General features: G+C 50.2%; 3 protein-coding genes across 17 annotated transcripts; 2 read left to right on the top strand and 1 right to left on the bottom strand.

The window, feature by feature from the left end:
- Positions 1-1,617: 1,617 nt before the first annotated feature.
- On the top strand, positions 1,618-36,963 carry SH3BP2 (SH3 domain binding protein 2). Of its 3 annotated transcripts, XM_044267908.1 has the most exons (15): positions 1,618-1,675; positions 16,412-16,462; positions 26,681-26,820; positions 27,671-27,773; positions 29,134-29,251; positions 29,552-29,622; positions 30,133-30,221; positions 30,435-30,503; positions 30,630-30,683; positions 32,554-33,208; positions 34,432-34,543; positions 34,798-34,853; positions 35,172-35,253; positions 36,064-36,123; positions 36,320-36,963. In XM_044267908.1, exons 3-15 carry the CDS (start codon positions 26,685-26,687, stop codon positions 36,455-36,457), a joined length of 1,743 nt encoding a protein of 580 aa, XP_044123843.1. In that variant the 5' UTR covers positions 1,618-1,675; positions 16,412-16,462; positions 26,681-26,684; the 3' UTR covers positions 36,458-36,963. The 3 variants fall into 3 exon arrangements, with proteins under 3 accessions (XP_044123843.1, XP_044123841.1, XP_044123842.1); XM_044267906.1 differs by lacking the exons at positions 1,618-1,675; positions 16,412-16,462 and adding an exon at positions 18,682-18,880; XM_044267907.1 differs by lacking the exons at positions 1,618-1,675; positions 16,412-16,462; positions 30,630-30,683 and adding an exon at positions 18,682-18,880.
- Positions 36,964-49,832: 12,869 nt separating this feature from the next.
- ADD1 (adducin 1) lies at positions 49,833-134,553 on the top strand. 10 transcript variants are annotated; one of them, XM_044267890.1, is made up of 16 exons: positions 49,833-49,971; positions 89,888-90,102; positions 94,881-95,043; positions 105,132-105,283; positions 110,912-110,992; positions 111,244-111,393; positions 113,460-113,603; positions 113,710-113,808; positions 114,527-114,703; positions 119,007-119,351; positions 121,824-121,925; positions 122,606-122,695; positions 123,428-123,520; positions 127,913-128,069; positions 130,364-130,462; positions 132,748-134,553. In XM_044267890.1, the coding sequence occupies exons 2-16, from the start codon at positions 89,908-89,910 to the stop codon at positions 133,110-133,112; spliced, it is 2,412 nt and encodes an 803-aa protein (XP_044123825.1). In that variant the 5' UTR covers positions 49,833-49,971; positions 89,888-89,907; the 3' UTR covers positions 133,113-134,553. The 10 variants fall into 10 exon arrangements, with proteins under 10 accessions (XP_044123825.1, XP_044123829.1, XP_044123827.1 ...); XM_044267894.1 differs by lacking the exon at positions 49,833-49,971 and adding an exon at positions 131,170-131,203 and having other exon boundaries at positions 132,748-132,836; XM_044267892.1 differs by lacking the exon at positions 49,833-49,971 and having other exon boundaries at positions 119,007-119,258.
- Positions 134,554-135,224: 671 nt separating this feature from the next.
- MFSD10 (major facilitator superfamily domain containing 10) lies at positions 135,225-139,018 on the bottom strand. 4 transcript variants are annotated; one of them, XM_044267902.1, is made up of 13 exons: positions 138,968-139,018; positions 138,312-138,493; positions 138,119-138,215; positions 137,775-137,878; positions 137,303-137,461; positions 137,063-137,224; positions 136,757-136,865; positions 136,521-136,632; positions 136,207-136,315; positions 136,015-136,105; positions 135,876-135,923; positions 135,701-135,790; positions 135,225-135,600 (listed from the first exon to the last, which is right to left on the bottom strand). In XM_044267902.1, exons 2-13 carry the CDS (start codon positions 138,483-138,485, stop codon positions 135,485-135,487), a joined length of 1,371 nt encoding a protein of 456 aa, XP_044123837.1. In that variant the 5' UTR covers positions 138,486-138,493; positions 138,968-139,018; the 3' UTR covers positions 135,225-135,484. The 4 variants fall into 4 exon arrangements, with proteins under 4 accessions (XP_044123837.1, XP_044123836.1, XP_044123838.1 ...); XM_044267901.1 differs by having other exon boundaries at positions 138,312-138,497; positions 138,968-139,017; XM_044267903.1 differs by lacking the exon at positions 137,303-137,461 and having other exon boundaries at positions 138,312-138,497; positions 138,968-139,017.
- Positions 139,019-139,382: the final 364 nt, after the last annotated feature.

Here is a 139,382-nt window from a genome sequence, read left to right as displayed (position 1 = left end):
GGTAAGGCCCAGCCTCTGTGGGGCTGGCCATCTGCTCTCCCTGATATGGTTTTGGAACATAGGTGAGGTTTGGTGGGGTGAGATCTGGAGCCCACGACCAAGAGAGAATTCTTGAGACGTCTTTGGTGCAAAATGGTGGTTTTATTAAAGCACAAGACAGGATCGATGGGCAGAAAGAGCTGCTGTCCCTGTGTCTTGAGGAGCAATGAAGGAGTTGGGGGAAGTAAGGAAAAGGGAAGTTTCAAGAGAACTTCCATTGGCTAAAGCAGACTGACCTATAAGATACTTACAAGATACCCAAGGCTTTGCCCTCCTTGAGTTAAGGTTGTTTTCCCCTCTAGCAAGGAATTAACATTAAGATAGATGGGAGATTGCTGGAAGACTGTCACACATGTCCCACCCAGGAATGGGGGTGGGGGAAGGTCGCAGGGGTCAGCTTCTGCATTGTCCTCAGCCAGCCTTCGGTTCCCGCAGCATTCCCACCAGGTTCTTCCGGCCCCCAGCTAGATCCTGTCCTTCCTCTGCTCACAGCTTCCTAGGCTCTGGGGCCAGGATCCAGCCCCCATTCCTCACAGGGATGAACATTGCCTCCTGCTCCTAGCTCCCTAAGCCGTGGGCCCCTTCCCCAGAAGCCTCCACTCACCTACAAGCTTGCAGACCTTGCTCCTTCTCCCTAGAGCATCTCCACTCTCTCTCCACAGCTCACCTTACCTACTAGGCCCTTATGGTTCCCGGGATGGGGTAGGGGAGCTATTTCCTCTCTGAAAGGCCCTTCCCCTATGACACCTGCCAAGACCCCTTCCTCCACTAAGCCCTGTCCCTTAAACAGGATCATCTGGGTCTAAAACTGGACTGTAATACCCCCTTCCTTCTTCAGGTATGGGGAAGGGCCTTGTTGGTTGGGAGCTTCCCAGGAGGCAAAGTGAAAGGACCCTGTTTCCTGGGCCTCAGAATGTTGCAGCCAGACCCCTGAGCCATGGGACTCCAGACCTGCTCAGAGGACTGTGTCTCAGTCTGGAAGCAGCTGAAGGGCGAGGTTCCAGGGGTTCAGTTCCCAGCAAGCCCTCCTCTGCCAGGAAGGGTTCAGTCTGTGCCGCTGTCTCGCACCTTGCCATCAGAATCAGACACATGAGTCAGGGGTGGGATCAAGGGAAGGGAAGCGCCACCTTCTTCCTGCAGGATCAAGATCTCGGTGCTGGGGGCAGGCAGCGCCAGCTGCAGTAGGGCCACCGGTATAGCGGGAAGGTCGGGCCCAAGATCAGAAACGCTACTCATTCGTTCACTCTCTTCACTCGCCTGCATTTACTGAGCACCTACTGTGTGCTCTGCACGGACGGTGTGCCCACGCCCGAACTGAGCGCCTACCTTCTCCACCCCGGAAGCGGGATGGGGAAAGAAGAGGGGGTCCTCGCACCGCAAGGTCCCAAGCCCCGCTCCACCGCGAACTTCCGCGGCGGAGCGGCAGATGGGAGCGTGGCCCGGAGCCTGGGGAGGCAGGGCCAGGTTGGCGGGGCGGGGTGGGGCGGGGTGGGGCGGGGCGGGGCCAGGCCGACGGGGCGGACTCGGGCGGCCGGAGCAGCCTGGCTGCCGGCCCCGCGGGCGGGAGCGCCTGGCGGCGGAGCCGCGAGCCGCCGTGGAGACGGAGGGCTCGCGGGCCGGGAGCAGAGCCTCGCGGGTAAGGCCCGGGCGGGGTGCGATGGCGTCTTCCGGACTGGCTGGGGTCCCCGGGGCCAGCGTCCTCGGCACCGCTGCCCGGGGAAGCGTGTGGGTTCGGGGGAGCGCTCGGTGTACCCCGCAGGCCTAGGGGTGGAGGGCGGTTGCGTCGGGTCTGTCCCGCGTCCCTCTTGTCTTTCGGCCCCCACCCTCCACCCCCGCTTCCCTAGGCCCCTGGGGCTCGCGGGCTGAAAGCCTCCCACCTCCGTGCGACCCACAGGACGGGGTCTCTGAGGGCTCAGAGGGGGGAGTTTCCTCCTACCTCCTCCTGGTAATCCAAACTTCCTTCCTTCAGCGCTCAACAAAGGTAGGAGGACAGCTACCTGCCTGTAGGAGCTGATTCACACTGAAGTGTGAGTGACTGGTAGCCCCGCGGCCCTGGGGGAGTCTGCGAGTGTTATTTGGGGGAGCAGTGAGTGTCAGAGAGTCAGAGGGGAGGGCAGAGTGGATGGGGGAGTTTGGGATTGGGGACAGCCTCTGGCATGTGGGCTGGGTCCCTCCCAGCAGCCCAGCTCTTTCCTGCTGCCCTGGGCCTTGCTTCCCCTGGTGAGTGGTACTGACAGTGTGTTTCCTCTGAGAGTGCTGAGGGCCAGAGTCCTGCTGCCATGTGTCAGCCTGGAGCTTGCCCTCTCTGCCACCCTCTGACCACGAGTGCCTCACCTCCTCTCTACCTTCATTTGTTCATCTGCTGAGGCTGGTGATGTCTGTGCCTGTGGCCAGATGGCCACACTGAGGAAAATGTCCCCGAAGTGGCCCTGGCCCTGGCCTGGGCTCTCTGTGGGACCGTTTGGGTGCCCGAGGGCGTGACACACACGTGACCTTGCTCAGGAAGCGTGTAGCCAGTCCCTGGCACAAAGGGGGCTCCGGGGATGTTCCTTGCAGTGATGGCGATGATGATGAAATGGATAGAACTTTTTCTCAGTGGTCAGAGGTCCAAGGGGACATGGCAAATCCTGGAGTGGGAGCAGGATTCCTGGTTCGTGTCCAGCTCAGCACTGACTCTGTGTGACCCTGGATCAGTCCCCTGTCCTCTCTGGGCCAGGGTCTCCAAAAGCAGAGGAGGGGGCTGGGATCCATCTCCTCCTGGAATCCCTTGCCACTGTGTCCTCTACCCAGGACACCCACGCAGGGGGGCCCCTGGGAGCCGGGGCTCCTCTCCGGATGGGCCGGGGGCCAGGATGGTGGCCCTGGGGGGGGGGTAAAGACTGCAGAATTCCCCTTCCCTACTCCCACTGCCCTGTAACTTGGCTCTGGGTCCCATACTGGAGTACACCCAAGGCAGAGGGAGCAGGAGGAAGGGTGGAGAGATGGTCTAGGCCAGTCCCTGTCAGCTCTCTGGGAAGAGGAGTGATGATGGGGTCCTGGCCGTTTCAGGGAGCCCCTCAGGCCTGCAGAGTCAGGGAAGACCCCTCCAAGGAGGCTGGCCTGGGACAGACAGAAGGTGAGTGGGGATGCAAACCTGCTTTGGCCCTTCTTGCTCACATGGACAGAGGAAAGCAAGGTGCTGAGTTAGGCCTTGCTATCTGTCCGCTGATATGGATGCAGGCAGGCATGCGGCCCTACAGAGTGGGGGACTGAGGAAACAGAGAGGTGCTGTGGCCCAGCTTGGTCACAGAGGGGCTAGGTCCTGCGTTTGAAGTTGGCCGCCCCCACTCACCAGCTGTATGATCTTGGCTAGGACATCTCTCGCTAAGTCTTGGTTTCCTTATCTGTAACCTGTGGTAGTGAGCCTCCATCCTTTGGGGGGGGTGATGAATATCCAAGGGCCTGGTGACAGCTGGGCCACCTCCGCTCAGGAGTTGGGTGGGTGCTGGCACAGAGTCCTACGTCAAAGGGCCAGCTCCTAGTCCCCGCCCACTAGGGTCTTGTGGCAAAGGCCTGAGTCTGTCCAGAGTGGTCAGGGTTGGGAGCCGCTTGGGTACTCCTGGCTTCTGTTCTTAAAACTCTGTGGTGAGATGTCCAGGCTTGGGGACCTAAGTCAGTTCCAGGCACAGGTGGTCCTTAAATAACCCCAGGTAGTGGGGCCTGCCTGGGCAGCCTGACTGGGCAGCCTGGCTGGGGGAGGTGGGCTGCGGGTGTCCTGGCAAAACAGGGTTTGCAGTCAGGAGGAAGGCTGCTTTCTTAGCCACGGTGACCGCCTTGGGGGCAGGGACAGACTGCGCCAGAGGCCAGCAGCGAGGGCAGACCAGTGGCAGACCAGTCTAACCAGAGTGGCCTGGTGTGTGTCGGGTAAGGTGAGGACATGAGTGGGGCAATGGGGGCTGAGTGAAAGGGCAGAGGGGCCAGCGAGGCAGGGGGAGGGGCTCTCAGAATGCCGAAGTCCTCCCCCAGGGTTGGTGGCCTCTGTCCAGAAGGCCTCTGGGTATCTCCAGTGGCCCTGCCCAGGCATTCACTGGCTGTAGGCCCCCTATGTCCCAGGGGTGGTGGGGAAAACATTCTGGGCTCTATGTAGCCTCTGGAGGGCAGGCCTGGCTTTGCTGCCCCAACTCCTCCTCCGCACCCCCTGCAGGCCCATGTGTGGGAGGACAGACAGGGGGCTGCCAGACAGACGGATGGACTTGCTTCTCAGCCTCTTTCAGGAATCATCCTTCCTTCCTGATCCTCAGGTGGTGGGAGCCACTGGCTCGGGGTCACACTGAAGGCTTTGGCCTTGGGCGCCAGGCTCCACCAGCTGCCCCTGAACTCTAGGAGCCATACAAGTGCAAGGCCAGGCCCGGCTGGCTCTCCTTGGGGAGGGCCCTCACTGTGCTTGAGGTGACAAAGGTCTCCCCCTTCCGTCTCCTCAGGCACCAGAGATTCTGAGGTTCCTACCCTGAGGCCACCTGAGTGGTCAGCCCATTCTGGAACCTGCTGGTGGGACTGGTGTTTCCTTTACCCCTGGTCCAGGGTCCAGTGCAGACTGACCCTTGGCCCATGTGGGCTGGGCCTGCTGGGTTCCAGCACTCTTTGCTGGCTGGTCTCCTAGAACGATACAAGCTTGTTTGGTTGCCGGGGGCAGTGTCCTGGGGTGGTCAGTGGGGCCCGGGCAGCTGGCATGGCACCCTTGTGGTATCCGCACCCCTGTCCCCTGCAGCCACACTCCAATTCTGAGAAGTGCCCTCTGTTTCCTTGTGAATCAGATGTTTATTGTGCGCTTACCGAGCCCAGGGTGGGGATGGCCTGCTGCCAAGCAGGCCTGTTCCAGGCCACTGGGTGGGGTGTGGGTGCCTGCCTGCTGGAGCCTGCAGAGGGAGTGAGGTCCCGCCCCAGGGTCGGTAGAAGTGATGCCTGACAGCCCTGGGCAGAGATATGTGTGCGGTGATGGTGTGAGCTCTCCCGGGTTGGGGGCTGAGCTGCCTGGCAGGCTTCTGGGAGGAGGAGGGTGCTTCTCAGGGCTGGCAGAGATCAGGAAGCAGAGGGGAGCCTCCTTTCCTGCACAGAAGCGGCCTCTGATTATCTCTAGGCTTTAGTTCCCTCCTTGTGAAACCAGTGCTAATGGCTGGCATCCTTGGGAAAAGCACGGGAGATGCTGACCAGGAGCCCTCCCTATGGGGCCGCATGGAGGCTGTGCCCCCAGGCCCAGCAGACCCTGTGCCAGTTGGATCCTGCAGCTCCATTTTGAGGATATCCTTCCTTCGGCCTTGGCGGAAACGATGTTATAATCCAGCATCCCTGCTCGTAGGCTCAGAGGGCCATGTGTCCTCACACCTCACACTGCCCTTGGGGCCCCACCCACTGCCCTGAGCTCTGGGAAGAGCCAATTAAGCCCCTAGCCCTCACGGTTAGCTGTTCCCAGCAAAGCAGGGAAAGGTCAGAGGGTGACCTTGGGGCCCCAAATGCCAGGATGAGGCCTTGCTTTGGCCCCACACACCACTTGGGGCTCTGACCAGGGGCCTGGGCCTTGGCCACCCTTTGCCAGCTCCTGCCTTTGGAGCAGAGCTCAATGCCTTTCAGAACAGACTGCCTCCCAGCCCTCTGCCAGGTGCTCTGGGTACCAGGCCGGGGCTCAGCGTGGGCCTCTGGAGTATACAGACCCACAGGTTGGAGGGCAAGACTCACAGGCAGACAGACGCCACAGGGAGCAGCTCGGCCCTTGGCCGGCTCAGCCCTTGGCCCACCCTGCCCTTCCCCCACCCCCCGCCACGCAGTCTATTACCTCTCTGCCCCCACCATGCAGCTGTGAACTCTCGAAGGACAGGGCCACGTCTGAATGCCAGGGCCCACATAGACCTGACCAGAGGAGGGTGAGGGTGCATGTGGGCCCTCCCAGCAGGAAGTCCTACTTCGGAATATCCAGAAACTCCCAAAAGCCTGAAACACCACAGGCAGGTGGCACCAGGCAGGGCCGGGCCCTCTTTGAATTTGGCTTGTTAAGACCTGCCCACATTTAACTGTCTACTCAGTGTCTGAGACAAATGCACTCCATCATCTTGGAAGTCCTCGGCCATTCAGCATGGCGGAGTCGCCGATCAGATAATCATGCTTATTGTGCCACAGCCTTGCTGAAAGGTTCCCATTATAATCCCGCAGCCCAGCTAGCCAGCCTGCCCCCGCTGTGGGGTCCTGATGCTCCTAGTGGCCCCAGCATAGGACAGATGGGAGACTGGGGTGGAGTGTCCTTGGGGCTCCACTGGAAATGTGGCTTGCCTTCCTAGAGGCATATGTTAGGGCCAAGATTGGAGCCAGCCTGGGCTCCCCAGACCTGTAGGCCATTGTGGGAACCTGGTCTTTGGGCCCAGGGAGCCAGTCCCTGAGATGGGGCCTGACAGGGTTGGATGGCTGTCCATAGGAGGGCGGTGAGGAAGGACCCGGAAGCCCAGAGCAGACAGGTGTGAGGAGGACAGCCATGTGTCAGAGCGGGAGGGAGGTGTGGCAGGAAACTCAGTGCCTACTTGGCCTCCTGAAGAACGTCCCTCCCTCACCCAGCTCCTTCCTCTCCTAGTTGGGGCCAGAAAGGGATGAGCAGTTGGTGCTGACTCCCTGGGTTTCTGGATGGCTGGGCAGACACAGCACTGGAAGCCAGGCTCTGGCACACAGGTCAGCGGTCAGCTAGGTGGACATAGGGGCTGCGTCTCCTACCCCTCAGCCTAGGATGGGACATAGCTTCCTGCTGCCATCACGGTCAGGCCTAAACCCTCCAGGAATGCAGGGTGGCCGCTTGGTCCTGGGCAGGACGCTTGGTAGTGACCTGGCTGGGAGGGGGCCTCAGGGCCCCCACCGGCGGTGTCAGACCACCAAGGCCTCCTGCTGAGGCGCCCAGCTCTTCTCAGAGCTGACAATGCTGGGCCCTAGAGGCACAGGCTACAGCTGTCGGCACCCTGCCCGAAACCCTATCCCAGGACCTTATCTGTGTCGGGGGTCCACACAGCCCTCTTCCTCTTTGCCTCCTGTCTTCTCCCAAGTCCTGCTCAGGGAGGAAATGCTCCTCTGGGAGGCCTTACAGCAACACTGCTGCCTGGTGTTGATAGGGCCAGGGCTGGGGTCCCCATTGCCGGCTTCTTGCCACACCGAGCTAAGGGGGGTCATGCCTGGGCCTTCTGGCAGGGGTCTGTCTCTGGTCTGGTGATGGGGCACAAGGAGAGTCCCAGGCTGGGAGCAGGCCCCCGGTGCTGCCCACCGGGGCCTCAGCTCCAGGGGTCCACAATGGAGCAAGGAATGGAGTCTGCCATCTCTGAGACCTGACCCAGTCAGGGGTCCTGGGCACCTGGTCTCAGAAGCTTTGCACCCCGGGGCAGGGACTCTCTGAGACCAGTCTTCCCATTTTCCTGAGACTATGACCAGAGGGTACAAAGCTGTGGTCGGTGGGAGCCGTGCCCACCGCGGGGCAGGAAGCTGCTAGAGAAGGAAGAGGGTTGAGAAAGAGATGCCCCTCCCGTGCTGAGCTTCCCCACAGCTGGGCACTGTGGGGCCGCTCTTTGGGTGCTGGGTCTTGGGAAGCCCAAGCCGCGTGCACCCCTCAGAGACCTGCATGGAGCCCTCCGGAGTGCCTGGCCCCCTGGTCCTGGCCCTGCTAGTGGGCAACACCCTTGATTGGCATGGGAGGTGCCATGGGGGGCATCCATGGTGGGGCCTCCATGAGGTGGGAGAGCAGGAAGGGGACAGGAGGGGCCAGGCCGAGGGTCCCACACAGTATCGGTGTGCAAGCTCTAAAGGAGAGGCCTGGAGAAGGCAGAGGGAATGCAGAGGTCAGGCCCCGAGGCTTGGGAGGGTTGAGAGCAAGGCTTGGTTTCTTTTTTTCTTCTTTTTTAAAAGATTTTATTTATTTACTTGTCAGAGAGGGAGAGAGAGAGAGAGAGAGCTAGCACAGGCAGACAGAGAGGCAGGCAGAGGCAGATGGAGAAGCAGGCTCCCTGCCGAGCAAGTAGCCCAGTGTGGGACTCGATCCCAGAATGCTGGGATCATGACCTGAGCTGAAGGCAGCTGCTTAACCCACTGAGCCACCCAGGCATCCCAGGGCTTGGTTTCTATTTTCAAAGCTCACTGGAGTCTGGAGACCCTCCCACAGACCCCTGGCTCCCTGCAGCCATGGCTATGAGGAAGCATGTGTGCCGGGGGGGGGGGGGGGGGGGGGTGTGACCTGCAGGAGGGCTAGGTGCGTGGTGGGGATAGGGGTCCGCTGACCCCCTGCCAAGGGACCCCTGGGGCTGCGGGTGAGGCTGAGGGACCCCTGGGGCTGCGGGTGAAGCCTGGGGTAGCCCTGGGGCCTGGGGTACTGACCACACCCCACCCCCACCCCAGTCTTCTTTGCCAGCCTTTCTGGCCCACAGTGGTGTGAGCCCATGGCTGTCTCCCTAGGGAAAGGGAGGGTGTTACTGTAGCACTCGGCCCCCCTGCTGTACCCCCTTCCCCCTCAGTGCAGGCTGCCCCAGCCTCGTGGCAGCTTTTCTGCCAGGAGGAGGCCTTGGGTGCTGGCACGCGACAGCCTGGTTCCTGCTCTGCTGACGAGTGGAAGCCTCCGTGCCTGAGTGCTAAAGCAGAGTGTCCGCTCTGTCCACCGTGAGGGGCAGGGCGAGGCACGCACTTGGCCTGTGGGGATCTGGTGAAGCTTTCCAAGGCTCTTGGACAGGAGGTAGGATGCGGAGGAGGCAGGCAGCCTGGGAGAGCTCTGGCTGTGGGCTCATACGGGTCTGGGTGCCTGGCTGGAGCCTTCCACGCCTCAGGAAGGACCTGGCCCTGGGCAGCAGCAGGGTGAGCTCCCACCAGAGGCCCTCTTTTCTAGACCTGCTGGCTCTGAGAACCCCCAGCCTGACTGTGGGGCATCAGGGAGTGCCTTGGGGTGATCTGAGCTGGGACTGAAGACCAGGCAGGAGTTTGTCAGGTAGAGATGATAGTGAGAGGAAGTCAGGGAAGGCTGCATGAGTTGTGCAGTGTGGTGGAGCACCAGCTGGGTAAGGACCTTGAACTTGACCCTGACTATAGTCACCTTTGAGAACCTGCCCTCTGCTGTGGCTGGGACACAGACTCAGAGCCAGAAGGGGGAATGGGAGGGTGTGCCTGGGGTACAGGATCTCACAGGACAGCTGGCCTTAGGAAGGGGACAGTGTGGAGGACAGCAGGATGGCTGGGTGGAGATGCCCACTATGGAGGCCTAGATCGCACTGGGCAGGGGAGACTGGGGACGGACCCCTTTTCCTGCCAACCTGGGGCCCTCGCCAGAACTTTTTCCTCCCTGGGCCTCTGAACAATGGGGCAGTGTGAGGGCGCCTGGGAACAGTCTGGTTCCCTTGTGGGCCTGCGCTGAGGGGCGGACAGGAGCCAGCAGCCATGAGTCATCTTATCCAGCGCCCAGGCCCCGGGGTTCCCAAGGCAGAGGAGGAACATGCTGCTCTCAGTTCCTCTGCTGGGGGGTGGGGGGATAGGGAGGGGGCTGGCCTGATCCTCCTTCCCTCTTTTGCCCCTCTCTCTTTCCTCTTCCTGTGCCCTCTCTCCAGCTCCCTCCCTCTGGGTCTGTCCTCCTCTCCCAGTCTCCCTGTCTCTGTTCAGGAGCCCAGGCCTGGGAGTGGCTGCAGCCTGTCTCCGCCCCTGGCCCTGTCCATGACAGCCTGGGCCGGTGGGGGGGGGGAGCTAGCCTGTCACCACGGTGCCCCCCTCTCTGTGGGCAACCCGAGGAGGTAGCTAGTGAGTGGGCAAGACCCCGCCCAGGTGGGACACCTCCTGAGGCCACTGAGTAAAATGTGACCAAAAGCAGAAGAAAGTGCAGTAAGATAAAAAACTCAGTCAAAACTAATCAATAGTGTCAAAGACAAAAGTGATCTGAAAACAGCTTAAAAACATTAGCATTCAGGATAAAAGGTTAACAGCAAGTGGATTAAAACAGAAGATCTCACTGGGAAAGACTGCAAAGAGCAGGAGAAGGGAAGGGACTCTCCTGTGGACCCCGGGGCTGGGTTCTGGCCTGGGGCAGGGGGAGCGAGAGGCCAGAACCCCATTGGACAGATGGTGAACTGGGGTTCCTGGTGAGGGAGGGCTCCAGGAACCCACAGTGGTCAGACCCCCAGTCAGAGGATCCAGATTGGGGGCTACACCACCTGCCTCCCTGGGCTCTGGTGTTCTTTGCCCTGACCCAGGAACCCTGCCCCGTTGAAGGGTAAAGGGCTGGGGAGTGCCATGGTTTCCTCCTGTGTGGCAGGAAAGATACTAACCAGATGGGTAGTAGGACAGATGGCAGAGAAGCCGAGGCTGCTGACCGCTGCAGGGTCTCAGCTATGTCCCTGATGGCCTAGCCCTAGATGCCTTGGCAAGTGGCTGCCATTGTGGAGGGCTGGTGCAGCTGCCTTGGCCTGGGCCAGGCACACAGCAGGGGTCTGTAGGGTGTGCGCATCATGGCTGACCTCTGGCTCCTGTGAGGAGCAGTGGGGCTGGATCTCTCTGGCCACCTCCTCTACCCACTTCCAACCCTAGCATAAGCTTCACAGTCTCCATATCCCCAGTGTTCCCTTGTCATCTTGCCCTGGTGCTGAGATCTGGGCTAAGCTGGGCCTAGTGCCTATGTTAGGGTCCCTGTGAGCCATCTTCTTTGGTCCTCAGGGTGCCATTAGCATCCAGTCCATTTGGGGAATGAGGAAGCGAGGCTTAAGGTGTGAAGTGACTTGTACCAAGTCCCCAGTGCAGATAAAAGAAGCCAGGACTGGAGCCTAGGCCTGAATAGGACCCTGGCTTGGACGGTCTCCCTGGGGGCACGTCTGAGACCTCACCCACACCCAGCTGAGCGGGTGGCCCTGATAAACAACTCTGCAAGGAGCCTGCTTTTGTTCCTTCTGTGTGAAGGTGCATGCCTCCTCCTACCTCAACCCCAGGCCCTTTGCACAAGTTGCTTCCTGTCCGTGACACCCTCCATGTGATTTCCTTGCTTGGCTCCTTCCTGTGGAAGATTGCTTCCGGGACTTGCGGGCTGATGTGTCACTGTGTCTGGGTGGAATGCTTGTCACAGGAACGTGAGTCACAAGTGGCTGCCTCCCCAGCGGTTGGGAGCCCCGGATGGAGGGTGAGTCCAGCTTGGACCCTGGGGTGAAGGGTGCAGTGTTTACTGGCAGGGGTACCCTGACTGTTTCCCTCTGCCCCAGCACCAGAAGAACTTGGGGAACTTGCTATGTAGAGGAGGGACCAGACCCTGTGACTGCCACCCAGCCCAGCCCAGCCCAGTGATGGACAACAATGGCAATCCTCTGGATCTTCCTGCTGTGTTTTCTTAGCTCTCCAGTGGGGTTCCTTCATGGCTCTGTAGGAGACCCTCTTTCTAATGGAGATACTATTTCCGGAATACCTAACTGCCTTCATTGGAACCTCTGCTGGAGTGTGGACCTGTCTGTCCACACAGCCCTAGCACGGAGTGCCTGGCCTCAGCCCTGCTTGTACTTCTTAGCCTGGCAGCTCTTGGGACAGCCCCGTTCCCTGTGGAGACTCTGAGGCCTCGGGCTCTTCTTTTTACCAGACCTCGTTCTGAGGTGAGCACCAGACCCCTTCCACTGTGGGAACTAGCAGTGGTGAGCTGGGCTGAGGGTGGGAGCTTGTGGCTGAGTGTCTCCTGGCTGGGCTCCCCAGGGCCTTGGACGTGAGTTGAAAACAAGCAGACTCGGAGCCCTCAAGGACAGGTCCCACAAGGACCTGCACCCCACATATGTCCCAGTCCGTGTCCTGCAGCCTGCCCAGAGCCCCGATAACGCCTAGAGCCCCAGCTCTCTTCCAGTTGCCCTCTGGGCTGGTGCATTTTCTGCCCAGGTGGGACCCACTATCCTTCCTGAGAGGAGGCTCTGGGGCTCCTGGTCCTCTGTCCCCTTAGGGCTAGCCTGGGCAGGAAGTGCCAGGCTGTGTGGTGTGGGTGCCACGGGCAGTACCAGCTGGGTGGCCACAATGAGTCTGGCTTAGCCTCTACTTCCTCACAAGGGAGAGCAGGGCAGTGTTTACCCTTGAGCAGCTGGGGACTGAGTGGGCCCTGGAGCTGACGCATCGGTGCTGGGTGGACATTCCAGGCCCTTGTCCTGGCCCCTTGGCTTGGTCTTCTGTAACAAGAGGAGACTATAGGAAGGAAAGCATCCCAGCCTTAATGACCCCCTGCCATGGCTTCAGCAATTGGGGTGTCTGTCCCCACAGGATGTGCGTGTGGGAGAGGTGTCCCCAGGAGGCTCCGTTCTTAAGGAGGCCAGCCTGGGGCTGGGAGCAGGAGCCAGGCCCTGTCTGGCTAGGGAGCCAGGCTAGCTTCCAGCACCAGAACCATCTTCTGGAGCCTTCTCCGCCCCGCAGCAGGACTTCTTACTTAGTGTAGAGAGTCAGTGTGGCATGACCTGAGCACCGTGGCCCAGGAAGGCCAGAGGTGGAGCAGGCTAGCTTTGGGGAAGTCTTACTCTCTGTTGGTTCCTCATCTGGCCAGAGATTAGCTTGTGTCTGACCTCAGAGGAGATGATCTCTCTGTTTCCGTGTCTCCTGAAAAAGGTGCTCTGCAGGTCTCCTGGCCAACCACATCCCCTTGACCCCTGGGAGGGCAGCGGTGGCACTGCTGAGGCCTGCCTCAGCATGGCCCAGTGGGTTCTCAGGGTGTGAGGGGGCATGGTCTGACCCCATGTCTGCCTTGTCAGGGATGGGCACCAGGTTGGGAGAAGTCCCTCTGGGAGGGGTCCAGGCCCTGTTTGGTGGGCGCCAAAACCCCCATACTGGGCATCTGTCATGTAGCCAGAGGCCCCCCGGCGTGCTTGAGACAAGACGAAGGGTTTAATTCAGCAGATGAGCGCTTGAACTAGGTGCCATGAAGACTCAGGGGCCCGTAGCCAGTCAGGGTGGGTTTTTAGGCGTTCATACGGAGAGACCACCTCCCCCCGCCCCCCTACCCGCCCTGCCTGCTTTGTGCCAGGCACCGTGCAGGAGATGAACACAGGGAGGGGCTGTCCTTGCCAGCTGCTGGAGAGAGAGATGAAGGGAGGGGCAGTCTCTCCTGGGCGCTGGGCAGGGGTCCCAGTGTAGCTGGAGGCCTGAGAGAGAGAGAGAAAGAGTGTGTGTGTGTGTGTGTGTGTGTGTGTGTGTTTGTGTGCTCCCACCACTATAGGAGTGCAGCTGGGAATGGGGCCGGAGGTGGGCAAGGAGTCTGGAGTGCTCAAGGATCCAGACCCGTTGGGGTGGGGTGGGGAGGTGTCACCCAGCTCTGAGGAGGACGGCTGGACAGAATGCTCCCCTTTCCAGCATGACCATGCTGACGGAGTTGCCAGCAAAAGGTCAGCGACCAGAGGCCCCTGGAGTGTCCCTCCTCACCAGCCATGCCAGGTGGTCCTTGGGACAACACCGTACCAGAGCCGTCACCCCACTCCTCAGAGGAGGAAGCAGAGGCTCAAAGTGGGCCACAAGTTTCGGAGTCCCTAGGGACACCTGTATGGTCTCTGCGATGCTCTCCGGCCTCCCCGGGTTGCCGGGCAGCCCAGGATCCCCTGGCGTGGGCAGGACTGAGGGCCTGTCTTGGGGGTAGCACTTCTGGGACAAGGCTGATGAGAGGCAGGCAGCCTCCGTGGGCAGCAGGCTGGGAACTTGGCGGGGGGGGGGTAGCGGGGGAGATAGGGCCCACACATCAATGCTCTGGAGAATTTTTTCTTAAGTGATTAAAAGGTGCAAACTTGTCTATGTTTTGATGAACTGAAGTGTGAATCCTGACCCGCCTCTCTGCAGGCTCTCAGTCTGAGGCAGAAGTGTGGCTTTGGCCAGAGATAACGCCAATTAGCACTTCCCCCAGACCCAACCTGCCCCTCACTATGCCCACCATGCCTGCTTCCCAGCTTGGGAATGTTGGCAGGAAGCAGACACGCCTGGCCTGGGAGAGAAGGACTCCGGGGTGCTGCAGGGTCTTCTGTGGGGACACAGCTTGGGCGCCAAGTGTCCCAGAGCAGAAATCCCAGCCCTGCCCCTAGCTTGGCCCAGAAACCCAGCGCCCATGTGGGCAGCTGGGCAAGGGGCCTCTTTCTGTCCTTCCCTTCATTTCCTTTGCCCTTGGACACACGAGTGGCTGGGCTGCTTCCTGCCTCTACCTTGGGTAGCCCTGAGAAACTCCTGGGACTTTCTAGACCTGAGCACACCACTGTCTTTCTGGGGACACTGGCAGGCTCTGATTGGTGACTTGCTCTGCATTCCACAGTCGTCGGTCTTGAACTCCGGCTGCTTGCCAGCCGGTGGTCATCTCCCCAAGGAGAGGTCCTGGGCACAGGTGGGCATCGGCTGTAGCCTACCCTGGACATTGGTTCTCGTCCAGGGTCCAGTTAGCTCTGGGTCACAGTTCTTCACTGTAGCTCTGAGGGACTGTCTAGGCATGTGCTAGTTAGACCATGTCAGGGCAATGGCCCTGTGGGTAGACGTGACTTTGAACCTATTGATCCATCCATCTGTTTTTTGGGCCTGCCGTGGGCCAGGCACCAACCTGGCTCTGGGGATGTGGTGGGAGCCAGGCTGATGGGGAGGGCTGGGGACATCCGTGGGAGGGCATAAGGCTATGCCATTGACGTGGAGGTTTCAAAGGGTGTGCTGTTCTAGGTGGTTCTGTTTTCAAAGGATGAGGGAGCATTAGTCTGTGAGTGGAAGAGATTGCACATACTGGGAATGGGGCATGAAGGTACAAAGGCCAGGGGCAGGAAGCAGGGCTGGACCCCAAGTACTTGGACTTGTGCCAAGGAAGGGCTGGGCAGGAGTGTGGGCCAGAGGCTGAGGCAGGAGTGGGCTTAGCAAATCTCATGGGTGGGAGCTGGAGGTGGCATCCAATCCTGTGCTTGGGAAGGGTGGGGGGGGGAGTCTGGCCTGGAGGAGGGCAACCAGCTGGATGCCCAAGGCAAGGTAGGGGGCAGGGGCAGGGGGGACTCTCCCCAGACTGGGTCTCTCCCTGCAGGACACACCCAGGACTTGAGATGAAGTTGGTCCTGGGAAAGGACTTTTGGGGTGGGGGGGCTGATGTGTAATAGTTTCCTAGGGCTGCCCTAACAAAGTCCCACACCTGGGAGCTTCAAACGACAGACGTTTACTCTCCCAGAGTCCTGGAGCCCCAAAGTCTCAGAACCAGGTGTCACCAGGACCACACTGTCTCCCCAGGCTCTGGAAGAGGGCCCTTCCTTCCTTGCCGTTTCCATCTCCTGGTAGCTGCGGACGTCTGCATCTGCATCTGCGGCGTCTCTGGCTTATGCCCCCCTCGCCTCAGTCTGCCCCTTGGGCTTCATATGATCTTCTCTATCTGCTCTTCTCAAAACGACACGTGCCGTTGGATTGAGGGCACTTCTGGCTAATCCTGGATGAGATCCTTAATGACATACACAAAGGTCCCTTTTCCAAATAAAGCCACATTCATAGTTTCTGGAGGCTAAGACTTTGACCCCCATTTAGCCCATTACACCAGGTGACCCCAGCAGGGCTCTGCCCTCCACACCACCCACTCCCTCCACCTGGCAGCCCAGGATCCCCTGGCGTGGGCAGGACTGAGGGCCTGTCTTGGGGGTAGCACTTCTGGGACAAGGCTGATGAGAGGCAGGCAGCCTCCGTGGGCAGCAGGCTGGGAACTTGGCGGGAGGGGGGGGTAGCGGGGGAGATAGGGCCCACACATCAATGCTCTGGTACTGATGATCAATGCTCATCATCGTGGCTGCCTTCTCTGGAAGGCAGCTTTCAGCCCCAGGTATGGAGAGAAGGCACAGGCCAGAAAGAGGAGTAGGTGTGTGGTTGAGGGTCCTAGGGCTGGCTCTGGGCAGACCCAGGCCCTGCAGGGGGCTGATACGAAGCATCTTATTTGAGATCTTGAGGTTTTTCCCAGTATGGTCACCAGCTGCCGTTCCTTGAGCCCAGCCGGCCCTCCTTGACACCTTCAGTGCCTGAACTGCCCCTGCAGGTGGCAGGCAGGCCCCGGAGCGGGCACGGGGGCCCAGGGTGCCTACAGGAGAGCCGGGGCTAGGGTTTCTGGGGACGTGGTCCCATTCCTCGCACCTCCGTTGTCTGCAGTCAGCCTGGCCGGTGCCATCCTCCCGAACGGCCATGTCCTCGTGAGCAGCGCGGGTCTGGCCCTGTCCTCCTGAACAGTCATGTCCTGTCCATGTCCATGAGCAGTGGGGGTGCAGAGAGGACCAGCCTCGTGGCTGTGAGCACAGCGCTGAGGCCGACTCCATGCCCAGCTGCAGAGGGGCTGTGGTGTTGGGCGTTGGCCTTGCCCCTGAGCATACTGAGGACCCCAGGAACCCAGACTGAAAGCTCTCCCTCTCTCTTCCTTTTTCAGGCTGACCCTTGGCCCCTGCCTGGCCCTGCTGGCTGGCTCCCACCCACCGTGGTAAGTCCTAAGTCTGGGGAGGTGGAGGGGTCCCCAAGACAGCACTTTGAGGGGCTTGCCCTTGGGAGGGGAGGAGCTGCGATTTAGGGAGGGCGGGGTAGAAGACAGAGCCATTTGATTTGGGGACCCCAGCCCTGCCCCAGCCCCACTCGTGTTGCTGCTTGGATGCTGGTGTGGGATCAGTTCCATGGCTGTTTCTACACCCTGTAAAAGGTCATGGCGCTGCCATTAGTGGAGAGCGCTCTGTTTTCAGGAATAGAGATGATAGCGTGATTTGCTGCAAGATCAAGTGCTGCCTCAGGAGGTAGGAGGGCAGGCGGGGAAACTGAGGCCCAGGGAAGAGGTGGAGCAGCCCAGAACTCTGACCTCAGACTCCCATAGGGACACTAAGGCTGGAGAAGGGGCCAACATGGATCTGACCCCCATGGGGATGCCAGCTGCTGCCTTGACCTCAGGCCTTCTCATCCATCCCTCTTCCTGTCCAGTGAGGGCCAGTACATCCCAGGGAGAGCTGGTTGGCTCCTGGTTCTTGTCCTGGCCAGTTCTCACCCCCACGCCTGTCACCCAGCCTCCCTGGGCCTCAGCCACCTTGTTGCCCACCCTGGATGTTGCTCTGAGCCCTTGTCCTGTCTTTGACTTCCTCCCCCCAGTCCCTCCCAGCAAACTTCACCTCCTCTGTCAGACCTGCCTGCCCCTGAGGTCATCCTCTAATCTACCTGCTGGGCCTGCCACCACCCCTCCAACCCATAGCCCTTAGAGGCCCCCACTCCAGGCCAGAACTGCCATCCTGCCTTGTCCTGGCTGGATCATGACCCAGGGGCTTCTCACCTGCTACTTTATCTCAACCCTCAGCACCCACTGCACAGACGGAGAAACAGGCTCAGAGGGGCTAAGTAGGTTGAGGCCACATGGCCAGCACAGGATAGAGGTAGCTGAGTGTCCAATGTGTCTTGCTCTGAGGTCCTCTCTCCTCCCTGGGCAGACTGCAAAGGGGAACAAGGGGAAGAGGCCCACCTCTAAGCCTCTGTCTGTCATGGCCACCAGTGGGCACTGAGGCTGACTCAGGCGTGGGGAGGCTAGGGTGGCCATGCCCAGCCACAAAGTCTAAGTTCCCTACCCTCCAAGAGATAGCAGGCAGTCTGTGACCCCAAACTGCGCCCTGGGGGCATGACAGGCTTGGCAGGGGTCTGGATCTGTGGACAGAGTGGGAGTGGAAGCCCCCCAGCCCGGGAGCTGCCCTCCACCAGAGCCCCAGTGACAACTATGCGGGGGATGGCCAGGTGCCAACATGGTCGATTGTGCAGGGCATACCCCAGGAAACTTACTGGATGAGACAGTTAGCGACTCCCTGGGGACCCCATGGTCTGGCCTCTCTAACCCTCAGATCCTTCTGTGGGTTTCGTCGCAGAGTGCCCCTTCCTTTGGCCTCCTGTCCTTTGTGGGATCCCAGCTCGGGAGAGGAGGGGCAGGGGATGTGGGGGCTCAGCACCAAACAGCCCGGCCTTGCCCCCCCCCCCGCTCCCTTTCTTGGCTGTGGGTCTGGGCAGGGGAGGAAGGCCACCTTGGTGGGGCAGCATTGGCCTGGGACAGGCCCAAGTGGGACCTGGGGGTAGGTCCTGACACTGGCGGAGCCACAGAGAGGGATGTGAGCCACTAGAGGCATGTGAGTTCAGCTCTGCACAGAGGCTATGCCAGGCAGGAGAGTGGAATTGGCCTGTGGAAGAGTAAGGAGGGAGGGTGAAGGGAGATGCCTGCGCCTACGCTGGGAACCTAGTTCCTCAGACCGATGTTGGTGTCAAAGGGCAGAGAGGTGGGGGTAGTGAGCTCCCTGCATGGGATGTGAGCACAGGCTTCTTGGTGGGGGGCAGGGCTTCTGGGGCCAAGGAGACAGAGTCTGGCTGTGAAGGGGCTTTGCGGGTTTGCTGGAGAGAAGCCAAGGTGGCCATGGAAATGTGTATGCTGGAGGACCAGCAGGGAGCTTCCTCCCAGGGCACCCTGGGACTTGGGGCACTGGGTCTCTGACCCCATATGGGATGGGAGAAGGGTCGGCTAAACCCCGTCAGGCCAAGGTGCAGCCGAGTCTCAGCTGGGCCTCGGGACCTTAGAGGGTAGAAGGCAGGAAGTGCTGGCTAGCCGGGGCTGTCGGGAGGACCCGGCAACAGGAAGTGTTGCATGAGGAGGAAGCCCGGGGCAGCCGCAGGCCCCAGAGGTAGTGGGCGGCTGTCAGCAGGAGGGAGCTGTGAACCCCGGCAGTGCTCAGGGACATGTTGGGGCATCAGGCCTCCCCTGCCTGGGGGAGGCAGGCTGCCAATTTGCCCTGTGACCCCTGAGTCCCATGGCCTCCTGGGGCCTCAGGACACCTGCCCCTAGCCTATCCACGGACAGGAGCAGAGCCATGTGCCGGCTCACTACCTTCAGGTTAGTGGGGCAGCCCATGGACTGGGGGCTTGGGAGGTGGCCCTGGCCCCGTGTTTCCAGAACAGCATGGGAGGCTGAGCTCTGGACTCCAGAGCTGATAGGCTCTGAGGAGAGCCCTGAGAGCTGGGTGGGGCACAGTGGGAGCCCCACTGCCCCCCACCATGGGCTGCTCAGCCTGCACCTGGCAGGGAGCTGGGGGCCCAGGTTGGGGTACGCCTTCCCATTGTATATGCTGGTGGACTGGCCTAGCCTTTGGGTCCTGTGTGCGTACACATTGAGCTAGTGTGTGTGCCCGGTGGGGGGGTGGTGTGTGAGTGTGTATGTGTGTGCATATGCTTGGGGGTCTGGCAGGGAGATGAAGGGCTGGGGGGGGGGCTCTCCTCATGAGCCCCGGTTCATGCCCCTTCCCTCCGTCATGGCTGGTCACCGGCTTCTGGCCTCTGTAGGAGGTTTTGGTTTTGATTCTCTTATGGAGAAAGATTCTGGGAAGACGAAGGCAGGGAACTGAGAGGGGAGAATGGATGGGCTATGTGTGTGGTGCTGTGAGCCCACCAGCCCCTAGGGCCTGCCGGATGCCAGGCTGGGGGAGTGCCTGTCCCTGGCAAGCCCACCCCCACCTCCCAGAGTTTACTGACTGTGTAACTTTGGGTGAGTTACTCAGTCTTGCAGGCCCTCGATATCTTCATCAGTGGTGCGGGGGTGATGCTGACGCACACATCAGGGGGTGTTGGGATGATGACATGGGCTGATCCGTGAGAAGCACTGAGACTGGCCTACAGTGAGTGCCCGGTGCACTTCTCCCAGCGCTGCTGTTCTAGTCTATAAAGTAGGACTAAAGCACCGGACCTATGGGACTTACGGACCTATCAGGTGGGACTTGGCCCCGGCCCATGCAGGGCTGGGTGGCCGCAGTGATGTTTCTGACCTGTGCTGGGGCTGCCAGCCCAGGGCCGGGGGGCACCCAACAAGGGTCTCGTTAGCCTCTGGAGGCCAGGTGTGTGTGTCTGCTTACGAGGGAGTGAATGAGTGTGTACCAGTGGGAGTCCAGAGATAGGTGTTTGAGTACATAGTGTGCTTGCGTATGTGTGTGGATGAGTGTATGTCTAAGAACAAGTGTGCGTGAGCACGTGTCCAAGTGTGTGTATATGTGCCTCTGTGTGTGTACATGTGTGTATATGTCTCTGTGTGTGTATAGGTCTGCATGAGTGTGAGTGTGTATGTGTGTGCGTATGTGTCTGCTTGTATGTGTGTCTGTGTATATGTGCGTGTACAGGTCTGCATTTGAGTGTGTACATGTGCGTGCATGTGTTTCTGAGTGGGTACATATGTATGTATCGGTCTGCGTGTGAGCGTGTACATGTGCGTGTGTGTCTGCGTGTGAGTGTGTGGGCATGCGTGTGGCTGCGTGCATTTGGGGACTCCCAGTGCCACTGCGCCCTGCAGTTCGGGGCCGGTCTGGTCACCACTGACAGGAACCCTGACTGTGGTCACACAAAGCGCCAGCTCCCTCACCACAGCCAGGGCTGTGTCTTCAGGTGTGAAGGAGGAGAGCCATGGGAGCTCGGCCTCCAGGTCCCCTGCTCAGCTCTCGTGCACAGGCTCACACCTATGCACACTCATGCACACGCTAGTGCATACACTATACCCTGCATGTGGGCCATGTGGGTCCCCTGCACAGCCCGTCTGAGCACACTGCCTGCAACTCTGACAGGGTGTGGAGTCTCAGGGCTCATGTGAGCCAGGTGGGGGGTGACCACATGCTCTGGGGTTTACAGCCACAAGGGGGGGGGTGTGATCCACCAAGCGACAATTGGTGGAACTCGACGAGGGCTGTCTCTGTGGGCCAGTGCAGTGTCACCCACTTGCTCGCCCCCCTCCCTGCGCCTCAGGCCTCTGGGCACCTGGACTAACCTCAGCTTGAAGAAAAGGTCCCAGGTGAGCGAGGAGCAGAGACCAGAGAGTGCCCGAGGGTCTGCCGTCCCTAGTACACATCCTGCGCTCAAAGACCTCATGCTTTCTGGAAGGCCCCACGGAGCCCAGCAGCCACCACCGTGTCGGCCAGCCACCTTACTGCTGACATTTGTGTCATCGGAATCCTGCCCAAGAAGGCTGCTGTGAGCTGCAGGGAACAGAGCCACTCCCAGCCGCCAGCTTACTGGGCAGCCTCAGTCCCCTCCTCCATAGAGACATGTCCTGAGGGGTGTTGGGCCGCTGTGAGGACAGGGCTCTCTGTGTCCACTGTAAATGAGAGGAAGCAGAGGCTCCCTGGAGGACAGGCCTGGTGGGATTTGAACCCAGGCCTGGAGCACTCAAATGACAGGTCCCACCCAGGGGGGCTCATCAGACTCTGCCCCCTCCCCCGGAAGCACACTAAGGGGCTTCCACTGCTGTGTCTGTTCCTGCAGAAGAAGGGACTGATGCTTCCTGCTGATGAGCACAGGGGATGAGTGAGTGGACTTTGACCATCAGGGTGCTGGGTGACACCATGAGCCTAGAGGGAAGTGGCCAGGGAGACCAGGCTGGCCAGGAGTGTGGGTGTTTCTTGGGGACTCCCCTCAATTTCCCCAGGCACCAGTGGAGCTGGAGTCTTTGAGCTGGACTGAAAGTCCCTAAAAGCTGTGTGGTCACCTTGGCCAACATGGCCCGTCAGCACCCCGACCCTCAGCCACCATTTCCTTCCCATTTCTGTTCCAGCCCGGCCTGGCACTTGGCTCTTGGTCAGGTGCCAGACCAACTCATGCACTGGTGCAGGGCAGAGCTGGGTGGGGCGGGAGGCTTTAGGGACATCAGGATGGGTTTTCCCTCAGATGGTCTGTCCTCTGGAGAGGAGCTGAGCATATTGGCATCTGTCCCTGAAACGAGGACATTCCTAGGGGAGGTGAAGTTGAGCACAGCCTAATTCTGTCACCACCCACCCTCCCCACCCAAGGTCCGGCTGGCCACCCAAGAGCCCTCATCCTGCCCACAGAGAGACTGCGGTCAGGCAAGAGTGAGGCTCTCACGGGCCTATACTTGCCTGGCCCCTGAGCTAAGCCAGAGTGGGGCTCTAAATTCCCATAGCTCCTCCCCTCCAATTTCTCCCAGGTGCAGTGTGAGAAGGAGTGGGTTCCATCCATTCACACTGCAGCTTCCCCCGCCCCAACAGACACACCAGGTCTCCTTACAGATTGGGGAGGATACAGTATTGGGGGGAGAGGGCTATATTTTGGCTTTCTGTGCCTTCCCGGCAAGTGCAGTCCCTACCAACCACTAGAGTCAACATTCTGTGCCTCCTTTGGGGTTCCCTGGGTGCTCCTCTGTGCTGGGCCTGAGTTGGTGAGGATGGGGGACAGTGACAAGCTAGTGTGGTCAGTGTTACCTGGGGGGAAGGCTGTGTTAGCCCCATAGAGGGACATAGGAACCCCTAGAGGTCAGGGAAAACCACCTGAAAAGGGGGACACTTGAGCTAACCCTCATTTCATTTTTGGATTATTCACTGCTAGTATCATATAAGTATGAGTGTTTTTTGTGTATTGATCTTCCTGCTAGCCTGTTTATTAGTTCTAATCACTTTTTAGTAGGTTCTCTGGTATTTTTTCTATATGTAATCATCTAAGTTGTGAGTAGTCTTACTTCTTCATTTCCAACCTGGAGACATTTTATTTCTTTTTCTTGCCCAATTGCCTTGGCCAGCAGCTCTGGTACAAGTTGGATAGAAGCAGCAAGAGCAGAGTTTTCCTTGTCCGTGCTCTTAGGGGAAAGATTTCAGTTTTTAACCATCAAAGATGATGTTGACTATGGGCTTTGCATTAACACCCTTTTACCATGTTGGGGAAGTTTTCTCCTATTCCTAGTTTGTTGAGTGTTGTTCCTAGCAGGAAAGATTGTCACATTTTGTCAAATGCTTTTTCTCTGTCTGTTGAAATAATCGTATGGTTTATCTTTTTTTCCTTTTTGGTATGATGTATTACAATCATTGAATTTTAAGTGTTAACCTTGTGTTCCTGGGATAGAGCACACTTAGCGTGGTGTAGAATCCTTTTTACAAAGTGCTGAATTCAATTTGCTAGTATTTTGGTGAGCATTTTTTTAGAGGGGGGAAGGAAAGAAGGAGAAGGGGCAGAGAGAGAGAGAGAACGCTAAGCAGGCTCCATGTCCAGCGCAGAGCCTGACATGTGGCTCAATCTCACAACCATGAGATCATGACCTGAGCTGAAATCAAGAGCCTGACACTTAACTGACTGAGCTTCCAGGAGGTCCTCGGAGAGGATTTTGGTGTCTAGAATCATAAGAGTTATTGGCCTGTCGTTTTCTTGTGTTGTCTTTGTTTTTGGTATCAAGGTAATGCTGGCCTTATAGAGTGAGTTCCTTCCTCTTCTGTTTTTGGAGGAGTTAACTATGAGTTGGTGTTCATTTGTACCAATTTTTGGAGGCTAACTTAGTTTAGTTGCCCCCTAAAGGAACTGGAAGGCACTGCAGGCAGTGGAAACGGAGCTGTAGCCTGGAGGTGGTGCTTGGTGGTTCTGGGTCTTGGATTCAGGAGCCACTGGGTTTGTATGGCACCAGTCTGTGGGAGGTGGAGGGCAGGAGGAGAGCCTGCTGGGAAAGCTCCATGGGGGCTGGATCTAGAAAGGCCAAGTGCACATGATGAAGCCCTGGAGATTTGGAACAGAGGTGATGGGAATGGCATGTGTGGGTGGGAGAGAACATGCTGAGTGGAGGTGATGGGGGAGAGAATGGAAGCCGGGGAGGAAACTGAGACAAGGGATTGTGGGGAGGAGGACAAGCAGGGGGCCTGGGAGGAGCAGGAGGAGGCAGTGGCCCTGAGTATGCTGCCAGGGAAGGCATTGGCAAGGGCACTGGGAGCAGAGGCACACAGGTGGGACAGAGCCTCTCCCTGCAGTGGCAGGCGGCACCCAGAGCCAGCCTGAAGTGAAGGCGGGGAAACCAGGAACCAGTGCTGCGCACAGCTGCACAGCTGCACAACTGCACAGCTGCACAGCTGCGTGGGAGCACAGAGCCCCTGCCCCAGCTGGCCCAGCTGACCCGCAGCCTGTATGCAGGAGGGAGATAGAAGAGGCAGAATGCTTGGGGGGCCGGCAAGGCCATCACCTACCTTTGGCCAGCCTGGGGGTCTCCTCGGAGAGGAGCCCACATCTATAGAACAGGTGGGAACTGCCAAGGACTGGACGTCTGTCTGGCTCCTGCAGGGAACCCCGGGGGGTGGAGACCGGTGGCGGCAGATGGGTGAAAAAACCTGCCTGAGAGGGGACGGGAGGACCCACAGACCCAGCCGGAGCCCCAGTGGCAACCAGCTTCACCCCGGCCACAACCCGCGGAGGCCGGCCGCACTCGCCCCCGTTTGCGGAGGCGCAGACGGAGGCCCTGGGAAGACGAGACCCTCTCCCGAAGGGGCTGGCCAACCGGGGTGCCTGGCGGGCTCGGGGCAGCACTCAGACGTCCGCGTTGCGCCCCGGAGCCCCTGGGGAAACTGAGGCCCCGCGCGAGGGGAGGGAGCGGTCCGCGGTGGGGCGCGGAGCGCCGGGTCTCCACCTGCCGCGCCCGCCCCGCCCGCGAGGGGAGGAGCCGGCGGCCGGGGGGCGGGGGGCGCGGGGGCTGCGGCGGCGGGGCGCGCGGCATGGCGGGCGCGGGGCACGGCCGGCCGGGCTGGGGCGGGCGGGAGGCGGGCGCGGGGGGGGCCGGCCCGGGGCAGTGTCGGTGCGCGCAGGGGCGGCGGGTCGCCGCGTGGACACCGTGAGTACCGAGCCCGGAGCGCTAGCCCCGCTTCCTGGGGGAACAAAGGCGGGCGTGGGCCGGGCGGGGCGCGGGGGTTCCGTACCGGGCAGCAGGCTCCGGGGGGCCGGGACCGAGACTTTGTTCCGAGCCTCAGCTGTGGGCGGGGGCCGGGCCGGGGCTGGTTGGTGCGCGCGGAGCCGGAGGGGGCAGCCCAAGCCCTGGAGGAGGTGAGCCTTTGGTGGAGGATGCTGGCTCGTCCGCAGCCCAGTGGCTTTCTTTGTGTGTGTGTGTGTGTGTGTTTTGGGGAACGGGGTCTGTAGTGGCAGGAGCCCCAGGGGACAGGGCCTCTGTGTCTGACCCTGGCTGCAACGCTGGTGGCTCAGTGGGACACGGACCACACTCCCTATTTACACTCCGAGTCCACTGGGCCCCAGGAAGGACCAGGCACCAGGGTTAGTGGGGGCAGGCACAAGAGAAATAGTGCCTCCGGGCAGGGTTGGGGGGGTAGTCTTGAATATATGTAGGCATTCAGATGCCTCACAGAAGAGGGGACTGTGACATGATCCCAGGGTCCTGGGATCGAGTCCCACATCAGGCTCCTTGTCCAGCGGGGAGCCTGCTTCTCTCTCTGCCTGGCACTCTGCCTGCTCTGACAAATAAATAGAATCTTAAAAAGAAGAAGAAGAAGAGGGGACAGTGAACCTGGGTCTTGAAGGATGAATAGGAGTTCTTCATGTGAGAAGGGGGAGTGGTCAGGCATGCCAGGCAGAAGCCAGGGTGGGAAAGAGCCTGGCATGTTTCAGGGAGAACGGCTAGGATGATGAGCAGGAGGCTGGATGGGGAGCAGGGGAAACAGGGAACAGGGTGGATACCAGTCAACCCACCAGAAGGTCATCGTGGCCGCTGCCAACAAGCGTGTGGTGTATGTCAGGCTGTGTCCACTCTGTGTCCCCATTTTATAGCCCCAACAACTACGGCCTAGGGATCCCCCAGAGAGCTGAGCCAGGGTGGGAACTAGAGACTCAGGGCTACCTGCTTTCCTGCTTCCTGGTCTTAGGGCCTTAAGAAAGGGATGGACAGAAGCTGGCTAAAGGCAGGCAGGAGGGGTGCCTGGGTGGCTCAGTGGGTTAAAGCCTCTGCCTTTGGCTCAGGTCATGATCCCAGGGTCCTGGGATCGAGCCCCGCAACAGGCAGCCTGCTTCCCCTCCTTCTCTTTTTGCCTGTCTCTTTGCCTGCTTGTGATCTCTGTCAAATAAATAAATAAATAAATCTTTTTAAAAAAAAAAAAAAAAAAAAGGCTGGCAAGAGTGGAGAGTAGGGCATTTGGGGCCATGTCCCTCATCCCTTCTCTGCTAAGGAACAGAGATAATGGAGAGGATGCCCGAGGCCTGCCCCGGCCCCTGTACCTTTTAAAAGCCAATATAGTCATCTCCTCCTGGAAGCCTCCTCCCTGGGAGGCTCCATCATAGGCTGACCTGGCATACAGACTTGGGGTGGTTATGGCATTAGGCCTGACTTACCTGGGCCGATGGTTTCTTTCTTTTTTTTTTTAATTAATTAATTTACTTATTTATTTGACAGAGAGAGAGAGATCACAAGTAGGCAGAGAGGCAGGCAGAGAGCCTGACGAGGAGTGGAGAGCCCAACGAGGAGCAGAGAGCCCGACGCAGGGCTCGATCCCAGGACCCTGAGATTATGACCTGAGCTGAAGGCAGAGGCTTAACCCACTGAGCCACCCAGGTGCCCTAGGCCAGTGGTTTCTTGAATTTATTCACTGCTATCCCCTAGCCTCCCTGTGGGGCTGTTAGTTCGGCCGTTGTGTGCTGAGTGAACCAACAATAGTGAAGGAATATGCCCCGTTCTCAGTGTCTCTGGGGCTCAGGTGTGTGGCCAGATAGACCAGGTGCTGATCAAGTGGACCAGGTGGCCCTTTCTTTCCCTGGGGTCCCACCTGGAAGTTGGTTCCCTACCCCTTGCTGCCTCGACCCTTTAGGCTGTCTCTAGGATCTCAGTGGTGTATCCCCCAGCCAAGCCATCTAATGTCCCCCAGTCCTGGCTGAGACATGTTTCCTCCTTTTTTTGCAGCTTCATGGCAGCTGAGGAGATGCATTGGCCCGTCCCCATGAAGGCCATTGGTGCCCAGAACTTGCTAACCATGCCTGGGGGCGTGGCTAAGGCCGGCTACCTGCACAAGAAGGGTGGGACCCAGCTGCAGTTGCTCAAATGTGAGTCCTCTGGGTGGCAGGGAACATGATGGGAGGGTATGGGAATGGGCCTGAGCCCCAGCCCTGTGGCCCCACTGCCCTGTTGGACCTCTGTGGGCAAGCAACTTGTCTCTCTGAGCCTCTGCCCAGACATGGTAGGCCCTCCATTGTTTTCCTTCCCTGCATGGCCAGTACCCCCGAGGGACCTGAGTCAGCCTCCTCGTTCCCCAGGACTGTGGGATGACTTGGGGTGCTACTGCAAAATGGAGATAGGATGGGCATTTGGTACACGGTGCTTCATCTGCACCAGGGGCTGGGGGCCTTCGGTGGCCTGGTGGGTGTGGCCTTGTACCATCCCATGGGTGTTCAGTGAGTTGGTTGGTGACTTGGTCCAGCTGCATGAGGCCAAGGCTCTGGTCCCTAGGACAGCAGTTTGGCAGAGAGTGGGGGCCCCCAGGTCTGGGAGATGCCCAGTTGTCAGGACATTGAAGGTCAAAGAGCATCAGGGCTTTGCCTGTCACTCTGACCATGCATGAGCTCCCCATGCTATGACTTTTGGCCCTAGCTTTGTGCTTTGGTGGGCCAGCCTAGGTGGTCAGAGTCTCCCCCTGCCATTGGTGTGGCCAGGCCTGCCTTGGAGGGTGGTGCTCTGGGGCCTGTCATCCTGCCTGTGGTTTGCTTACAGTGCGCCTCACAGTGGGCTCCCTGCAAGGAGGCAGCAGGCTAGCCCAGCTCCCTCCCCTTCCCTTTAGTGGGGTTCAAAGGCAGGAAGACTGCCCTGAGCCACCCAGGGCCTCTGGGATAGCTGCCCTGTGGGATCTGCCCAACAGCCCCCCAAGGCTCACCTCTGCCCTCGTCATGCCACCCTCAGGGCCGCTGCGTTTTGTCATCATTCACAAGCGTTGCATCTACTACTTCAAGAGCAGCACGTCAGCCTCCCCACAGGGCGCCTTCTCTCTAAGCGGCTACAACCGGTAAGTGCCCCGTAAGTTCCCGGTAAAGTGCCTGCTGCCTGCCATGCCCACTGTGCCCTGGCCAGGCCTGTCACTCGGTCCTGCCCACCCCTATGGAGGGTCCAGGCTGTCTTGAGACGGCTCCCACCCCACCCTTTGGATCCTGGCCAGCCTCTCCCACTTGCTCTCAGCCTCCCTGGGGCCAGGCGGGGGGCTGGGCTTCCTGCGCTCTTCTCAGCAGAGGCTCCTGGGTCCCCATTCGGCTTCCACTCCCCTTCCCTGCTCACCCAGCGCTTCTCCTACCCTAACCTCCTTCCAAGGCGCCAGGAACACACTTCATCCTGAGCCCTGCCTCAGGCCTCCCTGGCTTCGGGGCCTCGCAGGCTAGACCCAGCTCCTTGCTTTAGAGGAATGGGCGGGGGACTGCGTCCATCCCACAAGTGCCTCTGTGCGAATGGGCAGGTGGGCGCAGAGGAGCCTTCTAGATAGGATGGGGAATGTTGGCAAGGAAGACCTTATTAGCCCCACTTGGGCCCACCCCACAGCATCAGGGGCCTGCAGAGTGGGTGAAGTGTGACTCCTGGGCTCTAGGTCTTAATGTCACAGCATGGGCCTAGTTCCCTGGGGCATGAGGTGGGTGCCTCCCAGCTCCCTAGGAGGGCCCAGCCCCTCCTGTCTCTGAACACCTAAAGGTCCCATGTCAGTTGCAGAACAGAGTGACTCAAGGTTGTGGCCACAGACTCAGTGGGGAGGACTTGCCCAGGCATCCAGCCCCATGCCAGGCCTCCAGGCCAGCTGGGGCACCACTAAGGAGGGGACGAGCCTAGAGCTTGTGGCTGCCAGTGGGCATCCATGGCTCAGAGCTCTGGGGTACCCCCTGCTGCCCTTGCCCTCAGCCTGGTGGAGGGGCACACCTGCCCCAGGTGACTAGCCTGGTGGGGCTCCCCCATGGCAGACTTTGTGATCTCGATATATCCTGGTGGGGGGAGTAGCCACAGTAAGTCACGTCCCCTCTGTGTTCTCCAGGATGCCCCTGTGGGGGCAGCAGGAGTGGGGACAGCGGCTGACATGCTTGGGCCCCCAACAGGCAGGCCCGCCAGGGCAGGCAGGTGGCCTCCAAGTAGAGGGAGATTGGTGGGTGGCGAAGGCGACGTGTCCTCGTTCTGCAGCCATGTGGGCTGCTGCTTCCAGGACAAGCTCCCGGACCCCAGAGCCCTGTCTGCTTGGTGCCCAGTCCTCACCTGAAGCTTTTAGAACTTTGACCTGGAGGATCCGCAAGATGGGCCTTCCAGACACAGCTGCATCCTTGAGGGCATGATGGGTGAGGGGTTCCAGGACCGTCAGGCTGACCGGGGGGTGACCACCGGCCCTGTGCCCTCAGGGTGATGCGGGCAGCTGAAGAGACAACGTCCAACAACGTCTTCCCCTTCAAGATTGTCCACATCAGCAAGAAGCACCGCACCTGGTTCTTCTCGGCCTCCTCCGAGGACGAGCGCAAGGTGAGCCTATATTTGGGGTCAGGGGGCTGACAGGGCCACCGTCCAGGCACTGAGGGCATGTGGTGGGGATGCGTTGCCCCTCCTCAAGCCCATGGCCTGGTACCAGCACCCCACGCTCAGGAGGCATCTCAGAAAGAGCTCTGAATGGGCCACAGCAGGGCCAGAGCCCCCACAAGGCCACAGGGGTCGTCTCCCTGACCTTCGTGCAGGCCAGCCTGGGGAGGAGGTGGGTGGAGCCCTGTCCCGGGCCGCACACACCCATGGTCCACACACACCCACCACACCCCGACTGCCCCACAGAGCTGGATGGCTTTGCTGCGCAAGGAGATCGGCCACTTTCACGAGAAGAAGGAGTTGCCCCTGGACACCAGGTGGGCCAGGGCAGGGGAGGGGGGCCTGGGCTTGGCATGTGTGCCTGCCTCCCACCTCTGGAGGCTTGGCCCAGGCCATGTGTCCGTGTGTGTGCATGTGCGTGTGTATGCGCTTGTGCCCGTGTGTGTGCATGTATGTGTATGCATGCGTGCACACCCACTGGCAGTCTCTACAGGGCAGAAGGGACGTGGGGTTTGCCCTGAGGCCTGGCCCTGTGTGGTCAGGCAGGGGAGTGAGGGGGGGCACCACAGTCTGTGGTCCCTGGGTCTGTGTTTCTCACCTGTGAGGAGCTTCTCCGACTGTGTGTTTTTTCCTTGTGTTTATCTGTGGGTCTAGCTCTGTACATGTCCACGTGTCTGTGTGTGGTGTCTGTGCGTATGTCCGCAGCTGTGTGTGTGTCTGTGCATCAGTCACATGTCTGAGGGCATGCGTGTACGTCCATATGTGTGAATGCAAGGGAGCTCCCCTGCCCGGTGCTCACTGTGCCCCACCCCTGCCCCCTACCTCAGTGACTCCAGCTCGGACACAGACAGCTTCTATGGTGCAGTTGAGCGGCCTGTGGACATCAGCCTATCCCCGTACCCCACAGACAACGAAGGTGAGGCCTGCCTCTGCACACCTGTCCCACCCCCTCCACACCTGGCCACCCCCGCCATGGGAGGCGTGGCTGGCTGTCTTCCCCATGCAGCCCAGGTCTGGGGTTCGTGCCCTGGCTGGGGCCTCCCTGACCCTCAGCTCCCAGTGTCCTGAGGGCCCCTGGGTGCAGCTGGGCCTAGGCCATCCTGTATCTGATGCTCCATGCACCTTACAGATTATGAACATGAGGATGAAGATGACTCGTACATGGAGCCTGACTCCCCCGAGCCCATGGAGCCTGAGGGTAGGTGGGCAGCCTCTGAGCCTGGGGGTCTCCTGGGGCTGGAACCCGGAGCAGAGCCCCTCCCAGACTGGGAGTACTGGCCTGAGTCCTGCTCCGCGGGGCCTCAGTTTCCCTGTTGTGGCCCAGGTATCAGGAGGACTGATCTGGCTGGCTCTGCTCACCGGCTCCTCCCACGTCCAGGTAGCCTGGGGTGGAGCGGACAGCTGATTTGCAAATAAGTGAGGTGGAGGGGCCCACACGTGTGATGCTGAGCACAGGGTGGCTCTGGGGTGGAAAGTGGGGAAGGAGGGACTTGAAGAGTGGGTGTCTCAGTTCCCTGGAGCACCTCTGGGCTAGCCTGTCACTTATCCACCTGCTCCCCCTGCCCTGACCTCCTGAATCATGTGGCCTGGCATGGGAGAGTAGCATACACGCCACGTCACATACATGTGTCACAGCGAAGCATAGGGCCCGACAGGGGAGGGCTGTGCCTTTGTCCTGCCATCTGTCCCTTCCCACTAGCCCTTCCACTGTCCTGGGAACTTGGGATAATCCCTCTACACCTGGCCTCCCTGTTCCTCTGCCTGCTCTCCTTCAGTGACCTTGTTCTCTGCCCTTCTCAGCCCCTGTCACTCAAGTGCAGCAGGGGCAGATCCAGCCCCCTTTCCTGCTCCTGGTCCCCTCCCTCTGAAGCAACCACCAGGAGCTGTGGGCCATGAGCCTTGACTTCCCTCCTGGCACAGAGCCTGTGGTGCCAGCCCATGTCCATCTTCCCTGCCCCCGAACTGCAGCCATGCGTGGCTAGAGATGAGCACGTAGGGGCCTCAGTTTGTTCCCCGGTGCATGCCCACAGACCTGCCCACACACTTGTTCCGAACCCTTCTGAGTCCCTACTCCAAGCAGGCTATCCCCTCTCTCCCAAACATCTCTCATTCTGGTGACCTCCCCATTCTCAGACGCAGCACTTAGCACCTGTGAATCTAGCTGTACGTGACCCAGGGCTCTATTCCCTGTTCCTCAGCTGCCTCGCTCAGTGCTGGGCGCCTTGTGCTCTGGGTCCTCTCCCACCTCACTCAGCCCTACACCAGCCCCTTAATGCCATCCACAGGAGATGGGCCATCCAGGACTTAGGCTTACCCCACCGCTCTGGGACAGCCAAGGTCATGGAGAACCTGTCCACTGGCCTTTCCAGCCAGTGCCCCTCCTGGAACTCCAGACCTGTGCCCTGATGGCCCCCCTACACCCTTGCCTCTCCTCAAACCCCAGACCTGTGTCCCCACGGCTGCCCACACAGCCTCGCCTCTCCTTGAACCCCAGACCTGCACCCCGACAGCCTGCCCCACACCCTCGCCTTTCCTGGAACTCCAGACCCAGGCCTGACAACCCACCCCACACCCTCGCTTCTCGAACCACAGACCTATGGCCTGACGGCCCGACTCATACCCCCACCTCTCTCCTAAACCCCAGACCTGCGCCCCAACGGCCTGCACCATACCCTTGCTTCTCTTTGAACCACAGACTTGTGGCCCGACAGCCCAACCCATACCCTTGCCTCAAACCCCAGACCTGTGCCCCGATAGCCCCCCATCCTCGCCTCTCCTCAAACCCCAGACTTGTGCCCCAATGGCCTCCCATACCCTTGCCTCCCCTTGAATCCCAGACCTGTGCCCCGACGGCCCACCCCCACCCTTGCCTCTCCTCGAACCCCAGACCTGTGCTCTGACAGCCCTCCCCACACCCTTGCCTCTCCTTGAACCACAGATCTGCACCCCAACTGCCTGCCCCGCACTCTCTGTGTTCTTACAGCCAAGTAAGTACAGCCCTCATCTTCCTCCCAAGCTGCTCCTGTCCATCCTGCTCACCTATCTTAGTGGGAATAGCTTCCCCTCACTCAGAGTCCCCCTTGCCTCTTCTCTCTCACCTCTACTTCTGGGAAGCTGATGGCTCCAGAAGCTTGTGGGGATCCCACATGGAGGAAGAATGAGGAAGGCCGGGGCATGGAAGTTGGTGGTGTTGGCCCAGCTTCCAGCAGGTAGCACATGCTCACTGACTGGGTCCCTTTGCTCTGCAGACACCCTGACCCACCCACCGGCCTACCCGCCGCCTCCTGTGCCCACACCCAGGAAACCAGCCTTCTCCGACATGCCCCGTGCTCACTCCTTTGCCTCCAAGGGCCTGAGCCCCCTGCTGCCACCCCCACCCCCTAAACGTGGCCTCCCTGACGCCAGCCCAGCTCCCGAGGACTCCAAGAGGGACCCACTGGGCCTGAGGCGGCCTGAGCCTGGCCCCAGGGGGTCCCTGGCCCCACGGAGGATGAGTGACCCCCCGCTTGGCCCCCCGCCAACCACGCCCAGCCTCTGGAAACCCCCTTGCTTCCGTGAGAGTGCCAGCCCCAGCCCAGAGCCCCGGGTCCCCAGCCATGGGCCTGGCTCTGCCTGCAGCTCTGCCGGCATGGCTGCTGCCTCCTCCAGGAACTGTGACAAACTCAAGTCCTTCCATCTGTCTCCACGGGGGCCACCCACACCTGAGCCTCCACCTGTGCCGGCCAACAAGCCCAAGTTCTTAAAGATGGTGGAAGAGGCCCCCGTCGGGGAGGCAGCCAGGCCCAGACTCTTTGTGCCCCCTGTGGCCCCCAGGCCCCCCGCACTGAAGCTGTCCACGCCTGAAGCCACAGCCAGGCCAGTGGTCCTGCCGAGGACAGAGAAGCCACCCCTTCCCCACCTGCAGTGAGTAGACTTGGCGCCGGTGCCCCCTGGACCCCCTCCCCAATGGCTGGGTTCTTGTGTGGGTGCCCTGGCCTCCTCAACTTTGGCACAGTGCTTGCGATGGGTACCAGGCAGCCATAGCGTGAGAGCAGAATGGCTGCCTGATGGCCCCGGCCTCCTGTGGCCCTGCAGCCACTCCTGCAACTGACCCACCCCTGCCCCAGAGGAAGGTCCAGCCTCATGGGTGGTGGGCCTGGGGCCCATTGCTATCTGGGGAGCAGTGGGCAAGGGGATCTTTGGGGAAACAGGCCTCCCAGGGCCCGTGCAGTGTCAGGGGAGGGGGCTTCAGGGCTGAGCACCTGCTCTGGGATAGCTTGGGCTGGGAGCTGCTAGGAGCTGGTGGGCCTTTGCAGGCCCTCCTGAGCTGACACTGTCCTTCCCTGCCTGGGGTCTGGAGCCACCAGGGCTGCCTTTGTGCCCTTCCTGACTGGGAACTCGCCAGAATGCAGAGTATGTTGGTGACTGATCCTCGAGGTCTGTTCAAAACACTTTGTTCTTTATTGCTGGGCACTGTTGGGGGACTGATGTGTCCCCTGCTGGCACAGTGTCACTCATTCCAACAACCTGAGGTCAGCAATGTCTGGGGCCCCAAACCACGAAGGTTCTAGGAGCCACAGGGGGAGTCCTGAGTGGGCATGCTAGCCCAGTACTCCCTGAAGGCCTATGACTCTGGCATCCTTCTCCCTAGGACTCTTAGCTCTGCTGTCCGAGGGAGGGTGCCCCATGATGGTTCCTGTTTCACAAGGGGCCGCAGGTGTGCAGACTGGGTCAGTTTGCCGTGAGCTATGGCCCAGCCCTGGCCATAGCCCAGTGTGGGCTCTGTCCGTTTGTATCACCTGTTCTCTGTGGCTTGGGGAGGTGTGTGACTAGGCCAGGGTCACAAAGCTGGTTAGCTGCAGAGCTGGGGCCCGGCCCCCCAGCTTGGGGCCTTCTGCAGCGTCCAGGGCACTTGCCTGTGCTATGACGACAGAGGAGTTCAGGCCCCCAGCACCCCTCTTGACAGCGGCATTGGCAGCCGTAAGCCAGGAGCAGGCAATTCCTATTGTCCCAGGGCGGTCGGCACTGGCCTATCTCAGAGCTCTCTGGTCTGGGCCTCTGACAACCATTGGGGTGAACAGGGGTGGTGGGTGGAGGGTGGAGGGCTGTGACAGTGATGTGCCCTCCTCTCCTTGCTCCCCTCCCAGGAGGTCACCCCCTGATGGGCAGAGTTTCAGGAACTTCTCCTTTGAAAAACCCCGACGGCCCTCAAAGGCCGACAGCACCGGTGGGGAGGACTCTGACGAGGACTATGAGAAGGTGGGGCCAGGGGGAGAGCCCAGCTTGCAGCAGTGGGTGGGAGGCTGGGGAAGAGCTGCCGGCCAGGGCGGCTCCTCACTGAGCATCTTGAGGGAGGAGCTGCCCAGGATGCCGGAGTTGTCGGTGGGGGGGGGGTGCGGGAGCACCGTGCAAAGCCCCAGATCTGGGCACAGGCTGGCAGCCCGCGGTGAGGGTGGGGCACTGGCTACAGGCATCACTCGGATCCTGACCCTGACCACCACTGGTGTCTCCAGGTGCCGCTGCCCAGCTCTGTGTTTATCAACACCACGGAATCCTGCGAAGTAGAAAGGTTAGCACCCAGCCCTTCTTTCTCCAAATCCTCGTTTTTCGCAGACATGTGGTCCCCCACTTTTCTGTCCCCCTCACCTGCCTTATTGCTGGGCAGTTGCTAGCACAGGGACATGGCGCCGAGGACAACAGAGGCCATGGACACAGTCCCGGGGCTGGTGGTCACCCTGGGCGTGGCCCTCTCGCAGCCTGTTGCTCTTGGGACCTGTGCTGTCGAAGAGCAAGAAGACAGAAAGCCACACTGAGGACCAGGGCTGGAGGGTCCCCGTGAGCGAGGTCTGAGGATGGTTTGCCTGCTGACACAGCTGTTGTATTTTAGGCTGTTCAAAACCACAAGCCCCCAGGGAGAGCCCCAGGATGGACTCTACTGCATCCGGAACTCCTCTACCAAGTCGGGGAAGGTAGGCGTCCCAAGCGTCACCCTGCTGGGCTGAGGCCCCTGGGGACACGGCTATGTGGCAGCTCCTCTCTGCTCACACCCAGGCTGATGGCCAGTGCGGGGCTTTGTAGTGTACACACCCCTTCCCCAGACGGCTCTGATCAGGAATCTCGGCCAGCTCTGTTCTGGGGGTCTCTGCTTGGCAGCCACTGCCCTGTCTGTTGTCAAGAACTGAACACCGTTTGCAAACTGGGGGAGATACTGGCCAGTCCCCCAGCATAGGTAGGAGCTGCGCAGGAAGCACTGGGTGTCCCAGACTCAGGTGGGGCTGGGGGTTTTCAGGCACCTGCAGGGGAGGCTCCCTGGGGCCGACGGAATAGAAGTTGGCTGCCAGTACCTCTGCCCTTACGAGGGTGGCTTGCAGTGAGCCTCACTTTTCTGCTTCTTTTCCTTCGTTATTTATTTCCTTATTTATTTAAGTGAGCTCCATGCTCAACAGCGGGGCTTGTGCACATGACTCCAAGATCCAAGATCAAGAGTCGTACGGTCTACGGATAGAGCTAGCCTCTCTCTGTTCTGTGTGTGTCAGAAATGGTCCTAGGGTGAGCCACGTACCTGGTACTGCTTCTCGAGTCTCCCCAGAGGCTGTCAGGGCAGGTCCACTGAGGCTGGGGTCTGCCCATTTAGACCCTGCTGGCTGTGTCCCTCCCCAGGTCACCAGGAAGGCCCTGGGACCCAGCTCTGTGCTTCTGCCTGTTCTTTGGTCCCTGTGCCCATCCCCCAAGGCTGGGGCTGCTCTCCACTGACCCATCTGCTGCTGCTCTCCCTGCAGGTTCTGGTCGTGTGGGATGAGAGCTCCAACAAAGTGAGGAACTACCGCATCTTCGAGAAGGTGGGCCCCGCCCCAGGGCCCTGGCTGGAAGGGCACCCCTCCCTGGGCCTTGAGTGGGATGGGGGGTGGGGGTGGGGGTGGCAGACACAGAGCCGACACAGGGCAGCTGGGAACTGGCCTGGCTGTTATCCTCACTGCTGACCACCCCCTGTCACGGGAAAGCCCCGCAGACTCTGCTGCTCTTTCCCCCGCCCAGGACTCGAAGTTCTACCTGGAGAGCGAGGTGCTGTTCGTGAGTGTGGGCGGCCTCGTGGAGCACTACCACACACACGTGCTGCCCGGCCACCAGAGCCTGCTGCTGCAACGTCCTTACGGCTACACGAGACCCAGGTGACGCCGGCGACTCCTGCTGCTGTGCAGAGACCAGCCACGGGGGCGGTGACCCCAGGCCACACAGATGAGATGGGCCCACTGGGGTGATGAGCCAGATGTAGCACCGTGATCCTTCCCAGGGCCTCCCCAACAGATACCTTCTAGAATCTTACAGGCCAGGCTCCTCTCAGCAGGCTGGGTCCTTGGGGCTTGGCCAGGCTCTGCTCTCCAAAGGATGGGGGGGCCGGGAGTGCTCTCCTGTGACACGTACCCCACCCTGCCCCAGCTCCCCAGAGCCCGCGGTCCCAGGACCGAGCCCTGCCTGGGCTTTGTGGACAAGAATTGTGGTCATCCCTCCCACTCCCCAGCTCCCCCAGCACACTAACCCGGCACTGTGCTGGGAGCTGGGCAGGACTGGGCATTTGGGGCAGGGGCAGGGGCTGGTCCCAGGACTGCCACCCCCAGGTGGCAAAGACAACAGGCTCTAGGAGGGGCTGTTGATGTACAATAAAGCACAGATGACCTTTCCCACAGTGGCCAGGGTTTCACTGGGAAGGAGGGGAGGACCAGCCTCACTGAGTACCCACATCCACATCCCAGGAACGACTCTCGAAGCTCAACTCCCAGGAAACCTATGAAGTGCTTGTCTTCAGGGCGCAGGCCAGTAAAGATCTTGTTCTGGGCACATAGCTAGGTACAGAACAGGACCCAAACTCGGGCAGTCTGGACTCAGAGCCTATAATCCAAGGTGCCATGGGTCAGGTACAAGGCAGTGGGACTGCAGAGCAGAAAAGCCCTCTATCTACAGTGGGGTCATTTGCTGGATTAACAAATGGTTCCCTGGGTGCACCCGGGCCCCAGGCCAGTGGAGTGTGCCTGGCTGGGAGCTCCAGGAAGACTTCTTAGAGGAAGAAGTGGCTACAGTGGGTTGGGAAGAGTAGGTCCTGTTCAGACTAAGTGTGGGTGAGGATGGTGGTCCCCAGATGCCTGAGTCCTCTGGACAATACCCAGCTCAAGTCCAGCCCTGACCACCCCTTCCTGCCTGCCGTGGAATTCCAGGAACCACTGTCCCTGGCACGGCCATCCAGGCTGGACTGCTGTGTTTGTGTGGAAACAGACTCCGCTTAGGGTCAGTGCTGGCCAGGACCCAGGGGGTATCAGATCCTCTCTGCACCTCGTTTTGGGCAAGAATTTCACCCTGTGAGATTCAAACCCAGGACAGTGGTGTGCCCAACAGCCAGGGATTCATCCTCTGGAGAGGGCCCTTTGTTTGTATTTCCTTCCACCAGCCCCAGGGCATGTTGTGGGGGTGGGCAGCTGGCTGGGGGAGGGGGAGGGATGAGGCCACTGTGAATGGGAGAGGTCCTGGGGGAGTATGACCGCCATCTGCTTCCAGGAACCAAGTGTCCAACACTGTCCTGCAGATGTTTCCTCTAAATCCTGCTGGGGGGCGGGGGAGGGTCAGCATGGGCATTGTCCAGTTGGGACAAGTTGGGTCCAGTTGGGAAGGTTTAGGCATTCCACACTAGCTTGGGGAACCAACAATCAATTCTCCCAGTCCTGAACTAGTGCGGGGAGCCCATGGAGGCATGCTGTTCCCTACTGTGGCTGTGGCTTCCCTTCCCCTTAAGTTATAAGTGGAGGTTGGGACCAGGAAACGGTTTCTAGTTAGTGCCTGGGGTGAGGGGGGTCTGCTTGCGAGTGAGACACTGTGTGATACAGGATACCCTGTCACGTCTAGCTGACTTGTGGCCAGCTCAGCGGCAAAAATGTATTTGAGGACTGCCGAGCTGGAAAGTGCATGGGGCTCTGGGGCGCAGAGCCAGGTGACAGGACCTCTGGTCACTTGGACAGATGAGGCCTGTGGCTGCCCAGGGCCCACTCTGGGGCCTGAACTGGCTTTACCTCTCCTCCCAGGCCCGAGGCCTGCTCAGGACAGACTCCCACCTGTTTGGGAACTGACCCAGGACCCGGGGCCTCAGTAGAGATTTTTACTGTAAACAGAGACATTTAGAACCAGAAGAGACCTCACGAAACAAATCTGGAGGGGCTCCCTTCAGCTGAGGTCATGATCCCAGCATCCTGGGATCCAGCCCGGGTCACGCTCCCTGCTCAGCGGGGAGCCTGCTTCTCACTCTCCTACTGTCCCTTCCCTCTGTTTATGTTTTCAGTCTCTCTCAAATAAATAAATAAAATCTCTAAAATTAAAAAAAAAATCTTAGACAAAAACAAAAATAACTCCTGAGATGTTCCACATCCTGCCCCAGCTCTGGGTCACGCTGCGGGGACGCCCCCTGCTGGTCCAAGGAGGCTCTCCCTGCACCCTAGGGGGACAGGGGGCGCTGACAGGGCATCAAGGCAGAAGAGGCAGCAGCCTGGGGCCAAGTGGCTTCCTGCCCAGTGCCCACCGGGACTGGCCTCTGGATGGGAGGCCTGGAGGACACAAAGAACACACAGGGAATATGGAGCAGAGCTGGCGCTCACACCAAATCCACGTGTCTCTAGAGGAGGGCAGTGAGGGGAAGAGCGCCTCTGTGTCTCTGGCTGTGACCCAGACCCTCCAAGCCCCCCACTGGGCAACTTGCCACATCCAGTTCTCTGTCTCTGCCTGTATGCCCTATCCCTCCCCCTGGGAAAGACTGCCTGATGGGATGGCCTCAGGGAAGACTCCAGTCCTGGGGGGACAGTGACCCTTGAAGAAGGTTTGAAGTGGCCATCTCCCATTCAGCGACCTTCCAGCACACTCTCACCAGGGGAAGAGTCTTGAGACACAGAGCAGACCCCAAACACATCCACTTCCTTCAGGCCTTCCTTGGGTCCTCATGAATCCTTAGCAACTGCCTAAGAGCTGCCCCTGCGTCACCTCCATCTCCAGCTCTGGCCACACTCTGAGCTACTCAGAGCTAAACCACACTCCTTTTTTCTTTGATTTCCGGTAAAGCAAGATACACATTCAGGAAAAGTGAGCAAAACACAAATGTGCAGCCTAGAAAATTGCTATGAGGTGAGCATACTTATGATCCCATCAGGAGGTAACCTCTCCAGCCCCCATGTATCCTCCCCATCACAGCTCCACCACTCCAAGTCTCATCAGCCCTGCCCCGGCTTTGGGGAGGCTCTGTCCTTGTTCGCCATTAAGCCTTCACCACTCAGTTATATGTCCATCACAGCGGTGTCTTGTTTTTGTATTTTATGTGAGTGGAATCCTACAGATAAAAGCTTTGACATCTGGCTCCTTCGGCTCATCATGTCTTTGAGATGCGGCTGCATTGCTGGGCTTAGCTGTAGTTTGTTCAAGTTCATTTCTGGAAACCGTTCCATTATATCACAGTTCACAGGTTTTATTTTATTGTAGTTGGACATTTGGTTTGTTTCCAGGTGGGGGAAGTCAGACAATGCTGCTAGCAACAGTCTTACTCGTTTTCTGATGCATGCCTGCACGAGGTTCTCTAGAGTATGAACTCAGGAATCTGACCTCTGGGGTCCAGGGCATCAGGAATCTTCACTGTCTTCCAGGAATTTTATTGTTCCAGTTTACACTCCCACCAGCTATAAAAAAGAGTTCCACTTTTGGTTCCACATTTTTGCCGACACTTGGTATCATCAGATTCTTTTTCTCACTTTTGTCAACCTGGTGGGTGTATGGCTTTAATGCGCTTTTAGCTAATCACTAAGGAGCTTGAGCCTATTTTCATGTGTTTATGAACCATTTTTCATTTGTCTCCTGTGAAGTATATATTCAAATATTTTGCACGTTTTTCTATGTGTTGTTCTTTTTTCTTGTTAATCTACATGAATTCTTTACGTAGCCTTGATATTGTCAGTAATGTGTGTTGCACATATCTTCTCCAACTCTATAATTGTTATTTTGCATACGGTGAGAGGTAAGGTTTGCTTTCAATTTTTCTCCCATAGGTTTACCCACTTGTTCCTGCACTTTTTTTTTAAGATTTTATTTATTTATTTGACAGCTAGAGAGAGAGATCACAAGTAGGCAGAGAGGCTGGCAAAGAGAGAGGGGGAAACAGGCTCCCTGCTGAGCAGAGATCCTGATTCAGGGCTCTATCCCAGGTCCCTGAGACCATGACCTGAGCTGAAGGCCGAGGCTTAACCCACTGAGCCACCCAGGCACCCTGCACCGTTTGTTTCTAATCTGTTCTCCAGCCCTCATCTGTAATGCCACCTGTGCTACGTCCATGTATATGGAGGTCTGCTATTGGACTCTCTGTGATGTACCTGCTGAATAGATCCTCACCTTATTTTTCTTCTTGGAGAATGTCTTGTCTGTTTTGTTCTTTCTCTTTCCAGATGAGTTTTTTCCCCACTTTAAAAAAAATATTTATTTTAGAGAGAGAAAACACGGGTAGAGGGAGAGAGGGAATCTAAGTGGGCTCCTCATGCTGCACGTGGAGCCCAACACGGGGATCGATTTCATGACCCTGAGATCACGATGTGAGCCAAAATCAAGAGTTGGACGCTTACCAGACTGAGCCCCCCAGGCGTTCCATCCCACTTTTTTTTTTTTTCACATAAGTTTTAGCAATAATTGCAGCTGGGATAAACCTCATTAGTCACAGTACTATCTCGGCTGCACAAAGCTATTTTCACACAATTTTTAAAGTCAGCTCATCAGTGTCACTAATAACTCAGTTGATCTTTTGACTGGAAATCATTATAGCTGTAAATCAGCTTGGGAAAAATTGACATCTTTACAACACTGAGTCTTCTGACTCATCATCATGGTCTACCTCCCTATTGATTTGAGTGTTCATGTTTGCCGATAGAATTTCATAACTTTGTCCATTATAGTCTTGCTCACGTTTCTTAGATTTGTTTCATAGGTACTTTATATTTCTTCTAGTGTATAGTAAAGTGTGTATGTTTTTAATTTCATTTCTTTGTTTCTAGCATTTGGGACATACTTTTTCTTTTAACTGAAGCATTTTGTTAATTTGTATTTAATGTAATTAAATCTACCATCTTATTTTTTTTTGTATCAGGCAACCTGTGTTTGTGGGTTTTTTCCCCTCCTTTCTCTCTCCTCCTCTCCTTTTGGATTGAGCAACTTTTTTTTTTTTTTTTTTTTAAAGTCATTCCACGTCCTTGTTCTAGTTGGAAAGTTATATAGTCTTTTTCTAATTTTACCTGAGTCTAGAGTAACAAATATTTTTACCCTCCTAGGCAACACATAGACTTCATGTGACTTTAGCTCCATTGATCTCCTTCATTACTTGATATCACTGTTGTATGTATCTAATTCTATGTTGTGGGTGCCTGGGGGGCTCAGTTGGTGAAGCATCTGCTTTCAGCTCAGGTCATGATCTCAGGGGTCCTGGGATTGAGCCCTGTGTTGGGCTCACTGATCAGCAGAGATCCTGCTTCTCCTTCTGCTGCTGCTCCCCTACTTGTGGTCTCTCTCTGTCAAATAAATAAATAAAATCTTGGGAGGAAAAAAAAATTCTGTGTTGTTTTTTAACTCCCATCCATAAAAAAGAAAAGAAAAGAAAGGAAAAGAAAGAAAACAACTCCCACCCAAGAGAGTGGTTTTTTTTTTTTCCTTTGAAAAGGAAGGTATATTTTAATAGTATTAAAACTTTTTTTATTGGGGGCGCCTGGGTGGCTCAGTGGGTTAAAGCCTCTGCTTTCGGCTCAGGTCATGATTCCAGAGTCCTGGGATCGAGCCCCGCATCCGGCTCTCTGCTCAGCAGGGAGCCTGCTTCCTCCTCTCTCTGCCTGCCTCTCTGCCTACTTGTGGTCTCTGTCAAATAAATAAATAAAAATATTAAAAAAAAAAACTTTTTTTATTAAAAACTTTCAACAGGGGATGCCTGGGTGGCTCAGTCAGTTAAGCTGCTGCCTTCGGCTCAGGTCATGATCCCAGCATCCTGGGATCCAGTCCCGCATCGGGCTCCTTGTCCAGCGGGGAGCCTGCTTCCCTCTCTGCCTCTGCCTGCCACTCTGCCTGCTTGTGCTCTCTTTCTGACAAATAAATAAATAAAATCTTAAAAAAAAAAAACTTTCGGGGTGTGTGGGTGGCTCAGTTGTTGGGCATCTGCCTTTGGCTCCGGTGGTGATCCCAGAGTCCTGGGATTGGGCCCCACATCGGGCTCCCTGCTCAGCGGGAAGCCTGCTTATCCCTCCCTCTCCTGCTTCTTGTGTTCCCTCTCTCCATGTCTCTCTCTCTGTTAAATAAATAAAATAAAATCTTAAAAAAAAAAAGACTTTCAACAGTACTAAAACAGTTGGTTAAGCATCCAACTTTTGGTTTTGGCTTAGGTTGTGATCTTAGGGTCCTGACATCAAACCCTGCAGTGGGCTCCATGCTCAGCGGGGACTCTGCCTGGGAGTCTCTCTGCTCTTCTCCCCATGTTAAATAAATAAACACATCTTAAAACTTTTTTTTATTGTGGTAAAATATATCTAATATAAAATTTGCTCTTTCAGGGCCACCTGGGTGGCTCAGTGGGTTAAGCCTTTGCCTTTGGCTCAGGTCATAAACCCAGGGTCCTGGGATCAAGTCCTGCATCCGGCTCCCTGCTCAGTGGGGAGTCTGCTTCTCCTTCTCCTCTCTGCCCCTCCCCCTACCTTGCTCGCTTGCTCGCTCTCTCTTTCTCTCCCCCTCTCCAATAAAGGAATAAAATCTTAAAAAAATAATAAATCGCCTTTAAAACGTTTACCATTTTTAACCATTTTAAGTGCACAGTTCTGTAGCACTAAGTACATTCACATTACTGTGAATCTTTACCACCATCTATCCTGAGAACTTCTTTCCTCCTGCAAAACGGAGACTGTCTCCATTTAACAAATCTCTGTTCTCTCTTCCCTAGTCTCTGGGCGCCCACCATTCTACTTTCTGTGTATGAATTTAACAATTCTGACCCACAGTTGGCCAGTTAGCTCAGCTGGTTAGAGCCTGGTACTGATAATACCACATTGAGGGGTCAGTCCCCGGACGGGCCATTACTTTGTCTGTGCTCGCTTTGGCAGCACATACATAGAGATTAGCATGGCCCCAGCGCAAGGATGTACATCACTGCTTGGGGAACCTCATATAAGTGGCAATTGTATAATGACCTGTCCTTATCTCACTAGCATAGTGTCTTCACGATTCTAGTACATTATAGTATGTGTCAGGATTTCCTTCCCTTTGGCGGGGGAAGGGGCAGAGGCAGAGGGAGTCAGAATCATTTTTTTTTTAAAGATTTTATTTTATTATTATTATTTTTTAAAGATTTTATTTATTTATTTGACAGGCAGAGATTACAAGCAGGCAGAGAGGCAGGCAGAGGGAGAGGAGGAGGCAGGCTCCCTGCGGAGCAGAGAGCCCGATGCGGGGCTCGATCCCAGGACCCTGAGATCATGACCTGAGCCGAAGGCAGAGGCTTTAACCCACTGAGCCACCCAGGCGCCCCTAAAAGATTTTATTTATTTATTTGACAGAGATCACAAGTAGGCAGGCAGGCAGAGAGAGAGGAAGGGAAGCAGGCCCCCCTCCGAGCAGAGAGCCTGACGTGGGGCTCGATCTCAGGACCCCAGGATCACGACCCAAGCGAAGGCAGACTTTAACCCACTGAGCCATCCAGGCGCCCCGGGAGTGAGGATCTTAAGCAGGCCCAACACCCAGCATAGAACTCGACATGGGGCTCGATCTCATGAGCCCGAGACCATGACTTGAACCATAATCAAGAGTTGGACACTAAACTGACTGAGCCACCCAGATGCCCCAGATTTCCTTCCTTTTAAAGGCTGAATAATATCCCGTTGTACTGATGGGCCACATTGTTTATCCATTCATCTGACAATAGACATATGAGTTGCTTCCACCTTGGGTTCTTGTTAATAATGCTACAATGGACACGGATGTACAAATATCGTTTAGAATCTCTGTTTTCATTTCTTTGGAGTATATACCCCAAATGGGGTTGCTGGGTCATATGGTAATTCTCTGTTGACTTTTTTGACCAGCATACGTTTTCCATAGCGGCTGCACCATTTCACACTCTCACCAGCAATGCATGGGGCTCTAGTTTCTCCACATCCTTGCCAACACTTAGTCTTGTCTTTTCTTTTTTATTATAGCTGTTCTAGTGGAACAGTGGTATCTCATGGTGACTTCAATTTGTAGTTCCCCAAAGATTAGTGATATTGAGCATCTTTTTTTTTTTTCAATTTTTAAAGTGCCCTTTCTCTAGTGAGTATTACCAGCACTTTTTTTTTTTTTTTTTTGACATGGAGAGAGATCACAAGTAGACAGAAAGGCAGGCAGAGAGAGAGGGGGAAGCAGGCTCCCTGCTGAGCAAGAGAGCCTGATGCAGGCCTCTATCTCAGGACCCTGGGATCGTGACCTGAGCTGAAGGCAGAGGCTTAACCCACTGAGTCACCCAGGAGCCTTTGAGCATCTTTTTTTTGTGCTTATTGGCCAACCGTACATCTTTGGAGAAATGTTTAACTCCTTTGTCCATTTCTTTTTTTTTATTTTTTTTTAAAGATTTAATTTATTTATCAGAGAGAGAGTGGGAGAGAGAGCAAGCACAGGCAGACAGAATGGCAGGCAGAGGCAAAGGGAGAAGCAGGCTCCCCACTGAGCAAGGAGCCCGATGTGGGACTTGATCCCGGGATGCTGGGATCATGACCTGAGTCGAAGGCAGCTGCTCAACCAACTGAGCCACCCAGGCGTCCCTCCTTTGTCCATTTCTTAATTGAACTGTTGCTTTTCTGTGTTGAGTTGTAGACAGTATTTTTAATACGCAATTTTCTTAGATTAGATTCTTGAGGAGCAAAACCTGAACTGGGGATCTTGTGTGAGGATCTATAGAGGGAATGTTCTCAGGATAAGCTGAGTGGGGGACTCAGGATAGGGCAAATTAAAAATAAAACACAGGGCGCCTGGGTGGCTCAGTGGGTTAAGCCGCTGCCTTCGGCTCAGGTCATGATCTCAGGGTCCTGGGATCGAGTCCCACATCGGGCTCTCTGCTCAGCGGGGAGCCTGCTTCCTCCTCTCTCTCTCTGTCTGCCTCTCTGCCTGCTTGTGATCTCTGTCTGTCAAATAAATAAATAAAATCTTTTAAAAAAAATAAAAATAAAACACAAAGGATTGAAGTGGTCTCAGCTGGGGTCTAGCTTTAGCAGATCCCACAGGCGCTCTGGAGGGAGATTTGTCCCACAGTTGGTCCTGCTTTAGGTCAGGGCACCAGCCTTTGGACCCCTAGCTCAGCTAGTTATTGGCTATCCAAGTAAGGAGATGATCTCCTGGGCTGGGTGACACTGAAGACAGGGCTCTGGAGCAATTAGCTGCTGACATTCATAGCACCTGGGCAGGGCCCACTGCCAGCCCCAAGCCAGAGAGAAAATCTGGGCAGGGCACCAACAGCGCCTACTAAGTCCACCCCTTGAACTGCTCATATCTACTTGTTCTCTTATTAAGTTCAGTCCATTGAGACACAAATTCTCCAGTATTCGAATGGGTCTCAGTATCTGGAGGAACTTCTGAGAAATGGGTGGAGAGATGAACTGTAGCCCCCACTGCTATAGTTGATCCCCAGACCACAAGTGATACTCAACATCTCCCTTTTCTACCACCCATTCTAGATCTCTTCATAGCTAATACTTTGGCTCTCCTAGATCGTTCATGCCTGAGGGTCTGAGCTCCTGGGAGCCGGCCCTTACTAGGCCCTTACGACGGCCCTACTAGGGTGTGTGACATGCTCGCCTGTTTACAGTTACTGGGGGTGGGAGCACCAAGAGATGCCCCACTCTGCTGAGTGCCTGCTCTGATTGCTGATCACCTGAGCACCACATTCCTGCCTGACCCTATCCTGTAGCAGGTAGCTCTACATCCTACCAATAATGAGGGTCAATTATCCCTATCACTCTGGTTACCCCCTTCTGTGCCCACCAATCCACTGGCACAAGTTGTTGCATGAGATCAGGCGACAGCCATAGTTTCAACATGACTTATGTCCCCTGGTAGAAGTGTCCTCTTTGGAGACCTCTAGGATCTCTAGGCTCATAGCTCTTACTGCTGCAGAACAGAAAGCACAAATTCCTCAAGTAGGTCATTGGGCATTGCACGTAACAGGGACAGAGCCTCGTAAGGTGGTGATTGATGTAGCTATGTACTGCTTCACGGAGGCTGGCACTCCACCTCCTGGGGATCATCTCCAAGTTGGAGTCTCATCTGAATCTACATGTGGCCAGCCCCTCACTCTAGCACACCAGAAACTTCTGGATGGCACATATTGGGTAGGAACAGTATATTCCTGGTCACATGTCCATTGCCATACCTCCTTTGCCATAAAGCAGTTATGTGGGATTCCATGTCAACCGATCAGACACTTGGGGAACTCTTGATAGGAGTGCTGAAGTAATTGTAGGCAGAAAGGCAAACCTTTATCCAGATACATGGCCGTCTCAGTAAACATAAATGATCACTTTTTCTAGAATAGAAGGGATCCAAGGTGATCAACTTGCCAGCAAGTAGCTGGTTGGCTCCTGCTGGGACAGGTGACAGCCTACTGCCAAATGTATTTGGCAGTGGCAGTAGCTGGATTAGCCTTGGTTACAAGGAGCTCATGCTATTGGGCTCATACATGGCCTCCATTCTGTTACCTTGACGACTTCATTGGGGAGAGCACTGTGCCAGAATGATGGGGGCAGAGGACAGAGCCTGGCTTATGCTCATTGGCCAGTCCATTCTCTCTGCTTGTTTTTTTAGAGCCTCTCTGGTAGATGCCCACTGGTGAATATTAACATGCAATACAAAGGGACGCCTGGGTGACTCAGTGGGTTGAGCCTCTGCCTTCGGCTTGGGTCATGATCTCAGGGTCCTGGAATCGAGTCCCATGTCAGTCCCTCTGCTCAGTAGGGAGTCTGCGTCCCCTCACCCCGACCCCGCCTGCCTCTCTCCCTACTTATGATCCTCTGTCAAATAAATAAAGAAAATCTTAAGAAAAATGCAATACAAAGATCTTCATTCTTTGTACCAATTCCCAGAGGTCCATTGACAAGCCTTATCTTCAGACCTATTTGTCCCCAAACTTTCAGATCGTTCCTTCCATGCTCCCAACCACCCCGTTAAGCCATGTGCTACTGCCCATGAGTCTAGGCCACATCTCCTGCCACACAAAGTGAATGGCAAAATTTACTGCCGGAAGTTTTGCCTATGGGGGTGACTGCCTCTCACCACTGTCTTTCAAGGCAGCTGCTGAATGGGGTTACAGTAAAGCAGCAGACCATTTTTAGCCTATACCAACATAGTAAGCCAACCTTCCCGTGAATTAAGCACAGGTTTTTTTTCTCCTCTGTCGCTGTGTCCAGGGAATCCCTGACACCACTGGTGTGAGCTGATAGCCACTGCTGCTCTAGAGGCAGATAACAAGGGTCTGGACCACCTCCCATTGCATCTACATGAAGCCTTTCAGTCCTGGATCTGACACTTAGATTGTGATGTATCTACCTGAACTCATGTCCTGGTATCCTGATGGGACCAAGCAATGGGCAATTCTGGCCTCAGAGTCACTTTTTTTTTTTTAAAGATTATTTATTTATTTATTTATTTGTAATAGTGGGCAGAGAGGCAGGCAGAGAGAGGGGGGTAAGCAAGCTCCCCAGTGAACATAGAGCCTGATGCAGGGCTCAATCCCAGGCTCCTGGGATTATGACCTGAGCCAAAGGCAGAGGCTTAACCCAGTGAGCCACCCAGGTGCCCCTCAGAGTCACTTTTGATGTCCCATAGAAACATTCTGTTTCTACCAGAGCCCAGTAGCAAACCAGAAGTTACTTTCTGAGTTGCTTTGATTTGTGAGTTTGTAGTTTGCACCAGATGTAAAAGGAAATTTCAGCCATTATGTCTTCAAATCATATTTGTCTTCTTCCAAAATGGGGATCCCCTGATCCCCATTTTCAGGGACTCCAATTACAGATTTATTTGGCCTCTTGAAGTTGTTCCACAACTCACTAGTGCTCTGCTCGTTCTTCTCAGGCTTGTTACTCTGTGTTTCATTTACTTTCTCCATGTCTTCCAGTTCACTTTTTAAAAAATTTTTCTTTTTTAAAAGATTTTATTTATTTGTCAGAGAGAGAGAGAGAGAGAAAGAGAGCACAAGCAGGCAGAGTGGAAGGCAGAGGCAGAGAGAGAAGCAGGCTTCCTGTTGAGCAAGATGCCAGATGGGGGACTCGATTCCAGAATCATGAGATCCTGACCTGTGCTGAAATCAAGACCCCTCACTTAAGTGACTGAGCCACCCAGGTGCCCCTTTCACTGACAGCTCCAAGCACCAAGCCTTGTTCTTGGGTGCAAGGAAAACAAAACTAACTGATGTAGAATTGTGGAGTCTTGTCCAGAAGTGCCCTGAGATCAGAGGTCACAGATATTAACCCTGGACAGTATCACTGACCTTTCTGTGGGCAAAGCCAAAGAGGTCCCTGCTGGAAAGAAGGCCCGGGTTCTACACTGCTCTTCCCCTGCTAGCTTCAGTTTTCTGTGGTATAAAGGGAACAAGAAGCTCTGCTTCTGTGTCCAGGCCCTTTTGGGGACTCAGATGAGCCAAGAGGAGGGTGAGGATAGGGGAAGGTGCTGGCCTGGTCTCCAGGCTAGCCTCCTGGTCACTGACAGATGCCCTGGCCTGGACTCCTACGACTGGTTCTGCGGATGTGACCGGCGCTTGTTCATCCAGCACCGGCAGGTCAGGCCCTGGGCAGTAGGCAGCCACCTTGTCTGTGGAGCCTTATCGCCAAGCCCAGACCTTGCTGTCCTGACCCCACCCTGGCCACCAGCCACAGACTCTGCCTGTGCCCCCGCCCGCCCGCCCGGGGCCCAAGGCCCGGCACACCGGTGCAGGGTCCAAGGGTCCGCCTGCTGGAGGAGCGCACGAGGTGGGCAGGGAGTGGCGCGGCCGCGGGCTCCGAGGGTCCCTCTGACCTGGAACGGGGCCCTTTAGGACGCTGTGCAGCCCAACCCGGGCACCTGGCCTGCAGGGGCCTCCACGAGAGTCTGTCCAGGGACAAGCGAGCGCACGACTGGTTCTGGGAGAACGGGCGCTGCCAGCACAGCCGCCGTCGCGAAACTGCAGCCCAGGTGGCCAGCGGGGCCAGAACCTCCACTGCGAGCGTTCGGCAGGCGAGACCACACCCACCCGGTCCCTGCGGTCCCTAGCGGCCACAGGCGGGGCCTCCGCCCTTACCCTCCCCCGCGCCACACGAGCCCCGCCCCTCCCGCCTCGCGGTCAGCCAATCGCATGGCGCATTGCTTGGCGGCGCAGGGCCGGCTGGGCCTATAGGGTGGCGCGTTGTTGGGCTGCAGCGCCGCAGGCCGCACCCAGCTCCCGCGGCGGGGGCAGCGCCGGGGGCTGAGGGGGCGGAGAGGCCGGGCAGGCCGGGGCTGCGGGCTGGGGAGCGCGCGGCGGATAGGGGGCGGAGCCGGAGCCCGAGCCGGAGCTGGAGCCGGAGTCCGACCCCGAGCCGGAGCCCGAGCGGGAGCCGACGCGCAGTCCTCGGACCTGCGAACGCCCGTGCTCTGCTCGCGACTCGCCCCCTGAGGTGAGGCCCGCGTGCAGGGGCGGCCGCGGGGCCCGGGGCGCGGCGGAGCGGCCGAGGGGCTGCAGGCCGGGCCGCGGGGCCTGTGGCGGCTGCGGCGCCCGAGAGGCCGTGGGAAGCGGGCGGGGGCCGCGCCGGGCGGGGCGCGGGCGGGTCTGGAGTCGGCCGCGGGGGCTCACGGCCGCGTCGGGAGGGGTGGTAGCCGCCGGGCCGGGACCGGGTGCCGAGGGGACGGCGCCCTGCTCACCCTTGGCGGCGCGGGCTGCTCGGTGGGAGCGGCCGGGCGGCTGGCGTGGGGGCTGGGTGGTGGGCGTCGGGGGTCGGGCTTCGGCGCGGTCGGCTGCCTGCAGCGCCTGCGGCTGGCGGCTGCCTGTGGGCTTGGGAGCCAGTGCAAGCGGTGGGTTCCGGCAGCCAGACCCACCTGCCGACTGTCATGCGGGACGGCCGGGGCGCTTGTCGTCGTCTTCTCGCTCTTTTCTGTCTGTAACATCTGTTGGGGGAGATGTCAGAGGGTTCTGCCCTGGGCAATCACTTTTTTGTGTGTATTCTCGTAATCCACGGCCTTGGACGTTTTTTGGGTGATTTGTGTTCGCTTCCTGCGTCTCCACCTTCCGAGCACTACTTCGGCTCACCGGGGACTGCTGGTGGCGGGGTGTGTGATTTTATGCCTAAATGACCGGAAGCAACTGGTGGGATCCTCAGGACCAGAGCCTGTCCGGTGGCTGAGTGCGTTGCTGTTAAGTCGTTACGGGAAGAGCTCTGCGTACTTGAGGACGATGGGCTGAAATCCTAACGGGGGAAGAAATAGGCTGGCTGAAAGGGCGCTCTGTCTCCTTTGCGGGACGTCATTGGAGCCTCCGGGGAGAACGAGTGGGAGTTCAGCAGCTTTGGGAGAGGGCACCTGTGGCCTAGCGGGTGACTGGGAGGGGGATTGTAAGGTTCAGTCTTCAGCTAATGCGCTGATGCGATGTAGAAATTGCATTGTAAAATCCGAACATTGTAAAATCTCGACATAGCCCTCGATTCTGACTGTGGGAGAAAACTGGAAGAGTAAAGATTTTTTTTAAGGAAGTGAATGGTTTCGGCAGTCAGAACTGCTTTTCAGAGTTTTGATGTGGTTTACAGCAGGACAGCTGGTATGGTTTATTTTACTGCTTGTCACTATGTTTAGATTTTAGTCACAGAGGCTTACTGAATACTATGAATCTAAATTCTACCCAGTTTCCATGAGGTGGGATTGTTTTCTTTCTAAAATATAATTTATACAGCTGACCATTTTCCCCTTTAAGTCTTTGACATTACCTGATACTGATAAGGTTTTGTTTGGTGTTCAACCTTGTGTTACTAATTTTACCCTAAAAGCTCTTTCTTCAGATGGTTATTGGTTTCCAGTTAGTTCTTTCAAGTAGTCCTTGTATTGTCAGAAAAGTAAGTAATTTGAAATACTTTAAAAGATAGTTTAAGGGGCATCTGGGCAGCTCAGTTGGTTAAGCATCTGCCTTCGATTCAGGTCATGATCTAGGGTTCTGGGATCCATCCCATCGCAGCCCTGCTCAGCTGGGAGCCTGCTTCTCCCTCTGCCTGCTGCTCCCTCTGCTTCTGTGCTGTCTCTCTCTGTCAAATGAAGAAATAAATATTTCTTTAAAGGTTTTATTTATTTATTTGACACAGAGAGAGAGAGAGAGAGAGACAGTGAGAGAGTGAACACAAGGAGGATCAGAGGGGAGAGGGAGAAGGAGGCTCCCCGCTAAGCAGGGAGCCTGACATGGGGCTCAGTTCCAGCACCCCAGGATCATGACCCCAGCTGAAGGCAGCTGCTTAATGACTGAGCCACCTAAGCACCCTGAAGAAATAAAATCTTAAAAGAGAATTAAAAAAAAGATACTTTAAAAGAAATTGTAAAAAAAAAATCACATATCCAACCAACGTTAAAATTTACCTTGTCTTAATTTTTAAGTTTGACAATAGAAATGATTTTTCTATTATGTGAAACTTAGACTCCAGATTGATTTATTTTACATGTTAAATTGTTCTCAGGTACATGTACAGAGAATGGTGTAATAAGTCCCTGTTTACCCTCATCCAGCTTCAACAGTTGTTAACTCACAGCTGGTTTTCATCTGTATCCCCCAAACCCAGATTTCATGTCCTTTTAACTTGAATATTTCGGCATGTATATTTACATACATTTTTTTAAAAAAGATAAACACAAATACCACTATCACCAAAATGAATAATTTCTCATTACCTTCAAATGTCCAACCAATGTTAACATTTTCTTGATTGTGTCACAGTTTTTTTTTTTTTAATAACCGTTGAATCAGGATCCGAATGCTGTTTATGCATTGTGATTTGTTTTAATCTATAGGTCCCCCTCCATCTTTTGTCTTTCCTTGTAATTTATTTGTTGATGAAACTCCGTGATTTGTTCTGTGGAGTTACGGTCTGGATTTTATTCTGTATGGTGCTTAAACTACACAGAAATGACTGTGCACTGGTAGATAAATCTAAAGGTGTGATCAGATTCAGAATTGATTTATTTTTAGCAAAAAGACTTCATAGGTTGGTGGGCAGATAATGGTTAGTAGTCTTTCTTCTTATAAGCGACTCTTGATGCCCAATGCCTAAAGCCCTTATTTATTTATTTAATATATAGAGAGCGCACAAGCAGAGAGGGGCAGAGGGAGAAGGGGAGAGCATCTCCAGCAGTCTCTGCAGTCAATGTGAAGCCCAGTGAGGGGCTTGATCCCATGATTTGGAGATCAGGACCTGAGCTGAAATCGAGTTGGTTTTTAATTAACCATTTAAGCCACCCAGGTGCCTCAGAGTCATTATTTTATTAGGCTTTGGAAAGTGTTGATATCTTAATTCTGTAACTTCATTTGTTAGATGGAATGCTTCTATAAAAAGAAACGTCTTGGGATGCTTGGGTGGCTCATTTGGTTGGGTTGCTCTTGGTTTCTGCTTAGGTCATGCTGTTGGTGTCCTGGGATGGAGCCCTGAGTCAGGGTCTGTGCTCGATGGGGGAGTCTTCTGGAGATTCTCTCAGTCTCCCACTGCCCCTTCCCTTGCTTTCTCTGTCTCTCTTTTTCTCTGAAAAAAAAAAAAAAAATAAAAAGAGAGAGAGAAATGCCCCCTCCATAATTTGGTTATCCTGAATTTTAACTTTTTTTTGGGAAAAGTAGGGTAACTGCTTAATTCCTCTCCAGTAGGTTGCTAATTCTCAAGATGAGTCGGGATCTTCTGAAAGTAGCCAGTGAGTTGTGTTATATGTTTGTGTCATTGTGAACTCATGGATTTAAACACATTTGATATGGTTCAGTCCATTGTAGGTATTACCCTTATTGATACTGAGATTGTCTGATCTTTGTCCAATAGGAATCTATTTAGTTTGCTTCCTAAATCCTTTTTTTTTTTTAAAGATTTTATTTATTTATTTGAGAAAGAGATCACAAGGAGTCAGAGAGACAGGTAGAGAGAGAGGAGAAGCAGGCTCCCTGCTGAGCAGAGAGCCCGATGTGGGGCTCGATCCCAGGACCCCGGGACCACGACCTGAGCCTAAGGCAGAGGCTTAAACCACTGAACCACCCAGGCACCCAACCTCCTAAATCCTTTAAACAAGATTCTAAAAGGCTTTGATCTTGGGGCGCCTGGGTGGCTCAGTGGGTTAAGCCTCTGCCTTCGGCTCAGGTCATGGTCCTGGGGTCCTGGGATCGAGCCCCGCCTCTCTGCTCAGCAGAGAGCCTGCTTCCTCCTCTCTCTCTGCCTGCCTCTCTGCCTACTTGTGATCTCTGTCAGAGAAATAAAGAAAAAATCTTAAAAAAAAAAAAAAAAGTCTTTGATCTTTCTGGTGTGACAAACCGCTCCAGGTTCATCTTGTACATTTTCTGTCCCAAGCCCTGGAACCATCTATTTCTCCAAGGGGCCTTGGTTTCTTTTAATGAAAAAACGGTATTTAGTAATGACACTCTGTGTCGTGGGGTTTTTCACTGCTACTAGGTTGATCATTGTTTCTAGTCTTTCCCCACAGATCATAGGTTACTACTTAACCATCTTGATCTTATACCTGTATGTTTTTTGTTCCAAGACAGACATCTTGATTCTAATTACTAATTTTTTTTTTTTTTTAAAGATTTTAGTTACTTATTTGAGAGAGTAAGCACAGAGGGAGAAAAAGAGGGAGAAGCAGACAGGGCACCACTGCAGGACCCTGAGATTGTGACCCTCATGAGCTGAAGGCAGATGCTTAACTGACTGAGCTACCCAGATGCCCCTAATTACTTATTGTTTCATCCCACCTGTACACATCTCAGTTTTAGAAGAATATGAAGACCATCATCAACTAATAAAAATTGAATTTTTTTGCATTCCCATTAAAGATATAAGGTCAAATTACTGTGTTCTATTTTTAATTTTTTAAAAAGATTTCTTATTTACTTATTTATTTGGCAAAGAGAGACAGAGACAGTGAGAGTAAGAACACAAGCAGGGACAGTGGGAGAAGCAGGCTCCCCACCAAGCAGGGAGCCCCATGTGGGGCCTGATCCATGACCCTGGGATCACAACCCGAGGTCAAGGCAGACACTCAACGACTGAGCCGCTCAGGTGCCCCAAATTACTGTGTTTTAAGGTCACTTAGAATAGTTACTCTGGTTTTGCTCCTGGGTGCATAGGTTTTGTGCCTTTTTTTCTCTTAGTATTTAGGAATTACTTTTTAAAATCTTATAATTATGTAAAATATTAAAAGTCTTTCAAAATATATGAAACAAGGTATAGTCAAAGAAGCATTGCTTCTTTCCATCCCTTCATCTTCACCTATCTCTCTTCCCTATAGATAACCTTTTTACATTTTAGTTTTATGGTTATATTTGTATTTCCTCTTAATCAGATAAATGGTAATGTATTATACACATTTTCTCACCATGCTTTGAGAAGTTTTTATAATAATTGTGTTAAAATAAATACACGGTAAAACCTGCCATCTTAACCATTTGTAAAGGTATAGCCCGTTGGTGTTCTACACCTTCACGTTGTGCAGCACAGTCCATCCCAGGACAGTCTCATCTTGTGAAACTGGATTTCTCTGCCGATCAGACACATTCTCCCCTGCCTTTAGCCCTGGTCTCTGTCCTTTCTGGCTCTAAGATTTTTTTTTTTTTTTTTAAGATTTTATTTATTTATTTGACAGAGAGATCACAAGGAGTCAGAGAGACAGGTAGAGAGAGAGGAGGAAGCAGGCTCCCTGCTGAGCAGGGGCTCCCTGCCCGATGTGGGGCTTGATCCCAGGACCCCGGGACCACGACCTGAGCCAAAGGCAGAGGCTTTAACCCACTGAGCCACCCAGGCGTCCCTGGCTCTAAGATTTTAACTACTCTAGATATCTCATATAATTGGAACCATGTGGTGTTTGTCCTTTTGTGGCTAGCTCATTTGCAAAATGTCCTCAAAGTTCATCCATGTTGTAGCAGGTGTCAGAATGTTCTTCCTTTTGAAGACTTAATAATACGCCATTACATAGATACAGCACATAACTGCATTTTAGTGAATACTAGTGTAAAAATTTTATTCACTAATGGCATTTTTTTCCCTTATCCTATGAACTGATGAGAATTTTCTGGTACATTTTAAGTTATCAGACAGGAAGGAAATACATCATGTAGGTGTGATGTCATACTCAGAAATTCTATTGAGAAGATTCCAGCCTTCTATATTACATAGTGGTTGACAGCTGCCAGTGGCTCAGTGGGTTAAGCCGCTGCCTTCGGCTCAGGTCATGATCTCGGGGTCCTGGGATCGAGTCCCACATCGGGCTCTCTGCTCAGCAGGGAGCCTGCTTCCCTCTATCTCCCTCTCTGCCTGCCTCTCCATCTGCTTGTGATCTCTGTCAAATAAATAAATAAAATCTTTAAAAAAAAAAAAAAAGACTTAAGTTTTGCATTTTCTTCTTTTTTGAAATGGCTGCCATTTCAGCCCCTTAACTACAGCAATACTGTTTTGGGTTGGTTTCAGCAGTATCATTTCTCAGATAAAATTGTCTAACTCATTGACACAGAGAGTCCACTATTAAAAAGTTTGTTAACATTACATTTTAGTAATCTGTTTTTTCTCATGTTACCCATGGTTCTCTCACCCGTTATCTATGTATGTGTTTACTGAACTCAAGATATTTAAACTTTAAAGACTGAATTACTAGACCTATAGAGCCTAAGTGTGTGAACAACTGCCTGAGGTCATAGTTATTAATGCTGTTTTGCCAACATGAGTTTTGTCAGTTCTCTCCTCATAATACATCCTGAATCAGTCCTCCTGTCCCATATCCCCGTCACCACCTGGGACCCAGCAGCCCTCACGACTCCCTTGAACTGGCACAGCAGGCTCCAGCTGGTTTCCTTGTCCTTGTAACCCTTCTCTATCTTTCAACTAGGGTGATTTACATAGAATATAAATTAGAATGTGTTCTGTCTTGCTTAAAACCCTTCAAACACTGATAAAAGTGGTCGCCTGTAGGGACAGGGATCTTTGTGGCTAGGGTATAAGGATGGGAGGGAGAATTATTTTTCATTGTATAAGCTTATATATCTTTGGATATATATTTTATATATATATATATATATTTCATGTAGTTGGGTTATGTACTCAGAATAAAATAAGTAATCTTACAAAAACCCAGTGACTTCCCTTTTTTTTCTTTTTAAAGATTTTACTTATTTATTTGACAGACAGAGATCACAAGCAGGCAGAGAGGCAGGCAGAGAGAGGGGAGGGGGAAGCAGGTCCCTGCTGAGCAGAGAGCGCGATGCAGGGCTTGATCCCAGGACTCTGAGATCATGACCAAAGGCAGAGGCTTAATCCACTGAGCCACCCAGGCGTCCCCACTTTACTTTTCTTTGAGTAGAATTCTCCACTTTCATTCTACTTCTATCCCAGAATGAACTTTGGTATTTTATGTTTTTCCTTTAGCTTAATATAATTTCAGATGTGCGTTAATAGAAAGAGTTATAGGAAGTGAGAAAGACCTGGTTATGCCTAGCTGTGTGATTCTCTATTCAGATTAACCTTGTTTGCTGAATTCTAAAACAAGAGGAGATGTATTTCCTGCTTCACATGGCATATTTATGGGGATTAGATATAATGTATGTGAACCTGGCCCAGAGGTTACAGTGGATTCCCTTCTGTGCCCCGCCAGCAGATACCTCATGGCTTTTGGGCATAGAGATTGTAGTAAGAAAGCAGATGGACATATAGTGCATCTAATCTAACCAGATGAGAAGATGGTGGAAGAAAATGAAATGTGTGCAATTCAAAGGTGCTGTTGCCACAGGAGTTTGCTGCACAGAAGCATAGACGTAAGCCAGAAAGCTTGGAGCTCAAAACCTTTGGGCGAACTCTTAATTTTTACTTTTTCAGAAGGTGTTGCTTTACTGTCTTTTTGCTGTATCATTTTCTGCAAGAATCTGCTATCATCCTAATTTTTGTTCCTTTATGTAACCTGTCCCTTTTCTCGGGCTGCTTTGAAGACTTCTCCCTGTCACTGGTTTTGAGCAGTTTTATTTTGATGTGTCTGTGTGTGCGCATATTTCTTGTGCTTGTGGGATTCATTGAGCTTTTTTCTTGGATCTGTGGGTTTATGTGTTCATCAGATTTGGGAAAATCTTGGGCATTATTTTTCATAGTTTTTTCTATTCTTTCCCCATGTGCTGTGCTTCGAGGGCTCCAATCCCATGCGTGTTAGACCATGAAAAGTTGCCCCATAATTCACTCATGCCCCTTTATTTGATTGTCTTTTCTGTGTAGGTTTCGTTTGGATGGTTCATACTGTATCTTCACATTCACTGATTTTTGTTCTGCAGTGTTTAATCTGCAGTTAGTCTTGTTTAGTGTAATTTTTCATTTTAGATGTCCTGGCTTTCATCTTTATAAATTCTATTTGTATCATTTTTTATACCTTCCATTTCTCTACTTAAGATTTTGAAAATATGGGGGGCGCCTGGGTGGCTCAGTGGGTTAAGCCGCTGCCTTCGGCTCAGGTCATGATCTCAGGGTCCTGGGATAGAGTCCCGCATCGCATCGGGCTCTCTGCTCAGCGGGGAGCCTGCTTCCTCCTCTCTCTCTCTGCCTACTTGTGATCTCTCTCTGTCAAATAAATAAATAAAATCTTAAAAAAAAAAAAAGATTTTGAAAATATGGAATGTAGTGTACCAACTGTTCTAATGACCTTGTCTGCTAATTTTAACTTCTCTTTCAGGGCTGGGGTTAGTTTTGGTTGATTTATCTCCTCTGGGTTATATTTTCCTGCTCTTTGCTTGTTTGGTAATTTTTTTTTTTTTAAGATTTTTATTTATTTATTTGATAGACAGAGAGAGATCACAAGTAGGCAGAGAGGCAGGCAGAGAGAGAGAGGGGGAAGCAGGCTCCCTGCTGAGCAGAGAGCCCGATGTGGGGCTCAATCCCACGACCCTGAGATCATGACCTGAGCTGAAGGCAGAGGCTTAAACCACTGAGCCACCCAGGCGCCCCTGTTTGGTAATTTTTTATTGGATACCAGACATTGCAAATTTTATTTTACATTGTTGTGTTTTGAACAGTTATTTATTCCTCTAAATACTCTTGATGTTCTGTAGCATTAGCAACAGGACTTTAAATTTTTTCTTGGTGAAAAGTTGGTGAATTGCAGTATTTTCTTTTTATATAAATTAAGTTCATAGCCTTCTTGAGAATCTAAAATCACTTAAAAAAGCCACTTCCCTGTGAATCCTATATATTGTTTTGTTTTTATTTTCCTCCATGCTTTGGGAAATTATTTTGGCCAAGTGGAAGAGGGATGTCCTTTTTTGAATTCCCTATTCTTTAAAGGTTTTCAAAACCAAATCCAAGATTTGGTTAGTAACAGAGTAAATATGCTAATACCCCCTTAGTTTGGTCAGTGCTTACTGGCTATCACATGTCTTCTTAAAATAGGAATTTGGGGGTGCCTGGGTGGCTCAATGGGTTAAGCCTCTGCCTTCAACTCAGGTCATGATCTCAGGGTCCTGGGATTGAGCCCCACATCGGGGGGTCTGCTCAGCAGGGAGCCTACCCCCCCCCACACTGATCTCTCCTTCTCTGTCAAATAAATAAAATCTTTAAAAAAAATAGTTAGGAATCTTAACATAGTATAACATTAAACTTTAACAGAGCTGTTTAATTGTTAATGCTTATTCTGACCCACTTGCAGGAAACTTGAGCTGGAGGGGATGAAGGGGGGAACAAGTTGAATTCGTTTTGCTCTTTGAGCTTTATTTGTTCCAGAAGTACCTTTTTAAGCAATTGTTATGGTCAGTGTACATTGTTTCTCATAGCTATTAGTTTAAAAGTGTTCAGTGTATTTTGACAAGATGTGTTTTTTTTTTTAATGAGTATGCTACCTAGGAAAAAAAATCTTTTTTTAAAAGATTTTATTTATTTATTTGATAGAGAGATCACAAGTAGGCAGAGAGGCAGGCAGAGAGAGAGAGAGAGGGAAGCAGGCTTCCTGCTGAGCAGAGAGCCCGATGTGGGACTCGATCCCAGGACCCCGAGATCATGACCTGAGCTGAAGGCAGCGGCCCAATCCACTGAGCCACCGAGGCACCCGGAAAAAAACATCTTAAATAGAGTAGGACTTGAGTCTGTAGGACACTTACTTTTTAACAATGCCTTGAGAACCCTCTCTGCTGGGATAAAATAACAACAGTAATCTTTAAAAAATGTTACTTTGCAAGCATATTTTCCATTCTATAACTTTATTAACTTGCCTATCAGTGTACTTACTGAGCACTGTTTTATCTGTTATATGTTGGGTATTGTTCTAGGCTCAGTGGATAAGATACACATTCCCCGTCTTGGAAACTTATTTTTTAAAAGATTTTATTTTATTTATTTGACAGAGAGAGATCACAAGTAGACAGAGAGGCAGGCAGAGAGAGAGAGAGAGAGAGGGAAGCAGGCTCCCTGCCGAGCAGAGAGCCCGATGCGGAACTCGATCCCAGGACCCTGAGATCATGACCTGAGCCGAAGGCAGTGGCTTAACCCACTGAGCCACCCAGGCGCCCAAAACTTTTTTTTTTTTTTTAATATTTTATTTATTTATTTGACAGAGATCACAAGTAGGCAGAGAAGCAGGCAGAGAGAGGAGGAAGCAGGCTCCCTGCTGAGCAGAGAGTCTGATGATGCTGCTGCTGCTGCTGCTGCTGCGGGGCTTGATCCCAGGGTCCTGGGATCATGACCTGAGCTGAAGGCAGAGGCTTTAACCCACTGAGCCACCCGGGTGCCCCCCACTCTTGGAAACTTCTTTTTAGAATGAGAGATAGAGAACAAATGCTATGTTAAGTAGTAGTAAGTGCTGTGAAGATGGGAGGCATGAGGAAATAGAGAATGATGGCAGCAGAATCTATTTTAGATGGAGAACTGGGTTTACGGAGGAGGAGACGTTTGATCAGAGATCAAATCTGTTTGCATCTGGGAGCAGGTGTGTTTGGGCAGTGGAAGTGGAGCTCCATCTTACTGTCCATGGTTTCTTGTTGCCCGTTGATGGTGGATACTAAAGGGGCGAGGCCACACGGGCTAGGTTTCTGGAAAAGAAGCCCTTGTGGGCTGTGAGCTAGAGGAGGAGACAGAGCTGCACATGGTGGGTGCTGTTGCCCTGTGTGTGCCTAGTGGCAGACACTGGGCAGTGTAGTTATGAATCGGATTTTTTTTTTTTGAGCCCATCTGATAACAGCAACAGTAAAATTTTTAATGTTATTATTATAATAGTATTAGGATTATGTAATTATTAAATTATAACAGTGGCCACAGGTAATTTTTATTGCTCCTTGTGTGGGAAGTATTCTTTGAATTTGCTGCTGAGGAAGCTGTTGCATAACTTGTGGGAGAGTACAGTCAGAACGCTGGTTTGCACATACACCTCTTTTAAGAAATAGTTACACAGAGGAGTGCCTGATGGCTCTTGGGGTTATGAATTCAAGGCCCATGTTGGGCATAGAGCTCATTAAAAAAGAAAAAAAAAAGCCACAAGAAACAAGTTGTAGAGAATTTAGTAACTGTATGAAAAAAGTTACAAATAATGATCATTGATCATACTTCCCCTTAATACATCCTGGAGAAAGTTCAGTATCAGCACCCAGAAACCTGTTTAGTTCTCCTCAACAGTCTCAGGTGTCCCATTTATGGGTGTACTATTATTTATTCAATTGCTCCTGTATCGATGGCTTTTTTTTTTTAAGATTTTATTTATTTATTTGACAGACAGAAATCACAAGTAGGCAGAAGCAGGCAAAGAGAGAGGGGGAAGCAGGCTCTCTGCTGAGCAGAGAGACCGACGTGGGACTCCATTCCAGGATCCTGAGATCATGACCTGAGCCGATGGCAGAGGCTGAACCCACTGAGCCACCCAGGCACCCTCGATGGGTGTTTGTTTCTAGAATTTTACTGTTAGGGACTGTTTCAGTGAGTATTCTTCCATCCAGGTCTTCAGGCATGGTGATGTATACTTGTAGGTCTGTTCTGGGGAGTAAATTGCCTGGGTGGAAGGATGTTTGCACTTTAGTTTGCATAGCTGTTTCCAAATTACCCTCTTGAGGAGTTATAACAATTTATACTCCCATCAGGTGTAAGAGTTCCCGAAATAAGGAAGTATTTGCATGTACTGTGGAAGTAAGAGTGGTGCTTGTCTTACACCATTATTGTAAGGTACCTGATAAGCTGTCAGTAAACGGCGGTTATTATATTACTGTTACAGTTATGAACCTTTTTCTGAACTTTATTATGAAAAATATTGTAAGTCTAAGAACTGTTTCAGGAGGTTGGGAAAGAGAAATTACACAATTGGCCTAGCAATGTGTGCCCCCCAGGTAACTATCACCTGTGTTGGAACAGATTCATCCTGCATCAGGCCCCAGAGCCCCTGAGCCTCTGGAGGCTGATGTCAGGGAATGGAGCTGTGGGTGCATGCAGGCTTGTGCTGGTCCCTGGCTGCGCACAGGGACGTTTGTTCCACACGTGCCTTCTCATACCTGGAGTGGCAGCTTTGCTATTTGCTTGGGAAGACCATCCCTTGAGAGCGACCTTGAAGATGTCCTGTCCTGAACACTTTGCTCTTCCCTTCTCTTACTTTGAAAGGCTTGATGTTGGTTTGCCTTATAAAGTAACTTAGAATGACTTAAGGAGGTATTTACCTAAAAAATAGGGGTTTTCTCATCTGCTTGCTCTTGCTTGAAATTCCTTGGCAGAGCAGACGAAGTGGTACTGCTGTGGTTTTAGGTATGAAGGAGGGAGCCAGTCTTCAGCTGAAGGGGCTGGTTTAGTGCTGGTTCACTGAGGGCCATAGAGCGGTAGGTGGTAAAGGAATAAAGGCACTTTACTGCCCCAAGGCTCTGGTTTCTCCATCACAATGTGAAGCAGTTATAAGATACAAAGCAGAGAATGTTATGAAAGCACTTTGAAAATACAAATGCATTTATTTGTTTGAGAGAGAGACCCCAGGAGCTGGAAGAGGGACCGAGGGAGGGAGAGCAGCAAAGGGAGAGGAAGAGGGAGAAGCAGATATCTGTTGAGCAGAGTTCTATGCGAAGCTTGATCCCAGGACTCCATCCCATGACTCTGGGATCATGATCTGAGCCAAAGCAGATGATGAACTGACTAGGCCACCCAGGTGCCCCATATAAATCTTAAAAAAAAAGAAAAGAAAAGAAAATGCAAATGCCAGATAACAGCATCTGTCCACACAGAAACTGGTATGTGAATGTTCAGGGCAGCATTCTTCTTAATAGCCTGAAAGTGGAAAGAACCCGCTGTCCATGAACTGATGAATAAGAGAAGTGATGTGTCCATGCATTGGAGCCTTATTCGGCAACAGTAAGAATGAGGTGCTGATACATGCTGCACATGCTAAGAAATCTTATGCTAAGAAGGAAGCCAGGGAAAGGAGGAAGAGGGAAGAGTGGGAATGGGGAGTGCCTGCTAGTGTGCCTGGGATTTCTTCTTGGGTGTTGAAAATGTTACAGAATTAGATCTTGATGCTGGTTGCACATCTCCATGAATAAGTGAAAAAAAACCACTGAACTGTATACTTCAATTGGGTGAATTTTTATGGTATGTGAACATATCTCAGTATGACTGCAGACATGCTAGTGCAGCATTGGGGACTTTAGTCTCCCTGAAGGGAGTCCATTGTCAGCTGTTGTATTAGTGCTGGGTGTTAGGAATATGGTGTCAGGATGTAAGTCCAATTTTGCCGCAGAGTCTGTGGCCCTGGATCAAGTTAGTGAAATTCTTTGAACTCCTATTCTCATCCATAGAGTAGGTGTAGTAACAGTAACAATCTTATCTAACCCAGAGCCTTGTGGAGCCAGTAAGACAACATTTGACCACTTGTGGCACACAGGTGTGCTGTCCGTGTGCGTGTTCCCTTTCTTTCTCTTTCCCAATGTATGGACTGGTGAGAAGGGGACACTAACGGGGAAAGGCTCACAAGGGCAACGGAAAGCCCTGTGTACTAGCTCCTCCCACTATTTTTTTTTTAATAAGTCAAAGCTTTATGCAGAGAGATTTGTGTCATGTACAGCTGCACATGTTTGCATCTTAGCAAGAACTTTGTGATTAACCATGCTTTCCAAGATTTAAGAATATTGTAGTTAACGGCCAACCTTGCTCCCAGATGATACCATTAATCAAGCTGTTGCATAGAGCTTCAGGCAGGCAAGGAGGAGTTAGAAATGGGGCTTGAGTCTCGTGGAATGCACTCCCTTCAGGACTGTCTGTTTCAGGAGGAAGGGATATGACATGCATCCCTCCATCTTTAGGGAATTAGAGGGCCCCACCATCCAGATAATGCTGTCTCAGTTTGTTCTGAACATTGTCTCCAGGGGCTGAAGCACAGTGTACTTTGACAGCATAAACCCCAGGAATGTAGCTGACCTAGGGTGTTTGGAACATTTAGTGTGCTCTGTTTACTGCCTCAGGTGTCTGACAGATGGATTGTTTTGGAAAGCAGGGGTTTTCTTCAGGGGAAGGAAGCATTTTTTTCCAGCTTTTACTCAAGCGATGGAACTATGAATTTTCTTTGTCTCTGGTTTCTAAGTGATACTAGGATTTAGGAGACTTACTCATTGAACTTTTATTTACTTTTTTTTTTTTTTTTAAGATTTTGTTTGTTTATTTATTTGTCAGACAGGGACTACAAGTAGGCAGAGACAGGCAGAGAGAGAGGGGGAAGCAGGCTCCCCACTGAGCAGAGAGCCTGAAGTGGGGCTGGATCCCAGGATCCTGGGATCATGACCTGAGCCTAAGGCAGAGGCTTCCCAGGCGCCCCCTCATTGAACTTTTAAAAAAGCCTTCAGTGTAGCAGGATTTGTACTGAACATTCAGGAATCAAAGATAACAAGAACAGAAGTCCCACTTCAAGGGCTCAGGGCTCTTCAGGTCAGACAGAGTGCAGGGTGAGCCCACAAGGCTGGCTGTCCAGGCTCTCCTGTTAGGGTCTTTGGGAGGGACTCGAGGTAGATGCCTGTTAGGGCTGTTCATGTCATTGATTGAGATGTTTCATGTCACTCACCCACGGTTACTTTTTAAATTTTTTAAAACACTCATTTATTTTAGAGAGAGAGAGGGAACATGAGAAGGAGGTGGAGAGGGATAATCCCAAGTAGACTCCTCACCCAGCACAGACCTGGGGCTCTTTGTGAGATCAGCCTGAGCCGAAACCCCTTAAACCATTGCACTACCCAGGTGCCCCAACCACAGTTACTTTTATCATTCATATCTTAGAAAAAATCAGCCTAGCATTTCTGTTTTAAAGTATATTTTAGGAGTGCCCGGCTGGCTCAGTTGGAAGAGCATGCAACTCTTGATCTCAGGGTCATGAGTTCAAGCCCCATGTTGGGTGTAGAGATTACTCAAACAAACAAACAAATAAATAAACTATATTTTAATTTTTTCTGGTGGATAATTTCTGTTTTTGTTGCTTCATAATGTACTAGGATGAAGTAGAATTTTCATGAAAACTGCTCATTTTCATGACTACAGCTATGGAAGCCTGCCGGTATCTTTTTCATGAAACAAGTTATTAGTATGTTGTTTTGGCTTTTGAGGCCATTGACCCCAGATTTCAGTGTGCTGTGAAAGAAGCTATGACATCATCTTTATAATTAGTAAAAATCAAGGCTGCATGTTGTTTGCTAGAGTAAATACATGAATTACAATTTGAGATTGATGCACATTTTTTTTTTTCCCTGAAAGGAAATACTTCTAAACTCAGGTAATTAGCACATTCTTAGCTGTACCTATAATCTGACTCTCAAGAGTTGATTTACAGATTAGAAAATAAATATGTATAAAGCCTAGTGGGGATTATGGATTGCTAAATAGTGTGAAATTTATTCTTTTTCTAACTTCCTAGAAGTTGGTCACTTCTCTTTTTCTTTTTAAGGTTTTTTTTTTTTTTTTTTAATTTATTTGACACACAGAGAGAGATCCAGGAGTAAGCAGAGAGGCAGGCAGAGAGAGAGGGGGAAGCAGGCTCCCTGCTGAGCAGAAAGCCCAATGTGGGGCTCGATCCCAGGACCCTGAGATCATGACCTGAGCCGAAGGCAGAGGCTTAACCCACTGAGCCACCCAGGCACCCATTGGTCACTTTTCTTATAGTGTTTTGAGTCTCTGTTTTTCTCTAAAAGTAGCTCTTTAGTGAAGCCAATGGTTTTCAATGCATTATCTTTTCATTATGTGTGTTTAAAATTTCCTAATGATTTCTTCTTCGATCTGTAAGGTATGCTTTTTTGGGCACCTGGGTGACTCAGTGGGTTGGATATCTGACTCTTGGTTTCAGCTCATGTCATGATCTTGGGGTTGTGGGATGAAGCCCCATGTTGGGCTCTGTGCTGGGTGTGGAGCCTCCTTGGGATTCCTTCCCTCTCTCTCTCTAAAAAAAGAAAATGTGCCTTTAAATTTTTAAATATATGTATGTATTTGTGTATAAATGTGTATGTATATATAATGTGTATATAAAATTTTAAATTTCTGTTATTCATCTGTTTTAATTGCACTGTGACCAGAGAAATCATTTATATGCTACTGATTCTCTGGAATTTGTTGAGATTTTAAAAATTTCCACCCAGGGGTGCCTAGGTGGCTCAGTCAGTTAAGCATCTGACTTTGGATCGGGTCATGATCCCACGGTCCTGAGATAGATTCCCACGTCAGGCTCCCTGCTCCACGGGGAGTCTGCTTCTTCCTCTGCTCCTCTCCCAACTCATTCTCTCAATCTCTCTTGCTCTCATGCTCTCTCAAATAAATAAATAAAATCTTTAAAAAAATTAAAAAAAATTTTGGGACACCTGAGTGGCTCAGTCAATTAAGCATCTGCCCTTGGCTCAGGTCATGATCCCAGGGTCCTGGAATCGAGTCCCGCATTGGGCTCCCTGCTCAGTGGGGATCCTGCTTTTCCCTCTCCCTCTGCATGCTACTCCCTCTACTTGTGCTCTCTCTCCATCAAATAAATAAATAAAAATCTTAAAAAAAAATTAAATATTTCCACCCAGATATGAGGTGATTATTTATACATGTATTTTGTATTCTAGAGAATAGTATATATTCTTTGTTTTTAGAAAACAGGGAGTTGCAAGGTTCTGTATACTTATGAAGATGTAACTTGTTGATTGTTCTTATTTTCTTTTTTTTTTTTTTAAAGATTTTATTTATTTATTTGTCATAGAGAGAGAAGCGAGAGCAAGCACAGGCAGACAGAGGCAGAGGGAGAAGCAGGCTCCCTGCCAAGCAAGAAGCCCGATGTGGGACTCGATCCCAGGACGCTGGGATCATGACCTGAGCCGAAGGCAGCCGCTCAACCAACTGAGCCACCCAGGCGTCCCGGTTGTTCTTATTTTCTATTTACTGTTTACGAATCTTTGACTGCTTTGCCTACTAGTAATTGAGCAGTGCTTTAGTTTCTCTTTATGATTACCAATTTATCAGTTTCTGTCTGAGTTCCAGCAATTTTTGCTTCATTTGTCTTGAGACCATTTTATAAAACATATATATATTAAAAAAATTTTTTTTAAAAGATTTTATTTATCCATCTGACAGAGATCACAAGTAGGCAGAGAGGCAGGCAGAGAAGAGAGGAAGAAGCAGGCTCGGAGCAGAGAGCCCGATGCTGGGCTCGATCCCAGGACTCTGGGATCATGACCTGAGCTGAAGGCAATGGCTTTAACCCACTGAGCCACCCAGGTGCCCCTATATATATTTTTAATCTTCCTGTTGTAGTGAGCTTTTTATCATTAAGTAGTGGCTTTTCCATCCCAAATAAATGCTTTTATTTTCCAAGGTCTTTTTGTTTTATATTAACAGAAACTCCACCTTTCTTTTGGTTGGTATTTGCCTGGTATACCTATTTTCATCCATTTACTTGCGTACTTTTGTATTCTGTTCTTATGTTTTATTGATATATTAAATTTTGGGGCGGGGGCTGTAATCAATTGCCTCAAACTTGGTGCCATAAAACAATAAAGTATTCTCCTACAGTTCTGGAGGCCTGAAGTCCAAAATCTGTATGACTGAGCTGACATCATGGTGATGGCTCTGGAGGTTCTTAGAGGAGAATTTGCCCCTTGGCTCTTCTGCCTTCTTATAGCTGCCAGCATTGTTTGGCAGTGGCCACCTCTCTGCAGTCCCTGTGTCCCTGGTCGTACTGCTTGCTCTCTGATGACTGTGTAGTCAGATTTCCCTCTTCCTTCTTATTGGCAATTGCATTTAGGTAATCCAGGTAGCCCAGGATAATCTCATCACCCCAAATCTTTAATTACATTAGCAAAGTCTTTGCCATGTAAAGTAACATTTACAGTCTCCTAGGGTTAGAACTAATATCTCTAATGACCATTATTCAGCGTACCATACTGGTTATAATTTCTGTCTTTTAACTGGCATTATATTTATTGTGATTCTGATAAATTTGTACCTTTTCTATCATTTTGCATTTTTTTCTTTTCTTTTCTTTTCAAGATTTTATTTATTTGAGAGAGAATGAGTTGTGGGGAGGGACAAAAGGAGAGGGAGACAAGTAGACTTTGTGCAGAGCAGGGAGCCAGATGCAGGGCTTGATCCCAGCACCCTGAGATCATGACCTAAGCCGGAGATAGATGCTTAACTGACTGTGCCACCCAGTTGCCCCTATATTTTGTTTTCTATTTGTCTTTTTCCCTTTCATGGTTGCCTTTTTATTTATTTAATTAAAATCTTATTTTTTTTTTTAAGATTTAGTTTTTTTATTTGAGACAGAGCACAAGCAGGGAGATAGGCAGAGGGAGAGTGAGAAGCAGACTTTCTGCTGAGTTTTGGGCTGGACATGAGGCTCCATCCCAGGACCTGGAGATCATGACCTGAGCCGGAGGCAGACACTTAACTGACTGAGCCACCCAGGTTCCCTTACCTTTTTATTTTTTTTTAAGAGATTTTATTTGTTGGGACGCCTGGGTGGCGCAGTTGGTTGAACGACTGCCTCCGGCGCAGGGCGTGATCCTGGAGTCCTGGGATCGAGTCCCACATCAGGCTCCCAGCTCCATGGGGAGTCTGCTTCGCTCTCTGACCTTCTCCTCGCTCATGCTCTCTCTCACTGTCTCTCTCTCTCAAATAAATAAAATAAAATCTTTAAAAAAAAAAAAAAAGAGATTTTATTTGTTTATTAGAGAGAGCCAGAATGAGCAGGGGGAGGAACAGAGGGAGAGGGAAAAGAAGACTCCCTGCTGATGAGTGGATCCCATGACCTTGAGATCATGACCTGAGCGGAAATCAGGAATCAGATGCTCAACCCACTGAGCCACCTAGGTGCCCACACGCTTGTTTTTTTAAACAACTAAGTTTTCTTTTTTCTTTTATGTTCTCCCCTCTTTTGGTTTGGAAATTACATACTGTTTTGTTCTATTTTAGTGGTTGCCCTTGAATTTTACCCTGCATATATGTGACAAAGTCCGAAATTAATACTGTCTTCTTCCACCAAACAAAACAAGAACATTGAAGCACTTCAATTCCAGTTAAACTCAACTATTAAGTTATGTGCTACTGTTGTTCAGTATTTTAGTCCAGCCTTTTTTTAAACTCATAAATTGGACATCATCATCCCTATACAAAATACATTTTTAGATTCCCCCCCCCCCCATTTAGCAGTTTCTTGACTCACAGTCCTTATGGCATTTCTAATTTTTCTTCCTAGGATCACTTTTCTTCTTTAGCAATTCCTTTTCTTCAGGTATGTAGGTGGTACCTTTGTTTTTGTTCATCTGAAGTGACTTTATTTTGCACACATTCTCAAAAGATAATTTTGGGGTTGAAATCCAGATTGCCAGTTATTTCCTTTTAGCATTTTGAAGAAACTCTATTTCTCTTTTGTTATTTCTGTTACATGTTAGTCAGTGTCTAATTATTACGCTTTTGTAGATGCTCTTTGTTTATTCTTGCCTTTGCTATGCTATAGATTCATTACTGTGTCTACAAGATGTGTATTTCTCTTTATTTGTGGATTCCTGTCTTTCAGTTAGATAAAGTTGTTAGCCATTCTCTTCTTGGATATTATATTGACTCTGACTCTTCATTCTTTTTGTTGTTGTTGTGTAGTTTTTATTTCATAATCATAAACTTAACTCTACAATCCAGCTGCTTGGAGGGGAGTAAGGAAAGCGTGGAACCCATAGGACTGCAGTGAGAGCACAGAGATTATAGGGTATTTCAAGCAGATGGGGGTGAAGCTGTTCTTCTGAGCTGCAGGAGGAGTGGTCTGGTAGTAAAGATAAGACACAAGTCAAATTTATTACGTTTGTCCATAGTCAGTAATGGTGGTCTTGCTGTTCCTGGACCCAAAGCACTCCATGGCCTCCACAATATTCCTGCTCTCTCTCACCTTGCGAAAGACTGCATGCTTCCCATCTGGCCACTTGGTCTTGGCAGTGCAGACAAAAAACTGGGAACCATTTGGGTTGGGGCCATTTGCCATGGACAAGATCCTAGGACTTGTGTGTTTCGGGATGAAATTCTCATCATCAAATTTCTCACCATAGTTGGACTGGCCGCCAGTGCCATTATGGCATGTGAAGTCACCTCCCTGGCACAGAAATCCTGGAATAATCCTGTGAAAGCAGGAACCTTCATAGCCACATCCTTTCTTCCCAGTGCACAGAGCATGAAAGTTCTCCACTGTGTTTGGAACTTTGTCTGCAAATAGCTCCAGAGAGATGCAGCTGAAGTGCTTGCCTTTTGGTGAGATGTCAAAGACTATGGTGGGGCTGACAGTGGCTGGTGATGCAGGGAGGCTCTGGGGCAGTGGCGTCAGCAGACTCTTCATTGTTCTTTATTATTTTGGCCTGTAACTCCAGTGAACGTGTAGTGGACTTTCTTATTCTGTCTCTTTTGGCATTGTTTGTACCTCCTTGTCTCCCTGTGCTGGTCTCTGGGGAATTTTTTCAAATCTGTCTTTTAATTTACTTATTCCTCTTTATCTGTGTCAAAGCTCCTATTAATTCATTAGTTGATTTGTAAAGTATTTTTTAAAGTTTTTAAAAAAGATTTTATTTTATTTATTTTTAAAATTTTACTTATTTATTATTTATTTGAGGGAGAGAGGGCACATGCACCATGCAGGAGACAGCATGAACAGGAGAAAGGGAGAGGCAGACTCCTCTCTGAGCAGGTAGCCCAAGGCTTGGATCTCTAGGATCATGACCCCAGCCACAGGCATGGGGTCATATGCTTAATTGACTGAGCCATCCAGGTGCCCCAAGATTTTATTTTTCTTTTTTTCTTTCTTTATATTTATTTATTTTTTTTTTTGACAGACAGATCACAAGTAGGCAGAGTCAGGCAGAGAGAGGGAAGCAGGCTCTCTGCTGAACAGAGAGCCCGATGCGGGGCTGGATCCCAGGACCCTGGGATCATGACCTGAGCTGAAGGCAGAAGCTTTAACCACTGAGCCACCCAGGTGCCCTAAGATTTTATTTTTCATGTAATCTCTACACGCAAGGTGGGCCTTGAACTTAACCCTGAGATCAGAAGTCACATGCTCCACCAGCTGAGCCAGCCAAGTGCCCTGTAAATAACTATTTCAACATTTTATATCTGTAAGTTCTGTTTGGTTTCTTTTTCAGCTCTGCTCATTTTTTATAATCTCTGGCTTGTCATATTGTGGTCAATTTATTTTTTAAACATTTCAGGGGCACCTGGGTGGCTCAGTGGGTTGGGCTCTGCCTTTGGCTTGGGTCATGATCTCAGGGTCCTGGGATCAAGCCCCAAATTGGGATCTCTGCTTGGTGGGGAGCCTGCTTCCCCCCTCTCTCTGCCTGCCTCTCTGCCTACAAGTGATCTCTCCCTCTCTTTGTCAAATAAATAAATAAATAATCTAAAAAAAAAAAAAAACCATTTCATACATAGTTATTCTATGTTCTGTATTATAATTCTAGTATCTGAAGCCTTTGAGGGCCCAAGTATATGTTTTATTATTTCTGATGACTGTCACTCATGAAGATTGTTTTTGGGTTTGTGAAATTTTTACTAAGACCTTCTATTTGGTTGATTTTAACTTGGGGAAAAACCTGAGGATCAACGTTAAGGTGGTTTTTCCTGAAAGGATTGTATTTACTTTTACTGTGAGTGAGGGTCACTGCTCACCTGAGAGACCATTTCTACCCTCTTGAGAGTTCCAGCTGATTGCCTCTGTTTTTGCCTCCAGCAGTGCTCACTTTTGGTATTTGACCTCTGCTAATGTTACCTGTTGTGAGTGGTTCCCATTTGGAGTTAACTAGTTTCATTTCCGTGGTTTGGGGCCGTTTTTGTTTAGCCCTTGGAGGTTTCATGTATTTCTTATACACAAATAACATTGGTTTTTGTGGTAAATCTTATGGAGTGGTAGGGCCTCTCAAATATTTGCCTTACTTGATCTCCAAGTGGTGTTTATTTGTAATGGAAATAGTTGTCATGTGTTGTTTCAAAACTTAGGAAAAGTATATTCAGTATGAGTGATTCTAATGTGCACAGTTTGAGGGTCCGTGGAGTGAGTGAGATGTGTTGATGTTCTAGGTAGAGGAAAGAACCAGCTCTAGCTTAGCCAGCATGTGAACCTTTGGTGATGAAGTCATTACTTTGCTCAGTTTCATCATCTATTTTATCATCTATAAAATAACTATATGACCTTTTAAAAAAAGTTTATTTATTTATTTGACAGAGAGAGATCACAAGAGGGGGAAGCAGGCTGAGCTGAGCAGAGAGCTCTTTGAGGGGCTCGATCCCAGGACTCTGGGATCATGACCTGAGCCTAACGCAGAGGCTTTAACCCACTAAGCCACCCAGGTGCTCCAAGATTTGCTTATTTTTAAGAGAGAGTGCGCAAGCACAAAGCCAGAGGGACAGAGAGAGAGGGAGACTCTCAAGCAGACTCCACACTGAGCTCATACAACTGGATCTCACGACCCTGAGATCGCCACGTGAGTCAAAAAATCAAGAGTCTGACGCTTAACTGACTATGCCACCCAGGTGTCCCCTTATTATATTAGTTTAATAAGCATTATTTAAGATCTGTGTTCAGAGTACTGTGTTGGAAATGTCAGAAGATAAGCATTGTAATCGCTCCAGACTTCAGTAAGCTTGCAGTCTAGCAGTTGTTTAAACAGGGACAATACAGGGGCACCTGGGGACTCAGTCATTTGAGGATCCTATTCTTGATTTCCTTCCAGGTTGTGATCGCAGGGTTGTGGGATTGAGCCCTGTGTTGGGCTCCCTGCTCAGGGGTCAGTCTGCTTGGGATTCTCTTTCTCTCCCTCTGCCTCTCCCTGTATCCCCCCTTCCCCCTACCCCTACACACCCTCTCTCTCTCAGTTAAATATTTTTTAAAAAATGGGCAATACAGAGCAGTGATGCCATCTGTTAGAGGGACCTCTAGTAAGTAGTGCTGCTGTGTGTCTCTGTGCACATATTAAGGAGGACAGTTAATTAGTGCCATCATAGAATGTTCTGCCAGTGTCCTTTTTTAAGAGATTCAGTCATCTTTAAAGGTGCTGCTTATGATAATAGTTACCATTTATTATGGTTTCTTAATTTATTGCTTACTGTGTACCAAGCACTATACAAAACACTTGACATAAGTTAACTCATTTAATCTTAAATCAAGAAAGTAGATAATGCTACCATTCTCATTTTATAGATGAAGAAACTAAAATATACGTAGAGAGAGATGAAGAAGTGTGCCTAAGGATATGTAGCTAGTAAGTGATGACCTGGGACCAGAACCTAGGTGATCTGACCCAGGTGATCTAAACTCTAATGTAACTTGAACATGTTTATTATAATCCGTTAACATTGGGAGGCTAATGGAATTTTGTTGAAGACCCAAGCCAGATTCATTCTTTCCTTCTTTCCCTCCCCCTCTCCGCTTCCTTCCCTCCCTTCCCTTCTTTTAAAGATTTTATTTATTTATTTGTCAGAGAGACAGAGAGAGAGAGCGAGAGAGCGAGAGCGTGCATGCGTGAGAGTGATCGTGAGCACGCAGGCAGGGGGAACAGCAGGCAGAGGGAGAAGCAGGCTCCCGGCTGACCTGGATGAGCTAGGAGCCCATTGCCAGACTCAATTCCCGGACCCTGGGATGAAGACCTGAGCTGAAGGCGGACACTCAACCTAGGCATCCCCCCAAGCTAGATTCTTTCTGTGCCAATCTGTATCACATGGATTTTGGAAATATAAAAAGGATAGAGTACATTAAAGTTCAAACTAAATTTGTTTAGTCAAACAGATGGTTTGGTTGGTTTATCTTCAGGCGCCTCGCCCTAAATTGTTTTCAAAACCACACCCAAGTCAGTTTCAGTAAGCCACACTAGAGTATTGGTTTAGGGATTGAGTTAAAGTGAGAAATCTCAGTTAACTAAACTACATGTGTTGATACAGGTAGAATGCAATAATTTTGTTGTTGTTGTAGTTAAAATGTAAAAAGGTAAAATAAGATAAGTTTTATAATGACATATTTTAAATTAATAAAATAAGTTTATAATAGGATGTTATTTTTAATTAAAATAGTGTATTTTAACTTTAAGTTGGTTAAACCTAATGTTTTTGAAGTGAAGTTTTCATTTATTTATTTATTTATGTGACAGAGACACAGCTCTAGAGAGGGAACATAAGCCCAGGGAGTACGAGAGGAGAAGCAGCTTTTGGCCAAGCAAGGAGCCCGAAGTGGGGCTGGATCCCAGGACCCTGGGATCATGACCTGAACCAAAGGCAGACGCCCAACATCTGAGCCACCCAGGCACCCCTGAAGTGAAATTTTTAGCGTGTTACTTTTATATTCCATCAGACATTAGATAATTAAAATATTTCCTATTGACAGGGTATCCACTGTGTGTCAGACGTTGTGCAAGATATTTTACTTTTTAAATTTCTAATTGCCCCAAAATCCTTGGAACGTATGACTTGAGAGGAAAATGAGGTGCAGGTCAGACTGTGTAGTTTGTGGGGAAGCCATGAGGTGCTGCTGGTTCAAAGCTGAACCAAGCACCAGCGGGCCTGTTGGGGAGTGAAGAACCACACCTCTGTGTTTCTGGGGAGAGTCGGTTAGTGGCGATGAAGTAACTGGAAGACGTAATTCATGAAAATTAATTCCAGATGGATTAAGGATGAATGTTTGAAACTGTAGAGACTGTGGGGAAAAGCAAAATAGAATATTTATCAGAGCGAATTCCTGAAAACTTTCTTGGAACATTTTATGACGTGTGCCTGAGAAGGAATGAGAACTGTCTCTGGAAGAGCAGAAGATCTCAGAGGAAAAGTTTGCAGAACTAAATATGCAAAATATTAAAATATTTGCTCACTGAAAAATAAAATTGCAGGAGGTAATAGTCTGGGGGATCAAATATGAGAAAAGTTCACTAGGTATACCACTTTTTTAATTTGTAAGAATAACTACATCAGGATTTTTTAGTAGATAGATGGACCAAGAAAGTTGGAGATGTAAATAAACACTTGAAAACCATTTGTCCTTACCTGCTAATCAGAAATGACAGAGCAGCCACTTCCGATCTACCAGAGCAGGAAAATGTTAGTGATACCTTTGTTTCTTTCTCAGAGCATGTGAACCAGAAAGGAAGTGAAGCTTTATATTTAGTTCTAACCTATTTGGGGGTTTCTTTTACTATGTACTTTCTTTCTAGCCGCAGGCTTATCTTTTCAGCAGTTGCTTTAGAGAGTATTCGCTCTTTCACTCCTTCCTTAAGCAACTGTGTTTCCAGCCCCCACCCTTGGCAAGGCCCTGCAGCTAGGATTTTCTAAAGGGGTCACATTTTCTGGGATATTTATTTTATTTGCAATGTTGTAATTATTTGAGAATGCTTTGCATTTTTATTGGTTTGTTAAAATATGATGTAGTTTTTCAGAAGTGTTCTGAACTGTTGTGTGGAAATACTTTTAAAGTACAGTATGTCTTGCTTTTGGGACCTGAATAGGTCCAGTTACAAGAGTTTGAAGGTAGAAGCAGGGAGACAGGACTAATGGAAGATTAAGAGTCCAGTTTTGGGCAAGTTAGTTTTTTTTTTTTTTTTTTTGATTTTATTTATTTATTTGACAGAGATCACAAGTAGGCAGAGAGGGAGGCAGAGAGAGAGAGAGAGGAGGAAGCAGGCTCCCCGCAGAGCAGAGAGCCCAATTCGGTGCTGGATCCCAGGACTCTGGGATCCTGACCTGAGCTGAAGGCAGAGGCTTTAACCCACTGAGCCACCCAGGTGCCCCTTGGGCAAGTTAGGTTTGAGTGGACCTTTGGTATCTTTGCTTCTTTACCAAAATGTAAATGAAATATTTTAATGCTTAAAGAAAATGATAAATTTTGTTTTATCGCTCTCTCCCAGGTCCAAACAGATGCCAGTCTTCACTCTTGGCTTTGGCTCTAGCTGTCTCTCTGCCTGCAGGGGGTGGATGCCCACACCACCTGTGTTGTCACTTTCCCCAGAGCCTCCCTCCACCCTCCTACTTAGTGATGCCACTTGCCTCCCCACCTCCTTGTGTGTCTCGTCCCCTACCCATAGCCCTTCTTGCTGCTGATGCACTGTGTGATTTACTGATTTCCCATGCTGACTGCCAGGCCCCTCTGCCAGGACCTGTCACTTAACGTTTGCAGGCTAAGTGCTGAGCTTTTTAGATTTTGGATTGTCTCCTCTACTGCAGTAGTGTCGTGTCTTTTGAAATGGCACCGTTGTGAAAAGTAAAAACGAATGAATGTATGTAATTTGAAACATAATTTTCCTTTGTCTAAATTTATTTTTTTGACCTTTTTTTGATTTATGGTTATTAAGACTTTTTCATAATTTCCCGTTTAAGGTATCATCTGGAACTTTTAAATGCTTCAGAGGTTATTTGGATATTAACATAGTGCTAGTGATATTGAGAAATAAATTATGTATGTGAGAGATTGTTTTTTAATGTATTTTTTTTAAAAGATTTTATTTATTTGTTTGACAGACAGAGATCACAAGTAGGCAGAGAGGCAAGCAGAGATAGAGGGAGATGCAGGCTCCCTGACGAGCAGAGAGCCCGATGGAGGGCTTGATCCCAGGACCCCGAGACCATGACCTGAGCCGAAGGCAGAGGCTTAACCCACTGAGCCACCCAGGCGCCCCTTTAATGTATTTTTGAAACTAGTTGGAGTTGTGAAGAGATATAAATATTCAGTTATTTGTCATAAGCAATACAAATCCTCTTGGCAAGAAGTGGTTGGGTGCTGTGGCATGCTTGTAGGCCTGGCTGGGATCCCTAGGCCACTCCTGTTGCACCTTTCAGCTCCTGGTGGCATTTATCCCTTCTCAGGGACCACCCGATATACAAACTGTCTGCTGTTCTTTTTTTTTTTTTAAGATTTTATTTATTTATTTGACAAACAAAGATCACAGTAGGCAGAGAGGCAGGCAGAGAGAGAGGGGGAAGCAGGCTCCCTCCTGAGCAGAGAGCACTATATGGGGCTCCATCCCAGGACCCTGGGTTCATGACCTGAGCTGGAGGCAGAGGCTTTAACTCACTGAGCCACCCAGCACCGTCTCCCCCCCTTCTTGTCTCTTACTCTCATCATTTTTTTTTTTATTAAAGATTTTATTTATTGATTTGACAGACAGAGATCACAAGTAGGCAGAGAGGCAGGCAGAGAGGCAGGCAGAGGGGGCGGGGGAGCAGGCTCCCTGCTGAGCAGAGAGCCTGATAACGGGGCTTGAGATCATGGCCTGAGCCAAAGGCAGAGGCTTAACCCACTGAGCCACCCAGGTGCCCCAGTGGTATATTTTTAATATATATATTTTAAATTTTTCTTTTTTTAATAAAATTTTTCTTTTTTAATAAATTTTTTTATAAATAAACTTAAAAAATACATATGTATGAACAATAAAGACTCTTCTGGCCATCTCTGTCTTCCCTCTGTCCAGAACCTTCTCACTTCTAAAAAGGAAGCCACCATTTTAAGTTTCTTGTATATTCTTTCATTTCTTTATGCAAATACAAATTTTTTTTATCACTGCTCTTTTCCCCTAAGAGGCACTGTCTATATGTCATTCTTCATATTTTGCTTATATATCCTTATTTTTGTGAAAACTGAATCTTCTAAAAACGTGTGTGCTCAGAATTACTTGGTGGCATAAAGGGGTTTCATTCCCTATCAGCTGGCATAATTACTTTTCAGAGAGTATATACCTTTGGCAGAATTTTACTTATGCTTGTGATTTTAAATACTTCCTGACTAGCTCCAAAGAGGACAATTTGGCCCTGTTTTCAGAAGTCCCAGAGTTAATAAAGTAGCTCACAGCTCGACCTTTGCGTGTGCAGAATATCTATGTCTTAGCATGCTCAGCGCTAGTGTCCTTCTCAGTCTGTTAGCCCTGGGTGACTATTCTCTTCAAAGCTTCTTTTTATCATTTGTCTTCTATGGGAACCAATTACTTCAGTAATAGGAACATTTAGTCACCGACCATTAAATTCTGAAAAAGCTGTTTGTTTTTGTGGTCAGTATTTTTTTTTTTTTAAAGATTTTATTTATTTATTTGAGAGAGAGAGAGTGTGAGAGAGAGCATGAGCGAGGAGAAGGTCAGAGAGCGAAGCAGACTCCCCATGGAGCTGGGAGCCCGATGTGGGACTCGATCCCGGGACTCCAGGATCACGCCCTGAGCCGAAGTCAGTCGTCCAACCAACTGCGCCACCCAGGCGTCCCATGTGGTCAGTATTTTTAATCTCCCTTACTTATAACCCTGCCAAACATCCCTACCTCCTCCCTCCCCCCAGAAAAATAAGCAGAAATCTAACTCCGACCCTTTAGCAAGCCACGCTTATGGAATGAAATTCAGGGAGAGTTTTGTTTCAGTAAAACAGCAAGTTTTGAAAGCCTCATTGACTTCAGTAAAAATATAATGAAAAATAAAAATCGTATAGTATTTTTTTTTAAAGATTTTATTTATCTATTTGACAGAGAGAGATCACAAGTAGGCAGAGAGGCAGGCAGAGAGAGAGAGAGAGAGAGGAGGAAGCAGGCTCCCCGCTGAGCAGAGAGCCCGATGCAGGACTCGATCCCAGGACCCTGAGATCTTGACTTGAGCCGAAGGCAGCGGCTTAACCCACTGAGCTACCCCGGCGCCCAGAAATCGTATAGTATTTGAAGGACAGGAATGGTATCATGAAGGAGCAAAAGTAGAGAAAGTGGTTGGCACTGTCAGGATAGAGTTGACTTTTGCTCTTGGTTTTGTGTGGTGGTTCAGGGCATGTGGCTTAGAACGTGTGGATCGGGAATTGCAGTGGAGACTGTCCTATGGAATGGCTGTTACTTGTTAAATTGTCAGGCACAGTATATAAAATTACTCCTCCCACATTCCTTTTTTAAAATCTGAAGTGCAGTTTCCTTTGTGGAATTTCTTCTTGAAAAGCACTTGTTTGGGACTCTGGATCTGGGGGTTGTGAGTTCAAGCCCCACACTGGGAGTAGAGATTACTTAAAAATAAAATCTTTTTTGTTTTTTTTTTAAAGGTTTTATGTATTTATTTATTTGACAGATAGAGATCACAAGTAGGCAGAGAGAGAGAGAAAGAGAAGCAGGCTCCCTGCCAAGCAGAGAACCCGGTGCGGGGCTCGATCCTAGGACCCTGGGATCATGACCTGAGCCGAAGGCAGAAGCTTTAACTCATTGAGCCACCCAGGCACTCCTTAAAAATAAAATCTTTTAAAAAAAGAAAGAGTAGCATCTGTTTGAGAGGAAACTGATTGATATGAGCTCACGAGCCACCTGTAAGTACCGGATGTCACTATATTTCTTCTGTATGGAAGCGAATTTTGTGAAATTAGTCATGAAGCATGATTTTTGCCTTTCTTCACCATTCTTCCACTCTGTTAGGTGCTAAATGGTGGGGAGAGAGCGCTGCGCTTCCTGCCCTCGGCCAGTGCCCCCTTCCGACTTCCTGTGTAGCAGTCGAGGGATGAGCTTGGCACTTGGAGCTAGTGGCCTTGGGCCTGTGGCCTGACTTGGCCCTTTATTTATTTTGAGACCTCAGGAACTTAAAACTGAGTCAACTTTTCACCTGCAAAGGGGGAACTGTCATAGAATTGTTAACCTGGACTAATTTGGGTACAAACATGGTGCCTTGCGGGGGCCTTTGTCACACTCCTCTGAATTCCTGTATGGGGCTCTCTTTTGGTTCCCTTGTGCTGGCTAGATGTCTCCTTCTCCCCTGGATCGGGAAGCATTAGGTGTGGAGTTTGGGAGTGACAGATGTGATGATTGTAATTACAATGATCATTTCTCATTTTCTCCAAGCAGTGCTCTTGGCTCCGTTGTTTTGTTGATTCATTAGGTTAGGGAGATATTTTTTCTTTATGGATGAAGACTTCGTCCTTGTTGAAGTCATACAGCGGAAGGAGTGGGACTAATCACTGACGCTCGGCTCAGTGGTCTGTCTGCTGTGCAGTACTGCCCCTGGGACTGGAGGGTCCTGTCAGCACAGGAAGACCACTTAATGAGAAGCAATTAAGACGACAGTCTCCAAATCAGAGTTTTATTTTCAGATTTTTGTTTTTCCACTTATGGCTGTGCATCCTTAAGTGACTGATCTCTCTATAATAGTACACGATAGAATTGATTAACCCCTAACTGTAGGGGTGCCTGGGTGGCTCAGATCATGATCCTGGAGTCCTGGGACTGAGCCCCATGTTGGGCTCCCTGCTCTGTGAAGAGTCTGCTTCTCCCTCTGCCTCTGTCCTGTCTCCCCTTCCCACCCCAGCTTGTGCTCTCAATAAATAAATAAAAATTTTTAAAAAAAGAAGTAGCTCTGGTTAAAAGAACAACATCAGGTATATGGCTATTTGTAAACACTGAATAAACTGAGGAGGATATAGCCTGGGGACTTGTTAACGAACCATCATGTCAGGGAGAGAGGAAGAAAGAGGACCCACCCAGATCATCATTTCCTGATTAGAAGGAGTGTGAGTGTGGGTGACAAAGCTGGGAAGCATCGCTTTGACTAAATTTTACTTTTTATTTTTTCTCTCTTTCCTGATTTGACCCATGCTAGGACTTGAGGTGAGGAGTGGTGTGTCAGAAACTGCTGACAGTTAATGTTGCAGGGTTAGGGGCAGACACTGGAGCGAGGCAGCTGGAGTTCCAGTGCAGCAGCTTCATGCTGGCTGCTCAGCTGCTTTGTGCCTCAGCTACCTTATCTGTGGGGAAGAATGAGTTAATACGTATACAATTTACTTATGTATTTACTTAATACATAATATGTATTTACTTAATACATATATTACTTATGTATTTACTTAATACATATACATTTACTTATTTAAAAATTTATTAGGACATACATGCACGCAAGAGGGGGGTGGGGCAGAGGGAAAGTGAGACAAGCAGACTCCCTTAGAGGGCCCCCCCCCCCCAACGCAGGACTCGATCCAGGACCCTGAGGTCATGACCTGAGCCAAACCAAGAGTCAGATGCTCTGCTAACTGAGCCACCCAGGCGCCCCTACCATTGAGATTTAAATCACTGACCACATAGTAAGCAGTGATTATCTTAAAGGGGCCTTTTGAGCAGTTTCGTCTGCAAGAGAACATCCGGAGACACCGGAATAGAAATGATCCGATCAGAGTAATTAAAGGCTTTTACTTAACTTTGAGATCCCAAGTAGGGCATAGCAGTCAGCCTGAACCTGTGAAGAAGAATCTTAAACATCAGGTGGGTGTTTGTACCTCCGGGGAAGTGGGGAGCGAGGCTAGTAATGTGAGCAGTGAGGGTATAACTCACTATGGCTGTGTTCTGTTTCATGTAGGAGAGCTCCAGGATTGGGCCCCCTCCTGCCAGTAGGTATTAGGGATTCCTCTTTCATTGACGGGCCTAGCAACCCAGTTGCGTGAAGTTCCTCACGAATTTCTGGCTACAGTTTTTGTGTCTCTCTTGCTTTCCCCCCTGAGGGGCTGGACAGGGTGTGGACTGTGTGAAGCGCTACTCCCAGTCCTTTGCCTGAGCTTAGCCAGCAGTATCAGCTCTTCCTGTTCAGAAGCTTGTCACTCTCTCCAGCAAAGACTCCACATTTTTAAAAACATTTACCCCCAGTTTTATTGTCAAAATTGTAATATATTTAAAGTGTACAATCTGATGATTCTCACAATCAAGTTAACACATCCATCACTTCTCATAACTACAATTTTTGTTTTTGTTTTGTTTTGGGTGAGTCTGCCATTTATTTCATTGAGTGTGTGCTGATGATGCAGTTTAATTCTGGGTGGAAACCTCACGGAGCCCTTCCAGAGAACTTAGGATGTCCCTTGTAGTCGGTAGCCTACTGCAGGAACAAAGTGTCTCTTGAGTCCCTACTCTCCCAGGGGTCGTGTACAAAAATTAGTTAAAGGCTGAGTGTCTGTTCTCTGTGGGCCCACAGACTGGAGATGGAGTGCGTGTAACAAATGTCTGGTCCTGTTTGAAAATGGCTGATGAGAGGTCAGAGTAAAGTACCTCAGGGCACGGGAGGCCAACGCCAAGCTCAGGGGCTTGGGGACGCTTCACAGAGCAGGACGATTTGAGTTGGATCTTGAGAACGAGCAGGCCTGAAAGGTTTGGAAGAGAGAACATTTCAGGTGGGTCATTGAAAGGTCCTTGAGTACCTTCCTGCTGGGTGCCAGGGAGCAAGTGTGAAAGCAGGGACGTTGACCGCTCGCTCACTGTGCTGGCTCTGCTGCTCTCTATACGACTCCATAGGTGTTCGGTCACCAGGGAACTGCTGCCTGCCCCATGCCACCTGGAAGCAACCACTTAGCTCTATAAGTGTCTCCTGTGAGGCCTTCTGGACAGGCCTTGGGGCCCGCCCTGACAAAGTAGCATAGCCTGGAGGGCGCGTACAGCAGAAATTCATTGTGTCTCAGTTCTGGAGACCAAAAATGCAAGATCAGGGTGTCGGTAGGGTCGGTTCTTTCTGAGGCTATGACGATTAATCTGTTCCAGGCCTTTCCACAAGCTGCTGGCAGTTTTCTGGTGATGGCTGGTGTTCATTGGCTTGTAGATGCATCACCTCAGTGGACCTCTGCCTTCATCTTCACATGGTCTGTATCTGAATGTCCTCTTTTTATAAGGACACCAGCCATATTGGATGAGGGGCCCATACTGTCCAAGTATGACCTCGTTTTAACTAATTACATTTGTCGTGAGCCTGTTTCCAAATACGATGTATTTTGGGGGAACACAGTTCAACCCATAACACCCTTACTCGGCTCTTTCTGCCTCCCACCATCAGACACTTCTCCCTGCTGATGTAAGTGGGTTTCTGTCATGGCAGCACGACTGTTTGATTACATTTATTTGTCTGTCATCTACTCATTTCGCAACTTTTTATCTCCAGTGCCTTACACAGAATGGGGGAAGTAGCAGTAGTGGAGATCTGTTAAGCACCAGGAAGTAATAGAAGTCAAGGAAGGTAGTACAGAGGTCTCTTTTCTTATTTTCCTATTGACTCCAAAGGCTGTCTGGAGTTGGGGATCAGGTGGCCAAGGAGACAGCAGAAACGACCACTTTTATGATTTTTGATACCTTCTGATTTATTTTCTTTACAGCCATAATTCATTATCACCTGGCAGTCATGGTTTCTGAGAAATGATTTATTATTATTTTTTAAAATATTTTATTTATTTATTTGACAAACAGAACACAAGTAGGCAGAGCAGCAGGCAGAGGGAGAGGGAGAAGCAGGCTCCCCCTGAGAAGGGAACCCGGTGTGGGACTCAGTCCCAGGACCCTGGGATCATGACCTGAGCTGAAGGCATCCACTCAACCTGGGAGCCACCCAGGCACCCCCCTGAGAAATGTTTTAAGAATATTTAGAAACCAACATGACCCTCTGGGTCTTCTAGCAGACACTTGATCCAGAGAATTTTGTTAATGGCAACTTTCTTGTTTGGTTTGAGTGTCCTGCCTTTAGGGATTCAGCAATAAGGCAAGTGAAGGTCTGAATAGTTAGCCATTACAAAATGTCTGTGTTGGAAGAGAGATGCGAAGAAATAATTGAATGTGCCCACAAGCTTTAGAATGAGCTTATGGATATTTTAGAGAAACAAAAATTTGTCTAGTTTCTGATCTAAAGTTTAGTTACATGTTGGGATGGATCATCCTGGGGCTAGAATAACGTCGGTAAGAAAGAATATTCCAGGGCACACTTTGTTATTTCCAGATCAGTAAATAATATACAAGGCCCAGTGGTGTCTTGTGGGACATTAGACAAGGGATGTTGATATTAAATATCCTTTCATCCCATTATCAGTGGTTTCTGTGTGAAAGAACTTGCTGACATGCGTCCATTTGAAGGCAGGCAGAGAGCAGCTTATGTAAAGTCTTGAGGTACTTTATTCCAAGAACAGGGAAAATTATGGAGCCTTTCAGACAATACAGAATAGACAAAATTTGTATGCAAACAATGAATCGTGGACCACTACATCAAAAACTAATGGTGTACTGTATGGTGACTAACATAATATAATAAAAAAAAATAGAGTACTGTGGTGAATCCTGCTTTACCCTTCCTCCAGCTTCAACATTATTAGTGTGTGGCCCGTCTTGTTTATTTTGTATAACCTGTACTCTCCCTCCCCCCAGAGAAGCTTTAGGCAAATTCTAGATACTCTTTCATCTACAAGTATTTCTCTATGTATCTTATATGTGTAATATAATAATATCACACCTAAAACTTTAAAAAAAAATTTTTTTTAAGATTTTATTTATTTATTTGAGAGAGATTTATTGAGAGAGATCACAAGCAGGCAGAGAGGCAGGCAGAGAGAGAGGAGGAAGCAGGCCCCCTGCAGAGCAGAGAGCCCGATGCGGGGCTCGATCCGAGGACTCGGAGTTCATGACCCGAGCCGAAGGCAGCGGCTTAACCCGCTGAGCCACCCAGGCGCCCCACACCTAAAACTTTTAATAATAATTCCCTAATGCCTTCCAGGTCTGGTTGATATTCATATGTCTAACTGTCTCAAATATTATTTTTAGATTTAGATCAGGATTCAGCTAAGTTATTAGCCATCAGACTTTTAAAAAATTTATTTATTTATTTGACAGAGACAGTGAGAGAGGGAGCACAAACAGGGGGAGTGGGAGAGGGAGAAGCAGGCCTCCCACTGAGCAGGGAGCCTGACGCAGAGCTTGATCCCAGGACCCTGGGATCATGACCTGAGCCAAAGGCAGATGCTTAACAACTGAGCCACCCAGGCACCCCTAGCCATCAGTTTTTAAGCAGGGGAGTAAGTGCCGACATTAGGCGTTATTTTGAAACTCCCTGGTCTCTCTGGAGGAATGGCTTGGTGTGGGGGATTGTTGGGGGACAAGGAGTAGAGAAACAAATTAGGAGGCTGTTGTGTGTCCAGGAGTGACATGGGCATGGTTGGGTGTGGGCTCTCATGTGGACAGGCCCAAGGTTGGTTGTCAGGGTTCATCCAGACTTTTGGGTTCTGTTGAGTGTGTGTGTTTATTTGAAAGGATTGTTCCTGGAGATTCCTTTGATTTAGGTAGCGACATATTAAGATTAGTGAAATCTTAAAATTCTTATACAGGTAAAATGATAGCAGCTTGCTAGAATATCGAGATAGAGAAACACTGATCTGCACTTTACTTTAATCAGTTTGTTCATCTTTAGTATAGTTAGCCATTGTATCATCTTGTCTGTGTGATTGTAATTATAGTAGTGATAGGATTACTGAAAAGATTAGGGAATTTTATAGTTTTTCACTTAAATGTTACAATCTTTTATGTATGTTATATCAAAAATCTTTCTTCTTTTTTTTTTTAAAGATTTTATTTATTTATTTACTTGTTTGACTTGGGGGGAAGAGAGAGAGAGATCACAGGTAGATAGAGAGGCAGGCAGAGGGGGAGGGCGAAGCAGGCTTCCTGCTGAGCAGAGAGCCTGACATGGGGCTTGATCCCAGGACCCCTAGACCTTGACCTGAGCTGAAAGCAGAGACCCAACCTACTGAGCCATCTAGGCGCCCTGCCAAAAATCTTTATAGCTTCATAATACTGCATTGAGCAGATTTTAATATTGATTTTGTGACCAAATATTGGTCACAATAATACTGACTTGTATACTGTTAGATGTTAACAGGTGGGCGTTTCAGTTATTATTGTTTTAAGAGATTTAAAGAGAGCCCGAGGAAGTGCTGGGGGAGGGGCAGAGAGGGAGAGAGCGAGTCTCTAGCCAGATCCCTACAGAGTGTGTGGAGATTGAAGCAGGGCTCAGTCCCTGGTCCTCTAGGTCATGACCTGAGCTGAAATCAAGAGCTGGATATGCTTCGCTATGCCACCCAGTTGCCCTAATACCTTTTAAATTTTTAAAATACTCTAATGTTGGGGCGCCTGGGTGGCTCAGCGGGTTAAAACCTCTGCCTTTGGCTTGGGTCATGATCCCAGGGTCCTGGGATCGAGCCTCGCATCAGGCTCTCTGCTCTGTGGGGAGCCTGCTTTTTCCATTCTCTCTGCCTGCCTCTCTGCCTACTTGTGATCTCTGTCTGTCAAATAAATAAATAAAATCTTAAAAAAAATACTCTAATGTTGCCAGAAAAATTTTTTAAATCTGCATTTTTCCCATTTCTTTTTCAAAATTTTGGATTAAGTAATGACTTACTTATAGAGATCTTTCTAGAAAGTTTGGCTGTCTTAACATGCTCTTAAAAACTAGGTTAATGAAACCTGAAGGCATGACTGACAAAAACTAAGTACGATTTTGTGCTTTAACAATAGAACGATGTTTTTTCTTGATCACTGGGCTCAGAATATGTGTACTTTGATATAAGTGTATAGACTTCTTATTGAAGGAAAGAACACGTGCGTATCTAGACTGCAGTCCTCATCTTATACATTCACACAGCAGCTCCTCATAAAAAGAACAATCTCTGCCTTAATCTCACTTTTCAAAGACTTCGTGCGTCAGCTCTAGGACAAGAAGAGGCTGTAGAGCTGCCTCTGCAGTGTTCCTGCATACTCTCTGGTGCGAATGGCTTCAGATTGGCCTCGTTTAGTGATAGAGAAATAACAGTGCTGCGTGTTCTTCTCCTTTTCTTGTTTCTGAAACACTGAAGTAGAGTCTTTGTGTTATTGGCTCGTGATGGTCAGCTTCATTTCCATCTGATGAAGAAATGTCAGACAACCTTTGTTTTGTTCTTTGCATCATTCTTTATGAACAAACTAGGTTAAAGTGAACAAATTAAACTGCAAATTTAGAGGATACATTTAGAGAAGAGTAAGTTTTAAAGACTACATTCAGGTCCTTGGTTTATTTATTCTGTGTTGACTTTTAGTCCCTAATTGTTTTCATACTTTCAGTCCTTAAAATAGTGTCACTTTAAGCATACTGTTAGTTCTGTCATCTTTAGGTTTCAGAAGAGCAATATCCAGATTGATCTGTCTTTTTTTTTGGGGGGGGGGTTCCTCCAACGGATTCTTTGGCTGTTGGTACTATAAGATATTTTTTAAATGAACTCTTCTTTAAAGCCTTGCGTTCCTGTTGTGGTCCAAGTTCAGTGACACCGGTATGACTTGGGAGCTCTTGAGAGATGCAGAATCTCAAGCCCTTGATTTCTTCCCTTCTCATCCCTTTGGGGCCATTGTACCCCTGCACTGCAGCTTCTGCCTGGCCCCCTGTCCTCTTCACTATTTACAGTGTGGCTTAGAGGTTAACCCGCCAGGTGGCCTGCAGTTTGAATCCTAGCCCTGTTGCTTCCTAGCTCAGTGACCTGAGTTCCCTCATCAGTGAAGTGAGGAAAACATGAGTGTATCCATACACAGGGGAGCGAGCACGAACACGAGTGAGAGCCAGTGGACTTCCCTTCTCTCCCCACCATTGTGTCCATGCTCTGTGGCAGCACAGCAAGCCTGCCGGTACTTCCCAGTTTCAAGTCATTATCTTCTTCTTCTTTTAATTTTTTTTTTTAAGATTTTTTTATTTATTTTTTTGTCAGAGAGAGAGAGAGAGCGAGTGCGCACAAGCGCACAGGTAGGCAGAGGCAGAGAGAGAAGCAGGCTCCCTGCCAAGCAAGGAGCCCGATGCAGGACTCGATCCTAGGACCCTGGGATCATGACCTGAGCTGAAGGCAGTAGCCCAACTGACTGAGCCACCCAGGTGTCCCAAGTAATTATCTTCTTTTTATTTATTTATTTATTTTTTAAGATTTTATTTACTTATTTGACAGACAAAGATCACAAGTAGGCAGAGAGGCAGGCAGAGAGAGAGGAGGAAGCAGGCGTCCCACTGAGCAGAGAGCCCGATGCCAGGCTGGATCCTAGGACCTTGAGATCACGACCTGAGCCGGAGGCAGAAGCTTTAACTCACTGAGCCACCCAGGTCCGCCCCCCTCCCCCCAAGTCATTATCTTCTTATTCACATCTCATGATTCTGTGCATCAGGGATGTGGGCAGTGTCAGCTGCTCCGTTCTTGTAGGCCACCGGATGGTTTTCAGGCTTTTTTTTTTTTTTTTTAATTATTATTTGTTTATTTGACAGACGGATCACAAGTAGGCAGAGAGGCAGGCAGAGAGAGAGAGGAGGAGGAAGCAGGCTCCCCACTGAGCAGAGAGCCAGATGCAGGGCTTAATCCCAAGACCCTGGGATCATGACCTGAGCGGAAGGCAGAAGCTTTATTTAACCCACTGAGCCACCCAGGCGCCCCCAGGCTTTTTAAAAAAATTGTGATTGTAATGATTAAGTTGTAAGTGTTTTTTATATTCTGGTTGTAGATCTCTTCAAAGATACATGATTTTCAAATACTCTTCCCATTCTGTAGCTGTCTTTTTATTCATGTGTCCTTTGAAGCACACTTTTAAGGAAGTCCAGTTTATCTCTTTTTTTTCTTCCTGTTGCTTGTCCTTTTGATGTCATATGAAACTGTGCCTGACCTGAAGTCTCATAGATTTACTCCTGTGTTTTCTTCTGAGAATTTGATAGATTTTGCTGTTCCATTTAGGCTTGTGCTCTATTTGGAATCAATATTTGTGTGCTGTGTAAGAAGGGATACAGATTGCATTTGAATAGCTCTTTTAATCGACTTCTTTAAAATCTTTTCCTTGTTCATCCTGTGTGGGCTGAGGAACTGTTGTCCCCTCACCATCAAAACTCTGCCTGTGGCTCCTGAGTCTTTCTCACCTGTTTCTTCATTCTTTCCTTCTTGTTCTTAATAGATTCAAAATTGTCTCTTTGTATGCTGCCAAGTGCTAGGTACTTGCCCAGGTGCTAGTTCTGCTCCTTCCCACTCTGCATTCCACTAGCCAGTTTCTCTCCTCTCCAGCGCTCCCTGCTGTCTCTGTGCTTATGACTTCTGATCCAATCCCTCTTCCCTTCTCATGAGTCTGGGAGCCCAGCTTCCCTAATGTGAGCCCAGTGTCCGGTTGCTTTTTGTACCTAGCACAGTGGTGAGATGTAGCAGATGCTCATTAAACACTTAGTTGTCAACAATAGAAATGAAACTATTTCTGTGCTTAGTAAAGGGTGCTCTTTAGAGATTTAGTAGTTAAAGATGAATATAATTTAGTATTTGAACATCATTTCAAAGAAGATGATGGGATTGGGATTAAAAAGAGTGTAAGTAGCCATAATAATAGACTTTTAAATTTGAGTCATTTGGCGTCTTTTAGTCACAGAATAGAGCATGTTGATGTTTTCAGTACCTGCTGTTTTTTGAACTGAAAAGGTGATCTGATGAGGAGCATTTCCCGTTTGCATGAATATAGGTGTGTGAGTAGCTGCTTTCTTATTGATCCGTTTGGAGAATCCTTTGTGAAATCACTACTAACACATTTTCAGGAAAATACCATAAATCCGATTTCTCCAGAAATGAACTGTGCTTCTGGTAGGTCCTTTCTGTATGGGACAGGATCGTGACTTAAACTACCTTGTCAACGTTCAATATCTAGGGGTGCCTAGGTGGCTCAGTTGGTTAGATGTCTGCCTTCAGCTCAGGTCATGATCCCAGGATCCTGAGATTGTGTCCTGCATCAGGCTTCCTGCTCAGTGGGGAGTTTGCTTCTCCTTCTCCCTTGGCTGGCTGCTCTCCAACTTATGCTCTCTCTCTTGCTCTGACAAATAAGTAAACTCTTTTTAAAAAAATTCAGTATCCAATTCTTTTTCAGTTTGAGAGAGGATACAATAGCTTTGTGAGCTTGTTTTCCTGTTGTCTGCCAAAGAACAATGAAGAGGACAAAAATGCCGTTGGTCTGTAGAAGGGTGGGAGATAGGCTGGTGTGTGCCTCCGAGGCCACAAAGATACCTCGCGCGTGATGGCTCTGACTCAGTCACTCCTGACGTTCTCACACTGAAGGCTGTGTTTGCCAGGCTGATGTGCTTGTGATGAAACGCTGTTGGACAATGATTCAAACACAAGACTTTCTTGTATGTTGATTCTGTAGGAACCGAGAAAGATTGTGCCATGAATGGGGACTCTCGTGCCGCGGTGGTGACCTCACCACCCCCGACCACAGCCCCGCACAAGGAGCGGTACTTTGACAGGGTGGATGAGAACAACCCGGAATACTTGCGAGAGAGGAACATGGCACCGGACCTTCGCCAGGACTTCAACATGATGGAGCAGAAGAAGAGGGTGTCCATGATCCTGCAGAGTCCTGTAAGCCTTCTTGCTGCACAAGGGTCTTCTTCCTTCTCTGAGGCTTCAGCTCTTAATTCTGTTGTGCATGCCAGAGTGCCTGCATTTCCACCCAGGAAATTCTTGCCTCGTGTGTATTTGCATGGCTGGGGAAAGAATTCCGTTCAGTTCAAGTTATCAGGCAGGATAAATGAAAGATCTTCATTGTCCTAAAGGAGAGGAGGTGCTGGCTTCTCCTTTTTATTCTCTCCCTACTTCTCCAGAGAGTCTCTTTGTTTTTGAACTGTTTAAAAATTACTGTTACCTCTAGGCTCCCTCCCCTGGTGCTGGGCACTTGGTAGGCCTCAATAGGACCTCATCATTGATTGGTTTTTCCTCTAGTGACCCCAGCACTTTAAGCCACAAGCATGCCCTCTGTGTTCTGTTCACGTCCTTATGTAAAGGAGTTCTGTCTCCATCACTTCCTTGTGTTGCTGCTGCTGCCCTTGTGTGTGCTTCATTTCTTTTTCCCTTCTGATCTTGTTCCCTGAAAGCTTCGGAGTGTTGGGAGGTACTCATGGAATTCTTTTAATGTTTGTCTTTTACATGCTGCTCAAGGAACCTGGAGAGTTAGCAGTGAACAGGACAGATAAATGCTCTAAGAGATTTTGTTTGTTTGGTTATGATTAGTCTTCACATATTGTGGAGGTATAATTTAGAGGAATTTATGCAAATTTTCAGTGTGCAGCTTGGTGAGTTTGGACATGAGTATAACACCTGCATGAGCACCTGCTGGGTTAAGTTTCTGACCTCACACCCTTCTGGAAGGAAGTGAACAAGAAACATTAAACCGAAGCACAGTGCAGGAAGCAGTGGGGTGATTGTACTGAGTGGTGGTTCGCACAGGCCTCTCTGAGGAAGGGAGCGGAAGGAGCCAGCCCTGCAGGGATAGGGGGAGCAGTGTTTCAGTTGAGGGGCAGCAAGTGAAATCCCTAGCTCAGGGATGAGCTGGATGGGCTTGGAGAGTTGAGGCACCAGTGTGGTCTGATCACAGTAGGTGATAGGGAGGGGGCAGGTCCTGGAAGGTTCTGTAGGCTCCGGTTAGGAGTTTGTTTTGCATTCAGAGTATAATAGAGTCATCAGAGGGCTGCAGGCAGGAATGGCTCTAGTTTAATATATTCTTAGAGAAAGAACATGTGCAAGCAGAGGGTTGCGGAGGAGGGGAGCATGAGCAAGAGAATCTTAAGCCGAACTTGGACTTAGTCTCACGACTCTGAGATCACGATCTGAGCCGAAATCAAGAGTCAGATGTTTAACTGACTGAATCACCCAGGAGCCCCTGGTGTGATTTCATTTTTGAAGGTTTGGTATAGAAGGAGTATTATAGGGGTGCCTGGCTGGCTTGGTCTGTAGAGCATGTGACTCTTAATCTCAGGGTCGTGAGTTCAAGCCCCACTTTGGGTGTGGAGCCTACTTAAAAAAAAAAAGAAAAAGAAAAAATGTTGTATGAGGCAAGAGAGAAAGCCATCTTCCAAGCAGGAGGTGGCAGTAATTTTTGAGTTTTATTTTGAGGGTAGGTTCAATAGAACTTGCTGATGGATGATGAGGAAGAGGTGGAGGAAAAAAATGAATCAGAGAACATTTAGATTTTAGGCTTGAGCAGTTTCCTGTATAAAAGCCACAAGAAATGAAGGAAACATCACTGGGGGCAGAGTGCAGAAAGTTGACTTATGGCACTGACTGTGTGCAGGTGCTGTGCAGGCCCCCATCTACAGGTCGTCGAGGACAGACATAGTCAGCATCAACTGTGACGATCTGAATGCAGTGTGGGACATGATCATGCACATGGGAGGCCTGGGTAATTGGAGGACAGGGTCACTAGAGGAGAGGCAGGCAGTTGGCTGAGAGGTGAGGGTGTGGATGTTGAACCACCAGTATTTAGGACCAAGGAAGCACACAAGGTCACTGGCCGTGAGTGCTGGCTGGAGTAGACTCTGGGATCTGGCTGGGTGGCTCCAGGCCCTCATCGGCCTCTGCGGCGCTCAGCTCCTTACTGCACATGTAGGGCATCAGAGCGGCTGTGGATACTGAGGGCTTCTTACACTGTGGTTTTCTTTTTGTGTGCTGTATGCTAAGCTTTAGGTTCCTTAATGGGAAGGGCCATTTTTTCTAGCTGTATATCTTCAGTGCCTAGAACAGCACCTGGGACTTAACATGTGTTCCACTGTGTACGTGGGCTGAATTGTGGTGTCGTGTACATACATTGTACATGTGTGTTGAACTGAGCTTCCCATAGATACATCTGTGGATTTGGAAACGGTGGAAAGAGAGGGTTTGATTTTTCAGATTAAGGGCCTGTGAAGGCAGGGAGCTTGTTTTATGCAACTGTTGTCCTCTGTGCCCAGCATACTCTGTGACCTTTAGTGAGGCTTCTGGATCAGTCTGTATCTCTTTATCCTGTGTCAGCATATCTGTCTAGATGGTTGCCTTTGCCATTGATACCAAAGATGGCTGAGTAACTGTGTTTTGTTTATTGATTTCTTCTTTTCAGTCAAAGCCCCTGTCAGCTTTCCCCTCCTTCCTTGACTCCCACAGAATATGATCTATGACATCATTTGTCATATGGTAAATAGGGGTTCCTCTAGCCACTCTTGGTTCCTTATATTCTTTAATACCATTGTATTAAGTAATACATGTATTGCTTGCTTCCTGCAAGCTACTGATAGCTATACTTGTGTGTTGAACTGAGCATTATGTCTTTTAAGCTTTTCATTCAAGCAATGAAAAACTAGAAGTTGAATGTGAAATCATCCAGAAACTTGGAGTGTTTGTAATCAGATGTGGGTGTTTGTTCAGTGAGCTCATATTTTTTTTCTTTTTTTTTTTTTTTTAAAGATTTTTAAAAATTTGTCAGTGAGAGAGAGCATAAGCAGGGGGAGCAGCAAGCAGAGCAGGCAGAGTGAGAAGCAGATTCCCCGCTGAGCAAGGAGCCTGACATGGGACTCGATCCCAGGACCATGACCCGAGCTGAAGGCAGGCACTTCACTGACTGAGCTACCCAGGCATTCCAAGCTCACATTTTCATTTTAACTAGTATTTATTTGATAAGATACTACCTTTTTTTTTTTTTTTTAAGATTTTATTTATTTATTTGACAGAGACACAGCAAGAGAGGGAACACAAGCAGGAGGAATGGGAGAGGGAGAAGCAGGCTTCCCACTGAGCAGAGCACCTTATTTGGGGCTTGATCCCAGAGTCCTGGGATCATGACCCAAGCTGAAGGCACGCACTTAATCCAGGCACCTCTGATAAGATATTTCTTTGTAGGATATGTGAAAAATTATTTCAACACGGTTTGGGAAAGAAAAGCTATAAATTAACCTGTATTGTTAAAGTAGTGACTTTAATTAAAGTCACCATCAACCCAACTTAATCCTTTTACCTAGTTTAGGATCTTTTTAAAAAATTTAAGATTATTTGATAAAGGATGAATGTTTTAGGATTTCTTTTTCAACTTTTAAAAAGTGATTAAGAGAATCTATTTTGGGAAAAAACTATTTTTTTTTTTTTAAAAGATTTTACTTATTTCTTTGACAGAAATCACAAGTAGGCAGGCAGAGAGAGAGAGAGGAGGAAGCAGGCGCTCCCCGCCGAGCAGAGAGCCCAGTGTGGGGCTCGATCCCAGAACCCTGGGATCATGACCCGAGCCGAAGGCAGAGGCTTTAACCCACTGAGCCACCCAGGCGCCCCGAGAAAAAACTATTTTGAAGAAAATACTGAGAAGCACAAAGTAGAACATGAAAATTGCTAATAATTCCATCACTGAGATGATTATAGTAAACATTTGGATGTATTTAGTGTTCTACGTTTAGATATGTATTCACTCTTAACAAAACACGGATTCTGGGGCGCCTGGGTGGCTCAGTGGGTTAAAGCCTCTGTCTTTGGCTCAGGTCATGATCTCGGGGTCCTGGGATCGAGCCCCACATTGGGCTCTCTGCTCCGTGGAGAGCCTGCTTCCCCCTCTTTCTGCCTGCCTCTCTGCCTACTTGTGATCTCTGTCTGTCAAATAAATAAATAAAATCTTAAAAATAAAAAAAAAAAACCCACAGATTCTGTTGCTTTACAACCATTTCACAATCAAAAATATATGAAGAGCAATTTTAGGTCATTTATTAATTTTTCTCAGCCTTTTGTGTTGACCATGTGCATAGATAGACCGTGTCCATTATAAGGTTGGACCCGTGTGTATAATCATATTTCTACTGTTTCATTTTTTTTTTTTTTTTTTTAAAGATTTTATTTTATTTATTTGAGAGAGAGAGACAGTGAGAGAGAGAATGAGCGAGGAGAAGGTCAGAGAGCGAAGCAGACTCCCCATGGAGCTGGGAGCCCGATGTGGGACTCGATCCCGGGACTCCAGGATCACGCCCTGAGCCAGAGGCAGTCGTCCAACCAACTGCGCCACCCAGGCGTCCCTCTACTGTTTCATATGTCGACTGTTACCTGCTTCCCTTTTGTCAGTCCTGCTGGAACTAACATCCATATGAATTCATCTTTGAGTATATCCCTAATTATTTCTTTCAAAAAGATTATTAGTGATAGAATGTTAAGATTTTTAAGCTCTTATATTTCTTACATTACTTTCTAGAAATAATGTAGCAATTGATGCTCCAAGTAGTAATGTATGAGAATATCCATTTACTTTTCTAGCCCTGGATGAAAACAAACAAAAAGGTAGTCTGTGTGTTAGTTACCTCTGCCTTCCCAAGGCATGGAAGAGAGATAGTGTCTCACTGTTCTCATTTGCCTTTTACTAGGCTTTCTGTGAAGAGTTGGAATCAATGATACAGGAACAATTTAAGAAGGGGAAGAACCCCACAGGCCTGTTGGCGCTACAGCAGATTGCAGATTTCATGACCGCGAATGTACCGAACGTCTACCCCGCAGCTCCGCAAGGGGGGATGGCGGCCTTGAACATGAGTGAGTAGTTCCTGACTCTCCGTACCCATTTGGTCATTTTGTAGGCTATATTTCCTGTTCTTACGGGAAGTAGATTGGTGTACATTGTGATACACAGAATTGAGTTTTTTGAAAATTAATGTTTTAGTTACAGTGAAAGGCTGTAAGTCTGAAAATGTCTTGAAGGTAGAGGGCTCCCTTTTTAAAAATTTATATTTATATTTTCTTAAAGATTTTACTTATTTATTTGAGAGAGTGTGTGTACGCAGAGGGAGGGAGAGAGAGGGAGAGAGAGGGAGAAGCAGGATCTCTGCTGAGCAGGGAGCCCTATGCGGGGCTGCATTGCAGGATCCTGGGACCATGACCTGATCCGAAGGCAGATGCTTAACGATTGAGCCACCATAGGCATCCCTAGATGGCTCCCCCCCCCTTTTTTTTTTTTTAAAAATAGGAGTATTTATTTCCTTTCCACATGTTTGGACTGTCCTTACTGAGGACACTGATAATGAAGAATTGATGCTTTCTTTCTTTCTTTCTTTCTTTCTTTCTTTTTTTTTTAAAGATTTTATTTATTTATTTGACAGAGAGAGATCACAAGTAGGCAGAGAGGCAGGCAGAGAGAGAGAGAGGAGGAAGCAGGCTCCCCGCCGAGCAGAGAGCCCGATGCGGGACTCGATCCCAGGACCCTGAAGATCATGACCCGAGCCGAAGGCAGCGGCTTAACCCACTGAGCCACCCAGGCGCCCGATGGCTCCCTTTTTTTATGAGCCAATAGGACTGTTCTTTCTCAGGCTGATGGACTTTTTGTGTGGCTTCGCAGACCGTTTGTGAACTAAAAATTCTCAGAAACAGTGCTTTTGGAGGAGTACATCAGTTTGCCTGAACTTATTTCAGCCAGGCCAGCATTTCATATCCACCACTCCTTACTGCTGCTTGTAAGTGGGTGAGAGACAGACATTCCAAAAGCAAGCAGGTTGGGAAATATTGGATGGGTGACCGTGAGCAAAGAATGGTTAGCATGCAGAGATGGAGGAGCGTTGCTGTGGCTGTTGAACTTGTAAATGTTAACGTGACAGGGTGAACCCAGAGCAGCATGAGTGTTAGCTGCTCTGACCTGTGTGCTGCGTGCTGGACCGATGCCTGACAGCTGTAGTTGGCTAGTCAGCTTCTGATGGGCCAACATGCACCAGTGCTTTCGTTCAGTCACCAGGCATTGGCTACTTACCTGTCAGTTCCATGGTATTCTCAGAAGTTGACCGACACCCATCGGAGTGGTGCATTGTTAATGTCCAGCGAGTGATGGACATTTACTACCTAAGGTTTTACTCTGAAATCAAACCATAGTCAGATTTTCTTATTTTCACTGGATTCTTTATGGATTCTAGTGCTGTCTCATATGTATTAGATAAAAGTGTGGTCTCATGTGTATTAGATAAAAGGGTGATGTAATGTATTTATTTGCATATTGTCTTATAATTAGAGAAAAGGAAATTTTGTTGCAATAATGCCACACCAAAAAAGAGAAAGAAATCTGAGGGTTAGAAAGCGGGTTAAAGCCTCTGCCTTCGGCTCAGGTCATGACCCCAGGGTTCTGGGATGGAGCCCTGTGTCTGGCTCTCTGCTCCGCAGGGAGCATGCTTTCCCTCTTTCTGTCTCTGCCTGCCTCTCTGCCTACTTGTGATCTCTGTCTGTCAAATAAATTTTAAAAAAAAAAGGAAGAAATCTAACTAATTTTAATTATATCTAATAGTATGTTTCTTTTCTTTTTTTTTTTTTAAGATTTTATGTATTTATTTGACAGAGAGAAATCACAAGTAGATGGAGAGGCAGGCAGAGAGAGAGGGAAGTAGGCTCCCTGCTGAGCAGAGAGCCTAATAGTATGTTTCTTAAGAGTACAAATTTAAAAACAAAGTAGTACAACTTTTGTTGTAAGCTACGTATAGATGGTGTAGAACAAATGTTATACAGCTTACAAGTGGCATTCAGGTTTTATACCTTTACCGGTCCCGCCTGGGTTAAAAAAGAAATTAAGGGTATTGATTGATTGCCTCTCCCCTATCATCCTCTCAAAAGGAAATGCCATGTTTCTTAAAGGTTTTATTTTGTTTTAAAAATTATTTAATAATTTTTAATAGAATTTATTTCATAGAGAGAGCACAAGCAGAGGGAGAGGCAGAGGGACCAGCAGACTCCCCACTGAGCAGGGAGGCCAGCAGTGCAGGGCTCAATCCCAAGATGCTGAGCTCAACATCTGAGCTGAAGCCAGATGCTTAACGGACTGAGCTACCCAGGTGTTGTTAGTAGCCATTGATGCTCAATACGTAGATCTATTTATTTTACTTTTAAGTATTTGCTACACCCCGCATGGGGTTCCAACTCAACCTGGAGATCAGGAGTTACATTTTCTGCCAACTGAGCCAGCCAGGCATCCCAGGAACTTCTGTCTTTTTTTTTTTTTTTAAAAGATTTTATTTATTTGATAGAGAGAGATCACAAGCAGGCAGAGAGGTAGGCAGCGAGAGAGGAGGAAGCAGGCTCCCTGCTGAGCAGAGAGTCTGATGCGGGGCTCGATCCCAGGACCCTGAGATCATGACCTGAGCCGAAGGCAGCGGCTTAACCCACTGAGCCACCCAGGCGCCCCATGGAACCTCTGTCTTGACTTTAACCACTGCCTTGCTCTTTTTCATGGTTTCATTGTCCAAATGGTCATCCCGAAATACTAGGGTTTAGTTTTTGTCTATTTTTAGTACTTTTTCTTTAACCTTTTTCAGGCTACAATTTACCCCTTTCTCTCTCTTTTTAAGGTTTATTTTTAGAGAGGGGCAGGTGCGCATTTTGGGAAGGGGGAAAGGGAAAGGGGGAGACTATCAAGCAGACTTCTTGCTGCGCTCAGAGCCTGATGCAGGACTGAGTCTCATGACTGGGAGATCATGACGTGGGCCAAAACCAAGAGTCAGACGCCCAACTGAGCAAAGCACCCAGGCTTCCCAAAACCATGTTCTTTAAACTCAAAGTGTAAGGAGGAGGGGTGCCTGGGTGGCTAGGTCAGTTGAGCACCCAACTCTTGATTTCGGCTTAGGTCATGATCTCAGAATTGTGAGATGGAGCCTGCCATCAGGCTCCTTGGTCAGTGAGGAGACTGCTTGGGTCTCTCTCTCTTCCCTCTGCCCCTCCCCGTGCTTGTGCGCTCTCTCTCTCTCTCTCTTTCTCTCTCTCTCTCGGTCTCAAATAAATAAATAAGTCTTCAAAAAAAAAATAAAGAGGGATGCCTGGGTGGCTCAGTCCATTAAGTGTCTGCCTTTGGCTCAGGTCATAATCCTAGGGTCCTGGGATCAAGTCCTGCATGGGGCTTTTTGCTCAGCAGGGAGCCTGCTTCTCCCTTTGCTTGCTGCTCCCCCTAATTGTACTTTCTCTCTCTATGACAAATAAATAGATAAACTCTTAAAAAATAAAAATAAAAATGGGTTTGTTGACCTGCAGAATTTGCTACAGCCTGAATTTTGCTGATTCCATCTCCATGGTACTGCTAACCTTGTTCTTTGGTCTTCCAAGTTTATAGCCAGTTGGTAGTTGGATCTAGATGCTTGACTGTGTTTGGATTCAGCTTTCTGGCAAAACCTACTCTCTGTAGGCGGTTCTGTGTTCTGTCAGTGGGTACATAGTCTGGCGGTTCCTTTTTGCATTGTTAGCAGCTATTGATTCTCAAGATGGAGGTCCATTAATTTAATAAAGATTCCAAGATGGAGATATTTTAATGCCATCATTCTTCCTTTGTATTTATTAACTAGACTATTTCTGTGAAATAGTCCAACTTCCCTGGAAATGGGGCATGGTTGGAAAGGGGCCACCCCCTTCCCCATCAGTCATTGCATGTTTGAGGGGAGTGTCTTGCTAAACTATTTGTAGATGATCTGTTTCTGGGTTGGAGTTTCACACGTTGCGGAGCAGTTTCTTCATTGTCATCTATTGAAATCAGGCTTGGGGCAGCTGCATGGCTCAGTTGGTTATGCGTCTGCCTTCAGCTCAAGTCATGATCCCAGGGTCCTGGGATAGACCTCTGCGTTGTCCGTTGTCTGAGCTCCCTGAGTCTGTTTCTCCCTCTCCCTTTGCACCTGCCCCCCCCTTCCCCGCTAGTGTGCATGCACTCTTTTCTCTCTCTTTCCTTTCTCTCTCTTTCTCAAATAAATAAATAAAATCTTTTAAAAAAAAAATCAGGCTTGCACACAAGAAAAGGAGCTTTCTCTCAACTATTTTTGGTTACCCAGTGATATGGTTTATATGGGAAAAGTAAACCTTTTCAAAATAAGTTGGTTTCCTGTCATTGTTTCTAAGAAGACCAACTGTTATATTTTGGTGTTATTTCATAGGTTTCAGTATATTTAATGGGTTTCAGAACATTGCAGTTAACCTTTCTGACTGGTGGAAGTCCCTTCAGGTTGACCTCTGAGCCTAGTAGTCTTTGACTTTCCAGGCTATCCCCTACAAGGAGATGTTCTAGGTTCCCTGAGTGTATTTCCTGCTCCAGGTCTGGAATTGGTCATTTCAAAAAGAAATCTTTATTTCTTTTTGTGGGAAATGGAAATTAGTCTAGGTATTATAGCAGTGGATACATTGCTGGGTACAGTAGCAGTGAGCTGGGTTAGTCATTCTTTCTAGGCCTTTTTAGTGGATAGAGGTAGGAAATATATTATTACCTTATGAATTACATGGCATACGGTTGAATGTTGGAATTTTAAGTATACAGTGGAATTATAATTCTATTTAAAATTCAGTACTAAGGGGTTTTTACCTGATCTCCTCTAACCTTTATTTTCCTCTCTTCCACAAAAAAATTCTGATTTTTAAGGACAACAGGAATAACAAAACCAGAATATTACATGATCACTCATTTGTTTTTTCCATGTATCACACACAATAGCGATACCCTACCAATATTATGTTCCCTCTTCATGATTGAAAATAGTTGCATTCTGTGTTGTGAGCATATAACCGTGACAGATATCATCTCCATCTTACAACACTCATTTAGTATTATAATTAGTAACTTAATTCTGTAATAAATATATATTTAATGCTCACCACTGCCTTCGTATCAGTGTACTCCTAGTCATTTTGGTTGTCTTAAGTGCCTTCTCTAGTAGCCTTCTCAGAAAATGCTTGTGGAAACAATACTTTGAGTTCTTGCATGCTGGCTTTTATATGGCAATATGAATTTGGTTTGGTTAGTTAGGCCCTAGACTCATATTTTCGATTTTATGTATCTTAAATGATTTTCTTCTGCCTCAAAGCACTGCTGTTAAAATTGAAGATAATCTTTCCATTTAAGTGACTTGGTCTCTTTTGCTAGATGTTCAGAGTACTTTTTTTTTTTCTTTAGAGATGAGCAGTTTTACCAGAATATATGTTTTAGCGTTGGTCATCCTGGGTTAATTTTCTCAGACGACGTGGTCTTCCAGATCTTTTGTATTCTAGGAACATTGAATTGGTTTTTAGTGTTTATCCTGTTCCATTTTGTTTCCTACTGCCCAGATGCTGTTGTGTGCATGTTGGAGTTTGTCTTCCTTAACTGTCACTTGTTCTGAAGACCTATTTATTGCTTCATTTCTTTATGATTTAAAAAAATTCTCTTTACATTCTTTTCTTCTACTTTGAGTTTAGTATTTTTAAAATTATTTTTTCATTTATATCTAATTCCTTTTATGTTCTAGCCCTCATTTCTGAGTTTTTCTGATTATATTAAGTGGTTTTTTTGGTATCTTTTGTTATTTTAATACTTTCTTTACCATATTATGAAATAACAGGTTATAGTTTTCATCTGTTTTGTGGACATGTCTTTCTTGTGTGTTTTCATTATCTGTAGGGATGTGGTTCTGCTCTTTTTTCTTGACAGAATTTTTGTATGGCATTTGATCATGGTATTTTTCTGTTCTTTTTTTTTTTTTTTTTTTTTTTTTTTAAGATTTTTGTTTATTTATTTTAGAGAGCACAAGGGGGAGGGAAGGACAGAGCAAGAGGGAGAGGGACAAGCAGATTGCCCGCAGAGGCCAGCACTGTAGTTCAGTCCCAGGACCCTGAGATCATGACCCAAGCCAAAGTCAGACAACAAGCTGAGCCAACCAGGCACCCCCTTTTCTTTTCATTTTTACATGAAATTAGTTTTCTTGAAGGATTCTGGTTCAGAAAAGCGTTTCTTTTATTCTTTTTCTTTTCTTTTCTTTTTTTTTAAGATTTTGTTGTTTGACACAGAGAGACAGCAAGAGAAGGAATACAAGCAGGGAGAGTGGGAGAGAAAGAGAAGCAGACTTCCTGCTGAGCAGGGAGCCTGATGTGGGGCTCCACCCCAACCTGAGCCAAAGGCAGAGGCTTGACTGAGCCACCCAGGGACCCCCAGAAAAGCTTTTCTAATATCATGGCTCTAGAGCTCCCTCTTCATTGTTTTTGTAAAGTGCCAAAAAATATGGCAGTTTATTGAAGCGATTGGGTTCTATTCCCCTTCCTTGTTTTTATCTGGATTCTTCACCTCTGTTTTCTTTATAGTTCTGTGTTAGTCATTTTGGGTTCTAATTACCACAGATTTCTTTGTGTGAGACTTTGTCCTGAAAGTCAGTTTTAAATGGCTAGTTTGGAAAATTTTTTTTAAGGATTTAAGTGTGCAGAACTCCTGGTCTCAGCTGCTATTCTCAAATTGGCCCTCTAAGCTTATTGTAGTGAGTTCCTGGAGGTTCTTTTGGGAGTTTGGCAAATGGTCTATGGTTCCTTCTGCTTCTTCCTTCAGAGATGATGATGTCCTACACTATATGTCAACCCTACCCAGTTTTTTATGTATATATATATATATATATGTGTTTTTTTTTTAAGGTTTTATTTATTTATTTGACAGGCAGAGATCACAAGTAGGTGGAGAGGCAGGCAGAGAGAGAGGAGGAAGCAGGCTCCCTGCTGAGCAGAGAGCCTGACGCAGGGCTCGATCCCAGGACCCTGGGATCATGACCTGAGCCGGAGGCAGAGGCCTTAACTCACTGAGCCACCCAGGTGCCCCCGCAGTTATATTTTTTGTTTCATCATTCTACCTCATTACCTAGTGTTATAGGTATCACCCTTAGGTTTTTCGCTTTGCTATCTTAGTTTGTGTAGCTAATTTTTTTGTGCAGGGTCAGGATAGAGATTTAATAAGATTCAAAAACTGTGCTCACTGCTACCATCTTCTGAAAATCTTCTAAAAGACAGTTTTTAAGAATTAAAGATCTAATGTTTTTGGTTTTTTTTTTTTTTAAGATTTTATTTATTTATTTGACAGAGAGAAATCACAAGTAGGACAAGTAGGCAGAGAGGCAGGCAGAGAGAGAGGAAGGAAAGCAGGCCCCCTGCTGAGCAGAGAGCCCGATGTGGGACTCGATCCCAAGACCCTGAGATCATGACCTGAGCCGAAGGCAGCGGCTTAACCCACTGAGCCACCCAGGCGCCCAAGAATTAAAGATCTAAAGTAAATGTTGACCTATGTTAAATCAAGATAATAGGTGGGTTTTTTTTTGTATTGTTCTCTGTGTTCTTCTGTATGCTTAAGACAGCTTATAATTAAAGAAAAGATTCAAATTTAGCAACATGTAATGAGGAGTCATACAGATACTTTTTTTCTCCCCTTCCTTCCCTGTATGTGTGTTTTTGCTTGTTTGTTTTACTTTTTCTTGCCTTATTGCATGGGTGATAATCGCCAGTATTCAGTAAGAATGCCAGAATATACATCCTTGCATACTTTCTGATTTTGAGAGAGAAACATTCAGTCTTTCATCATTATGCTTGATGTCCCTGGTAGGTTTTTTTGTAGATGTCCCTTATCAAGTTGAGGAGACTTCTATTCCTAATTTGTGGAGTGCTTTTATCCTAAACGGATGTTGAATTTTATGAAATGCTCTTTCTGTATCTATTAAAATGATCTCATGGTTTTTGTTCTCAATACAGTGAATTATATTTATTGCTTTTTTTAAAAAAAAAAGATTTTATTTATTTATTTGACAGAGAGATAGATCACAAGTAGGCAGAGACGCAGACAGAGAGAGAGGGGAAAGCAGGCTCCCCGCTGAGTGGAGAGCCTGATGTGGGGCTCCTTCTCAGTTCCCTGATATCATGACCTGAGTTGAAGGCAGAGGCTTAATCCACTGAGCCACCCAGATGCCCCTGTTTATTGCTTTCTAGAATGCTGAACCAATTTTGTATGCCTGAGATAATCCCCTTTTGCCCCCATCATGATGTGTTAGTCTGTCTGTTGCTGGACTATTTGCTGAAATTTTGTTAAGTAATTTTTAGTCTGCGTTCATGGGAGATTCTCGTCTTTTTTCTCACGTAACACACTGTCTTTTTATGTTTTTTTTTTTTAAAGATTTTATTTATTTGACAGAAAGAGATCACAGGTAGGTAGAGAGGCTGGCAGAGAGAGAGAGAGAGAGAGGGAAGCAGGCTCCCCGCCGAGCAGAGAGCCCGATATGGGACTCGATCCCAGGACCCTGAGATCATGACCTGAGCCGAAGGCAGTGGCCCAACCCACTGAGCCACCCAGGCGCCCCTTTTTATGGTTTTGATATCAAGCTGATGCTGGGCCTGATAGAGTGAATTGGAAAGTGTTTCTGGAAGAACTTGTGTAGAACTTTTGAGAAGAGTTTTTATGGAATTGGTATTTTTTACTTAAATATATGGTAGAATTCACAGTGATGTCATCTGGGTCTGGAATTTTCTTTCTTCCTTCCTTTTTTTAAAGATGTTATTCATTTATTTATTTTACAGAAAGGGAGCTCCTGCAAGAGGAGGGAGGGGCTGAGGGTTATGGCAAGGAGGAGGGAAAGAATAACAAGGAGATCCTGCCCTGGGCACAGAGCCCATGTAGGGTTTGATCCCACAACCCTGAGACCACAACTCCAGCTGAAATCAAGAGTGGATGCTTAACTCACTGAGCCCTCTGTAGCTCCCCTGGCCCGGGAGTTTTCTTTATGGAAACATTTTTAACTGCAAATTCAGCTTAATGGAAACAGGGCTATTCAGCATGTCTGTTTCTTCTGGAGTGAGCTTTGGTAGCTTATGTCTTTCTAGGATTTTGTCTGTTTCATGTAAATTAAAACGTGCTGGTATAGTTGTTCATAATATCCTGTTACTATCCTTTTTAATGTTGTTAGGGTATGTAGTGATGTCCTTTCTCTGTTGCTTCTTACTGGTGACTTCTGCTTCTGCTGTGTTTTGTTGGAATCTGCCTAGAGGTGTCTTTTATTTTGTTTCCTTTCAGTTTGTGTTTCATTTCTTTTGATTTCATTATTTTGGTTTTAATCCTCTCAAGATTAAATGTTTTTCTCTATTTTCATTTTTCTAAAGATTGATTTATTCTTAAGAGAGAGAATGTGAGCAAATGTGTGTGTGGGGGGTGGGCAGAGGGAGAGGGAAAGAGAATCTCCTGCAGACTCCCCACTGAGCATGGAGCCTGATGCAGGGCTGTGTCCCATGACCCTGACATCATGAGCAGAGCCTAAACCAAGAGTCTGATGCCTGACAGTAGCACCCAGGTGCCCTCTTGTTATTTTTCTGTTTGACTGATATCTCCTTTTTCTTCATTCTTTTTTTGCTTACTCTTTTTGGATTTAGTTTTCTTTCTTAGTTTCACCAAGATGAAACCTAGATCATTTTAAAAAAATTTTTTTAAGGCTTTATTCATTTGAGAGAAAGAGCATGAACAGGGGAGAGAGATAGAGGGAGAGGGGGAAGACGACTCCCCAATGAGCAGGGAGCCTGATATTGACTTGATCCCAGAACCCTGAGATCAGGACCTGAGCTGAAGGCAGATGCTTAGTGGACTGAGCCACCTAGGTGCTCTTACATATGTTTACTGCTGTAAATTTTCTTATAAGCATTGCTTTACTGCATTCCACAAATTTTGCTACCATTTTTGTTCTTGATTTCTAACTTAATTGTATTAATGTTGGGGAACATGATTTTTATGAAATAGTCTTTGAAGTTTTTGAGTCTTACTTCATAGCCCAGTGTAGAATACTGATATCTCAGGATTATTATTACTTGTGTTATATTTCATCAGAAATATTAAGTGTGGGTTTGTTTCTCTTCTATTTCAGGTCTTGGTATGGTAACTCCTGTGAATGACCTGAGAGGATCTGATTCGATCGCCTATGACAAAGGGGAGAAATTACTGCGGTGTAAGTTGGCAGCATTTTATCGGCTGGCAGATCTCTTTGGATGGTCTCAGCTTATCTACAATCATATCACAGTGAGTATTAAATGGGGTAGTAACTGAGTAATAAATGGAATATTACGTATCTGGCACCACCTCTTCCCGTTTAGGGAAAGAAGGGTCAACTGAGCTGAAGTCAATCTTGGAATACCTTCTTTCTCATTCCTGACTGCAGAGTATAATCATCTGAGAATTATGTAGTTTGAATTAAAAATTACAAGGACAGTACTTTAAAACTCACTTTTTGCATACTGACCTTATAAATGAGCGTTTACCAAAGTATAGTCTTCCCCTGTTACCTGGGGTCTTGCTTTCTGCAGCTTCAGTTAAACTTGCTATTGGCGAGTCCAGAAATTCATGGCCCTGCTTCTGGTGTATCGTCAAGGTCAGTGGTACCCGCTCGCTGAGTCACACGCCCACAGCACTCATCTCTTGCAGCTCCTCACAGGGGCAGTTGATCACCTACATCATCACAAGAAGAAGGGTGAGCACAGGGCAGTGAGACATTTTGAGAGAGAGGGAGAGACCATATTCACACAACTTTCATTGTAGTGTGTTATTATACTTATTCTAGTTTATTATTCGTTATTGTTATTAATCTCTTGCTGTGCCTAGTTTATAAATCAGACTTTATCATAGGTATGTCGACGTAGGGGAAAATAGTGTATATCGGGTTTGGTACTGTCTGCAGTTTCTGGCGTCCACTGGGGTTCTTGGAATGTCTCTCCCACAGATAAGGGAGAACTAGGGTACAGGCCATTCCCAAAAATCTTTTTATGCCTAAAAACCAAAGAATGAAGATGTTTGTTTTATTTCTTGTTCTGACCCAAGTCTTCTATTTCTCATAGTTTCTTTTCTTTTCTTTTCCTATCTTTTCTTTTTAAAAGATTGTTTTTATTTGGCAGAGAGAGCACAAGCAGAGGGAGCAGCCGGCAGAGGGAGAGGGAGAAACAGACTCCCCGCCGAGCAGGGAGTCTGATATGGGACTCAGTCCCGAGACCCTGGGATCATGACCTGGGTTGAAGGCAGACGCTTAACTGACTGAGCCACCCAGGCGTCCCATCTCATAGTTTTTTCTTTAGCTGCTCCAGTTTTAGCTATTTTTTAACATTATCAGGACTTTTCTTTCAGTAAGTATTTACTTGGTGTCTGCTCTAAATATTGATTCTGTATCAAGCATTATTCTAGCTCTGGGGTTCTGTCATGGAGTGAGACAGGTCCTGCCTTTTTGGCTCGTCCTTTCTACATCCCAAGCCACTGGCCCCTGTTTCCTCCCTGTTTGGTCCAGCGTGGTGTATCCTGTCCGTGCCACTCTTCGCCAGTACTATGCTATCCGTCCCTGCCCCCAAGCACCAGACCCTGCTGCAGGGAGCCTCAACACACCCCACTGGCTTTCTCCTTAGACTGCAGCCCCAGTTGCAAATGAATCCCCAGTGCTGCCTGGCACTGTAGGACGTCTCACTTAGCCAGCTCACTAGTGTTTCTCTACTCTGTCTATTGTCCTCTAAACTCTTGACCTCTTTTCTCCTAGCAAATGAGCACAGTGTGTCACAGAGCATGTGGGAGCACCTGACCACCCGCAGCCAAACCTTGTTTCCCAGTTGGAGTTTCACCCCGTCTCTTGCCACCTTTGATTCCTAGTGCCTTGTCAGGTTTCTGTTTTTCTCTTTGCTCTTCTGTTGAGATAACCTCTTTCTCTGACTTTTATACTTACCCCAGTCTCTGTTTCTTCATTGAATTTCTGTTATTGGATATTTCAAGTTATAGTGCCTACTTCTTGTAATAAGTGTGCCTCCCACGGATGTCTGCAGAAGTCTCTGTCCTGCTGGTTCTCTCACCTCCCCTAAGGCCACTGCTCTTAACAGCCGCTTAGACTGTTTTATCCTTCAAAGCCAGCGCACATGTAGGTGATTTTCATACGTGGACTGGTAGTGGTGCTAGGTTTGCTCCATTGTAGCCTATGGGGAGTGCTAAGCCTCCGAGGAGGAAGGTGGTCTGGAGCCCACCTTTTTGGCCAGTGCACTGTGCTCTGGGACATGGGATGGATCTTGGCCAGAGATGTTGTGTTACCCTCCCCTCTCTCTCTTCCCCATGTTGCCGTTAAAGTTCGCTTTTGAAAATGCAAACCTGGCCCTTTCGTGTCCCCACGGTCAGGCCTGTAGGATATTACCTCCACCCAGCACACCTACTTCATTTCCCCCAAAGCAGTTACTATCACCCATACTTTCCATTTGCTTGTCTGCCATCCATCTCCACTCACAGGAACATTGAATCTGTGAAGGGTGCTTCTGTAGGTACACAACAACCCAAAATCCGGCCTCAGTAAAAATATCGAACAGGAACTGGGAGCTCCGTGGTGCCTTGTGGTGCTTGGTTGGAGGGTTCACTTAGCCTGCCACTTCTGCCAGTTCTTCCAGTTCTGTCCCTGGCACCTGCATGAGAATTGCCAGCATCTGTGACTGATCCTGCTTGACAGAGTGCTCTGTGGAGGGAGTTTTATGCTCAATGGTTGGCTGAATTCCATGAAAATGTTACATCTACAATCAGAAACGTAATCCTTGGCTTTACTAACAGCTTCATATTCTTTGGGGGTTTTAAAATGCTGTTTACCAGTAGTCCCCACTATGAATGCTGTTTAAGTTTAACTTGCTGAAATTGCTTTTCCACCCATTACCCCCTTTATTGAGTACTTGGCAGAATTAAAACATTAGTTAATGTTCACTCTTTTGTAGATGATATGTGTGGCCTTTAATACTTATGAGTAGAGAAGATACTGAAGCACAAAAATACTTCCTGTATCTTGTGAACTAGAGAATCTTTGAGGAAGAAAGTTTTATTCTTATTTTTTTAACTACTTATGGCATTCATTTTTTGTTCTACAATCTAAGTGTTATCATATACACTCTTAACAGAAAAAATAAATATTAACAGTATTTGTCAGTGCAACCAAAAAGTGCTATCAGGTCACTGTGCCCTTTCTTTGAAAGGGGGCCTAGGGATTTTCTGCTGAAGGGAGTTAAGAGCGCTAGCAGGCATTGGAGGATTGGAGATGATTGTTTGAATTAGATCTCTGTCTTAAGATCACATCAGGTTTTGAGAAGCTTTGGGGGGGGGTGTCAGAAGCCACAGTGGCCCAGTTAGCATGGGAGCTGGACTTCTCCTCGTGGTGGCGCTTAGCTAATGCTGAGGCCTTTCCACCTCTAAATACCTCTTGGTTCAGCTCCAGCGTGAACTGCAGGGTGTGCTAAGCCTCGGGGGTGGGGGAGAAGGTCTGGAGCCCACCTTTGTGGCCAGTGTGCTATGCTTCTGGGATATGGTGTAGATCTTTACCAGAGAGGCTGTGTTGGGTGTCTTTGGTTTTTAGGGAGTGACCTTAAAATCTTCGATGTGAGTGCTCAGTCCTTCTGGACAGACAAGGGGCACCAGGTGTGTAGGAACATATGCAGTGAGGGTGGCACCAGCCCTTCGGAAACTTTCTTGCAGATATTCTCTGCTCTTGTTTACTTCACACTTATATTTAGTACTTTTGCCTTTATAATTTAGAGAGAGAGAGCGCGCGCCTGCATGTGTGCGCATGTGGTGGGGAGGGGCAAAAGGAGAGAAAAAGAGAATCTCAAGCAGGCTCCACACCCAGCATGGAGCCAGATGCAGGTTCGATCTCATAACACTGAGATCATAACCTGAGCCAAATCGCAAGTCAGATGCTTAACAAAGTGAGCCACTCAGGTGCCCTAGCACTTTTTCCTTTTTTGCTTCAGACTCAGAAAATTATATATTTTAAGCTTTTTCTATTAAAATATGTATATTTGATAGTTTTTTTTTTTTTTTTTTTGAGATACATTTTGTTTGAGAGAGCAAGAGAGAGCATGAGCAGGGGATAGGACAGAGGAAGAGGGAGAAGTAGACTCTGCACTGAGTGGAAGCCCATCACAGGGCTCCATCCCAGGACTCTGAGATCATTACCTGAGCCGAAAGGAAGAGCCAGGAGCCCAACCGAGTGAGCCATCCAGGTATCCCTAGATGTGCTAGGCTCTTAAGTCAAGGAAGAAAAACTGTTAGTATTCTTTATAATAAAATTTGAGTCTAAATATCCAGGAGTAGGTGGGATGTGGCCCCATTATTAACACCAGTTTGAGAGAATGTTGTATGCTATGAACAACGTTACAAAGACCATGTGAAGAAATGAGAAGCCATTATAAGCAAGAGAGCATACAGTGTATACAGCTAGTAACTGTATGCACAAGGTCTGCATGGTGTTAGGGAAGCATGTTATTGGCTTTGTAGTAGGTTTTTAACGTGGAACCTGATAGCATGCTTTTAAAATTTATATGGAAGACAAAAAGTTCAAGAGTACTAAGATGAAGCAAGTAAGGAGTTTTTCCTACCGACTATCATCTTATAAAGTGATGGTAATTAGAATAGTGTGCTTTGGGCAAAGGAAGAGACAGACCAGTGGGACAGAACAGAACCTGGAGCCAGATTTCATGTACTGAAATCAGAGACAGAGAAGAGTCTGCATTGTGGATTGTAATTGACGCTGACACAATTGGACTGAAAAATCGAAATTGGAAAGTTATATATTTATACCCACAAAGCAATTCCAGCGAATTCAGAATTTTTTTTTTAATTGGTCAGGCCACACCCCACTGCCTTTTAAAAGTCATTTTATTTTACTTTTTTAAGATTTATTTTATTATTTTTGACAGACATCACAAGTAGGCAAAGAGGCAGGCAGAGAGGGGGGGGAAGCAGCCTCCCCGCTGAGCAGAGAGCCAAAGGCAGAGACTTTAACCCACTGAGCCACCAAGGTGCCCTCAGAATTTTTTTTTTAATTTTAAAGATTTTATTTATTTGAGAGAGAGAGCATGAGTGGGAGGGATGGGTAGAGGGAGAGGGAGAAGCAGGCTGCCTGTGTGGGGCTCGATCCCAGGACCCTGGGATCATGACCTAGGCTGAAGGTAGGTGCTTAACCCAGGTACTCCTAGATTGTAATTTTTAAAGAAGATGGCAGTAGAAGCACAGAGCTCCCATACCCTGCTGGAAGGAGTGTACATTTAATTAGGTCCTTTGGAGATAATTTAATATCTCTGAAAAAACCTGACCATGTATGCTGGGAGACAGGTACAAGAACATTCCCAGCACTGGGTTACGTAGCAAAACAGGAGCCATGGGCATTGACAGAAGAATGGACACATTTGTTGTGTATTCATCCAGTATATGAGTATCATAATGTGGAGGAATCTCAGAAATAATGTGGAGGAAGAAAGGTCACTGAAAAATGCAGTATGATTCCAATTATTTGAGGTTTTGAGCACTAAAGACAAAATCTATTTGGACAAAAGTAAGTTTTGGTTTTCACCATGATATGCCTGAGGAGTGGCATCTTTCTGTATGTGGTGCTGATTTGGTAGCCACCAGGTTTCCTCTTTATGAAGTCAGTTGTCATGAATGCGACCAGGATGCATGTTACATACCCAAGACGTGACTGCAGTATGATGATGGAAGAAGCTTCCAGTCCTTGTAGTTCTGTGACAGACGCTGTACCTATGGGCTTTCCTGCGTAGCTCACAGAATGCGCACAATAAACCTGTGAGTTTGTGTATAGAAAGAGATGTGAATGTTTTCAGTTGGATTTTTGAGCTGACTCAGCAATTTTCCTTACAGACCAGAGTGAGCTCTGAGCAGGAACATTTCCTCATTGTTCCCTTTGGACTTCTCTATAGTGAAGTGACTGCATCCAGTTTGGTAAGAATATCCTTTTCCTCTTGGGTGTCATGTGTGTCTAGGTCATAGTTGATAATTAAATACATTTTAATCCCATGAGACATAAAACCCAAGAAAGAGGACAAAGTTTGTGTTTTGTGTGATAAACTCAGAAAAAAAAAAAAAAGCTTTAGAATTAGTTATAAACATTTTTAACTTTGGCTGAAATAATTTCTAGGAAGGGTCATTTGAAATCCTCTTGACGTCTTAAATTTTTTTTTGCTTATTTTCAGGTTAAAGTCAATATACAAGGAGAGATAGTAGATCGTGGAAGTACTAACCTAGGAGTAAACCAGGCTGGCTTTGTGTTACACTCTGCCATCTACGCTGCGCGACCAGACGTCAAGTGCGTGGTGCACATCCACACGCCGGCAGGGGCTGCGGTGAGTGTGCTGCTCCCCGAGTGAATCGGAGTGAAAGCTGTGGAGCGGGGCGCGCTTCATGTGTCCTCATAGTTGTGCTCTCTTGAGGCAACAAGTCAATAAGCCTGGTTTTGTGGAGTAGAAAAAGTCTTTGACTAAGTTTACTTTCTTAAAAGAATTTTTTTTCCTTTTAAGGGGTCTATACACTCTCTAGTTTTGGAAAACCTGTGTGAATCTGAAAGTGTCCATTGGACTTAACAGAAACTTGGAGTGTGTTGGGGGTGAGGTCAGACTTCAGTGTGGGGAAGACCGCTGGGAGCTGCAGAGGGAGGGCCGTAAGCAGACTCCTTGTCTGTGAAGAGGGTTTGTGGGGGGTGCCAGACAGGCTACAGGGGGAGGATGCGGTGGTCTCAGGGAAGTGCTACGGGGATGCAGGAGGCCTGGACCTGCTCATGGTCCCTGGGGTGCTAGATAGGGGTGGCAGACGTGAGAAGGGGGTGGTTGAGGCCTGGAAGCCTCTAGATGTCTGCCGGAAGCCAGCAGACACCGGGGCTGGATCATGATAGGAAGGAGAGGAGGAACGGCTGTGACAAGAGGAAGGCACAGACCTCGTAAGCTGTTGGGAGATCTTGCCTCTGAGCCCGGAGCTTCCCCAGAGCCCGCCCCAGCACAGTCAACAAGCCTGGGCCCTTCTTGTGCCCACCGGCCAGACCTCCCAGCCTGAACTGTGACATGTGACAGTGTCACATGATCATGTGACAGTGAAATGCTTCAACTCTCCAGAATTGGCTTTTTATCACCCATTGTATATTCTAATGACTTTCTGGACTTATTTTTACCACACCATAACCTCGTGGATTCAGTAATGCTGAATGTTTACCTGATGTTTTAATGTCATGTGTATTGGATTGTTTCAATGAATGTTTGATCTGTCTGGCTTAGTTATTTTACTTTGAATATGTGGTTCTAGATGTCAACATAAGAGTTTTAGTAGAGTTATCATTTTCTGAAATTTTTTCTAAAAAAAAAAAAAGCGTGCTCTTCCAGCCACAAAAAGTCCATGCATTTTAACGAACTATTAGTGGTACTTTAAAAAATATGGTTATAAGCAGCTTACTATATAATTTTTTTTTAAAGATTTTATTTATTGATTTGACAGAGAGAGAGATCACAAGTAGACCGAGAAGCAGGCAGAGGGGTAGGGGGGGAAGCAGGCTCCCCGCTGAGCAGAGAGCCCGATTTGGGGCTTGATCGGGATTATGACCTGAGCCGAAGGCAGAGGCTTTAACCCACTGAGCCACCCAGGAGCCCCTGTATAATTTATTTTAAAACATACCAGATCACTTCACTTGGAAATTTCTTCTCCTAGGAAGGCTGATGCCGTGAGAGAGATTAAATGTGACGTTGCTGCCTTTTTTGTGGTGGCGTCTTTTAGATGAACTTGTGTGCAGTTGTTGCCCTTGTGGATACTCTTGGAATCTTTGGAGCCTGTTAGTTGAGGTAGAAATCCTTAAAAGTTAGCACATTCCAAAGTCAGTTTGGGAACATTAAGGAAATTAAGGGCTTTATGAACACTTAGGATTGTTTTATTGCAACAGAAGAGAAATTATACAGCAAAATTATTCTAAACTTCAGAAGTTGGCTCTTATCTACATTTCACGTTTTCGTTCTCCCCTACAGCCTGAGATGACAAGTGGGTCAGAACCTTTGAGCATGTCCAAACCTTCTCTTTGCAGGGTCATGGCTCACTTAGAGGGAGCCCTTGTCTCTCCTTGCAGTAGGGCCGGGCTCATCTTGCGAGGAAGCCTGAGCTCATATAGCATTATGATCAGTGTGGGAGAAGTCCAGAAAGACGTGGAATTTCTTTTGAGGCTCTCCCAGCATTGCGATGCCTTTAATTTTTAAGTGTCCATCTGTAGTAAGCCCCAGAAGTAAAGTTCATCTTAAGTTCATAGGTTCATTTCTTTCTGAGAAGAGAACAAAATAAAATATGTTCCCCTTTTTATTTCTTTGAGGAAAACGTTTGCCATGTCATTAAGGTGTGACTGTTGATTTGTCTTCATTCATGGTGACTGCTTGTTCTCTAGGTCTCGGCGATGAAATGTGGCCTCTTGCCAATCTCCCCGGAAGCGCTTTCCCTTGGAGAAGTGGCTTACCATGATTACCATGGGATTCTGGTTGAGGAGGAGGAAAAAGTATTAATTCAGAAAAATTTGGGGCCTAAAAGCAAGGTCAGTAGGCATCTAATCTGGTATTTAAATTGTGCAGGAAAGAAGAAAAAAGTCAGAGTAGCAGTCTTCTTGCGTAGCTCCCTCGAGCTTTCGTGTCTCCCTACAGGTTCTTATTCTCCGGAATCACGGGCTCGTGTCAGTCGGAGGGAGTGTTGAGGAGGCCTTCTACTACATCCATAATCTGGTGGTCGCGTGTGAGATCCAGGTGGGCGGGGACCAGTTTCTGTAGGCTATGACTTATTTTGGCATTTGCAGGGTTCTTGCAGATTTTTGATACTTAAGTTTAGTAAGAATGAGTTTTTGCATAATCTCTTTGCCTGAGGTGAGCTAGTGGATTTGGAAAGTGACCAGAGCAAATGCCATTTCACCGATTTAAGTTGGTGAATGGTTATTGGGCTTTTCATTTCTAGTTTTTGTTATTCAAATACAGACGTCACCATCATTTACAGATTGCTAGTGTGTGCCAGCGCCATATCAGGTGCTTCATTTACATGTTATTTCATTTGCCCCTCATGGCCCTGTTCGTGGAGGCAGGTACAGAGAGGGAGACACTTGCCTGGGTGCCACCAAGCCAGCTGTGTTCAATCCCAAGTCTGTGCTCTCCCCACTGGAACCTTAACTTCATCTAGGCAGCACTGCAGTCCCCAGGCTCCTTCATACAGCCTTAAAAGGGGCTTTGTTTCCCCGTTTCTCCTCCAAGCATGTGGGCCCAGTATCTTTGTTTTGCTAATGAAGAACTTCTGAAAATGACTTTATGTGTGGGTTATCTGTCTCTGTCCATCCTTCAGTTTTTATTACACTCTGTGGCTTGGTTTTGTCAGAGACCTAAATTTCTGTTTGAGTCATCTCTTGTCGTCATCTGATCTGATCCTTTTGTCCTTGGCAAGAAACTCAAACTGTACTATTTGCTTGTTTTGGAAAAGGTTCGAACTCTGGCCAGTGCAGGAGGGCCGGACAACTTAGTCCTCCTGGATCCTGGCAAGTACAAAGCCAAATCCCGTTCCCCGGAGTCCCCAGGAGGGGAGGGTACCAGCTCACCTCCCAAGTGGCAGATTGGCGAGCAGGAGTTTGAAGCCCTTATGCGGATGCTCGATAATCTGGTAAGATCATTGTTACCACCTGACGATAAAGCTTCTGTTCCAAAAGCAGCAATGTCGATGTTTTTATAGCAAGTGAAATTGCTGTCTTCATGCGGTGTGTGAATGCCTTCCCCTCAAAAATCATGAAGAAGCACCAGGGCAATTGAACTCCTAAGCTAAGTCACAATAAAATAGGGAGGGTTGCTTGTGTTCCTTTGTTGTTTGAAAGGAGTCACCTTTGTGGGGACAGGAGCAGAGAGCATGCCTGCTCAGAAGTGGACAGTTTGGCCCTGGAGCAGCAGTTAGCAGTGCCCGACTTCCCACAAGCAGGCCGGGGGGAGGGGAGCTTTAGCGTAGCAAGGTGGAGCGCCCCTCCCCCCCACCGTGTGCTGCCATAGCTGTGGCGGGTGCTGTCGATGGCAGCACGGGGGCCTATGGGGCTCATGGGGCCCATTCTAGCCTAACAGGACTGTTGGACCAGGGCACAGGTGGGATGGGTAGCCTCAGGAGGCAGGAAGTCTAACTTCCTTAAAGATTTTGGAACAGAAAGAGTATCAGATTCAGTGTGTGCGAAGTGTCCTCGGGCTGGATTTGTTTAGTCAGGGCGGAATGAACAGAGAAAGCAGAATCTTCCATAACTCCTGAATTCACTGGCCCCGTAAAGATGGATTGCGTTAACTGACCAGCTGCTCTTGAGCCTCTAGCCACTAATAGAACACAAGGAGTGCATGACCTAGCTAGGGAGATGGACGCACAATGCTAGGGGCAGCTGAGTGTTTGGGATCTGAGTTCTGACAGGGCGTGATGAGGGCTGCAGAGGTGGAGACAGGGCACAGCCCAGGTCACGAGGAGCAAGAGGAGGAACAGAGCTCACTAAGGAGATAAAAGAAGCCCCTGGCATTAGGTGGGAGGGGCAGTGGTGGCTCAGGTGTCAGCATTGGGCGGCAGGTTTCCCCCAAGGGGCCCGACGAGGCAGAGAGTGCTGGGGTGGCTTCTTCTCTTCTCCTGGCAGGCACTCTAATGTCTCACTGCTCTGTGACCCTGAAGTCAGGCAGGGAACAGGAGAAAGGACTAAGAATGGAGAATGCCAGCCCACTACATGTTGTGTGCTCAGTGCCTTCTCAAAGAGGGAGAGAAACCAGAATTAGGCAATAACTCTAATTTGCTAGAGGAGGGAGAGGAAGGATGAAAGATGAATCGCTGAAGTGCTTGTTACAAGGGTGTGGTATTCGGTGTCCTTACTACACATGGTTGCACAGTCGTTATTGTCATTTTAAAAAAATTAATTTAAAATTTTAAATTAATTTTTTAAAATTAAATTAATTAACTTATTTATTTATTGACAGAGAGAGATCACAAATAGGCAGAGAGTCAAGCAGAGGCGGGGGGGGGACGCAGGCTCCCTGCTGAGCAGAGAGCCTGATGCAGTGCTTGATCCCAGGACCCTGGGATCATGACATGAGCCGAAGGCAGAGGCTTTAACCCACTGAGCCACCCTGTTATTGTAATTTTTTAAAAAAGATTTTATTTGTTTATTTGACAGGGAGAGCAAGAGCGTATAAGCAGGGGAAGGGGCACCGGAGAGGGAGAAGCAGGAGAGGGAGAAGCAGACTCCCCACTGAGTGGGGAGCCCAATGTAGGACTTGATCCCAGAACCCTGGGATTGTGACCTGAGCCAAAGGCAGACACTTAACCGACTGAGCATCCCAAGTGTCCTGATTATTGTCATTTTAAAAAAAATTTATTTGACAGAGACACAGTGAGAGAGGAAACACAAGCAGGGGGAGTGGGAGAGAGAGAAACAGGCTTCCTGCGGAGAGGGACCCTGGGACCACAACTCAAGCTGAAGACAGACGCTTAATGACTGAGTCATCCAGGCCGCTGCTAATAGTCCACATTTTAGTGTAGCATTTGATTAACCATGTATGTTTGCCCGTAATTGAGCAGGGTACATAATAGTTGAAGATTCTCATACTGTAAGACCTATTTGAACATAGAGTTGGAAGAAATGCTAAATTGCTTCCCTGAAAAACCAAGATGTAATTCCAGCTTGTTAAAGAAGGAAGGAATCCTTATGTTCAGCTATAAGCCACTGCCCTACAGCAGGTCTGAGGCCTGAGGATTGCCTCTCATTTTAGGATTGTAGCATTTAAAGGGGAAGTATAAGAAACCGTACCCTCTGTGGATAAGGTTTTGTGATGTTCTCGTGGTTTATCTTGGAGTCATGGTGACGACTCAGGTGTCTTCCTGAGGAAGAAGACTGCAGTTGTTAAGAACCGTGTTTTGCTGAAGGTGGCCTTTTCACCACCAAGTGGTTAGCACTCAGCGTCCTCAGTGGCATGCTCAGCAGGGAAAACGCTGCGGGGTGGACACTTGCCTGTCTTCCTGAGGGCAGCGGTGGGGGAAACAAACAGCCACCGACTGATGACTTCGTTTCGGGATTCTTACCACCGTTTTTTGAATGTAGTAAAGGAATGATTGGTAAAGAAAGTGGTCTCCAAGGAAGAGGAGCACCCAAAGGGAGCAAATTCTTCCCCTTCCATCTTACAGGACAGAATTGGGAGAAACATGAAGGATTCTAAAGCTCCTCAGCAGGCAGAGCACCAGCCGTGGCCCCTCTTGCATGACCAGCCTCTGATTCTCTGGTCACTCCCTGTTCCTTTGTGGCTGTGAATGACTTGGTCCAGACATGCAGCTGTGGGTCAGGAGCTGGCTGAACCAGATTCTTGGCTTAGGGTCTCACAAGGAAGGCTATAGTCACTGTGTCGGCCAGGACTGGATGTTATCAGAAGGCTGGGTGGGGGAGAATCCACTTCTAGGCTCCCTGGGAGTGTGGGCAGGATTCATTTTCCTAACAGCTGTAAGAGTCCTGGCAGCTTGGTTTTCCAGAGTCACTGACGGACAGAGAGACTCTCTCAGCATGGGTGCCATACTTGGGGTGCTTGGGTGGTGTAGTCGGTTGAGCTCCTAACTCTTGGTTTTATCTCAGTGACATCAAAATCTCAGGGTGGTGGAATCAAGTCCCATGTCAGTCTCTGCAGTTGGCACGGGGTCTGCCTGAAATTCTCTCTTCCTCTTCCTCTGCCCCTCCCACTCAGGTGCTCTCTTGTGTGCATGCTCTCTCTGAAATAAATCTATCTTAAAAACAACAACAACAAAAAGATGGGTGCTACACTCGTAAGTAATGCATCCAATCACCTTTGCCAAATTCTGCTGATTAGAAGCCAGTTAGGTCCTGCAGAGCTCCAGGAGGGAGGAGCTGACAGCAGGCAGGTGGGGGGGGTGCAGTGGAATGGGGTCATCATGAAGTCTGTATGCCACAGCCACCAGGTGTTAAGCACTGGTTAGGAGTAAGATGTCACACTTGCCTTGGGGAGAGTGTCTTTGGAACTCAACACACAGGCCAGTCCAGCATGCGGGCCCAGTGCTATGACAGTGTGTTCCTGAGGTGTGAACCTGCAGGGCCCCGTCGTAATGCCCTTAGTGAGTGGTTATGAGGCAGAATGGAAGGTTCAACTCGAGCATTGTTACATTCAGAAGTAAAGCAGTTTTGTCAGGAACCTTTGACCTTCCCCAAAGATTGTGACAGTATCTAAACTTTATCCTAAAAGGTAAACAAAAAGCTAAGTATTAATTAATACAGCCTGTACTCTAGTCAGCAGCAAGTAAGCCGTGTTTAAGTATTGAGTTTATTAACTGTCTGAAACCAAGCACACTGCCTAACCAGTTCTTAGGTCAGAACATAGCAGCACCGGGGTGCCTGGCTGGCTCAGTCACTGGAGCATGGGATGCTTGACCTCAGTGTTGTGAGTTCAAGCCCCATGTTGGGTGTGGAGCCTCCTTTAAAACAAATAAGAGAAAACAAAACACCCCAGCAGCACCTCAGGACCCTGTGTCCCTTTCAGGCACTTACCCATCCCAGGGGTGACCACTGCCACCGTGGTTTTACCTCTTTTTGTCCTTTTTATGAATGGAAGAATACAGTGTGTTCTTTCCCATTTGGTTCCTTTGACTCCACATCATTTTTGTGAGATTCCCTCTAATGTCGCCCCCGGTCCTGGAGTATTTGCTCGTGTTCCAGGTCCCTAGTTCATTGTGTGGACGTCCCTCAGTTGGCCTGCTCAGGTGTTGCTTGCTCTTTCTGGTCTGGGGCTGTTGGGAGCAGTGCTGCTTTCAGAGTTCTGGTGTCAGTCCTGTGTCTCTGCCAGCCAGCAGCTAGGTGCATGCGCGCCCAGCTTTTCTAGGGCTTTCCACACAGTCTTCCGAGGTGACACTGTGTCGAGATCTGGAATGGTGACTGTCTTTCTGTCTCTTTGGCCCCTAGGGTTACAGAACTGGCTACCCTTACCGATACCCTGCTCTGAGAGAGAAATCTAAAAAACACAGCGATGTGGAGGCTCCTGCAAGTGTCACAGGTTACTCCTTCGCTGGTGACGGGGACCCGGGCACTTGCTCCCCTCTCAGACACAGTTTTCAGAAGCAGCAGCGGGAGAAGACAAGATGGCTGAGCTCTGGCCGGGGTGACGATGCTTCTGAGGAGGGGCAGAACGGAAGCAGCCCCAAGTCGAAGACTAAGGTGTGGACGAACGTTACACACGATCGCGTGAAACCCTTGCTGCAGTCTCTCTCGTCCGGTGTCTGCGTGCCAAGCTGTATTACCAACTGCTTGGTCTGTGCCTACCTTACTGTTCATAGTTAGATGACGTAGAGCAAGTGGGTAGCTGGGGCTTCGGAGGCTTTGGGAATCCAGTCCCCCGACCTGGACTGAAAGCAAACCTTCCTCAATAACCTTCCTTAGCCCAAACCAGAATCTGCTCTGTGCATCAGCTGTAATTCAACTAAATCTGTCTGCTTGAAACTGCTTAAGATCTGTCCTTCAGTAGCTCCACACAGCAGAGATCCTGAGTAACTCACGCGTGCTAACCCAAAAGTTGGAGCTGCCATTTAACTCAAATTGTATTGAAGGAGTCATAAAACTTCTTGTACAAAATGGTAGTTTGGTCTCAAGCTGTTATCGTGGTGTCTTAATCTCCAGTGATTTCACATAGGCTCTGCAGTCTGTGCTTTCGAGTCTCCAGTGTTGTCTTAAGCAGTTTACTCTGTCTCACGGGCGTTTCCTCTGCTGACCTTGTCCTCTCTAGTTAGCCTTGTGCCCTGCTCACTGTCCCAAAGCCTCTGAATGCTCTAAGCCAGCTGCCTTGTGCATGGACTGTTGCATGTGACTAGACGGCCATAGTGGTGAGTCGTGTGACTCCTGCTGGGTGTGGCATGACCCAAGTGCAGCGCAGGCCACCTGCAGGTACCCGCGACAGACCCTGTCGGCGTGCTTTGTGCCAGGAGGGGCAAGCACGGCCCTGAAAGGTATTCGCTGGCCTGGTTCTTGCGCCCTGTGGGGACTGGTCTTCACTGCCCCCTCAGCCAGCCGCAGACAGCTGGGTGGCTCCCAGGCCACAGACTAGGGAGGCCCCCGGCATGGGGTCCTGTGAAGAGTCGGGCCAGGTGGACTCCTCTCTGCATGCCACGTTCTGTAGGAGTCCAGGTGACGTTAGCTCAGCGGGCCTGGCAGGGCCTTCTGTTCCCCAAATAACAGTGTTTTTACTTTATAGATTTATTCCAAAGAACACAGCTCTGTCTTCCGCAGGTGGCTGTGGTGAGAGTCTCTGTGCTCCTGAGTGGACGGGTCATGTGGGCAGAGACTCCGTGTGCACGTGGCAGGGCTCAGCGTTTGAGCCCGTCTCCTCTTTCCTCCATCCCCCCTCTCTCCCTCTCCCTTGTTTTTTCTTTTCAAGTTTCATTTGTTTCGTTTTTTTTTATTTTGCTTGTTAAAGGGAGTGGGCCTAAAAACCACCTTTCCACTGCTGACAGAAATATGTAGTGCCGAGTGGCTGTGGTGAGGTTTTCCAAAGTGCCTGTGTAGTGGCAGCTGTACACTTTATTTGCAATTGGCTTGAGAACACATGCACTCCTGTGAGGTCCTTGAGGCAGTGCACATGACACTGATGGGGAGACCTGGCTCAGCGGCGATGTGTGGGGCTTCCCCGCTCCGGGGTAGCTCAGGCTCCGGCCGCTGCTCCCAGGTCGGTATGTGAACTCATGGTCACTGTTCTTAAGTTTCAGACGTGTTCAAGCTTCTGAGGTTATTGGGTTAATGTTTTTGACTAAAAGCTATGTTTACTAAAGAGCTGGAGTTGTTTTTATCTGAGAAGATAACCGTCAGTGAGTACCTTGCAGCTCACGCCCATCCCACACTCCCCTTCGCGGCAGCTAAGCTCTTGCCACTTGTGTTGCTTTCTTGAAGCCTTATGGTTTCTGGCTCCCCGACTGCCTCCTGAAAGTACCCCGAAAGGCATAACACTGCCGGCCTTGTTTCACTGCTCAGTGCTCACCCATGCTTGCGAATGAGAATCCGATGAAAAACCTCATATTTGATTGGCGATACCAAAACTGGCAGGTGAAAGCATGGCTGACGCTATGCACTGATGACCAAAATGGCCTTTGAGCAAGAACTCAGGAAGCGCTTCCCGTTTGTTTGGGATATTTTTGTAACACTCTGAAGTATGAAGTTATAGAAAATACCCGACATCACCAAACTCTACCACTGGTGGCCACTGTGCACATGGTCACATGGTGATTCACACGAGCTCTGCCGGTTGTGCATTCTGATGCTGTAGTTTATTTCCGTGCCAAACTTTGGTGATGCCCACTCCTGCCTCACGATGCGGCCCTTCCCTTCACCTGGGTGGCAACATCACATCGCTTTTCATGACCCTGCCATCTCATGCTTCCAGCAGCTTTGGCGTTGAGGACTCTCAGGGCAGTGAACCAATGTGCTCTGAAGGGTCCCCCTTCCCCAGCTGGTCTGCGGGAGTCCCGGAGCAGAACTCGGTTGCCTGCCTGTGCCACGCCTGAGTTTTCTGAGGGGTGTTCTGGAGGGCCTGTGCTGTCGGTCATGACCTGGGTTCCTGTTTGCACATGCCCTGCCCCGATCCCCCTGCTGCCGTGACAGGAGGTGTGGTCATTGGTTCATTCTCTGTGATGTTCATGCATGACCAGGTGTGAGACACGGTGGACAGATTGGATGCTGTGGTCTCATAGAGTGTTGTCTCCATTCTGACTTTTCAACTGTTCTTGATATTTACAGTGGACTAAAGAGGATGGACATAGAACCTCCACCTCTGCTGTCCCTAACCTGTTTGTCCCATTGAACACTAACCCAAAAGAGGTCCAGGAGATGAGGAACAAGGTGCGTACCAGTGGTCATCAGCCCTGGGTGGAAACAGTAGCAGGCAGAGGCCGAGTTGGCGGCGGGTGGGCCGGGGTGCAGGGCACACTTGCCTCGGGCGGGGTTGGTGGGGCTTCTGCTGCCACCGCTCTGGTAGCCGAGGTTGTGTCTTTCCTCTGCTTCCGCTGTCGCGCTAACAGGTGCGCGAGCAGCAGACGGATCGGGCTGCTGGTGCTGGAACTGCTTGCTCACAGAGCCGGGCAGAACTGGAAGCTAGAGAGCCTGTTTCCAGCCAGAACAACCTTTGGCCCTCTGCTTGAGCATTCATTCGCTGAGCTGTGGATGTTTGCTGTGTCAGAACGTGGGCTCCCCCCATGTTCACAGTGTCACTATATGACGGGCACACGGGGGATAGTCCCCTCCATGAGTACGGTGAGAGATCTGTGCCTACTGAAACCATCTAGAGGTGCAGAAAGTCAGGAATGGCTCAGTCTCCCTTCTTAGACTCACAAATGGTTAAACAGGTGGGACTGGCCCCATCAGACAGCCACTGTGGCCATGTGGGGTCCCTGAGGGGTGGGGCAGAGCAGAGGTGCAGCTTGGGCGGGACTCCGGAGGCCCCCCCTGCACAGACAGAGGGACTTCAAGTCACAGCCGGGCTTCTCTGTACTGCTGATGTGTGTTTCTCCTTGCATCCTCAGATCCGGGAGCAGAACTTACAGGACATTAAGACGGCTGGCCCCCAGTCCCAGGTTTTGTGTGGTGTAGTGATGGACAGGAGCCTCGTCCAGGTGAGAGCTCAGAATGTCTGACATTACTGGGTGGTGGCTCTAGTGATTCTCCACTCCAGAATTAGTCTTGAGTTGGGAGAGAATGACTCAATGAGGTAAGTGTTCTAGGCAACCCTTTATCTCCGTGAGAAAGCCTTTTGATAAGAAATACCCTGCCACTTTTCCTGAAGTTGTAGATTCAGCACAAGCATGCCTGAGGGCCGCGCCCGCCCTGGTCCTGCTCCACGTGATGCATGCCCTGGTGATGGTGGCACACACGCCACCTGCTTGGGGACCGGGGTCGCCCTAGTTTAGCGGTTTACTCTGGAAAATGCTAGAAGAGGGTGGGTTTAATGGACTTTGTGTCTCCGTGTGTATTGCTGTCTGCAATAAAGTGCCGCTTGGGGTAAAGTGCTCATAGAGGGCACCTGTAAATGTGGTCTCTGCATTTACACTGTTCTAGAGAAGGGCTGTACTTTGTGGCACGTGGAAGATAATTGTGTAAGTAGTTATCTCTGAAAATGAAGTTGCCACCTAATGCTTTACACATGATGGCAGGGTAGGTGACCGTTTTCCCATTTAGGCCAGCTGTGGCCCTGCTTGTGTGGTCTGTGCACGCACATGGCCGTGCCATCACCACTGCTGTCGCTGGCTGTCTCTGCTGCATGCCCTTGGCTGGCTCCGTCCTGTGCTCTCCGTTGATGTTTCAAAGCTGGGCCTGGTGGGCTCTCATGACTCAGTTTACTGTTGCAGGACGCACCCCTCTCTGACTGTACGGAAACAATCGAAGGGCTCGAGCTTACAGAGCAGACCTTTAGTCCTGCTAGATCTCTCTCTTTTAGAAAGGTACTCACCACCCTGTCCTCACCTCCCCATCAGCACACGCGCCTCTTCACCTGCCCCACTCCTCACTGTCTGCTCGTGCTCAGCGCCATCTCACATACTGAAGTAGCTTTGACTCTGTCTCAGAATTATCCATGAGCCTGCTCAGAGGTTCTGCTCTGCCTCTTCTTCCATGGACATGTTTGGTCTGAGGCTACTTCTACAACTGTTGTTTTTCCATAAGGCTGTGGAGAGCGGGCCCATTGTAAGGATGTGGTCCTTAACGTTTCCCAAGTTCTGCACGTGACTTTGGTTTAGTGCATGCTTTTGGTTTTTAGTTTGCCTTTTTATAAGAGGCCGATTGCAAGAGGCTTAGTGTGGGTAGACCGTGGGCAGTGGCGGCTCTCCTGTGCACCTTCTACCTTTGCTTGTTCAGCATGTGCTGTGAACATGGCAACTGGAGGTTGTATGATTGAAAGACATTTCAGAGGATAGGGACATTGGTAAGACAGTTTTTATTGTTGATGAAATTGATTTTGTTTTTCCCTTAAAAAAATCCTGGATAATTTTTTAAAAGTGTTTCACGGGAAAGAACGCGTGGGCATTTGAAGCCCAGAGTTGTCTTCCATGTACGTGTCTGATGTGGTGGAAGGAGACCTTCCATGAGCGTTCAGGCTGCACTACTTGGGCTGGGATGGACTGCGGCTCCCTGTGCATTTCAAGTCGTAGTCACGTTCACCCTGCATTCAAAGGACGTTTGGGGGTTTGTCTCTTTCAACTCATACACCTCCATTGAGATGCAGCTATCACATTGGTGATGTTCCAGTTGCCAGGAAGAAGCAGATATTACCAAAAGCTATATGTCCCTGTGTGGAATCCCCACCAATAACACTATTTTGCGTACCTATGTGTTCATTCCATGTGTACCGTTTCTTACCGTTTAGAATGTACTCCCAGCTGCCATTCTTGGAGGAACTCCTCAGAGCAAAGGAGAAAGACGTACTTGTTTTGCATCTCAGTACTTTGGGCTCGAAGCTTTTATGATCTTGTGAGTTCCTCATTTTTTTTTCTCAGATGTGTGAAGGTGTGCTGAGTCCACGAGCCCCAGGGCTTCCTGTGCGGAGTCCACCTGTGGTTGCCACCCTGTGGCCCCACGGGCAGAGCCGGTTGGAACAGTCCCTTGCTTGCAGTCCCTCAGGCGCGGCATCGCAAATAGCGGTCTCTGCCGGCATGCTGCCAGGGCGCGCGGTACTGAGATGGGGCTCTTGGGCCAGTTCCTTGGCCCCTGTTCTGGATTTGCTCCAGCAGTGTCAGACATAGGTGTGTGCCCCGTCTCCTATGTTTCATGAAGGATAGATGGGGATACCCCCAGGCCAGGAGGTCAGAGTCGGTGGGAACGGAGTTCCTGGCGGTCCTGGTGTCCTCTCCACCATCTGAGCACTGTGCTGCGTGAGCCGTGTGCCAACTGGAGTTAGCCCAGGAGAGTGTGCCCAGCCGTCTGAGATGCTGGTGTCCCCACACCGGGATCCTTGATTCAGCTTGCGTTTTCTCCATCACCCTCTTGCTGCTCACACTTGCACCCTTGGTCTTTTTCCTACTGACTAAGCATATTTTATTTCTATGTTGAGGATATGATTCCACCAATGCCCTTGACCAAAGTTGTCCCCATGGCCTTTGTGTGGGGCTCTAAATGCAGACTGTATTGCTCCTTCTGCAAGATGGGTGCTGCTGGCTGGCAACCTGAGTTTCTCTTCGAACCAGTGAAAAGGACTTTGTTAAATATCCTAAAAATGTCTTCTTTCCGGTGAGGTGGGTGTGTAGTCACTTGTTTTCCATTTGAGAATCTGAGGAATGTGTGTTTGGGACTTAGGAAGGTTGGAGCTTTTGGGAAGGATTTTCCTTTGCTTCTGTCTCTCCCTTCCTGGTGATGGCCCTTCACTCAGAGCATGTTGTCTTCTGACAGAACAAGGAGCCGTGAACTCTCAGCCACACCCCGATACTCTGGTTCCAAAAGGAATCCTGAGCACAGCTGAAGGCTCTCTTGGCTCCAGTGTTGTGCCTGCGGGCTGTAGCCTGGGGCTTTGTGGTACTTTCTGGACTTCATTACTGGTGAATGGAGCTGTTGGTGGTTAGGGTGGACAAGTTTATGCTGAAGGCTACCCAGCGTGGCCAAGACCTGTTGCTTGGTCTGGGTACCATGAGCCCCTGTTCTTTGTGTATCTCTGTGTATGTGGGCTGTGGCCCTCCCACATTTTGTGCTGTCTGGTAGAACACGAGGGGCCTGGGCCCACCTCACAGACTTACATGATGCATTTGGTGTTGAGCACTCAGAAGTGTGTGGCCCGACACTAAGAACATGAATTCAAACTTGATTGGGTTTTATGGATGAAAGCCTGATACTTAGAGAAATAGGGTCACTAACTGTGTTCGTGTTGTTCGCCAGCTGCCTCAGCCAGGTGCAGAAGCAGTGCCTGGGCATCTGGTCTGCTGGGAGCCCCTGTTTTGTGGCTGGAAGTGAGGGGCACTGCACGAGCCTCCCCGCAGCCTGCTGGTGAGAGCAGCCACGTCACACCCTAGTTTCTCAGTCCAGGCTGCTGCATGGGGGCCCTGTTTCCCTCTGCATCCCAAGCCTTGCTCTGTTTTCTTCCCCCAGATAAAAGGTTCCCTCTGTCCCCCAGTCTGTTCAGAGTCTGAGTCTTGGCAGCTGTTGGCTGCTGGCTAAGGAATTTGGAGGAGGGAGGCCTGGCTGGCAGAGGTGGGAACCAACTGTGCTGTGCCTCGAGGGTCAGGGCTCTCAGGGCAGGCATGGCCTCCTGGTGCATGGATGTCTCTGTGGCAGGTGGATCTTGATATTTTATTCATCCCTTGATTGGAACTTTTGATTGATGTGAATTGAAACATTTCTATCAAACCTCATGTCATCTCCTCATTTTTTTGACCGTGATGGCAGGGCATAAGTACAGGGCATACGTTGCCTTAGATTTAGGGAACCACGCAGTCAGGCCTTGGCTGTTGTCGGCCCGGCAGGCTCATCTCAAGGAAACAGACCCGGGGCCTGTACGCAGGAACAGGCTTCCAGGAGTGGTGAGCAGCGGGCAGGGGTTCAGTCCTCTGTCCTGGGGAGATAGGGCTGCTTCTGAGTGAATGGGCACTTGAACTTGGGTCAGCGTTGGTCAGAAAAGGGACTTCCTTTGACCATCAAGGTCAGCTTGAATTTGGAGGCTCTCTGAGCAAATGTGGCCAATTCCAGCAGGTCCTTTGCTTCTCTTCCCCGGCTCTGCGTCCCTGATCAGTCATGGAGTCCTCTGGACTCTCTCTCCCCAGCTCGGTGGACAGCAGCCTCTCAGCCCAGGTCCTCCAGACTTGGCCAGGGCAGAAGGTGGCCCAGGTGAGCTGCCTTTCACCAGCACTCAGTCTGGCCCTGTCTCATACACATTGCTCAGGCATGGTCTCTCACTGGTGTTGTGTCTTACTGAGGAGAGTATGGACAGACCAGGGCTAACATCAGAATTTTGGATTCTGCTATCATGGGTTGTTTTTGGAAGCTCCTGTTAAGTAATGGGCATGTGCGTGTGTTCTGGTTAACTTTCTCAGAACATGAACCCAGGCCATTTGGGGGCCAGCCAAGCTGGGCGGTGGGCACAGAGCTGTGCTGGGACAGGTGAGTGGAGGCTGAGGCTGGACATCATTTCACACGCCCCAGAGATGCCTCCCCCCCGCCCCCCCGCCGGCTCCCTTCCTCCAGGCCTGCCTCCCCACCCCAGGGATGCCCAGCATGGGGCTGCCTCCCTTTGCAAACTGGGCGCTGACTGCTAGCCACCTCTGCTCTGCTTGCTTGCTTTTTCTCTTTATTTCCTACACATTCTTGCTTTTCCTAATTCCTCAAATACTGGTATTTTGGGACTTCTTAAAAAATTTCTCGGTGTTTGGGGATAGGTTCGGGGAGCTAGTTATAAATGAAACACATGATTAAAAGAACAGAATTTAGTCTGTGGACTTAGAAAGGAAGCCAGTTTCCAAGCATATCTTCCCTGACTTGGAATCCTGGGGGTTTCCTGATGTCAGGAGGGCAGTCGATGTAAAGTCGGCTCTTCATCCCTGCCAGTTAGCATTCTCCCCCAGGTGCTATGTGTTCTCTGTTGCACCTGAAACCTGGACTTTCGAGGATTTTTCCCTCCTGTTACTTTTGTTTTGTAGTTGTACCTTCAAAATTGTGTTTCTCTGTCTCTGACTACTGGAGGCTGCAGCTCGGCCTCAGCCTCAGCCTCAGGGCCCAGGGTGAGGCCCAGGCCAAGTCTCAGGGTTGTTTGTGTGCCCTAGGAAATCCACCCACCCTGCCCTGCCTGCAGCCTTGCCCCAAGGGGGGAGAGTCCCCTCTGGGAAGGACTCTGCAGAACTGGGCCTCTTTGTCTGCAGGGGGAGCTAGTGACAGCCTCCAAGGCCATCATTGAGAAAGAGTACCAGCCCCATGTCATTGTGAGCACCACGGGCCCCAACCCCTTCAACACGCTTACCGACAGAGAGCTGGAGGAGTACCGCCGGGAGGTGGAGCGGAAGCAGAAGGTCCCCGAAGGTGAGTGTGCACGGGTCCTGGACATGCTGGTCCACTCCATGTGCATGGTGCCCTAAGAGAGAGAGAAAGTGCTCTGCAAGCTCCTTTGTGCTCAGGTGTTGACGGGGGGTGATGAGGACTGTTGCTTGCATAGAAGATCAGCCTTGTGTTTGGGGTTAAGACCAGAATGTTATTCCTTATACATTACCTAGTTCTGGGGGATTAGAAGGGGAAACACTCTTGAGAACAGTCTGCTTAGGAGGGAGGTGCAGCCCGGCTCTTTGGGAGACTGTGCCCAAGAGCCGGGCTGCTGTCTTTCTGCACGAATCTAGAGGGTCTCCCTGGGCAGGGTGTGGTCGCAGGCCCATGTGCTAGCATGTTGACTCCTCTGGCCCCTGCCCAGACTGAGGGAGGAGTGTGGCCCCTGCTGGTGCAGCCTTTGTTTCTCTTGGAAATTAAAACACAATGAGACTATTTTGCAACAATGAGAATCCATGAGGAAGAGCCAGAATCTCATGGAGCAGATGGTTTCAAACTCTAGGTTTTGGAAAGTAGGCCCAAGAATTTGGAGGACTAACTCGAGAATCCAGCCTCTCCCGCCTCTGCCATGAAGGCTCCCTTTCCCTGAGCAGCCTTGGTTGGTTACCAGGAATGCCCTGGGCACAGACATCCTCATCCAGGAGGCTCATGTTGCGTCCTCAGGGCCGTAAGTTCCAACCCTGGTCTTTGTACTAAAGCCTCCTCTGCAGGGACCACACTCTTTCCCAGCTTGTCCTAGGAATCAGCCTGTGGGATGGAAGTCCCATGGTGTTTGTGATCCTGGGTCCATAGGGGATTGTCCAGGGAATTATGTATCACTCCTCAGATAACCTCTGATTTGTTCCGATTTAGGTTTTTTTGGTCTTGTAGACCAACTACCGTATTATATAGATGCTGTTGGAGTTGGGTTGCACACAGAAGGGTTGCTGAGTGGTTTTTAGTGTGTTGCAGCATCACTGCTGTCACATTCTAGTCGCTGTGTGCTGGGGTTAAGACTTCGTGTGCATCGAAGCGGAGTGAGCCCAGTCTGCCCCTGGCGCCGAGCTCTGCTTCTGATCGTCATGCTTGGACAATGCACGCAGCCCCATTGAGAGCTTTGTCCATGCTGCCTCCATCGGCCCTGCCCTGGGGTGGCGTGCGGGCCTGAGCTCCAGGTCCTGTGGGCGAACCCTATTCCAGAGTGCACATATGTGTCTGCCCTTTGGGCCCTTCTGATGTTTAGGAGATCTGGGTTATAGGAAAACGTTGTTTGAGTGAAGCCACAAGACACACGGGTTTCCTTGCATGTGAGGCTCCGTGAGGGGTGTTTCAGCCGTTGAGCGGATGGGGTGTCTGTGACCCTGCTCTGTGACCACTGAGCTGTCTTCCATGGGAGCACTGACCTGGGGGACACAGCCAGGAGACCCCTGCCCAGTGCTGTCCCTCGGCCCGGGGGGTGCCACACGGCAGCACTTCCCGCAGGAGGAAGGAAGCAAACCTTTCCTGGTTGAGGGAGCTCCTGGGAGATGGAAAGACTTTGTTCACAGGGATGTGGCTTCAGGAAAGTAGGTTGGCATCTCTAGAGATCAGAGGCCCTGCCGATGATAGCCGCTTGTTCAAAGTGTGAGACTTAGTGATGTCAAGCTGTTAATATAAAAAATTCAAATGAGAGAAAGAGATTTAAGGAATTAGGATAACACTGGTATATATTTTTCCCTAAATGAGAAGTGGACTCGGATTTTTCTGGATCCTGGATCCTTGTACCTGCAGTTTTCCCTCTGGTCCTCTTTAGCTTATTTTACTTCAGAAAGTTAAAGTATAATTGCCAGGTTTAAATTATTGGTAGGAAATGCTCTGGATAAAAAAAAAAGAAAACCAGTGCAGTGACATCCATTGAGGGTGCCTGGGCTCCTGGCTCAGCCATGGGGAGAGGCTCCTTACTGGAGCACAGGTGCAGACACACTGGGGGTCACCAGTCACCGTGTGTTACAATGTCAGCTCTGGCAGATTCTCTTTGGAATAAGTGGAAATCTGTTTTTTTATCCAGAGTTGGTTGAATCTTTGAGATTCAGATCCACACCCCAGTCACAATCAGTCTTCTTTGTCTCCTTGGATGGATGAAGACAGTGTGGCCGTGAGCCCTCCTAGTCTTTTGGATGCCCCCAAGAATGAGAATATTCCGCCTCGAGGCAGCTGGATGGACAGGGCAGGAGGGCCTGGCTGCCTTTGAGGAGGGCGAAGGCCCATGATGTCTGATGTTCTTTACTATGTGCTTCTCACTTTCCGTCCGTCTGCAGAGAATCTGGACGAGGCCAGAGAACAGAAAGAAAAGAGTCCTCCAGAAGCCCCTGCTGCCCCCCACACCCCCCCCAGCACCCCCGTCAAGCTTGAGGAAGGTGAGCTCTGAGATGGATGCGAGCGTGTGGCTGCCTGGCCACGGGAGGGTGCATGGCCTCCTGTGATCCGGCGTCTGCCGTGAGAGGCCGATTTCGTGTCCTGTCCAGTGAGGGAGAGTGCCCGGGTGTCAGTAGTTGAATGGACAGTGGTGAAGAAGCAAGTGTTTGCGTGGAAACCAGCATGACACATGGTTCTGAACTGGGCCCCGTCTCCCTTGCTCCTGCTGGTTTGGCTCTGTCCTGGGTCCCTTGAGGCAGCAGATTTGGTAGTGAGATGTCAGGATAAGGTGGGAAGCTAGACTTGGGGGATCGGAGCCCACCTTCGTTTATGATGTCCATTTTGCCCACTGCTTACGCATTTCTCAAGCCGTACTGTGTCCAGATCACCCCTCTAGAAATGTCTTCCATTGTGTCTGGGCTGCAGGACCGCGTGTGACCTGCCGTAGTAATCAGTCCGTGCAGTGTGCTGGCCTCCACTGGCCTCTCAGACCACCCACTGTGTGTCTGTGGTGTGTGGCCTGCGTGTCTGTCCCTCGGTCTTCCGTGTTGTGCTTCCCGTGCCTGTGGGGAGCGTGTGACTCGCCTTCCTCCCCACTGTTTGTCCACAAGAATGGCTTAGCCGTTCTCCTCCTGTAACCCAGTGGCTGTGACTGAATGCCTAGATTCTCTCCCTGTGCTTTTCTCTTCTGCGGCTGCGTTACAAGCAGGAGGCGGATGTGCTAAAGAATACCTCTTACCGTAGTAAGTACCGCTCGTGTCCGGCCTGCTGCTCAGCCCGCGCTCCCTGTGCTTTGCCTCACTCTCCTGCTGCTTTGTTGCTTAGTGAGTTCTGTTTTCTGTTTATTCAAAGTAAAAACAGAGCCCCCCCCTTTCATACCTAGTTCCCCCTCCCAGGCAGTGGCATCTTGGCAGAGGCCCGGTTGCCTGAGAGCTGGGTGGTGGCAGCCTGCCCCGGGGGCTCCTGGGGACTGAGGCGGTGCCACTCCAGGCCTGTGGCCTCAGGAGGTCCAGGGCGGTCACGTGGCCCTGCCGAGCCTGTGCTTGCCCGGTGTGATCAGACACACACGCAGACTAGGTTCAGGCAGGTGGGTGTGCCTCGTGCTGCATGGGGGTCGCTTTTATTGGGATCTGGGCTTAAGCCGAGAGCTTAAGCATAATTGGGGGTTGGGGCAGGAGAGCTCTGTCTGGTACTCTGTTTTTCATGTGGCATTTTGGTCACATGGTCAAGTTCCCCGAGGCACCCACAGGCCACCTCTGCATGCCAACTTCCTCCTGTCCCCCTAAGTGAGGGAGGACATTGAACTGTCCCAGGACAGCAGGTGGCTCAAGGGAAGGCTGGGGTGGCCCCAGCCTCCTAGAGCTGGAGCGCTAAAGTGTTTGTGGCCCAGAGCCTCCTGTAGCCGCTTCTCACCCACGCTCAGCGCCGGCTGGGTCCCCCTGGCCCGGCCTGCGGCTTGGTGTTTCCATACTAAGTTTAGTTTTGCCTCAGCAGCCAATCGCTTATAACTTTGTAGGATGTTATAAAAATCTACAAAACTGGTTTCCCCCCTGGTCAGAGTCTGTAGAGATCTGGTGATGGGAACTTCCCCGGAAACCCGCCCTCAGCCTGTAACTTCACTGCGAGTTACCTTTTGCCCTTTCGTGTTCCCTTGTACCCCAAGTTCCCATGTTGGAATGCTGAAGCTGGCCTGGTTTTTGTCCCTGTGCCTCACCTTACAGTTCCCCTCTGTTCTTTCATTCTTCAGCCTCCAGTGGCTTTATTTTGTTTGATGTTGACACAGTGCGCACGGGGTCTGGGAGTTAACCATGGTTAACCATGGAGTTTTCCATGGTTTTCTTCTTGGGGGAGACCAGGTTTGTGGACCCAAATTTAGGCCTAATTTCAGGACTACTAATACATGCCCTTAGGGTTCTAGAACAGACTCCTGTCCAAGTGTTAAACATAGAACAACATCCTAGTGCAGTGCTGCCGGCTTGTCCAGCTCTCTGACTGGGGCTTGAGGTCCCAGGACCATGTCTGGATGCCTTGGTCTGTCCGCACACTGTCCACGAGGAGGAGCTGAGAACGCCACCCACCCCTCCCCACTAAGGTTACATTTCCATTTTGTACTGTGAGCCTTGAAGTAGAGTAGACCTGATTTAGGGTTTCTTGTTGTCATGTCAGTAAAAGCCCCTAGAGCCCAGCCCCGTGGCCGTCTCGGTGCAGGGCACTGCCTCTCTCGGGGTGCCCCACCCAGGTCCCACAGCTGCCCTTCAGCCCTGTCTCTCACCCCCCCCCCCGCCAGACCTGCCGCAGGAGCCCACCTCTGGAGAGGACAGTGAAGCTGCCACCTTTAAGCCGACTCTCCCCGACCTGTCCCCTGATGAGCCTTCAGAAGCGCTCGGCTTCCCCACATTGGAGGAGGAGGAGGAGGAGGAGGGGCTCTGTGAAGCCCATGAGCCTCCCAGCCCCACCAGGTCCCCTGTGGTGGCCAGCCCCGAGCCAGTCTCCGCCCAGGCGGCAGAAGAAGCCACCTCCCCAGCTGCTGAGGAGGCGGCTGCCGTGGACCCTGGCAGCGACGGGTCTCCCGGCAAGTCCCCTTCCAAGAAAAAGAAGAAATTCCGCACCCCCTCCTTTCTGAAGAAGAGCAAGAAGAGGAGTGACTCCTGAAGGCCCGTCCTGCACACACCGATGCCACCAGACTGCCCCCATCGTGTCCTGTCTTGTCATGGAATGCAAAAAGCCCATCCCTCCACGTAGCTAGAGCTCTCCTCACAGTGTGACCGAATCCCCATGTAGACCGGTGCTAACCTCGTGTGCGTGTGCAGCGGGCCTCCTCCTGGGGGCGGGGGGGAGCCGTGTCTCTGCGGCCCCTTGACTTCTGTCCGCCCTGCCTGGGCCAGCACCCCACTTCATGCACTCCCCCAGGCCCGGACGTCCTTGTTCTGGCTGGACAGCTGGAGGCCCTGGCGGCTCTGGCCTTCCCTCCCTCTCCTGTGGTGCAGTCCCCATGCTGTGTGTCTCCTAGGCTTCCCTTCACCCCCACGTCTCAGGTGACTGGGTCAGACTTGGAGCTTCCTGCTGGCGTTTCTTGCTCCATGGGTCGTAGCTACAGAGCTTCAGCCCTGTAAAAGCACTCCTGAGCCCGCTAGTGGCTCCAGGCACCCTGACAGCCTTTGATTCTGGGACCCTACAGCAAAGGGGCCTGTGTACACCCCATGCGCCCTGTGCATGTCTGATGGCCCTGAGGCCAGAAATGGGGTTCAGTGGCCTCCACTTTCTTACTGGGGTCTCCAGATTCCAGTCCTAGAGAAGAGACATGAATAGCGAGAAGAGTCCTTTTTAGAATTTTCTTTCATCAGGTTTGCAATTCAGCCTCCATTTTTGACCATGACCATGAAGGGGCCGCTCTTGGCTTAGTTTCCCCCTTGGTCCTGCTGTGGAGTGCCATAAAGCGCTGCTCACTTCCTGCACGGGAGATTTGGGAACCGGGAAGGGAGGGCCTCTTAATTTAACCCAGTCTGAAGGATTCCCTCGTTTTGGTAAAAGGTGGCTTAAGGTAGAAGGGGATTCAGTGGTCCTTCCCCAGCTTCTCACAGTAGTCATTTGTGGAGCCGGGCCTGCCTCTTCTCATGGGACATCATAAATTTTCACTGAGATTCCTGAAAGATCTCGTGCAGCTGCTCAGCAGACACTAGTGGGGGCTCATTCTGGGGGCTCCCTGGCATAGGCCTGGCTAGGTGCCAGCTCATCACCTCCCTAGAAGTGGGCTGGGGTCTCCCTCTCCTGACCCCAAGCAGGACCTGAGGCTGGCTGCATGGTGCCACCCGCTGCTTCGAGCTTTCCAGAGACTTGCTTTCTCTGGGGTATGGTTTTGTTGCCTTGGTGGTGTCCAGGTTCCCCACCCTCACCTTGTCCCTCAGTTAACCATGGACTCTGGCCCTTCTTTTGTCCCACATATGCAATGACTTCCATTTTACTTTTGTAGTTTATTTTAACTCTTTGTATCACATGAAGTTTAGTCGTGTATATGGACACAGGCTTGGGAGGATGGGTCCTGCGTCCTTCACTGTAACATGTTTTACTCACAAATAAAACTCTTTAAGCAGTTTCCTTGTCTAAACTTGGGAAGCAATTTTGCATTTAATTGCTTTCCTTTGCTCCTTTAAGATAGGATTCGTGTCGAGTCCCAAAAAGAGAGCCTCAAGTGGTTTTTTTTTTTTTCAATATTTATTCAAGAGAGACAGTGTGCGTGCGTGAGAAAGAGGGGCAGAGGGAGAGAATCTCCAGCAGACCCTTCCAACCCCCCCCCCAGCCCGAGCGCAGAGCCCCACAAAAGGGGCAGATCCCATGACCCTGAGATCATGACCTGAGCTGAAATCAAGAGACGGAGCCCCCTAGCCCCGCCCCCCCCCAAGTGTTTAATTCTTGATCAAACACTGTTGCTTTGCACTGGGGAGGACCCTGCAGCCCCTGCAGCCACAGGCCAGGGCAGGACATGTGATGGGGAGAGCCCGGCACAGGGGCCCCTGCCTCCCTGCTCTGCCAGGGTTCAGGGTGCATCCCAATATCGCCCAGCGTGTGCTGAGCCCAGGCTTGGAGGGCCCTGTGTTCCACCTTCTGTCCTCAGCCTCATGCAGAATGGCAGCGGACTCAGGAAGAGCCTGGGACACTTCTCCATGGAGCTCTAAGAGCCTTCAGTTTAAGTTGCTGCTTCTGGTGCCTGGGGCTCTTGGGGGTGGGGATGGTGAGGCACTGTGGGTATCGGAGAGAGGCAGTGGATCTGAAACAGCTGCTTTATTTTGACATTCAGAGGCCTGGCTGACACTGTGCTGCTGAAAGAGAGGCCAAGAGAAAGCCTGGAAGGTTTTGGAGTCATGCTCCCAGCGGGACAGGCAGGGCCAGCAACACCTAGGGAGGAGCCAGGAGAGTGTTGGGCCCTCTGGGGCTGCAGGCCCTGGGCTGTCCTGGGTTGGGCCCAGGGGGAAGGAGGTCCCTGGCCCAGGCCTCCCCTGCCCCAGCGCAGGTCGGGGCTGGCTCAGCTACTCAGCCTTGAGAGCGTGGGCTGGAGGCCTCAGATTCCACAGGAGCAGGAAGGGGAGCAGGAAGAGGCCGGAACACACGGTGAAGCAGACCTGGGCCCCTGCCAGCCAGTATACTGTGGAGAGACAGCCTGAGTGGGAACGCGGGCCCACACTGGCCCTGCCGCTCCTTGGCCCCAGGATGGTAGCAGTGTGGCCCTGGCCCTGTGCGCTTACCTGAGGCAGCCACCATAGGTCCCACTGCCCTGGCCAGGGCGCCCAGGCTCCTTAGGGTACCCATGATTGTGCCTTTCTGCCCAGATGAGCCTGCGGGGGAGACGGGGAGGAGGCCATCAGGTGCCCACAGGCCTCCTCCTAGCTGGGGGTCTCTGGTGACGGAAAGGCTTCTCACCATAGTTGGCAACCACAGAGGACAGGCAGGGCACCACGACCGCGGCAGCTGACGGGAGACACCAGGAAGGTTGAGGTCAGCCAGGGAGACAACAGGGGGGCTGTGACCTAGAGCCCCAGCCCAGGGAAGGCCCACTCACCGAAGGAGTACAGCAGCAGCCCCAAGCCCAGCATGGGCAGCGTGAGCCCCCAGCCGATGAGGAGGAAGGCCGGCACGAGCAGCAAGATGGCCTGGCGGTGGGCACAGTGATCAGGACCCACCCCTGCTGTTTCCAGCAGGGCTTAGGCCACAGCAGTGCTCCCCACCCCAGGCTTCCTGGGGAGCCCCGTACCCGCTTCACAGCTGCAATCTCCCCACCAGGGCTGATCCTCCGTGCGTAGGCACCCTGCACGGCGGCCATGGTGAGGCCGATGAAGAAAAACATCTTTCCCTGCTGGAGGCTGGAGGCAAGGGAGCGGTGAGCACCCGGGCCCTGCAGCTGGCTGAGCACCCCTGCTTCGCTGGCCAAGCCAGGGAGCCAGGGTGACAACCGGTTCAACACGGTCCTCAGGGCCAGGGTGGGAGCAGACCTGCAGCTGGGGCGTCAGGCCAGGGAGATGGCAGGATGCTCCCAGGTCAGGTCCATCGGGGACCCAGCACCCCTACCTGCTGAACTGGAAGCGCTGGTGGGCAAGGAAGCTGAGCGTGTACTCCAGGCCGGAGAACAGGAAGAGGTAGAGGAAGTACACCAGGCCCAGGCGGCGGAGGCTCTCAAGTCCTGGCAAGCAGTGGGGAGGGGCTGACGATAGCTGGGGGCAGGTCTGGGCTGATGGAGGAAGGGACCTGTCCCACCCTCACTCAGTACAGGGGCGGAGGGTGAGGGTAGTTAGGTGGCTCCTTACTGTCTCCAGCTGGTGGGTCCTGGCCTTGGGCCACGGCCGAGAAACGGAGCAGGGCCAGGGGGCTGAGCAGATCTGCAGCAGCTCGGAACCCAGGGGTGATGGAGGGTGCCTGGGGTGGGGGCAGGACTGGAGGCCAGGCGGCTGGGGAGGGGCAGGACCTGAATCTGCCCTGGCCTCCAGTCCCCCTGATGGGCCTTAGGGGCAGCGGCACCAGAAGACAGCTCAGCCTCCCCTGGTCTCCCCGCACACCCAAACTGAGCCCCCAGCCCTGGGACCTCTCAGTAGTCTTTCTGGGTCCGCCCTTACCCGCTTCTCTGGGGGCAGAGTCTCTGGCAGAAAACAGAAAATGAACAGCAGGTTGGAGGCAGCGAAGAGCAGGGCCAGCCAGGGTACTGTCTCCGTGGGCAGGGAGGCACCCAGCATGGGGCCCAGGGTGAAGCCCAGTGAGAAGGCCACCCCGATGACTGCCTGAAGAGAAGGCCGCCTGAGCCAGGCACGAAGACCCCAGGAATCCCCAGCCGCTCATCCCCTGTCACCTGCACGCACCATGCCTCGGCTGCGGGCGGAAGGTGAGCCCAGGTCAGCTATGATGGCCGTGGAGAGGCTGACGTTCCCCTTGCTGATGCCCCCAATCACCCTGGAGGCCAGGAAGGCCGCGAAACTCCTCGAGGCAGCCCACACTGCGTATGAGGTGGCCAGACCTACCTGCCTCAGGGTGGAGCCCACAGGGCGGGTATGGTCACCTGAGGCCACGAGGGGCCCAGAGTTGGGCCGACAAACCTAGGTCACATCCTTGGGGCCCTGCCCCATTCTAGAACATCCAAGGGCCACTTGTGTTCCCAAGGTCCCCATAGGTGGCAGGAGCAGCTCTGGGAAAGCCTGGCTGGGCCATGGGACTACCACTCCCTCAAGCACCACACTCAGGGGGGCAGTGAGGGGCCAACCCCCTTTCTCCCTAGAGGCCTGCCGGGCAGGCGAGAAGAAGCTGCACATTCCCACGCCTCGGGTACCCCCGTACCAGGGACAGCAGCATCACCAGGCGCCTCCCCAGACAGTCCGAGATCGCCCCCGTGAGTGGAGCCAAGAGGAACTGCAGGAAGGAAAAGACCGAGCCAATGAGACCTGGAAGAGACAGAGGTTTTGTTCCCCAAGGGTCTGGTCCTGTGGGGTGAGCCTGCACTCCCACACCATGGGCCTCCAGCTGAGGTGCCCTGACCACCCGCAGACATTGCGCTTGGATACTGGCGGCCAGTAGCCAGAAGCAGGAAGGTGGGGACAAGGGCTGGGATGAATTGGAGGCTGGGCAGAGACACACATCCGGAGAGGGTTGCAGGGGCCCCAGCGCGGAGCTGGTGGGCCTACCTCCGAAGAGGACGCTGTTGTACCGCTTCTCTGCCGGCATCCTGATCGCAGCGGCAAACCAGTCCACACCCCGCTGCCACATGCCATAGAGGGGGTCCTGGGGGACACGGGACTGTGACGAGGGTGCGGGGCGCGGGCAGCTGTGGTGGGGGGAGTCGGGGCGCCTCTAAATATGGACGAGGAGGAGTCTTACGTGGGCGCGGCCGTGGCTCTCCAGCAGCCCTGGCAGCAGGGGCAGCAGCAGAGTGAAGGCCAGAAGGTCCAGCAGGAGGCCGAGGAACACCACGGTGATCACGCGCGTCTCCTGCGCCGTCTGCGGGCGGATGGGTGGGCGCGGGGTGCAGCTCCCTCCGGCTCCCCAGCCCATGATCCCGCCTGGCTGAGAGGGTGGCAGGTCTGCATGCGCCCGCCTCTGGGTACCCCAGCCCTACACGGGGGTAGACTGAGTCCCCCAGCTCCTGCCAGGCGCCCGGCCAGCCAACAGCCACCAAGAACCCTAAAGACAGCGCCTGACCGCCCCGCTCACGGGCGCCCTCCCCCGATCCCGGCAGGCGGGAAACTCAGGGTGAGGAGTTGCGCAGAGAAACCGCAGCCGCGGATGCCAACCGTCGCCAGGGGCCGGATGAGGGCATCGCGGCCCTGGGCACCATCCGACCCCACACAGCCACCCCCGTCCTCGAGCGGAGCGGGCGGGGAAACTGAGGCCCGGAAGGAGGGCGGCCCCGGGCCCCCGCCCGCCCGGACCCCAGACCTCGCCCGCACCCGGGACCCCACCCCACCCCGGCTTGTCTCCCGGGCGGGACAGCGGGGAGCGCACTGGACGCGGGAGCAGCCCCGCCCTGCACTTGCCGTGGCCGCGCGCTCGGGGCGGACGGACGAACACGGAGACACCGATAGATGGACGAATGCCGAATAGACCGCCGGGCCCGCTGTAGGGGGCGTGGCGCGCACTAACCACTCCCCCCGCCCCGGAAGTGGGAACGCCGGGCTGCTTCCTCTTCCGGCCGGCTCGCTCTGGTCGTGGGGCGGATGTGGCGGGGCAGCTGCGCCCTCGGGGCCGAGTGTTACGGGGCTGCTGTCTGGGTCCCTGACGTGCCGGCCTGGGGCTGCGACCGCACACACCTGTGTCCCCGGGCCCCGGACAGGGCGGTGGGGGCGAAAGACCCTCGAGAGCGGCAGCGGCCGGCCTGGCCCCGGCCCTGCCCGCAGGGTGACAGGAGCGTTGGGAGACGCGGCTGGGCCCCCACAGCCATGTGCGTGCAGC

Source organism: Neovison vison, chromosome 11 (assembly GCF_020171115.1).
Source record: "Neovison vison isolate M4711 chromosome 11, ASM_NN_V1, whole genome shotgun sequence".
NCBI classification, from domain to species: domain Eukaryota; kingdom Metazoa; phylum Chordata; class Mammalia; order Carnivora; family Mustelidae; genus Neogale; species Neogale vison.
The sequence above is the reverse complement of the archived record's forward strand: the minus strand, read 5'-3'. Positions and strand labels throughout refer to the sequence as shown.

Bases quoted from the DNA above. Each gene is read 5' to 3' on its own strand.
- SH3BP2 (XM_044267906.1), top strand. From the start codon at position 18,798: ATGGCCTCCTGGGGCCTCAGGACACCTGCCCCTAGCCTATCCACGGAC. The intron at 29,623-30,132 runs GTGGGCCAGGGC...CCCCTACCTCAG, and splicing joins GAGTTGCCCCTGGACACCAG to TGACTCCAGCTCGGACACAG. The intron at 30,222-30,434 runs GTGAGGCCTGCC...TGCACCTTACAG, and splicing joins GTACCCCACAGACAACGAAG to ATTATGAACATGAGGATGAA.
- ADD1 (XM_044267890.1), top strand. From the start codon at position 89,908: ATGAATGGGGACTCTCGTGCCGCGGTGGTGACCTCACCACCCCCGACC. The intron at 95,044-105,131 runs GTGAGTAGTTCC...CTTCTATTTCAG, and splicing joins GATGGCGGCCTTGAACATGA to GTCTTGGTATGGTAACTCCT. The intron at 111,394-113,459 runs GTGAGTGTGCTG...CTTGTTCTCTAG, and splicing joins ACACGCCGGCAGGGGCTGCG to GTCTCGGCGATGAAATGTGG.
- MFSD10 (XM_044267902.1), bottom strand. From the start codon at position 138,485: ATGGGCTGGGGAGCCGGAGGGAGCTGCACCCCGCGCCCACCCATCCGC. The intron at 137,225-137,302 runs GTGCGTGCAGGT...CCTTCTCTTCAG, and splicing joins CCGCCCGCAGCCGAGGCATG to GCAGTCATCGGGGTGGCCTT. The intron at 136,866-137,062 runs GTAAGGGCGGAC...CCCCCACCCCAG, and splicing joins CTCTGCCCCCAGAGAAGCGG to GCACCCTCCATCACCCCTGG.